Below are 144,179 nucleotides of genomic sequence, written 5' to 3' on the forward strand. Positions count from 1 at the left end.
CTTTAGTCAAGGCGGTTTACCTTGCACCCTTTGCGATAACATGCCCAGTGGTTGCCCAGGCTATAATACTTGTCATGTCTTTGGAAGTATGGTGCCGGCACCGTATTTCTGAGGCTATGGACAGGTATGTGGCAGACGCTCAGAAGATGTGTCAGTATCTTTGTTATCCTTTGTGAGTGCCTGGTGCCATATTTGTAATACCATCATCCCTATTAGCCAGTGTAATTCTGGCTATGCGCCCACTAAATGCCCCGGAGACAGAGCTCTGATGAGCATATGGTACACACAGTTGCCACCTAGTAATGCTCATTTCACGGAAGCGAGAAGCACACCAGCTATGGCGGACTCAGAACCGATCGGAGGCACCCAAAGATCCACTTATCTGTGCACAGTCTTCCAGAAAATCTGCATTCACCCCAGCGTGTCACAGAACCAGGCCCACAGACTTCCCGAGAGGAGAGCTCTGTGATGTTGGGGATGGATGGTACTTAATGACATCATACCGCCCCGCCCACTGCAGTGATGATGCAAATTGCACCATGTCGCTGGCGGTGGGCAGGAATGGCGCACATTGCGTCATCACTCAGGGATTTACATACAGCCACTCTGCCCCTCCCAGCATCAGGGCCATACCAGACTCAGAAGTCCAGGAGATCAGCCACTTTAGTGTGAGACTTGTGTACATTCTGGAAGGAGCGTCACTGGTGATTACCTATAGCTACAGTGACACAAGGCGTCTTTCTTTATGCACAACAGAAGATACAACTTTAGTGCTAACACATGCCTGGTATCAGGGACTGCTGGTGCACAGAACATCTCAGATAACACTGTAATTTCCAAATCGTGTGGCATTCCTGGCCACCCGCAAAAGAAGGCAAGTCTCCCGTAGCAGGCCAGCTGCCGGCACACGCCCGGCCTACTACTCCCCCTCATACGCCCACTTGCTGTGCAACAGCGCGGGGGGGCGGGGGGCGGAGGGGGTTGAACGTTGATGCGATTTGCTCTGAATCGCGTCATCATAGCCCCATTTTCCAATGCCGGAATCTGGGAATTGTATAGTGGGAGGCGTGACGTGATCACCGCCCACCTATGCCGATGCCCCAGCCTCCTGTTGAGCCGACCTGGCTGTCTGCTTCTGGACGGGGCAGCCAGGAAGACTGCAAGTACAGTGTGTAGGCACCTGTAACTCCCCCAGATACTGCATAGGATAGCGAATATCCGGGTGCACAATACGTAGTGGATTTGGTAATTACACAAAGGGCATTTGACTAATACATAGGGGGAGATGTACTAGCCCTGGAGAGAGAACAGTGGAGTGAGATAAAGTACCAGCCAATCATCTCCTAGCTGCCATGTTACAGGTGTGTTGAAAAAAAAAAAGACAGGAGCTGGTTGGCTGGTACTTTATCTCTCTCCAAGGCTTAGTGCATCTGCCCCACAGTCACTGTACATATACATATCTTATTTACTGACATATGTCTAAAGGAAGACTTACCATACTGTCTCTTTACATCAGGACGCTCATGGATTACACAGGCTCTGTGGCTGATGTAAAGCAGGGAAAATGCAGGCTTGTGTAATTGATGAGTGTCCCAGTGTAAAGGGATAGTATGGTAAGCCTATATACTGTATATGGCATTATTCAGCAATACTGCTCACAACAAATCCAACCAACACATCATCGAAATAAACAATACAGTCACAAAGCAATCTGTAATGTCACAGGCAGGGACAATACACACAGACATGGGGATGAATCAGAGTTCATTCTACACTGTGACCCGTGCAGCTCTCTGCACGTATTTCCGTGCAGCATACTATTATGTGAGAGACAGAGACTGAGAGAGAGATATACTGGAGAGAGAGAGAGAGAGAGAGAGAGATACAGTGCATCCGGAAAATATTCACAGCGCTTCGCTTTTTCCACATTTTGTTATGTTACAGCCTTATTCCAAGCCGGAATACATTAATTTTTTTATCTCAAAATTCTACACACAATACCCCATAATGACGTTAAAAAAGTTTTTTTGAGATCTTTGCACAATTTATTAAACATAAAAAACTAAGAAATCATGTGTACATAAGTATTCACAGCCTTTGCCATGAAGCTCAAAATTGAGCTCAGGTGCATCCTGTTTCCACTGGTCATCCTTGAGATGTTCCTACAGCTTAATTGGAGTCCGCCTGTGGTAAATTCAGTTGATTGGACATGATTTGGAAAGGCACAAACCTGTCTATATATAAGGTCCCACACTTGACAGTGCATGTCTGAGCACAAACCAAGCATAAAGTCAAAGGAACTGTCTGTAGACCTCCGAAACAGGATTGTCTCGAGGCACAAATCTGGGGAAGGGTACAGAAAAACATCTCCTGCTTTGAAGGTCCCAATGAGCACAGTGGCCTCCATCATCCGTAAATGGAAGAAGTTCGGAACCACCAGGACTCTTCCTAGAGCTGGCTGGCCGTCTAAACTGAACGATCGAGGGGGGATAGGCCCTAGTCAGGGAGGTGACCAAGTACCTGATGGTCACTCTGTCAAAGCTACAGCATTCCTCTGTGGAGAGAGGAGAACCTTCCAGAAGGACAACCATCTCTGCAGCAATCCACCAATCAGACCTGTATGGTAGAGTGGCCAGACGGAAGCCACTCCTTAGTAAAAAGCACATGGCAGCCCGCCTGGAGTTTGCCAAAATGCACCTGAAGGACTCTCAGACCATGAGAAACAAAATTCCCTGGTCTGATGAGAAAAAGATTGAACTCTGTGGCGTGAATGCCAGGCGTCATGTTTGTAGGAAACCATGCACCGCTCATCACCAGGCCAATACCACCCCTACAGTGAAGCATGGTGGTGGCAGCATCATGCTGTGGGGATGTTTTTCAGCGGCAGGAACTGGGAGACTAGTTAGGATAGAGGGAAAGATGAATGCAGCAATGTACAGAGACATCCTGGATGAAAACCTGCTCCAGAGCGCTCTTGACCTCAGAATGGGGCGACGGTTCATCTTTCGGCAGGACAACGACCCTAATCACACAGCCAATATATCAAAGGAGTGGCTTCAGGACAACTCTGTGAATGTCCTTGAGTGGCCCAGCCAGAGCCCAGACTTGAATCCGATTGAACATCTTTGGAAAGATATGAAAATGGCTGTGCACCGACGCTTCCCATCCAACCTGATGGAGCTTGAGAGGTACTGCAAAGAGGAATGGGCGAAACTGCCCAAAGATAGGTGTACCAAGCATGTGGCATCATATTCAAAAAGACTTGAGGCTGTAATTGCTGCCAAAGGTGCATCATTAAAGTATTGAGCAAAGGCTGTGAATACTTATCTATATGTGATTTCTTAGTTTTTTTATTTTGAATAAATTTGCAAAAATCTCAAAAACACTTTTTTCATGTTGTCATTATGGGGTATTGAGTGTAGAATTTTGAGGGGGGAAATTAATTTATTCCAGTGTGGAATAAAGGCTGTAACATAACGAAATGTGGAAAAAGTGAAGCGCTGTGAATACTTTCCGGATGCACTGTATAAAGAGAAAGAGAGAGAGAGAGAAAAGAGATAGAGATAAATAAACAGAGATAGAGGGGGTAATTCCAAGTTGATCGCAGCAGGAGTTTTGTTAGCAGTTGGGCAAAACCATGTGCACTGCAGGGAAGGCAGATTTAACATGTGCAGAGAGAGTTAGATTTGGGTGTGGTGTGTTCAATCTGCAATCTAATTTGCAGTGTAAAAATAAAGCAGCCAGTATTTACCCTGCACAGAAACAAAATAACCCACCCAAATCTAACTCTCTCTGCACATGTTATATCTGCCTCCCCTGCAGTGCACATGGTTTTGCCCAACTGCTATCAAAATTCCTGCTGCGATCAACTTGGAATTACCCCCAGAGACAGATAGATATGAGAGACAGACAGCAATGAGCTAGGTAGATATGAGATAGATATAGATAGACAGATAGATATGAAAATACTTTAGCAAAGCACGATAGATAGATAGATAGATAGATAGATAGATAGATAGATAGATAGATAGATAGATAGATAGATAATTTCAGTCAGATACTCATCACGAGAGGGTATCTGGATGATGCTAGAGAAGGAGTAATACGCACCGTTAAGTTTTCCATGGATAGGACCCCGGTCGCTGTTGCGCTGCTGTTCCCTCGCTCAGCCCATGGAACGCGGTGCCGGCCAGGCTATCACATGTAGAAGTCCTGGCTGCTGTCTCACAGTCTGTCACCTGCAGTTTCCAGGAGGTCTCTCAGGAGACATCCTAGTCATTATGGAAAGAAGACTCTGCTCTAATCAGCGATCCCCGAGAGTTTCCACGCCAGGCAAATTAAATGTGTTTGTCTCTTGTTGCTATTTTCTTTCACTTTGTCATTAACATCTGCGCTACCAGGGAAGAATAACGCCCCGCGGTCCGCCTGCCAGTGCATGGCCATGGAGCAGTGAAGGGGTTAATCTTATTCTCTCTCTTCCTCTCTCTCCAGATATATCTCTCCATACTGTATGTACTAAAATGCAAAAATGTGCAACACGGGACTGACGCAAAAATCCACCTGACACATACTGGCGCTGATTCTGAGGTGGGAGCTGAGGAATAAAGAGCCAGTAACAGAGCACCTGGGTAACACCACGCTGCACTGCAGGGGGCAGATGTAACATGTGCAGAGACCTGGGTAACACCACACTGCACTGCAGGGGGCAGATGTAACATGTGCAGAGAGACCTGGGTAACACCACGCTGCACTGCAGGGGGCAGATGTAACATGTGCAGAGAGACCTGGGTAACACCACGCTGCACTGCAGGGGGCAGATGTAACATGTGCAGAGAGACCTGGGTAACACCACGCTGCACTGCAGGGGGCAGATGTAACATGTGCAGAGAGACCTGGGTAACATCACGCTGCACTGCAGGGGCAGATGTAACATGTGCAGAGAAACCTGGGTAACACCACGCTGCACTGCAGGGGGCAGATGTAACATGTGCAGAGAGACCTGGGTAACACCACGCTGCACTGCAGGGGGCAGATGTAACATGTGCAGAGAGACCTGGGTAACACCACGCTGCACTGCAGGGGGGGCAGATGTAACATGTGCAGAGAGTTAGGTGTGGGAGGGACATGTCCTAGCTCAGAGCTACATTGCAGTGTGAGAATAAAGCTGCCCAGCATGTGTGGACTACATGCAGAGGCAGCCAGTAACTGAGCACCTGGGTAACACCACGCTGCACTGCAGGGGGGCAGATGTAACATGTGCAGAGTTAGGTGTGGGAGGGACGTGTCCTAGCTCAGAGCTACATTGCAGCGTGAGAATAAAGCTGCCTAGCATGTGTGGGCTACATGCAGAAGCAGCCAGTAACTGAGCACCTGGGTAACACCACGCTGCACTGCAGGGGGGCAGATGTAACATGTGCAGAGAGTTAGGTGCAGGAGGGACGTGTCCTAGCTCAGAGCTACATTGCAGCGTGAGAATAAAGCTGCCCAGCATGTGTGGGCTACATGCAGAAGCAGCCAGTAACTGAGCAGCCTGGGTAACACCATGCTGCACTGCAGGGGGGGGCAAATGTAACATGTGCAGAGAGTAAGGCTGGGAACACAGCAGGATTTGTTATGAGAACGGCAAATCATTAGTGTGTATGACGGATTGCACGCTCCCACGTATCGCATACGAGATCTCTTGGTTTCCCGTGTTGCGCGGCCAATGAAAAGACATTGTTTGCAGCGCTGTACATGTTAATGAAGGACGGAACGAGATGTTGTTCTTTACATGGGGCAGTGTGTACAGGCAATCTGGCATGGTCTGGGACAAAGTGAAATCATCCCGATTGTCCGTCACTCAGATGTGCCCCTGGCCTTAGATGTGGGAGGGGCGTGTCCTAACTCAGATGTCAATTGCAGTGTAACAATCTGTGGGCTGCATGCGGAAGCCGCCAGTATATACCCTGCATGCAGACAGAATAATGTATTTGTGCCCCCTGCAGTGCAGCGTGGTTTCTCCAGGTCCACAGTTACTGCCAACTCACAGTCAGGTCCATTGTTTGCCTTCCCTTTCTTGTTGCACTGTCCCATCAGGGGGCTGGCTGATGCCACGTATAAGTATCATAATTGCCTACATCATAAGGTGGGTACACACTAATAGATATATCTGCCTATCAATTGATCGGCAGATATATCTATGGACGGATCGGGCAGTGTGCTGTACATACACACTGCCCGATCCGTCGGGGACTGACGTCATGAACTGGGCGGGCGTGTACACACGCCTGCCCAGTTCAGCTGTCAATCACCGCCGGCCGCCACAGCGTGTATACGGGCAGCCGGCTGGTCGCCTGTACACACACAGCGCTGCGCCAATATATCGGTATATTGGGCGTCAGCTGTGCTGCGGGGCCAACGCTATATGTCTGTGAACGACGGAGTTCACAGACATATCGCCCGTACACACTGGCCGACGGACCCGCGATATATCGGCCGTTCAATAGAACGGCAGATATATCGGCCAGTGCGTACCCACCTTTAGGTAAATTACTTGCGGGTAAATAACCTCGCTTAGCGCCTATTTGCATAGGGGCGGGAAAAAAAGGGCTCGGGATCCCCTATATTAACCTCCCCATTTTGCGCACTTCACTAGGAAGTGGGCGAGATGCAGGAAGAGGGCCCGCTCTTCCGGAGCTGCGGCGGAATACCTAAGAAATCAGGAGTCTCCCGCAGGATCCGGGAGAGTAGGTAAGTATGATGTGTGTAAGTTGTACAGGAAGTGTGGCAGCATGGTGGAACGTAACACGCCTCCTCTGACTTTACTGCGTGATGTGTAACATGCAAGAGAGAACACGTCTGTTACTAATAGAGGAGTCCCAGATCCCCGCACTGTAAATCAGACCGCTATCTTGGCGTAATATAGCCGCAATGCCAACGGGTGACGTCATCACCGTGCAGATTTACCTACGTGAAAGGTGTAACCACAATAGTAACAGGGGGTGTAACACACGCTTAGCTACATCTCTCCCTCCAGCACCACGAGATGCTACACCGCCTAAGCGTATCCGGGAATGTGTCCATGTCTCGTTAGGTCACATCTGCAGGTAATGTGTGTGTTACACGCCCTCACTGTACCCAACGTGCACTTACCCCTCCATTTGTCAGGGGCTACAAGTCCAACATACACTCATCTCTGAATTTGGATACATTAATTTACAATTGAGCGGTACAGAAATACATATACGGGGCTCGTCCTCAGCTTATACCGCAAAAGTGCTGAGGAGGAGTCCCGCTTGTCCTCATTACTGGAGAGGCGAGGGATTATTGCAGTTACAAGGCAGTTACTCCTGGTGGAGGCTGTGAGAGGAGGCGGTAGAGTGAAGATACCATTGTGCCAGGGTGCAATGACATCACTGAGGGAGGGGCTTATTCCACTGCACTATCAAAAACAGTGCATGGCTATGGGATAGGCGCGGGTACTTATAGAACCCTATCTCTGCCATACTTACATACAAACTCCACGAACGGAAATTGAACTCATGACCTCAGTGCTGGGAGGCAGTAATGCTTCCCATTTGGCACCGTGCTGCTCGTACATATTCTATGCATTTATTCAAACTAGTAGAAAATAAAATAAAATACATTCGAAATTCTCATGTACAGATTTTATTATGAAAGGTACAAGCACAGTCCGGCTCCGTGCTGCTGGAAAGGTGGATTAGCGCCAAATCAAGATCCAGAAAGTGTTTCCTGTTGGTGTATATAAAAAATAAACTAAAAAATAAATAAGCACTTTTGTTATCAGTAGATTTTATTGCAACGTCACCACTGTACTAGGAGCAGAGAATGGCGCCTCATTCAGCTTCAGTCACAAAAGCGCGAAAGCGGGCGATTTTCGTCCTACTGTGCATGCACTGCGGCCACACAGCGTGTGCTCGGACTTTCAGATTGCGATTGCATCCCGGAATGATCTGATTGCAACTTGATTGACAGGGGCGGGTGTCGGGGGGAGGGGCGGCTACACGGCATTAGGGTGGAGGGGTCCGAACAATGCAAGCGTGTCCGAACCATATTAGGGACGGCTGCATAAAGTCACACGCAGATGATGCGGGGAGAAAACATGGCCATGCTGCGTATGCCGGGTGGGGGCTACCGGTAAGCCCGATGGTCACGATGCCTGCGTTAGGTTCGCATTTTTAAATACGATCGCATCAGTGGGCGGTGCTTCTCATGCCGGCCGATCTTGCCCTGTGATTTTTTCAGTAGCAAATTTTGGGCTGAATTCAATTAGCCGTGACACAGCGAATTGTGGTAAATTCAAGAAAACGCCTATTCAATTGTCCGTGAAAAAGGTTTTATTGTAATTTTACAGCACATTTCAATTCACCAACTCTGAGCAGATGATAAATTTAGGGAAAATCCCTATTTTATGTTAAAAATGTTGGGATTTGGATCTGAACCCCTGGGACACCCTTTCTAATGACTAATTAGGCACTTAGACGTTTTTAATTATTTTAAATTGGCCAATAATGACATGTAATTTTTGGGGTGAAAAATGCAAAATGATGGAAATTGGGGTACAGGGTATGGGACAGGTATATTGGACTTTATGCGTGGGACAAGTGTTTTTAAACTTGCAGGTGGGAGTAATCGGTCTGATTCCACTTTTTTTTTTTTTTAAGTGCCCTAAAATGACCTAATTAAAAGCTTAATTCAGATATGATCGCTGCTGAGCGTTTTCGCACAGCGGGCGATCAAATCCAAACTGCGCATGTTTGTACACCGCAATGCGCTGGCATGTTGCGCAACAGCAACAGGCATCGGCGCCTTGCGACGGGATGGTGCAAAAAATCTGAATGCACGGGCGTACGCAAGGAGACTGACAGGAAGAGGACGTTTGTGGGTGGCAACTGACCGTTTTCCAGGAGTGTCCGGAAAAACACAGCCAGGCTCAGGCGCTTTCAGGGAGGGTGTCTAACGTCAGCTACGGCCCCGATCAGAAGGAATCAATCGCACGGGGAGAGTAAGTTCTCGGCTGCGCAGAGACTGCACAAAGGGCGGGATGTACTAAGAAGCTACGCAGCGCTGAGCAGCGTAGTCGACTCCCCCCTCTTCCCTCCCGAAGAAAGGACACCTGAGCTCCTTTCTCCCTCTACTTTTCCCGACCGGCAAAAAAAAAAAAAATGGTGAAAACGCCAATTGCCGTAAATTACAGCGATTTTGCCATTGAATTGAATTCGGCCCTTTACGATTTTCTGCTACTGAAGCTGAATGAGGGCCAATATTTCTGTCCTCTACTCTCTCTCATAGTCAGCAACAGCACCGGCTGGTTCCGATCCATCGCTGCATCCATGTTCCTATAACTCTTACACAGATATGCCCTGGAACTAGCAGGTGGCCCCTTGTGTGTAACTGGCTGCCAAAGCTTCATCCCAGCAATCAGGGAGTCTCTGAGATGAGGACAGTACAAGGAGACGCCAATCAGTGATGTATAATGTACGGCCTCAGTGACCCCAGATCTCAGCCGCTTTATTCCCCACAGCTGCTGGCGTGCTGCTCGATTTCACTGCCCTGGAACCTAAACTCGCACAGGGGGCACTGAACCCAGGATACGGGGGCATCAGGAAGGACTGGGCCAAGCTGGACCTCGTAGCAGGAGTCGTCTTCCGATGACAGCGTGATGCTGTGGGGCACGGCGTCTTCTCCACACGTGGAGGCATGTGTGGGCAGGTAGTCTGTAGGAAAGTACCCTGGGAAGAAGGCATTACATGTATCATATCCCAGGTTACACGCATGTGACACTGATAAGAGTAATGTGTGACCACATACAGTACATGATGAAACACGCTCTCACCGGCACAGATTGGACAGCTGCTGCAGTCTCTGGCGGTCTCTGGGGAGTTCTCCGTCACGTGGGGACTGTCACGCTCTCTCCTGTGTGCTGGCTGCCGCTCCAGCTGACGGCTCGGCGCTCTGATAGTGGGGACACAGAATTGAGTAGCAGTCACAGTCATTTGTCACTCACCTTTAGGGGCCGGCTGCGATGACAGAGCCCTAATTCTATAATAGGCGCATCAGAGCCTGAATACCAGACAATGCTCATCCCACTATAATAATGACATTTGTAGAAAATGAGGATATCCGGGGAAAACCGGGAAATCAGCGAGATGACACAGTACAGACTCGGAAATGCCGGACAAATAACGAGGATGATGGGCCGAGCGGTTTCACGGTTCCATCAAACTGAGACATACTGTGGAAGCTATGATCCAGACTGGGGACCTAATTCAGAGACGTATGTAAAGCCGATGTTACACGGAACGGAGCGATTATCGGCCGACTGCGCATGTGCGGCGTTCACATTGCGCATGCATCATAGCGCTGCTGTGAACCTGCAAGCAATGAGGATTCATTCACAAAGTGACTGACAGGAAGTGACCACTTGGGGGTGTTAACATGGCGTTAGCGGGAGTGGTTGTTAGAACGCAGGACGCAGGCGTGTCATGGGCGTTTTTCGGGGCGTGTATCTGATGTCAGCTGCGTGCCTTAACGTACAAAAACATGGAGCCTGCGTGACTACTGCCAGGCCCGGTCTGCGTAGCCGTAGTTCTACCCTTCAGCCCGATGTTCCTTGTTCTGGAGTATAGGTTGCGAATGAACGGGTTGCGGCAGCTCCGGTGGGCGACTCTTTTCATATCTGGCCGCAGCGTCGCTTGCCAATATCTGCAGTTGCGTAGAAAAAAATAAAAATAAATCGCACTTGCTGCTGCGTTAGCGCACGTCTCTGAATCAGGCCTGAATGCGGCAGACCCCACGGGGCCACCACCTGCCTCTGCATTATAACATGTGGGAGAGGGATCAGATTTACAGTCATGTGTCTCCCTATAATCACGCCTATTGCATACAAGGCAGAGCATCATACAGCCACACACTAATCAGTCCCGTCACCGACTTACCTTCCCCGGGAACCCGCCATATTCAGCCTGCGCCTTCCACTAGGATTCACCGCTTCCTTCTGTACGGGGCTGTGCCGAGTAACAGAGGTCTCAGGACATGATCCTGGAGTAAACAGAAGAGTCATTACTAATGACTGATACAGACCCTGCAGCGTGCACATGCAGAGAACATCCAGCAGGTGTCACCACTGCAGCATTACACATTTCTCCTAGAGGAGAAGTATCAAGTCTTGGAGAGGATTCAGATCCCAGCGCGGTGCTGTAGCTCCCGGGTTATGTCCCCAAAGCCATTCAATTGACAGCATCACGTCCGGCACTTAATTCAGGAGATGCCGTTTACCGCGACTAATGCCGGTGCTTGGTTGTGATAAATGGCGTATCCGCGCCGGATGCTGTTAGCGCACGTGGCAACGCTGCAACTAGCTCTGAGGCACTAGAGTTGCCGGAATTCTGCAGAAGTCGCTAGTCGCAGGCGGACAGCTTCAGGCAGCATACCCAGGAGCGCCGCACCGGGAGAAGTACCCCCACGGAGAGAGATAAAGTGGAGACGTTGCCAAAAGCAACCAGTTTCTAGCTATCATTTATCTAGTGCAGTCTTTGACATTACAGCTATAAGCTGATTGGTGGCTTGGTGCAACTTCTCCACTTTTATCTCTCTCTCTCTCTCAACTGCTTGATACATCTCACCAATGGTCATGACTACAGACTACAGAAACCTTTCCCCATGGGGCAGCTGTACTCACCGGAGGAGACCGGGCTCTCGCTCTCCCCGGAGTGGCAGGGGATGGGAGGGCTCAGCGGCGCTGTGATTGGATGGCTGCGTTTGCGTGACTTAGCCGCAGAGAGGACCATACGAGCGGTGCGGCTCATCCGCTCGCTTCTAGCGGATGACGGGGACACCGCCTGCTGCAGCTTCTCCATTAATTTCTCCTCCAGGTGACTCCTACGGAAATACACGAGGAAGATATGGTGGAAATCAGGATTTTGGTACTTACCGATAAATCCCTTTCTCCGATTCCACAGGGGCCACTGGAGCGTAGTTACAATGGGGAAATAGTAGGCAGTAGTTGGGAGCTGGCACTTTAAAATTCTCACACTGTGGCTAGCTCCTCCCCTACTATCTCCCCTCCAAGCCAGTCTACGTAAAACTGTGCCCGAGGAGAGCTGTAATAAACAAACCGTAAGGTAGAGGAGGTTAATGAAGCCCTGTAAACCAGGAGAACACAAACCAAACCTGGAACAGAACCTAACAAACAACCGGCTAGCCCGAACTCAACAAGCAGTCATATGGTGATCTGCAAACCGTTAAGCCAAAAACAAGGAGGAACAGCGCTGGGCGGGCGTCCAGTGGCCCCTGTGGAATCGGAGAAAGGGATTTATCGGTAAGTACCAAAATCCTGATTTCTCCTTCATCCACTAGGGGCCACTGGAGCGTAGTTACAATGGGGACGTCCCAGAGCTCCCAGAACGGGTGGGAGAGCGCTGAGAGTCCTGTAAAACCACTCGGCCAAACTGAGATGCAGAGGCCGCAAAAGTGTCAAACTTGTAGAATTTGACAAACGTATGACGGCCGGACCAAGTAGCCGCCCGACCTAAAGTATGCATGGAGACACCACGGGCAGCTGCCCACGAAGGGCCCACCACGCACGTAAAGTGCGCTGAAATGGAAAACGGAGGCTCCCGAGCAACCGCCAAGAAGACAGTCTGATGGTCAGATGTATCCAACAGCCCAGCATATGCTGGGACCCTGGCTATTTAGTACGGGAGCATCGTACAGAATAAAGAAGAAAAAACCCTTAGAGAAAGTCAGCGAGCCCTGACAACAGTCAAAGAGGACTGAAAAACACTAGTGTCAGATTTATATGAAAAACGGACATGCCCTTTGGGAGAAACGACCGCTGAGGCCGAAGCTCAGCCGGGGGAGTTGCTAATAGAGTACTCCCTGAAAGAGAGCCCGAACTTACGGGCGCCAGGCTAATTTCTTTTGGAAGAAAACCGAAAAAGGCAGGGACCGAAAATTCAGGTTAATGTGGTTTGAAGCGCAGCGGAGCAAAACCTCCCAGAGAAACCAAAGATTACGGCTGAATGGTAACTGAAAGAAGGGGAAAACCCCCTTTTATCCTTATTATGTCCCATACAGCTTTCCAAAAGTGGCAAAAGCGAGAAGAGGTAACAGACTTCTGAAATCGGGGCCTAGTAGGCCTAACCGAACTAGGAAACTCCTCCCTTCTGAGGGCTCGTGAACAGTCACACGGTTAAATGAAACCAGTGTAAGATTGAACAAAGAAAAGGACCCTGTTGAAGTAGACAGTCCAGTCGAGATAGGAGCCAAGGCTCCTCTACCGACAACAGTTGTAGCCGTATCTTCAAGTCATGGGTGGCCCAACCAGAGCCACCGAGAGGACTAGCACGCATATTCTCCTCCTGTGTTACCGAAAGTGAGGTAGAAATAGAAAAGGAGGCAGGATAGAATAACCAGAAACTCCCAGGAGCCCTGAGGGCATCCTCGGCTACTGCCACCAAAGCTCACGTCGGTGAGTAGTAAAGGGTTAAAGAGTCAGTCAGAACGCCCTGAGGTTGATTCGAAATCTCCGCCCACAGCAGACCAGCTGACAAAACTCCGGGGAATGTTCCCTCACCCAGGAGTCTGACCTGGTGGCCTGATCTGGAAAGAAGATTGTTGTCCCCCGCTCAGAGGGGAATGTAGGCGACCACTCATTGCGTCGCAGCTTGACTGAAGAAATAGAGTACCTGGTACCGAGGAAGGAAAAATCCTCCGACGGACCCTGTTGAGAAAACGTTTATGAGGAGCATAAATCGGATCTTCAGAAGCCACGTAATGTACAGAGTGGGATAGTAGCAGTAGATTTGTCCCATTAGGGAACCAACGTCAACCCCTTGAAAAAGAGTTATTCTGTGATCTTCCTGAACCCTGTTGGAGCGGAAGAGAGACCGAAAGAAAAGGACTTACAGTGAAAATGAGAATCCTGTAATGCGACTGAGTAAAGCCCGATGAGGAAACCCAACGGAAATCAGTAAACAGGCATCCCTGAAGACAAGGGACGCGTAAAACTCCCTTTCTTGTTCAACTAGCAATCACAGACTGAAAGGATTCTAAGGCCAGAATAGGCCTGGCCGAGCCAACTGGCTTCGGAACGTGAAAAGAAAACAAGGGCCTGAGAACTGTCCCGATTCAAATGATATGTAAAAAACAGGGATCAACACCCTTTGCGGTTAGAAGCATATGGAGCGCCGCCTGCATTATGACTCTCTTGTCATCGTAAATCGGCCGACCCCTGCCGAGGGACTCCCGAGACGGTTGTACTCCCAAATCTAGTCTGTAACCGCCCAAGCCTTCTTCCACCGACCTGCGCCTACCCTGGGACCCTCCAGGTGGTAGGAAAGTCTGACCTTTAGTGTGTGTATAGGATGATGTAAAATCAGACTGGACCGAGGATGCTGAACCTCTGCTTCAGCTTTTTTTTTTTTTTTCTTCTTCTGAGATCCCCTGGCGACAGAGATATCGCCCGTGTGGAATCGGAAGCCTGAAAGGGCACGGTAAAAATCTAAAGGAAAGACCGGTAAAGGTCTGTCTTGGAACTGGGGCAGAAGTAGGAGAAAGCAAAGTGGACTTACCTCCAATGGTTCAAGAAATCCTGCAGAAAGTTCCTTCCCCTGAACCATCTGCCCCATAGGATCTCATGTTCACCTGTCACTGTCGCAGCCCCAGAGGTCGTCGTGTTAAGACAGCCCAAAGCGAAAATGCAGGTTCCGAGACTGCAGACGTGGAGACCTCCAAAGAACATAAAGCAGAATCGTGATTCTGACTCGTACCAAAGTATCAATTGATCCGGATGCGAAACATCCTGTAACCTAGAGGACAATTGTTCCACAACCTACCTGCTCCGGACAAGGTAGAACCCTGCTGCCGTATATGTCTTCGATGGATCCCTGAGCAAGGTTGCCTCAGGAAAACGGCAGCTTGTTGGACCGGCAATACATCGAGGGGTATACCCTGGAGAGGTACTGATACCCTTTCCTGCCGTCTGCGGGGAAAGGATAGGAAAACAAACATTGTTTGATACCTGAAATTGTGTATTCGGGTGTCTGCCGGCCGTCTACCGGAGCCTGCCCAGCTCATCCGAAACTGGACCAGTCGCTGTCATTTCGTCATCGGCGTCGAACCCTGATGGACTTGACGTGCCCGCCTCCTTTACCTGCAGTCTCAGACGAACTGCTGTATAATGTACCTGGATATTCTGAGACACAGGTTCAGACTCCACAGAAAACAGACATCATCAGTATTGTAACATGGAAGGTTAGCAAGGTTCCTTTAGAAACCTGGAGAGGTGAAATGACGAACAAGGTCTCTGGTTACCAGTGACATTACCTGTATAATCTGAGCTGTTCAAACAGGAGCGTCCTGCAGGTGCGTGGAGGGCTAAGCAGATGGCTCCACCGCATACTTCACACCTAAGAGGGAATTCTTTGACTATCCCAGGTGAGACAAACGAAAGGAGAAAAGGTGGTTAAATAAACACAGCACTATGTAAGGTCTGCGCTATAATGTGTAGTGACCGACACGATTCAAATAAACTTTCTGGAGCAGTGGAGACCTGAACCAGTAACGCTGCGCTGTGGGACAGGAGTCTTAGCCCTAGGCTATAGGAGCTCCCCTTAAAGTCTTTTTATTCAAACCCTGGTCCCCCTGTTCAGATTCCCGCTATTAGCGTACTGAGCCGCAGCGCTATTTGTCTGATGCCTTAAACACATTCCCCAAATTACTAATAGCATTAGTAACTGGTGACACCAAGGAATAATAAAGGGAAGGCAACACCCCGCCCTGCATGTAGTGTACCGCTAATTAAGGTGCACCTGATGTTTCTCGGAGGTTCCGCTGGCTTTTCAAAATGGTGGCCAGCCTGTGAGAAAAGATGGGTGAAAATGTTATGTGGCAAGGTGGGGTATTCTGTTTCTAGAAAACATTGCGGAAGTGTTTGTTTTATCCCCTATATATGGTATTGTATGGATATATCTATATACATACCCACACACACTTAAATATATATATATATATATATAAAAACATATCTATATATATCTATATACACACACCACAGTGAACCCATGCACCTAATAGGGTAGAAAAATACTGTGCACCTAATAGGGTAGATATGTATTTGTAGGGTAAAGAAATACTGCACAGTAGATTTTTAATTATCAATGAGCTGAGTCCCAGCTCCTGTAATAGAGCAGGTTTCCTGATCTAAATGTCTGAAATGGGGCAGAGGACTCCCCTGCAGGAGGAATGTAGCCAAAGCAAGATGTAACATATTTCTGCAGCACACTGCACAGAAAAGCTACAAACTCCAGAGACAGGTGTGTTGCCTAGAGACAATGAGAGCTGGGAGCCTCCACCGGGGGGAACAAGCTTCACCCCCCTTCCCCCCTCATACCTTATACATGTAAAGAATCCTCCCTGCACAGCCAGGAGAGGAAAGGAGCTTTCAGTGGCCCGGGGAGCGGGGGACTGTGGAGCGGCGTCTCGTCATGCTGCAGCGGCTGGGGAGCGGAGAAAGCCCGCCGTACAGAGCGGGAGTTAGCTCCGCCCCCTCCGCTTCGGCACCAAATTCAAATCCGCTGTATAGTAAGCGGAAAGCGCCCATGCATCCCCCGGCCGCCTGTATGCTGCGGCCGGGAAGCGATGTGCGGCCGGGGAGCGGAAAGCCTGAGCCCGCCGAACGGAGCGGGAGTTAGCTCCGCCCCCCTGCTCCGGTCACTTTCAAATTAAAACCGCACTATCATCCGGCTGCCTGTAAGTGTGTATGCTGCGGCCGGGGAGAGTGTGTCCTTTGCTGGAATCGAACCCTAGCTCGTGGGCATCGTAACCATAGGTGTTACCACTCTGCCATGAGAGCTATGCTAATTATTACACAGATATATGATATATGTAAATGTATCACCCGGCTGCCTGTATGCTGCAGCCGGGGAGTGAAGAGCGCTGAGCCCGCTTACAGAGCGGGCTGAAGCTCCGCCCCCCACATAATGGCACCAATTTCAAATTAGTAAGCCTTATATGCACTCCAGCCTGTCTGACTGGAGAGTATAGGGGAGCCTGTCCATCCATGTATTACGCTGAAACTGAAAAATGTAAAAACATACATCAGTCTGGAGGGGGAGGGGGGGAGATTGTACTCACCGCTTCCTTCCGTCAGGCGTTTCGACCCAGCGGCCCCGACACGCGCCGCACGCAGCGGTGTCCGGCCATTTTTGATACTCACCGCTGCCATGCTGCCGGAATCTTCTGCTGGATGGAGTGGCCCCGACACGCGCCGCACGCAGCGGTGTCCGGCCAACTCAGGAGAGCTCAGTGTCTCCCTCAGCCGGGGCCCATCCCGAGCCGCACGCAGCTGCGATGGGACCCCGCCGGCAGCTCCCGCGGTGCAGACTGGCAGTGGCAGAGCTGCCAGTCTGTGAGTGTGTGAAAGAAAAATAAAATAATAAAGAAAAAAGAAAAAATTCTTCAGCTAAACCCAAGTGAACCAGCTCCCTCGGGCACTAAACTAAGACTGGCTTGGAGGGGAGATAGTAGGGGAGGAGCTAGCCACAGTGTGAGAATTTTAAAGTGCCAGCTCCCAACTACTGCCTACTATTTCCCCATTGTAACTACGCTCCAGTGGCCCCTAGTGGATGAAGGAGAAACATGATTTTGGATGAATGATAGAGAAACACCCACCACACACGGCATAACACCGCCCTCACTAACAGCCTGGAACACGGTCACCCTCTATATAACATCACCCTGTATACTACAGAGACAGTATCACCTGTATGTCCGGATCACATCATCGGAGCAAAACTCACCATAAATGTTGCTCAGAAGAGAAGCTAATTAGCTGCAAATCTTACGTTTCATCGCGAGGCGCAAACACATCAGGATTATGGAATAAGGCGTCTAGTTATGGAACCATGCCACTCTGACTGGGGATCTAATGGTGGTAAATGACTTCTAATGGCAGAAGATAAGTAACATGGAGTCCTAACGGCGACCGGCATCCCCACAGATAATTATCCTCAGTCGGGTCATCCCCTTCTATAGACGGCGGCACTGCCTCGGAGATGAACGTAAGTGCGGCCATGTTGCCTGCACCTAAATAAATGCGTACAGGGTAGCGCTTCCCTCCGCATACCAACAGAGGCAGCCGTCATCACTATCAGCAGTATCTGCTGCAGCCCTGCGCCTGGTGCGAGATATCTGTCAGTGCCCCCCAGTGGCCACAGTATAAAATGCAGCAGCTAAATCCTTGCCTGAAAATAGACAAGTCACTCCGAAACAGACAGAGGCTGCTACCTTTAGATAACTACCTACCTACCTATACAATACAGATAACCACCTACCTGTACAATAGAGATAACTACCCACACTTTTCAGAAGCTGTAAGAGGAGTTTATACAGGTTACTGCTAATAATGTCTATTTAAAGCCCCCAGCTAAAGAGCTCCAGATTAGAACTTGGCAGTACTTCCAGTATGAAATAACTAGAGGTGTATGAGATGAGAAGCATATATAGCTTCTGTATTTGACACCTGGAACATGAGCCGGGCGTCAGCCCTGAAATATACTGCGCAGAAACAAAGCATACTACCAGGCGGCAGTCTCTCCGTCCTCTCTCGTAGTCTTCACCATGGAATTAGGGACCGACACCTGTGAGTAATAGGACAACAACTGTCTCAATATGGATGTTAGGGCAATATGCAATATGTATAAGTAAAAGATCCCAGTCAGGGTATGAGACGCAGGAGCGAGTTATCAGTGATACCTGATGGACCCCGGCCGCTGGTGTCCTCACTGGGTTCTCCGATTCCAGAGGGGATCGGATGCGGATGAAAGATAGGCCAAACTGCTCCTGCTTGTTGAAGGGCTGACTGCAGGTAATACGGAGCCGGTCCCACTTCTCACTGGCTGCTTCCTCTAGGAAATCCCCTGGGGGGACGAAACAGGAGAGACAAGAGCAGTAACTACCCCATCATCGGGAGAGGACAAGACCAGTAACTATCCCACCACCAGGAGAGAACAAAGCCAGTAACTATCCGACATCAAGAGAGAACAAGACGGATAACTGTCCCACCACTGGGCAAGACAAATACCAGTATCTATCCCACCATTAAGAGAGAACAAGACCAGTAATTCCACCATCAGGAGAGAACAAGACCAGTAACTACCCACCATCAAGAGAGAACAAGGCCAGTAATTCCACCATCAGGAGAGAACAAGACCAGTGACTATCCCCACCATCGGGAGAGAACAAGACCAGTAACTATCCCACCATCCCGGAAAGGACAAGACCAATCACTATCCCACCACTGGGAGAGAACAAGACCAGTAACTATACCACCATCCCGGAAAGGACAAGACCAATCACTATCCCACCACTGAGAGAGAACAAGACCAGTAACTATCCCACCACTGGGAGAACAAGACCAGTAACTATCCCACCACTTGGAGAGAACAAGACCAGTAACTATCCCACCACTGGGAGAGAACAAGACCAGTAACTATCCCACCACTGGGAGAGAACAAGACCAGTAACTATCCCACCACTGGGAGAGAACAAGACCAGTAATTATACTACCATCAGGAGAGAACAAGACACATAACTATCCAACCAACAGGAGAGGATGAGACCAGTAACTATCCCACCATCAGGAGAGAACAAGACCAGTAACTATACCACCATCAGGAGAGAACAACACCAGTAACTATCCCACCATCAGGAGAGGACAAGACCAGTAACTATCCCACCATCAGGAGAGAACAAGACCAGTAACTATCCCACCATCAGGAGAGGACAAGACCAGTAACTATCCCACCATCAGGAGAGGACAAGACCAGTAACTATCCCACCACTGGGAGAGAACAAGACCAGTAACTATCCCACCATCAGGAGAGAACAAGACCAGTAACTATCCCACCATCAGGAGAGAACAAGACCAGTAACTATCCCACCATCAGGAGAGGATGAGACCAGTAACTATCCCACCATCAGGAGAGAACAAGACCAGTAACTATACCACCATCAGGAGAGAACAACACCAGTAACTATACCACCATCAGGAGAGGACAAGACCAGTAACTATCCCACCATCAGGAGAGAACAAGACCAGTAACTATCCCACCATCAGGAGAGAACAAGACCAGTAACTATACCACCATCAGGAGAGAACAACACCAGTAACTATCCCACCATCAGGAGAGGACAAGACCAGTAACTATCCCACCATCAGGAGAGAACAAGACCAGTAACTATCCCACCATCAGGAGAGAACAAGACCAGTAACTATCCCAGCATCAGGAGAGGACAAGACCAGTAACTATCCCACCATCAACAGAGGACAAGACCAGTAACGATCCCACCATCAGGAGAGGACAAGACCAGTAACTATCCCACCATCAGGAGAGGACAAGACCAGTAACTATCCCACCATCGGGAGAGAACAAGACCAGTAACTATCCCACCATCAGGAGATAACAAGACCAGTAACTATCCCACCATCAGGAGAGAACAAGACCAGTAACTATACCACCATCAGGAGAGAACAACACCAGTAACTATCCCACCATCAGGAGAGGACAAGACCAGTAACTATCCCACCATCAGGAGAGAACAAGACCAGTAACTATCCCAGCATCAGGAGAGGACAAGACCAGTAACTATCCCACCATCAACAGAGGACAAGACCAGTAACGATCCCACCATCAGGAGAGGACAAGACCAGTAACTATCCCACCATCAGGAGAGGACAAGACCAGTAACTATCCCACCATCGGGCGAGAACAAGACCAGTAACTATCCCACCATCAGGAGAGGACAAGACCAGTAACTATCCCACCATCAGGAGAGAACAAGACCAGTAACTATCCCACCATCAAGAGAGAACAAGACCAGTAACTATCCCACCATCAACAGAGGACAAGACCAGTGACTATCCCACCATCAGGAGAGAACAAGACCAGTAACTATTCCACCATCAGGAGAGAACAAGACCAGTAACTATCCCACCATCAGGAGAGAACAAGACCAGTGACTATCCCACCATCAAGAGAGAACTAGACCAGTGACTATCCCACAATCAGGAGAGAACAAGACCAGTGACTATCCCACCATCAGGAGAGAACAAGACCAGTGACTATCCCACCATCAGGAGAGAACAAGACCAGTGAAAATCCCACCATCACGAGAGGACAAGACCAGTAACTATCTAACCATCTGGAAAGAACAAGACCAGTAAATATACCCACTATCATGGGCTGACGGATTAGATGTTATTCCCAGGTGACTGATGTGGCCAGAGACCCGGCTTTACCTTCTTTGAACATCCTCACTGCTCTGCAGTTCTTCCCTAGTCTGGAGTCTGTGGGAGACATTAGGGTGGCCGTGGGAAGCAGGGTGACAAAGGGTTTATCCAGAGGCCAGCTGGAACGCCCGACATCAATCTGCAGGAAGGCAGAACCACTGTTCCCTGCAACAGAGGAGTCATTATACACGCAGCCTGCATGTAGCATACCAATACTGGGAAATACTTTAATCATACTGTGATTTAGGGATGAGCTAGGATGCGCCATCCTCCCAATGTTAAAGCCTGACCACATATCTTTAACAACCCCCACCCTCGCACACGGTTGCAAAATTGCACCTCTTAGCTGGGTTCAGTCCGCGTAGTCAGTACATCTGAAGACCTGTCTAATCTTTGCTCTCGGAAGTCCCACAAACTATTGTTGCTATGGGCAACATCACCAGTTCTTTAAAAAAACTCCCACCTTAGTAAATTTACCCCTACAAGTGTCATAATTTCTAAACCTATTCCATACAGAATGCCCTCACTTCAGGGGCAAATGCAGAGCTTCCAGAGGGGCCTCAGAAACCTCATTTTTGAGCAAAGCAAAATAAAAATAAGATTTTACTTACCGGTAAATTTATTTCTCGTAGTCCGTAGAGGATGCTAGGACTCCGTAAGGACCATGGGGAATAGACGGCCTCCGCAGGAGATAGAGCACTTTAAGAAAGCTTTGGACTCTGGGTGTGCACTGGCTCCTCCCTCTATGCCCCTCCTCCAGACCTCAGTTAGGGAAACTGTGCCCAAAGGAGATGGACAGTACGAGGAAGGATTTTTGTAAATCTAAGGGCGAGATCCATACCAGCCACACCAATCACACCGTATAACTTGTGATAAACTACCCAGTTAACAGTATGAACAACAACATAGCCAAGGTTCAACCGATAAACTATAACATAACCCTTATGTAAGCAATAATAGGATTTTGGTACTTACCAGGTAAATCCTTTTCTTTGAATCCATAGGGGGCACTGGAGTACTCTTGGGATATGGACGGCTTTAGCAGAACAAAGGCACTGAATATTTAAATTTAGAACTCTCCACCCCTCCATATCCCCGAGTACCTCAGTGTTTTTTACTGAGCCGAACAGGAACTATAGAGAGGTTGACAATGGAGAATTCCTATAACATAACGGACAACAACAAAGTTGACACATAACGTTACTGACAACTAAACAGTTGACACCATAACCGATAGAACCTTATAATTTGAACCAGTCGGTGAAAATGTGTTACCATAAGATCCCCTGAGCTTAATACAAACCAGGTAAAACTGCTCTGGGTGGGCGTCCAGTGCCCCCTATGGATTCAAAGAAAAGGATTTACCTGGTAAGTACCAAAATCCTATTTTCTTTTTCATCCACTAGGGGTCACTGGAGTACTCTTGGGACGTACCAAAGCTTCCCCCGTGGGCGGGAGAGCTGTTTGACACCTGTAACACTAGGCGGCCAAAGCTAGATGCTGATGCCGCAAACGTATCAAACTTGTAAAAGCGCACAAACGTGTGCACTGAAGACCATGTAGCCGCACGGTCAAGCTGCGTCTTAGAAGCCCCACGACCAGCTGCCCATGACGTTCCCACAGAACCTGTGGGATGAGCCATTACTGATGTAGGCGACTGTAACCTAGCCTTAAGGTAAGCCTGACGTATAGTCAGTTTTATCCATCTGGATAAGGTCTGCTGAGAAGCTGGCCAACCCCACTTGGCAGCATCATAGAGAACAAACAACGTATCCGAATTACGAACTGTAGACGTTCGGGACATATAAACGCGTAATGCGCGTACCACATTCAGAGTTCTAGAATGTGCTGTCAACACAGGAACTACTATTGGTTGATTGATGTGAAAAGATGACACTAGCTTTGGTAAGAAATCGGGATTAGTCCGAAGTTCCGCTCTGTCATCATGAAACACCAAATACGGTGGCTTGCATGACAAGGCACCCAAATTTGAAAAACGCCTTGCCGTAGCTAAGGCTAGAAGAAAAATCGTTTTCCAAGTGAGAAACTTTATATCCACTTGCTGTAAGGGTTCAAAATATGAAGACTGTAAGAAATCTAAAACCAGATTCAAGTCCCATGGCGCTGTAGGTGGAATAAATGGAGGCTGTACTCTGAGGACACCCTGCAGAAAAGTGTGTACCGACGGCAATAGAGCCAATCGTCTTTGAAAATAAATTGACAAAGCAGATACCTGCACCTTTATTGTAGATAAACGCAGTCCTCCATCTAACCCCGTCTGCAGAAATAACAAAAGACGGGATAACTTGAAAGATGATGTCGGAAACTTCCGAGCTTCACACCAACCTATATAGGCACGCCAAATTCTGTAATAATGAGCTGCCGTAACCGGCTTCCTAGCTCGTAACATGGTTGGTATAACCGATACTGTAATGCCCTCTCTTCTTAAGAGGGCAGTCTCAACAACCACCCCGTCAAACGCAGCCGCGCTAAATAGGGGTAAAAGAACGGACCCTGTAGTAACAGGTCTGGACGTAGTATGAGCGGCCAAGGATCGTCTGCGAGTAGTCCGCGGAGATTCGAGAACCAAGCTCTCCGAGACCAATGAGGCATCACTAGTATGACTGTGACGGACTCTCTTTTGATCCGTTTTAGCAACTGAGAGAGCAGCGGAAAACGGTGGAAACAGATACACGAGGCTGTACGGCCACGCGATTGTGAGAGCATCCACCGCCACTGCCCTTGAATCTGTCGTTTTGGACACATACTGGGGCGTTTGTAATTGTGGCGAGATGCCATCATGTCCACCTGAGGGTAACCCCACCTGTGGACCAACATATGAAACACTTCTGGATTTAATGCCCAGTCTCCTGGATGAAAATCCCGACGGCTGAGATCATCCGCCTCGCAGTTGTCCACTCCCGGAATGAACCCAGTCGACAATATCACCTTGTGGTATTCTGGGCAATTGAGGATTCGAGCTACTTCCCGCATTGCCATGCGGCTTCTCGTTCCTCCCTGGTTGTTGTGTATGCGACTGCCGTCGCGTTGTCTGACTGCACTTGGACAGTCTGAGAGCGAAGCATGTAGTGCATTGTAAATTGCACGGAGTTCCAGGACATTTATAGACAGCAATCTGTCGTGATCCGTCTAGAGACCCTGTCGCTGACCATTTTAAACTACAACTCCCCAACCTCTGAGACTCTCGCCCAGAGTAGAGACACCCTCGCCCCCCTGTGGGGAATCTGCCTATGTGAGGGCGACCACTGCTGTTGAAATGGACGCGAGTGAAAACCTCCGAACTGAAGCGCTTCGAAAGCCCATCATTGTTCCTAATAGGCGAATACACAAATGTACCGATAGTGTGCGTGGCTTGAGCACTAATTGTACCAGATGGCGTATAATCTGTACTTTCTGGTGTAGTAGGTAAATTCTTTGATTTACCGTATCTGGAATCATACCTAGGAATTGAAGTCGTTGAGACGGAATTAGATGCGATTGTTTTTGAAGTTGACACTGCAACCGTGGTGTACGTTAGCAGCGCAAGTCGGAGGAGCATCTGTTGAGACGGAGCTCTTATGAGCAGATCGTCTAAGTATGGAACGATTGTCACTGCCAGGGATCTGAGATGAGCTATCATCACAAACATCACTTTGGTGAATACCCGAGGCGCTGACAAGAGGCCAAATGGTAGAGCCTGAAACTGTTAATGGTTGTGGCGTATTGCAAAACGCAAGAACCTGTGATGAGGTGACCAAACCGGAATGTGTAAGTACGCATCCTGGAGATCAAGCGCAATCATGCAATCGTGTGGTTCCAAATATGCAAATACTGACCGCAGAAATTCCATCTTCAATCTGTAGTAAGTGACTTACTGATTGAGACTGCGACGGAGGCCTCCGGCTTCGGTACCACAAACATACGGGAATAATAACCCTGACCTTGTTGGTGTACCGGGCCTGGAATTAAAAACTGCTGAATCCAGTAGACACTGAATGGCAACCTGCCAAAACGCCTTCTTGTCGTCCGACAGAGGCAGTCCTGCCTTGAAAAACCGCAGTGGCGGGAGACAGCTTTCTTTTAACCCTAAATAGCGGATACATCCATGAGTGGATGTCTGGAAACCCGGCAAATGTAACGTGTAAAGGCGCGCTCCCACAATTGGAAATTCGAGATGGGCTGGGAGCCCGTCAAGCCACTGGCTTGTTGTGACTTTAGCGCCCTGGCGTTACAAGGCGTGACTGTTTTTGTACCACAGCCTTGAAAAGACTGAAGTCTAAAGGCTTTAAACGCCGGACCAGAGTATTTCCGTCTTGATACCGGAGGCGGCAATGGCTAGACTTTTCCCTGAAATATGCATTTGTCAAATTTAGGACCAAACAACTTCTGGCCTTGTCGTGCTGAAACTAGCGACGATGAAAAACGAGAAGCGAGGTAACAGGCGGCAGCAGACGCTGTACAGAGATACTCAGCAGCTTCTTATTAACGATAAGTATAACGTGATCGTCATTGTTTCCATACACAGAGCGCCCTAGTGACCCAAATGTATCTTGGGTCTTTATAAGGTTTGACACAGACGAATTCACCAATGGCGGATTCTCCAATTTAGATGTCACTGTGTGGAAACGGGTAAATAGACTTAAATCTTAGTAAGATATCCTAAATAAGAAGCCCATTGAAGATCTGTCGTTTAGTAAATACGACGGATTAGATGTTAGAGGCTCCTTAGTCTCTGTAAATTTCAGAGACTGACTCACTGGTCATTAGCAATGTATGGTTGTCAAAACCCGCACTATCTGACTGCTGGTCTAATGTGCCCTTCTCACTCGTAGTTAGCGCTGTGAGGTTTGACATAGAATTGTCAGACTGCAACATAGCAGAAATGTTTAAATTATAAGACCAGTTAAATTAACACCCTGGTACCCAAAGTGAAGTTGGACCTTTGGAAAGGCTGAGACTCCTCCGTTAGAGCTGGCGGAGTAACTTCCGAGACTCCGATCTTACCACTCCTGTCGAGCGGAGTCAATTTGAATTGCCAATGCTTAACATAGGATCTGGGAATGAACCGGCTTCCGGAGTGGAAACCTACAAAACATACTGAACATGTGGTAGATTTATGTACAGACATTGTAGTAAAACTTATTTTTAGTCTGTGCTGGAGCCTTACTCCTTATACAGACAGACAACACAATAGCCAAAGGACAGACACTTGCACGACTCAGTAAAATTCTTACTTAAGGTGTGTAATAATAAGAATTTACTTACCGATAATTCTATTTCTCATAGTCCGTAGTGGATGCTGGGGACTCCGAAAGGACCATGGGGAATAGCGGCTCCGCAGGAGACTGGGCACATCTAAAAGAAAGCTTTAGGACTATCTGGTGTGCACTGGCTCCTCCCCCTATGACCCTCCTCCAAGCCTCAGTTAGGATACTGTGCCCGGACGAGCGTACACAATAAGGAAGGATCTTGAATCCCGGGTAAGACTCTTACCAGCCACACCAATCACACCGTACAACTTGTGATCTGAACCCAGTTAACAGCATGATAACAGAAGGAGCCTCTGAAAAGATGGCTCACAACAACAAAAAACCCGATTTTTGTAACAATAACTATGTACAAGTAATGCAGACAATCCGCACTTAGGATGGGCGCCCAGCATCCACTACGGACTATGAGAAATAGAATTATCGGTAAGTAAATTCTTATTTTCTCTAACGTCCTAGTGGATGCTGGGGACTCCGAAAGGACCATGGGGATTATACCAAAGCTCCCAAACGGGCGGGAGAGTGCGGATGACTCTGCAGCACCGAATGAGAGAACTCCAGGTCCTCCTCAGCCAGGGTATCAAATTTGTAGAATTTAGCAAACGTGTTTGCCCCTGACCAAGTAGCAGCTCGGCAAAGTTGTAAAGCCGAGACCCCTCGGGCAGCCGCCCAAGATGAACCCACTTTCCGTGTGGAATGGGCTTTTACAGATTTTGGCTGTGGCAGGCCTGCCACAGAATGTGCAAGCTGAATTGTACTACAAATCCAACGAGCAATCGTCTGCTTAGAAGCAGGAGCACCCAGCTTGTTGGGTGCATACAGGATGAACAGCGAGTCAGATTTTCTGACTCCAGCCGTCCTGGAAACATATATTGTCAGGGCCCTGACTACGTCCAGCAACTTGGAATCCTCCAAGTCCCTAGTAGCCGCAGGCACCACAAATAGGTTGGTTCAGGTGAAACGCTGAAACCACCTTAGGGAGAAACTGAGGACGAGTCCTCAATTTCGCCCTGTCCGAATGGAACATCAGATAAGGGCTTTTTCAGGATAAAGCCGCCAATTCTGACACGGGCCTGGCCCAGGCCAGGGCCAACAGCATGACCACTTTCCATGTGAGATATTGTAACTCCACAGATTTAAGTGGTTCAAACCAATGTGACTTTTGGAACCCAAAACTACACCGAGATCCCAAAGTGCCACTGGAGGCACAAAAGGAGGCTGTATATGCAGTACCCCTTTTACAAACGTCTGAACTTCAGGGACTGAAGCTAGTTCTTTTTGGAAGAAAATTGACTGGGCCGAAATTTGAACCTTAATGGACCCCAATTTCAGGCCCATAGACACTCCTGTTTGCAGGAAATGTAGGAATCGACCCAGTTGAATTTCCACCGTCGGGCCTTACTGGCCTCGCACCACGCAACATATTTTCGCCAATTGCGGTGATAATGTTTTTGCGGTTACATCCTTCCTGGCTTTGATCAGGATAGGGATGACTTCATCCGGAATGCCCTTTTTCCTTCAGGATCCGGCGTTCAACCGCCATGCCGTCAAACGCAGCCGCGGTAAGTCTTGGAACAGACAGGGTCCTTGCTGGAGCAGGTCCCTTCTTAGAGGTAGAGGCCACGGATCCTCCGTGAGCATCTCTTGAAGTTCCGGTTACCAAGTCCTTCTTGGCCAATCCGGAGCCACGAATATAGTGCTTACTCCTCACCATCTTATCAATCTCAGTACCTTGGGTATGAGAGGCAGAGGAGGGAACACATACCCTGACTGGTACACCCACGGTGTTACCAGAGCGTCTACAGCTATTGCCTGAGGGTCCCTGGACCTGGCGCAATACCTGTCGAGTTTTTCCCAACGGTTTATAATCATGTGGAAGACTTCTGGGTGAAGTCCCCACTCTCCCGGGTGGAGGTCGTGCTGAGGAAGTCTGCTTCCCAGTTGTCCACTCCCGGAATGAATATTGCTGACAGTGCTATCCCATGATTTTCCGCCCAGCGAAGAATCCTTGCAGCTTCTGCCATTGCCCTCCTGCTTCTTGTGCCACCCTGTCTGTTTACGTGGGTGACTGCCGTGATGTTGTCCGACTGGATCAACACCGGCTGACCTTGAAGCAGAGGTCTTGCTAAGCTTAGAGCATTGTAAATGTCCCTTAGCTTCAGGATATTTATGTGAAGTGATGTCTCCAGGCTTGACCATAAGTCCTGGATATTCCTTCCCTGTGTGACTGCTCCCCAGCCTCGCAGGCTGGCATCCGTGGTTACCAGGACCCAGTCCTGAATGCCGAATCTGCGGCCCTCTAGAAGATGAGCACTCTGCAACCACCACAGGAGGGACACCCTTGTCCTTGGTGACAGGGTTATCCGCTGATGCATCTGAAGATGCGACCCGGACCATTTGTCCAGCAGGTCCCACTGGAAAGTTCTTGCGTGGAATCTGCCGAATGGGATTGCTTCGTAGGAAGCCACCATTTTACCCAGAACCCTTGTGCATTGATGCACTGAGACTTGGCTCGGTTTTAGGAGGTTCCTGACTAGCTCGGATAACTCCCTGGCTTTCTCCTCCGGGAGAAACACCTTTTTCTGGACTGTGTCCAGGATCATCCCTAGGAACAGAAGACAAGTCGTCGGAACCAGCTGCGATTTTGGAATATTGAGAATCCAACCGTGCTGTAGCAACACTACCTGAGATAGTGCTACACCGACCTCCAACTGTTCCCTGGATCTTACCCTTATCAGGGAATTGTCCAAGTAAGGGATAACTAAAATTCCCTTCCTTTGAAGGAATATCATCATTTCGGCCATTACCTTGGTAAAGACCCGGGGTGCCGTGGACCATCCATACGGCAGCGTCTGAACTGATATTGACAGTTCTGTACCATAAACCTGAGGTACCCTTGGTGAGAAGGGTAAATTTTGACATGAAGGTAAGCATCCTTGATGTCCCGAGACATCATGCAGTCCCCTTCTTCCAGGTTCGCAATCACTGCTCTGAGTGACTCAATCTTGAATTTGAACCTCTGTATGTAAGTGTTCAAAGATTTTAGATTTAGAATCGGTCTCACCGAGCCGTCCGGCTTCGGTACCACAACAGTGTGGAATAATACCCCGTTCCCTGTTGCAGGAGGGGTATATTGATTATCACCTGCTGGGAATACAGCTTGTGAATGGCTTCCAAAACTGTCTCCCTGTCAGAAGGAGACATCGGTAAAGCCGACTTTAGGAAACGGCGAGGGGGAGACGTCTCGAATTCTAATTTGTACCCCTGAGATATCACCTGAAGGATCCAGGGGTCTACTTGCGAGTGAGCCCACTGCGCGCTGAAATTCATTGAGACGGGCCCCCCCACCGTGCCTGATTCTGCTTGTAAAGCCCCAGCGTATACTGAGGGCTTGGCAGAGGCGGGAGAGGGTTTCTGTTCCTGGGAACTGGCTGATTTCTGCAGCCTTTTTCCTCTTCTGTCACGGGGCAGAAATGAGGAACCTTTTGCCCGCTTATTCACGAAAAGACTGCGCCTGATAATACGGCGTCTTCTCATGTTGAGAGGCGACCTGGGGTACAAACGTGGATTTCCCAGCTGTTGCCGTGGCCACCAGGTCTGAAAGGCCGACCCCAAATAACTCCCAAATGCCGTTTGGAATACGCATCACCTGACCACTGACGTGTCCATAACCCTCTACTGGTAGAAATGGACAACGCACTTAGACTTGATGCCAGTCGGCAAATATTCCGCTGTGCATCACGCATATATAGAAATGCATCTTTCAAATGCTCTATAGGCAAAAATATACTGTCCCTATCTAGGGTATCAATATTTTCAGTCAGGGAATCCGACCACGCTAACCCAGCACTGCACATCCAGGCTGAGGCGATTGCTGGTCGCAGTATAACACCAGTATGTGTGTAAATACATTTTAGAATACCCTCCTGCTTTCTATCAGCAGGATCCTTAAGGGCGGCCATCTCAGGAGAGGATAGAGCCCTTACAAGCGTGTGAGCGCTTTATCCACCCTAGGGGGTGTTTCCCAACGCACCCTAACCTCTGGCGGGAAAGGATATAATGCCAATAACATTTTAGAAATTGTTATCGGGGGAAACCCACGCATCATCACACACCTCATTTAATTTCTCAGATTTAGGAAAACTACAGGTAGTTTTTCCTCACCGAACATAATACCCCTTTTTTTTTGGTGGTACTCGTATTATCAGAAATGTGTAAAACATTTTTCATTGCCTCAATCATGTAATGTGTGGCCCTACTGGAAGTCACATTTGTCTCTTCACCGTCGACACTGGAGTCAGTATCCGTGTCGGCGTCTATATCTGCCATCTGAGGTAACGGGCGCTTTATAGCCCCTGACGGCCTATGAGACGTCTGGACAGGCACAAGCTGAGTAGCCGGCTGTCTCATGTCAACCACTGTCTTTTATACAGAGCTGACACTGTCACGTAATTTCTTCCAACAGTTCATCCACTCAGGTGTCGACCTCCTAGGGGGTGACATCACTATTACAGGCAATCTGCTCCGTCTCCACATCATTTTTCTCCTCATACATGTCGACACAAAAGTACCGACATACAGCACACACACAGGGAATGCTCTGATAGAGGACAGGACCCCACTAGCCCTTTGGGGAGACAGAGGGAGAGTTTGCCAGCACACACCAGAGCGCTATATATATACAGGGATAACCTTATATAAGTGTTTTTCCCCTTATAGCTGCTGTATAGTTAATACTGCGCCTAATTTGTGCCCCCCTCTCTTTTTTAACCCTTTCTGTAGTGTAGTGACTGCAGGGGAGAGCCAGGGAGCTTCCCTCCAACGGAGCTGTGAGGGAAAATGGCACCAGTGTGCTGAGGAGATAGGCTCCGCCCCCTTATCGGCGGCCTTATCTCCCGTTTTTTTATGCATTTTGGCAGGGGTTAAATGCATCCATATAGCCCAGGAGCTATATGTGATGCATTTTTTTGCCATCCAAGGTGTTTATTATTGCGTCTCAGGGCGCCCCCCCCCAGCGCCCTGCACCCTCAGTGACCGGAGTGTGAAGTGTGCTGAGAGCAATGGCGCACAGCTGCAGTGCTGTGCGCTACCTTGTTGAAGACAGGACGTCTTCTGCCGCCGATTTTCCGGACCTCTTCTGCCTTCTGGCTCTGTAAGGGGGCCGGCGGCGCGGCTCTGGGACCCATCCAAGCTGGGCCTGTGATCGTCCCTCTGGAGCTAATGTCCAGTAGCCTAAGAAGCCCAATCCACTCTGCACGCAGGTGAGTTCGCTTCTTCTCCCCTTAGTCCCTCGATGCAGTGAGCCTGTTGCCAGCAGGTCTCACTGAAAATAAAAGACCTAAACTAAAACTTTCACTAAGAAGCTCAGGAGAGCCCCTAGTGTGCACCCTTCTCGTTCGGGCACAGAGATCTAACTGAGGCTTGGAGGAGGGTCATAGGGGGAGGAGCCAGTGCACACCAGATAGTCCTAAAGCTTTCTTTTAGATGTGCCCAGTCTCCTGCGGAGCCGCTATTCCCCATGGTCCTTTCGGAGTCCCCAGCATCCACTAGGACGTTAGAGAAATATATATATATTTATGGCCGAAATACAGTTCACATGGCCAGCCTATGTGAAACCTGAACCAAAATTCCCACTAACACCCCTGCGCCTCCGGTGGAGTAGAGATGTAGGGCAGGAACATTCTGGAATTACAAACTGGAAGAAACAGGAAGCATGGTTAAAATGGCCCCCATGCCATGCTTACACTGATAATCACAGGACAGGTTACAATACCTGCTGCAGTGTAAATATAGGCTCAATAGTCTATTATACAGTGATAATCACAGTCTAGTATACAGTGATAATCACAGGCAGGTTACAATACATGCCTCCAGTGTTAATATAGGCTCAATAGCCTATTATACAATGATAATCACAGGCAGGTCACAATACATGCTCCAGTGTTAATATAGGCTCTGCCTGCTGACTGCAGTTTAATATAGGCTCTCTATTAATACCACCTATAGATATGGCAGCCTGTCATGCTATTCTTTCCCTTACATTTTCCCCCTTGCAGCCGCGCTGTAATCAGCCAGGTCCCCCCCCCCCCCCCTTCCCCCTGTACTCCCTGTAGCGCTGTGTCTCAGCGGGGAGCCGGTAAGCTCATTGCAGGGAGGCGAGGGACACTTATTGCAGAGCAGCGGAGGTCGGCTGGCCGGAGCGGCGCGTAGCGGCTTCCGGTGTCGCTAGCCGAGCTGCGGTGGGTCTCCCCCTCTGAGCGCTGGCACTTGCAATACAGCGCTGACGGAGCGGCTGGGGCGGGCGGACGGAGCGGCTGGGGCGGCCGGACGGAGCGGCTGGGGCGGGCCGGCTGTATGAGCGGCGGTGAGCGGGCGGCATTACAACACGGACCCCACACAGCGGGGCGGCAGCCTGCGCTGACCGCCCCGTTTCCCCAGCATTCCTTGTTGTAGGGAGGCCTGCGACGGGCTTCAATCTGTAAGCTCCGAGCTCTTCAGTTTATGGCTGCGACGGGGCTTCTATCTGTAAGCTCCGTCCAGCTGTTGCAGGAGGCAGTGGGCTGCCTGTGGCTGTGAGGGTGCTCTTTGTGAGGACCGACACGCCATGCGCTGTCCTTGCAGCGGCACTATCCCGGACCCATGTTTTTACAGAAACTGGGAAGGGATGTGCTAAGTGAAAAAGTAAAAATGTAAAAGTAAAAATGAAAAATTAATAAAATCTTCAACTAAGTGTGGGAACTCCACACAAGCCTTGTTAGTGCTGTGAGCACAGAAAAAACACTGAGGTACTCGGGGATATGGAGGGGTGGAGAGTTCTAAATTTAAATATTCAGTGCCTTTGTTCTGCTAAAGCCGTCCATATCCCAAGAGTACTCCAGTGACCCCTAGTGGATGAAAAAGAAAACTATATACAAGTCTTGCAGAAGAAGTCCGCACTTGGGACGGGCGCCCAGCATCCTCTACGGACTACGAGAAAAAGATTTACCGGTAAGTAAAATCTTATTTTCTCTAACGTCCTTGAGGATTCTGGGACTCCGTAAGGACCATGGGGATTATACCAAAGCTCCCAAACGGGCGGGAGAGTGCGGATGACTCTGCAGCACCGATTGAGCAAACAGGAGGTCCTCCTCAGCCAGGGTATCAAACTTATAGAACTTTGCAAAGGTGTTAGACCCCGACCAAGTAGCTGCTCGGCACAACTGTAATGCCGAGACCCCTCGAGCAGCCGCCCAAGAAGAGCCCACTTTCCTAGTGGAATGGGCCTTAACCGATTTCGGTAACGGCAATCCTGCCGTAGAATGCGCCAGCTGAATCGTGTTACAGATCCAGCGAGCAATAGTCTGCTTTGAAGCAGGAGCGCCAACCTTGTTGGCCGCATACAGAACAAACAGAGCTTCAGTCTTCCTGATTCTAGCCGTTCTGGTCACATAAAACTTCAAAGCCCTGACCACATCCAGGGACTCGGAATCCTCCAAGTCCCGTGTAGCCACAGGCACGACAATAGGTTGGTTCATATGAAAAGATGAAACCACCTTTGGCAGAAATTGAGGACGAGTCCTCAACTCTGCCCTATCCACGTGAAAAACCAAGTATGGGTTTTTATGTGATAAAGCCGCCAATTCTGAAACACGTCTCGCCGAAGCTAATGCCAACAACATGACCACTTTCCACGTGAGATATTTCAACTCCACAGTTTTGAGTGGTTCAAACCAAGGTGACTTGAGGAAACGTAACACCACGTTAAGATCCCAAGGCGCTACCGGAGGCACAAAGGGAGGCTGAATATGCAGCACCCCCTTAACAAAAGTCTGTACTTCAGGAAGAGAGGCTAATTCTCTTTGAAAGAAAATGGATAAGGCCGAAAATTGGACCTTTATGGACCCTAATTTTAGGCCCATAGTCACTCCTGTTTGAAGGAAGTGAAGCAGACGGCCCAAATGGAACTCCTCCGTAGGAGCAGCTCTGGCCTCACACCAAGAAACATATTTCCGCCATATACGGTGATAATGTTTTAACGTCACGTCTTTCCTAGCCTTGATCAGGAGTAGATAAAGTCAACCTTTCTGTCAAACTTGACAGGTACCACACCCACTTCTCCTAGGCCCCGCCCCCTTTTAATATTAAATGATAGTGTTTTATATCGCTTAATATAAAATTTTATATTAAATTTTATATAAATTGATAGTGTTCGATATTAAAACGTATTAAAAATTGTCGCGTAACACCAGTCGCAGAGTGTCAAGCAGCACCAGTCGCAGAATGTCACACAACAACAGGCGCAGAATGTTCAATAAAGATCACAAGTCAGTTTGTGATGAAAAAATTCACTATTTTGAAGTAACACAAAATGTTCTTACATTCCAACAATTTAAACATCACGCTTGGTACACATGGTATCGTTTTAAAAGTCATAATGACTAATGACCATGTCCAATGTCAGTTTGTGATGAAAAAATTCACTATTTTGAAGTAACACAAAATGTTCTTACATTCCAACAATTTAAACATCACGCTTGGTACACATGGTATCGTTTTAAAAGTCATAATGACTAATGACCATGTCCATTTTCTTAGATGTACGGAAACATCACACATGGCAATAATTTAAAAACGTATTGCTTTTAATGATGAATGATGATCTGACATCTTTTAATGGGCATGAGTTATGAATGATGATCTGACCATGACCATTTTCTTAGATGTACGGAACCATCACACATGGCACTAATTTAAAAACATATTGCTTTTAACGGACAGGGTTGATGAATGATGACAGCACATTCTTAAAAAAAAAAAAAAAAAAAGCAGTTTGTTATCTCTGTAGAAGAACATTACCGCCACCTACAGGTTTATGTGTTGACTCAAATCGGATTTTCCGTATTTTGTATTCATGTACATTAGTTCATAAGAACCATTTTCGATTGTTATTTAGCTACAAATCAGTAAGCCAGTGTATATTTATGGAATCATAAAATAATTTTGTATTCATGTACATTAGTTCATAAGAACTTCTGTATAATGCTTTTTATGAATTAATTTTATTATTAAATAATTTATGAGCTTTTTATGAGCCTCATATTCTACAGTATAAGATATACCCAATTGGAATGACTTCCATTCAATCTATACAAGTAGTTTAGACCACTCAGGATTTTTATTTTTTATTTTTTTATTTATTTATTTATTTATTTTTCTTCTGTATATATAATATAAATGTATTTGGTATGCGTTTGATGCGCTGTGTATGACATTTAAGAAACAGCTAAAAGATTATATCTTTATTGTAACTGAAAATAGCCAGTGTATATTTATGGAATCATAAAATAATTTTGTATTCATGTACATTAGTTCATAAGAACTTCTGTATAATGCTTTTTATGAATTAATTTTATTATTAAATAATTTATGAGATTTTTATGAGCCTCATATTCAACAGTATAAGATATACCCAATCTAGAGTTTATATATTTAAAAGTCCCGCCCCAAGCATCTTGGAAATGTGGGACGGCGTACCACAGGTTGGTGGGGGCCATATGGCTCACAGCCAGTGTTATAAGAACAGGACGCATCACTGATGTGCACTGAGAAGAAATTTCAACTGAAGCTGCACCGCTATACACACTTGAAGTTATAATGGTAAGTGATGTTATTATTATTATTATTATTATTATTATCATAATTATTATTACTATTATTATTATTATATTTATACATATTGCATTTTTTATTTTATTTATTTATTTATTTTATTTTACAAATATGGCTCTGAAGGCTGTTTAAATATGTGGTAATAGCGACATGTTAATATTTCAAACCTATTGGACAGTTGCAAAGCGCAGTATGAACTCATATGTGAAATGCATCGCTAAACAGCAACATCAATGTGGGTATACCCACATTGATGTTGTTGTTTAGCGATGCATTGTAACACATAGAACATATAGTTTTAATAATGTGGCTGTCTGAATGTTATTTAAATATGTGGTAATAGCGACATCTAGTGGTTCATTTTGGGAATGCGCCAACACATTATTTCAACTAATTCGTTTGATAGATATTAACCGTCTCTCATTTTCATTATTGGTTCAGAGACAGACAATGCAGAACATCAACAGCAAAAAATTATTATTATTATTATTATTATTATCATAATTATTATTATTATTATTATTATTATTATATAACATATTGCATTTTTTATTTTATTTATTTATTTATTTATTTTATTTTACAAATATGGCTCTGAAGGCTGTTTAAATATGTGGTAATAGCGACATGTTAATATTTCAAACCTATTGGACAGTTGCAAAGCGCAGTATGAACTCATATGTGAAATGCATCGCTAAACAGCAACATCAATGTGGGTATACCCACATTGATGTTGTTGTTTAGCGATGCATTGTAACACATAGAACATATAGTTTTAATAATGTGGCTGTCTGAATGTTATTTAAATATGTGGTAATAGCGACATCTAGTGGTTCATTTTGGGAATGCGCCAACACATTATTTCAACTAATTCGTTTGATAGATATTAACCGTCTCTCATTTTCATTATTGGTTCAGAGACAGACAATGCAGAACATCAACAGCAAAAACAGATCTTATTCTTCTGATGATGATGATGATGCTTTGCCAAGTTATCAAACCTCTCAAAGTAAGCTATGTCTATAAATGACATTGACGCGTTTTTATTTATATTTCAAGTTTAAATAGTATGAAATTATAGTCAAGGTCTACAATTTGTTCATTTTTAAAAGATTAAATAGTATGAACGTACAACAGTCTGGATACATTGATAAGTAATTATTAAATAGTAATTATTAAATAATTATTATTTTCTCATTTTTATTTCCCCCGATTTGACAGTGATCACAAATACAGAGAATTTCGATTTGTCTGTTGATAGTCCCTTTGGCTTAGACTTCAGCGCTATACCGGATTTTAATAATATTTTGGAATTGGCGCCAGATTGTGAGTAACATGATATCTTTATTTATTTTTTATTTTATTTTATTTTTTATTTTATTTTTATTTATTTTTTTATTTATTTATTTATTTTTCCACGGCTAAAGAATTAAAAATAAACCTTGTACAGTTGTGCTGATTTGTTGTCAACTGTACACACTTTATATTCTCAGTAATGAATCGCTTTTTCATGTTATTCTAATTTTATACCGTATGTAATATTTATTTTTTTCATTTTTTCACCGGCTAAAGATGCCACAAAAATGGATGATGCGACGGCTGATGGTATTCTACGGGATATATTGAACAAACCTGATTATTGTCACAACACCTCTATACAGAACAGCAATGTTGTTGATGAGCAACCGTTTTTCCCACACGCTACAGGGGGTCGTGCTAAAACATTCGAATATAAAGCAGGTGTGTAATCAAACACTGTTATATGGTATATTGTTATGCGGTTATTTAAATACTGATTTACAGGCAGATGCGTTTATATTTATTTTATAATATATGTATTACAGATGATGCTGTAGCAATGCGCTATGCACCGACGATACCAACATGCAGTGATACAGTAGCGCAAATACACCGTCTTAGTACAAGCGGGAAAATATCAAAACGCACAACCGCCGCTGAAACGGAAAGCCATCAATTCGCAGCAGCAGGTGTGTAATCAAACACTGTTATATGGTATATTGTTATGCGGTGATTTAAATACTGATTTACATGCAGAGTCGTTTATATTTATTTTATAATATATGTATTACAGATGACGCTGTAGCAAGACGCTATGCTCCTTTGATACCAACAGTCAGTGATACATGCGCGCAGATACACAGGCCTAGTACAAGCGGGAAAATATCAAAACGCACAACCGCCGCTGAAGCGGAGAACCATCAATTCGTAACGCCGGCAATTGTACATAAGGGCGTTGCTAGGTCATCAGTTATGGCTGTGCATAACGGCTGTATCGTCCCGAACAAACGAAAGCCAGCTCGACCAAGAACGAATGAGAGAAGTCATAATTCAACATTTACAGATCTGAAAAGAAAATTGTCATATTCCGAAAATGATAAGACGCAACGGAGAAGGATCGCGTTACAAACTGTATCATGCGTAAGTAATGATGTTGCTGTAACATCAAAACACACAGCGTTTAACACTGCAGACCGGGATGTCGCTGGTAATACAAAGACTGTAAAGGTTAAGAGGGCATCGCGTCTCTCAAGAAGTAATGTTAAGCAATTGTCGCAATCCGCTGTAATCACAATTCCAGATACACAGGTTTGTTCTGAAACAGAAACAAGGCACATAGCAGGCATTGGTTTGTTATCAAATATTGACTCAAGAAGTAATGTTAAGCAAATGTCGCAAGCCGATGTCATTACTATTACCGATACACAGGATTGCTCTGAAACAGAAACAAGACACATAGCTGGCAATCCTGTGATATCAGATATTGATGACATAAATGGGCAAGAGCTTATTACAAACTGTGTAGAGTCAACGACACAAGATCCGCAGAATAGTTCTGATGAAGTATTATCAGCCGTTGCAGGAATACCTGGTGATACTACAACGGTTGATTGTGTAACATCAATGCCCAATATTTTTACAACGACAGCCCTGGTACACGCATCGGCTGATGCTTGTGTACCGGCGCGAGGGCTAGTGCCCGACATAGTTGATGAATGTCAAAATTCAGAACAATTAGGCCAAGACGCTGAAATACAATTTTACGCGTTGTTGGGTAAGATACGTGAAGATGTTGAGAACATGGGTGTAAAAGCCGGATACTTGTTAAAACACATTAAAGGTGTGTGCCACGGTAGTAAATGTAAACAAGACATTGTTAAAGAAGTTGTTGAGACGTATATGAATGTCATGTCAAAATACATAGATCGGTCGGTTAAGACAACTGAATTTATTAAAGCCAACATACATCATTTTGCAGAAATAAATGAAACTGATCCGTGACTAGGCATGCTAGGCAATGGTTTGAAACGTGTTTTAAATTTAAATGCCTGTAAAAAAAAAAAAAAACCACGAATTAAACCTTGTTTAACATACAAGATCTCACAGTTATTCCGACGCGCAAAGGTGAAACAGGCTGTAACAACATTAACCAGATTGAGAAAGCGCAAGCGGCACAGGGAACATGTGGTAGGCGGTACGCAGAGTGCAATGTATGTAGATATAGATCAATCGCCACCCCAAGCATTACCGAATGACGAATCACAGGCTGACAATATTGAGCGCAATGCAAGCCCCATATATGATGATGCAGACGGTGTTGAGTCACCCGGTAATGACGAAGGTCGGCAACATGTATACTTAGAGGCAATTAACAGTTATGAACGACAACGACCGCATTTCAGAGCCGTTGAGTACCACAGTCACTATCGGTTTGTTAATTTGGACAGGGTTACATCATTTGTAGAGGGGGTTCGAGCCATTCATACGGCTATACAGGCCATGCTCGATAGTGTCCTTGCGGGTGTGGATCCGGCCGACCGCGTTCAGCTTAGATTGGAGGGGGGTGGGTTACACAATGCCATCTATTCGCATCGTAAGCCGCAAGAAACATTAGACGCTGCCAGTTTTTTGAATCAGATTACAAACACGCTTCAAAGTAACGCTGAATTCTTATTATCCACAGGTTTAAGATTTGTGATCAGTATTTTTAGAAACAGATCAGGGTCTGGCTTGACTGGGCGTAGTTTACAACGCCTGCCCCAAAGTTTAATAATAAATAAGAGAAAGAGATACCTCTATGACTACAGAAGCATAGGTAATAACCTGTGTTTGGCAGCTAGCGTCTGTAAACTTCTGGATAAAGGTAACAATGCCGATGACCATGTAATACAGGAGAGAGCGATCCAACTACATAAAGCTTTGAATCTGCCGCTTGATAAAGCGGTCAGCTTTAGCGATGTTGCAATTTTTGAAAATTATTTAAATGTCTCAATCAATCTCCTCTATTATAGTCAAAATGATTGGAAATACTACAGTACGGACAGTCGTTACAAAGACACGCTGTTTGTGCTATATCACGATTGTCACTTTTATGGGATACTCGATATCAAAGCGTTTCTTGGTGCCCGATATTATTGCATCCGTTGTCATAGCGCTTACCATCATAAAAATAATCACGATTGTCTTTTCTTTTGTAAGGCTTGTCACAGGCCGGATTGTATTGACGATGGTGTGACGGCTTTAAGGTGTTCGTTGTGTAGGGTATTTTGTCGATCAAACGAGTGTTTAGAGCGACACAAAGCTTTAGCTCTTGATCACAAAATATCCTGTCTTGAACATGTATATTGTGACAAGTGTTGTCTCTACAGGCGAACAGATCATAACTGCCGAGGCCTAAAGTGTCCCATTTGTAAGGTGTTCGTTGATGGTTTTTCGAACCATTTGTGCTATATACAAACCATCAAGCCGGAAGAGCCCACAAAGAAATACATCTTTTATGATTTTGAGTGTATGCAGGAGACAGGTGTGCACATACCAAACTACTGTTACGCTTTAACATTAATGGGGGAGAAAGACTGGGAGTTTAAGGGTGTTGCATGTATCGAAGACTTTGTAAAGACATTCATGAAACCAAAATTTGAGCATTACACATTCATAGCCCATAATGCAGGTCGCTATGATGCATATTTTGTGCTGCGCCAGCTGATTAAGGAGAAATTAAAGATTGAATTATTATCTAGAGGCGGCAACATAATGTGCATCACGGTAAAAGATTTGAAGATAAGATTTATCGACTCTTTAAATTTTTTACCCATGCGGCTTAGCAAGTTACCAAAGGCGATGGGGTTTGACGGTACCAAAGGTTATTTCCCACATTTTTTTAACACCGCTGATAACCAAAATTACATATGAACTATGCCGTCAATAGAGTATTTTGGTCCACAATACATGATGCCTGATGAATTATCTGAGTTTACAGCTTGGTATAAACAGTGTGTACACAAACCGTTTAACTTTCAAAAAGAGCTCGTACGATATTGTAAAGACGATGTGAAAATATTACAAAAAGCTTGTGATGCTTTCAGATCTGCTGTTATAGCCATGACAGAACAGGAGTTTCTAATAACAAAGAAAAAAAAAAAGGTTGTGGTTAAACGTCACATCGAGGCTTTTCAATTAGTTACGTTGGCGAGCGTATGCATGGCCATGTACCGGTGTAAATTTTTACAGGAAAAGACACTGGCGCTTGTACCGGGTGATAACTATCACAAGACGCAGAAGCGTTACTCAACGCCCGCCATACAGTGGTTAATGTACATAGAACACAAAGAAGGGGTGAGTATAAGACACGCTTTACAAGGGGGTGAGAAGAAAGTTGGTAAATACAGCCTGGATGGTTATGCCGTGATTAACGGAACACCCACTGCATTTGAATTCCAAGGTTGTTTTTACCACGGCTGTGGTGCTTGTTACAACGCCGATGATAAAAACAAACTGACTAAAACGACCTACGGTCAATTACACCACAAGACGCAGGTAAAGTTGCACTACCTTAAACGTTGTGGATTTCAGATACGTGAAATCTGGGGTTGTGAATGGAAGTCTATGCTAGATTCTGACGCGGATCTACAGGCTTTTCTGAAGGGTAAAGATTTACCCGAACCCTTGGAGCCACGTGATGCTCTTTATGGCGGGCGCACAAACGCCATAAAGCTGTATCACAAAACAGGCTGTGATGAAAAAATACACTATTTTGATTTCACCAGTCTCTATCCGTATGTTAATAAAACCAAAACGTATCCTATACAGCACCCACGCATTATTTATAAGGACTTTGGTGATGTTACAAAGTATTTCGGTTTTGCCAGGGTTAAAGTTTATCCACCTCGTGGCCTATTCTTTCCGGTTCTGCCAGTTAAAATGGGCGGCAAGTTAATGTTTCCATTATGTCGCACATGCGCTGAGTCTGGACAGACTGAGCCGTGCGTTCATGATTCAGAAAAACGTGCGCTCATCGGTACATGGTGTACCGTGGAACTAAACTTGGCTGTAGAAATGGGGTACAAGGTATGTAAAATCTATGAGGTGTGGCATTTTGATGAGAGATCTGACAAATTGTTTTCAGGCTACATTAAAACGCACCTCAGGGATAAACAAGAGGCCTCTGGTTATCCCGAATGGTGTACAGACGCCGAGAAACGCCAAGAGTATATAGACGCCTATCAAAAGAATGAAGGCTTGTCTTTACGACCCGAACACATAGAAATCAACCCCGCTAAAAGACAAATTTCAAAATTGTTTTTAAATTCCTTATGGGGTAAATTTGGTCAACGTAGCAACATGCCCAATACGTGTCTAGTGACCGACCCCGACAAACTTTTTGAATACGCGTTCTTACCGTACTATGACGTGTCCGCTTTGGATTTTATTGACGATGATACAGTTATGGTAAATTGGAAGTATGCCAAAGACCATTACACCAGGGGTGCAATTTCAAATGTAACTATAGCCATCTTTACAACGGCTTATGCCCGTGTTGAACTGTACAAACTACTGTATAGATTACAAGATAGATGTCTTTATCACGACACCGATTCTGTAATTTTTGTCAGTAGACCCGGTGACTGGAGCCCGCCATTGGGTGATTATTTAGGTGAGTTGACCAGCGAACTGCCCACAGGCACCCATATAACAGAATTTGTCTCAGCCGGTCCCAAGTCATACGGCTATCGACTAAACAACGGAAAGACCTGTTTAAAAGTTAAAGGTATAACGCTCAATGTTGATAATGCGCAGCACGTTAACTTTGACAGCCTGAAAGAACTGGTCTTAGATTATCCTTTAAACCCCGAAGGCGATGACCAGAAAAAGGTTGTGATCCGTCAACCCGGTATAGTACGTGTGAAAAAGTGCTGGCAGATAGAGACGCGTACTTTGCAGAAGACGCAAAGGTGTGTTTATACTAAACGGTCTCTTACGGACAACTTCACAACACTGCCGTTTGGCTATTAAGATGGACACCAGATTTCAACACCCTTTCTCATGTATTTTAGCGGGGCCGTCCAATTCGGGTAAAAGTTATTTTGTCAAAACGCTGTTGCAACACGCTGCAACACATATGACTCATGTACCTGATAATGTTGTTTGGTTTTACACCTGTTGGCAACCTATATACGACCAACTTCTGCGTGATTACCCCTGTACGCGCTTTATAGAGGGGTTACCAGAGTCTTTTAGCGATGATCAACTTTTTCCCCCTGATAAGGTTAATTTAACAGTGATTGATGATTTGATGGACGCGGCAAGTAATAATTCTGAGGTTGAGAAGGCTTTCACAAAGTATGTACATCATCGTAATCTCAGTATCCTGTACCTTGTCCAAAACATATTTTGTCAAGGTAAAAAGAGCAGAACTATACATTTAAACACAAAATATATGGTCCTGTTCAAAAACCCCAGGGATAAAATGCAGGTGGGCATTCTGGCTAGACAAATGTACCCATCGAAACATCGTTTTTTTCTCGAATCCTATGAATCCGCGACGGCTGCCCCTTATGGGTATTTGCTGGTTGATTTAAGAAACAACGCTCTTGACGATTATCGTTTACGAAGCGGCTTATTCCCACCAGACAAGCCTGTCGCTTTTGTCATTAAGAAGCGTGGTTCTATAAAGCTATAACAGTACAACCTTTAGTCATTTGTTGCCATTCTAACAACGGTGAACATGTCGGGGCGGATAAGACGTAATTGGGTGCTTTTAAAAACGTTAATTAAAGCAACACCAATCCAAAGAAATGCTATTTTATCCAACGCTTCAAACGATTTAGTCACGGCCATTTGTGAGATAGCGCTCAACACGCTTAAAGGCAAAATACCGCTGTCTCAACGGCAGCTGAACTACCTTAAAAAGAAGCGTGCGCTTATAAAATCACTTTGTAATAAGAAATGTGCCATTGGAAAAAAGAAGATTCTGGTTAAACAGTCGGGTGGTTTTATCGGCTCGCTGCTTGGTTTTGCTATACCGCTAATTACAGGACTATTGTCTAATCGCTGATGGAGTACGCTGAGAAAATGTATCTGGTGCCTCAGAATCAGATAGAACGTTTACATAATAAAACGAACAGCGACGACATACGTAAAACAGCAACGCACGGTCTAGATGTAGAGATCGTGAAAATACTACAGAATAATGATTTATCAGAATATGAAAAAGCAAAGCGATATACAATGTTGTTGCAGAGATACCTGGTGTTGAGTAAGCAGGCTGATAGTGAAATGTCAACTTTAGCTCTTTTATCACCCGTTGCAAAATCTGTTGATGAATCAAATAATACGACACAGCCTATTGCCCCCGATGCTGTTTATCATGAGCTTTTGAGCGGTGTTAATGACCGGTATAAGAAAAACTGTGAAATACTATTGAGTAAAATGACACGCTCTAAACACATCACAGACTGGAACAGTAAAGGGGAGTTTCTGTACAAAGGCGTCACTGTGCCTGGTTCCAACATGTTAGATTTAATAAGAAGCATCACGCAAAGTAACGGTGTGTCGATCCGTAATATACCGAATGGTTGGCCTGAATTTATGCGGGCTATGTCTGAATTGAATATTCCCTCAACCGTCATAGCCAATGCGGGGAATAGAATGTGTTTAGAACGATTAAAAGCTGAGATGCAGGATGACTCTGATGGCGCTGTGACATCGCCCATGTCGTTACAAACCCTTAACAAAGGGCGAATAAATGTTTTAAGTCCCCCAGGTTTAACAACACCGCATGGTTACTTACTGCCTAGGAAAAGATCCGTAAATCTATTTCAGGATTCACAGTGGCTGAAACTATAACATATAACTAATTTATATTATTTTTATACACTGTATTTTGTGTTGGTATTTTGCGCCACAATGTTTAACTTATGTCAATAATATTTTATGTAATGTTTTAAATTCATCTTTACCGTGTTATATATATATATATATATATATATACATATATCAATAAAATATGCTTATGCTTTATAAAACAACGTTTTGTTCTTTGTTTCTATTGCTGTAAACGGAAGAAATTTCAAGCACACGATATAAAGTTTAATAAACAACGTTGTTTATTAGAAAAACATCATAGGTATGATGCGTTGTACATAAAACGTATCAAACAGAATGTTGATTACAAGTTACACAAACAATACAACGTTGTGCGTAACACGCTTCACACACAGCGTTGTGCGTGAAACGTTTTATGTACAACGTGTCAAGTTATGACACGTTGTACATAAAACGTTTCACGCACAACGCTGGTTACAAGTTACGCAATTCTGTATATATCTATATGCATAATGATTCAGACAATGGCTTCTTGGTAGTCGTCTTACAAAATTTGAAACAAAACAATCATTACGTTTTGTGTCATCACTAAAACGGGCCAGTACATCCACATATTTGTATTTTTTACACATGTAAAATATAAAGTATATGCAATATTGACCGCAAACGGTACTGTTAAAATTTTGCAACTGCATATTTTGGTGATAAACACTTTTTGAATTCAAGTTTAAAAAATGTATTATTGCCTTTGGGAATAGGGGGCTGTCAGGGGCTAACCCGTAAGAATCAAAAAAGTAACATTCACGTTGTTCGTTAAAATAAGCGGCCAACCAGTGCTCACCCGGCTGCCCGCTGCTATGCGTATTGATTACAAACGCGCAGGGATATTGCAACAGTTTACTGACCGGTAACATATCGCACGGATACGTTCCTTTAAAAACATGCCTTGTGCTTTGCACGGCGTACAGAATACAGTTTATCTGTAATGTGTTCATTTTTTCAGCAGCGTAGTGTTAGTTTATTTCATTTATAGATAATCGTACAGCACATCGCGCCTTTGATTAATCTCGATGATGTTATCAAATAGAGCGTATATTATCACATTGACTGTCCGGTCCAACGCTTCTGCAAAGCGGAATTCGGCACGTAGATTGCCTGTTCTTATCAGGGAAAGGTGTTCTCCACACTCCTGTTCTGGTGAAAGGTCAAAAGCGAATAGCGTGTAGCCCCTGAGGTACTCTTCGCGGTCAATCAGTATACCATTGTCAGATTTCTGCTTATTTGTGATTTGTATGAGTGACATATACTCTCTTACAGCATTACCGCTTTCAAAGTCGGGTTGAAATGGCTTGGCGGGGTGCGGCGTTCCATCCAGATAAAGGGACGCAAAACTTACATTTTTATGTTCAAAGCACAGGGGGTTCCGGTTATGGATTCCTGAAAATGATTCGTTATCCACGAAACCTGCTATAACTGTTTTCGGTACTTGTCCTAAAAATAAATTTTCTAGATTAAATACTCTACTGCCTGTTGGTACGCTGTAGATTTTCATCCCAACGCGGTCAATCGCGTATTTCGCGTTACCGTTTAACAGAGCCTGCGCGTGCCCAATCCGCACGGCCGGTGAGACCTGAACTCTTTTCACGAACAGGGATGCAGCTGTGATCTGTATTTTAAAGGCATCCGCCTCAGACGACATCAAGCAGAATGCGTCTTTGTTTCTGGTTAGTTTAATCTTCAGATCAACGGCGTTTAAAATTAGTTTATGTTGATGGAAGAGGTCGCAGTGAAGCGGGCCTAGCAGTTCAACAGTGCGACTCTGCGCTGTTGCGCCTGCTCGTTTTTTGAATCCCGTATTCGGGCCGTCCAGCGCCGTGTTGTTAAATTCACCATCCACATCTTTGTAAAATAGTCCTGTTGTGTGTTTTGTTGACAATGCGTCCGAGCTGTAATTTAATATAGTCTCAATGTACGCGCGGTATGCGTAAAGATTGTTGGATTGTGATATGAGCCTGTCGCCCAAAGTTACATCCACTTGGTTGAATAAAGTCGCTATTGGGTAATTAATAAGCGCGACCCGCGCACCTTGCGGTATCGGCGTGTTATCGGTTCGTACGATCTTACATGTCACGTACAACAGCGTATTGTTCAGATCGTAGTAGTGTTCACCGCTGGCTGCTATATAAAATTCAAGCGGAGCTGTGTCGGATAACGCCGCTAAAGGTTGAACTTCGACGTATAGACTTTTCTCTATGCTAGTTTGTGTCGGGGGCACGTCAAAAAGATCCAGCTCTGTTTTTGCACATTCAACGGATTCGTGGTGTATGAAAGACATGTTTAAAAAATATCACCAACGGCACTCTTCGGCTTTCTCTTCTTCTTTGAGTTGCGTCGTCTCTGTTTTTTATTTAAAAAGGGTATGTCCCAAGGCGGAAGCGTTATCACACGCTTCCGTTTTCTTTTAGACACGCCTTTTCTTGTATATATTAGTCCTGAACCGTCTTGCTTTGCTTGGTTCGCCTCGTGTATCTTATTCACAACGGCCGTTGTGGCTTGCCCGATAACATCTTTCGCTATATTACGAACCGCTGTCTTCATATGCGGTTTAGCCAACTCTAAACCTCTCCGGAAAAGAGGAACAGCTTTTCTGAAAAGACTTCGAAAAATACCGCCTAAACCGCAGCCGTACATGTATGCGCTGCCGTGAAAACCTGGTAATCCATTACCGGCTTGAGATTTATAATATTGCGCATAGAGTCCCGGATCGCCATAATTTTTTACAGCGACCATTCTGCTTAGTTAATAAAATTCAGTTTTGCGGCGCCTGAAGTGTAGCTTCACGATCGCTTTCCCAAACTTAAATGCCATGTTCTCGTTTTGGTCGTTCTTTATCTCTATGGCTATCGTGTCAAAATGTGTTTTGCACAATGGTACGTAATCGGGTTTCTCGTATCGTATTGTGACAACCTCATTGTTATAACCCTTCATTTCAACAGTGCGAAGTAGCGGTACATAACTATCCCCGACCCGTTGGTGTTCGATAATGTCTGTGTACACGTACATCGTATATTGGCCGCCTTTGATGTCGGCGCATGGTTTAGAAATATTAGTTTTAGGTTGTAAACCCAGTATCCATGTCAGCTTAGAACCGGCGTGGATTTGATACAACAGTTTACTGTCACATGTTACAACGCGTGCAAATGGGTCATACGTTAGTCTTAATCCAACGTCCAGTTTCAGTTGTACAATTTCAGCGTTGATTACGTTCAGTAACGCTTCGATTGTTTCATAAAAACCGGGTTTAATGCACAAACTCGCGACTCTCGCCACCGGCTGTTCCGCCGTTCCATCCCATGATAATTGCAGTCTACAATCTTGTAAATCCAATGTATTCCACGTATGCGGGTATTGTATCTCAGTAAGTGCCACTGCCCATTCGCCATTTAAGTCTATCGGTTTAGCCAACTTTGTCGTATAGTTAGAAATCTTATTTTGCGGGAAGGTAACAGCCGATGCGTTGCTGGGTAAGGTTATGTAGAACGACTTGTCATCCATCGCTCGTCTTGTTAGATACTGATGATCTTTATATGTCTTTTATCACCGATGCTGCGACCCAACTGTTAAATTTTGCGGGGTAACCGCGCCACTTGACTAACGCGTATTTACGGCCTCTGACCGTCTTATTTTTTAAAATCTTTTCCACTTTGTAAACTCTGTTATAGTTTTTTGGTATGCTTTGAAGCTCTTCGGGGTAAAAACTACCTGTTATAACTTCACCATACAGATCTGTCAACTTATAAAGCGGTTTAATCCCTTTAGTGTTCACACTATGTACAACAAAAATCTCCTCAGAAAAGCTCTGCTCGTAACCTTTCTGAAATATGTCCTTATATTTAGAAATACGGACGTGGTCACCGATTCCTAAACAAACTGGTGCTTTCTTACTTCTAAAGTAATCACCGTAAGTCGTTTTGAAGACACTCAATGCGTTAGAGTCATTCACATCGTTTGGAGCGCACTTAATCGTTCTATGGTATGTGTTATTATAGCTGCGTATGAAATCTTGTAAAACGTCTATATATCTGTAGGTATTCTTTGCCGTGAAATAGCGCCACATGCGTGTTTTTAAAGTCCTATTGAAGCGCTCTATAACAGCCGCTTTCACATCGTTATTGGTCGTGAAATGATTTATACCGTATTTTTCTAACACCTTTTTTAGGTTTCTGTTTAGAAACTCTTTACCATTATCGGTTTGTAGCTTCATCGGCACATCACCGCGCTGGAATATTTTTTCAAAAGCATTAGCGACCGTTGCTGCATTCTTAGCGGTCAGACTTTCACCCCACACCCTCTTACTGAATATATCGATGATTGTTAATATGTATTTAACGCCATCGTTGTATTTTGACAAATCTATCAGCGAGACCAAATCGCATTGCCACTGTTGGTTTATACCCGATACACAAATCATGTTCCTTTTATAGTTTTTTCTTGCTGGCTTGTGCAGCGTGTATGCGTCTTGTTCTTGTAACCACTTTCTTACGTCGGATCTTTTAAATTTATTTTTAACCGACCCATAATATTTATCGATGCCGCTAAAACTACCTGGTTTTAACACTGTGTAATATGCATCTTTCATCCGCCTGATTTGACGCGCCGCGTTGCGTGACATTCTGCGACTGGTGCTGCTTGACACTCTGTGACTGGTGTTACGCGACAATTTTTAATACGTTTTAATATCGAACACTATCAATTTATATAAAATTTAATATAAAATTTTATATTAAGCGATATAAAACACTATCATTTAATATTAAAAGGGGGCGGGGCCTAGGAGAAGTGGGTGTGGTACCTGTCAAGTTTGACAGAAAGGTTGACTTTATCTACTATCAGGGTAGGAATGACTTCCTCCGGTAAGTCTTGGAACAGACAGGGCCCCTGCCGCAGCAGGTCCTGCCTTAGAGGAAGAGGCCACGGATCTTCTGTGAGCAACTCTTGCAGCTCCGGATACCAAGTCCTCCGTGGCCAATCTGGAACAATGAGGATTGTTCTGACCCTGCTCATTCTTATTATTCTCAACACTTTGGGTATGAGAGGAAGAGGAGGAAACACATAGACCGATCTGAACACCCAAGGTGTCACCAGAGCGTCTACCGCTACCGCCTGAGGGTCCCTTGACCTGGCGCAATACCGCTTTAGCTTTTTGTTGAGACGGGATGCCATCATGTCGATTTGAGGCAGTCCCCATCGATCCGTGATCTGTGCGAAGATTTCTTGATGAAGTCCCCACTCTCCCGGATGCAGGTCGTGCCTGCTGAGGAAGTCCGCCTCCCAGTTGTCACCCCCGGGATGAACACTGCTGATAGTGCGCTTACATGGCCTTCCGCCCAGCGTAGAATCCTGGTCGCTTCTGCCATGGCCACTCTGCTCCTTGTTCCGCCTTGCCGGTTTATATGAGCCACTGCCGTGACGTTGTCCGACTGAATCAGAACAGGTTTTCTCCGAAGCAATTCCTCCGCTTGACACAGGGCGTTGTATATGGCCCTCAACTCCAGGACGTTGATGTGGAGACAAGTCTCTAGGTTTGACCAGAGACCTTGGAAATTTCTTCCCAGTGTTACTGCTCCCCAGCCTCGGAGGCTTGCGTCCGTGGTCACCAGGACCCAGTCCTGAATGCCGAACCTGCGACCCTCTAGCAGGTGAGTACTGTTCAGCCACCACAGGAGAGATACCCTGGTCCTGGGACACAGGGTGATCCTTTGATGCATTCGTAAATGGGACCCGGACCACCTGTCCAAGAGGTCCCATTGAAAGGTCCTCGCATGGAACCTGCCGAAAGGGATGGCCTCGTATGAAGCCACCATCTTCCCCAGGACCCGCGTGCAATGATGCACTGAAACCTTTTTTGGCTTTAATAGGTTCCTGACCAGGGCTATGAGCTCCTGAACCTTTTCCATCGGAAGAAAAACCTTTTTTCTGGTCTGTGTCTAGAATCAGGCCCAAAAAGGTCAGACGCGTTGTAGGGACTAGCTGGGACTTCGGTATATTGAGAATCCAGCCGTGTATCTGCAACGTCTTCATGGACAGAGACACACTGTCCAGCAACTTCTCCCGAGATCTTGCCTTTATGAGGAGATCGTCCAAGTATGGGATAATTGTGACCCCATCTGCGCAGGAGCACCATCATTTCCGCCATTACCTTGGTGAAAATCCTCGGGGCCGTGGAAAGCCCAAACGGCAACGTCTGAAATTGGTAGTGACAGTCCAGCACTGCAAATCTCAGGAACGCCTGATGAGGGGGGAATATCGGAACATGAAGGTATGCATCCTTTATGTCCAGGGACACCATCCAATCCCCCCCCTCCAGGCTGGCGATGACTGCCCTGAGTGATTCCATCTTGAACTTGAACCTCTTCAAGTACAGGTTCAGAGATTTTAGGTTTAAAATGGGTCTGACCGAACCGTCCGGTTTCGGGACCACAAACAGGGTTGAGTAATATCCCTCTCCTTGCTGGAGATGAGGAACTGTGACAATCACCTGTTGAATATACAATTTTTGGATTGCCGCCAACACTAGCTCCCTCTCTGACGGGGAAGCCGGCTGAGCCGATTTGAAAAACCGGCGAGGAGGCAAGTCTTCGAATTCCAGCCTGTATCCCTGAGAAACAATCTCTAATGCCCAGGGATCCACCTGCGAGTGAACCCAGACGTGGCTGAAAAACCGAAGACGAGCCCCCACTAGATCTACCTCCCCCCGGGAAGCCCCAGCGTCATGCGGTGGACTTTGCAGAGGCAGGGGAGGACTTTTGCTCTTGGGAACTAGCTGTGTGCAGCTTTTTTCCCCTGCTTTTCCCTCTGGCAACAAAGGATGATCCCCGTACCTTTTTGTTTTTATTGGAACGAAAGGACTGCATTTGATAATGAGGTGCCTTTTTTGTATGCTGCGGGGGGACATAAGGTAAGAAATTCGACTTACCAGCCGTAGCCGTAGAGACAAGGTCCGAGAGGCCGTCTCCAAACAACTCCTCCCCTTTGTAAGGCAAGGACTCCATATGCCGCTTTGAATCAGCATCTCCCGTCCACTGTCGGGTCCACAAGAGCCGCCTAGCAGAAATAATAAGATTTTGGTACTAACCAGGTAAATCCTTTTCTTTGAATCCATAGGGGGCACTGGAGTACTCTTGGGATATGGACGGCGTAGCAGAACAAAGGCACTGAATATTTAAATTTAGAACTCTCCACCCCTCCATATCCCAGAGTACCTCAGTGTACGAACCCAGTGTTTTTACTGAGCGAACTACTATAGAGAGGTTGACAATGGAGAATTCCTATAACATAACGGACAACAACAAAGTTGACCCATAACGTTAATGTCAACTAAACAGTTGACAGCATAACCGATAGACCTTTATAGTTTGAACCAATCGGTGAAAATGTGTTACCATAAGCTCCTCTGAGCTTAATACAAACCAGGTAAACCGTGTTACCCTAAGCTCCTCTGAGCTTAAAACAACCCAGGTAAAACTGCTCTGGGTGGGCGTCCAGTGCCCCCTATGGATTCAAAGAAAAGGATTTACCTGGTAAGTACCAAAATCCTATTTTCTTTTTCATCCACTAGGGGTCACTGGAGTACTCTTGGGACGTACCAAAGCTTCCCTCGTGGGCGGGAGAGCTGTTTGACACTTGTAACAGTAGGCAGCCAAAGCTAGATGCTGATGCCGCAACCATTCATAACGTGTAAACGTGCACAAACGTGGTGCACTGAAGGCTATGTAGCCGCGTCGTAGACGCTCCACGACCCGCTGGGTCTGACATTCCCCCAGAACCTGTGGGATGAGCTATTACTGACGTAGGCGACTGTAACTTAGCCTTAAAGTAAGCCTGACTTGTAGTCATTATTATCCAACTGGATAATGTCTGCTGAGAAACTGGCTAACCCCAGTTGGCAGCATCATAGAGAACAAACAACGTATCCGTATCACGTACTGTAGACGTTCGGGACATATAGACGCGTAATGCGTGTACCACATTCAGAATTCTAGAATGTGCTGTCAACACAGGAACCACTATTGGTATATTGGTGTGAAGAATAAGAAAGCGGAATTCGTCCGAAGATCTGCTTTGTCATTAGAAAACTCAAATACGGTGGCTTGGAATACAAGGCACCCAAATATGAAAACAAAACCCTTGCCGAAGCTAAGGCTAGAAGAAAAATGTTTTCCCAAGTGAGAAACTTAATCCTCATTTGTTGTAAGGGTTCAAAATATGAAAACTGTAAGAAATCTGAACCCAACCTCAAGTCGCCTGGCGCTGTAGGTGGGATAAATGGAGGCTGCACTTTGATGACACCTTGTAGAAAGGTGTGTACAGACGCAATAGAGTCAAACGTCTTTGAAAATAAGTTGACCACACAGATACCTGCACCCTCAGTGCAGATAAACGCAGTTTTCCATCCCACCCCGTTTAACAGAATACGGGTAACTTGAAGGATGATGTCGGAAACTTCCGAGCTTTACCACCTATGTAAGCACACCAAATTTTGTAATAATGAGCTGCCTTAAGCGGCTTACTAGCTCGTAACATGGTTGGTATAACCGATACTGTAATGCCCTATTTCTTTTCTTAAGAGGGCGGTCTGAACCCTCACCCCGTCAACCGCAGCTGCGGTACATAGGTAATAGGTACATAGGTAACTATGGGTAAAAGAACGTTCCCTGTTGTAACAGGTTGGACGTATTATGAGCGGGCCAAAATCGTGTGCAAGTATTCCTTGGAGATTCGAGAAGCAAGCTCTCCGAAACCCATGAGATATCACTAGTATGACTGTGACGAACTGTCTTATGATCCGTTTTGGCAACGGAGAGAGCAGCGGAAAATGGTGGAGCCAGATACACGATGCTGAATGACCACACGAATGTGAGAGACTCCACCGCCACTGCCCTTGTGATCTGTTGTTTTGTACACATACTGAGCTTTTGTAATTGTGGCGAGATGCCATCATGTATACCTGAGGGTAACCCCCTTCTGTGGACTCACATATGAAACACCTCTGGATTTAATGTCCAGTTTTCAGGATATAAATCCTGACGGGTGAGATCATCTGTCTAACAGATGTCCACTCGCGGAATGAACCCCGTTGACATTATCACATAATGGTGTTCTGGGCAATTGAGGATTCGAGTTACCTGCCGCATTGCCATGCGGCTTCTTGGTTCTCCCTGGTTGTTGTGTATGCAACTCCCGTTGCGTTGTCTGACTGCCCTTGGTCAGACTGAAAGCGAAGCATGTAGTGCATTGTAAATTGCACGGAGTTCCAGGACATTTATCGACAGCAATCTGTCGTGATCCGTTTTAGAACCTCTGTCGCTGATCTTTTTTAACTACAACTCCTGAACCTCTGAGACTCTCGTCCAGAGTATATACACCCTCGCCCCTCTGTGGGAAACGCGAGTGAAGGCCGGCGAACTAAAGCGCTTTGAAACATCATTATTCTTAACAGGCGAATACACCAATGTACCGCTAGTGTGCGTGTTTTGCACTAATTACTAGATGTACATTTGTTCTTGCTGGTGTAGTAGGTAAATGTCTTTGATTTACCGTATTTATAATCTTACCTAGGAATTGACGTCGTTCAGACGGAATTAGATGCGATTGTTTTTTAACTTGATCTGCCACCGCAGTATACATTAGTAGCGCAAGTTAGTCGTTTTGCAAACGCTAGAACCTGTGATGACCAAACCGGAATGGGTAAATACGCATTGTGAAGATCAAGTGCAATTATGCAATTTTGTGGCTCCAATAAGCAAATACTAACCGCAGAAAATCCATTTTCAAACTGCAGTAAGTGACTTGCTGATTGAGATTGCGACGGAGCTGTCTGGTTTTGTTACCTCAAACAGAGGGGAATAAGTAACCCTGACTCTGTTGGTGTACTACTGCCTGGTTATAAAGACAGCTGAAAACCAGCAGAGACTAAATGGCAACCTGCCAAACCGTTCGACAGAGGCAGTCTTGTCCTTTAATCTGTAAATAGCTGAGACATCCATGAGTTGAAGTCTGGAAACCCCGCAAATGTAACATGTAAAGACGCGCTTCCACAATTGGAAAAGAGGTCATCAAGCCACTGGCTTGCTGACTGTAGCGTCCTGTCGTTACAAGGCGTGACTGTTTTGTACCACCGCCTTGAAAAAACTGAAGTCTAAAGGGATTAAACGCCGGCACAAGTATTTCCGTTTTGATACTGGATGCGGTAATGGCTGAATATCAAATTTAGGACCAAACAAGCTCTGGCCTTGTCGTGCTGAAACTAGCGACGATGAAAAGTGAGAATCGAAGTAACCGGCGTTAGCAGAAGCTTTACAGATATACTCTGCAGCTTCTTTTAACAGTGATCTCATTGTTTCCATACCTAGAGTCTAGTGACCCAAATGTATCTTGGGTCTTTATAATGTTTGACACAGACGCATTTACCAATGGCGGATCGCGTCATTTTGGAAACGATTAAATAGTGGTCAAAGTCTACTCAGTCTCTGTAAAAATGGAGACATTGACTCACTGGGATTTAGCAATGTATGTTGTCAAAAACCCCGCACTATCTGAGTGCTGGTCTAATGTACCCTTCTCACTCGTAGTTATCGGTGTGAGATTTGACATAGAATCGTGCATTAAATTATAAAACCAGTTAAATAAACACTCTGGTACCCAAAGGGAAATTGGCCCTTTGGAAAGACTGTCTTTTGTTAGAGCTGGCGGAGTACTTCCGAGACTCCGATGTTACCGCTCTTTTAATTTGAATTGCCCATGCTTATAGGATTTTTAAAATTATTTTTAGTCTGCGCTAGAGCCTTACTCGCTATGCAGACAGACACCACAATAGGCAACGGACAGACACTTGCACGACTTATTGAAGTTATTATGTGTCATATATATATTTTATTGTATATGAAACTCATGGTTGTTCCTCTCTACGGAAATCTTTAGTAAAAGGCGAAAGATTTATTCGATCTGAAGAGAAACCAGAGTATTCTTTATGTGAAAAGCAGTTCACATGGGCATGTGAAACCCGAACCAAATTCCCACTAACACCCCTGCGCCTCTGGTGGCTTAGAGATGTAGGGCAGGAATGTTCCAGAATTACAAACTGGAAAACAACAGGAGCATGGTTAAAATGGCCCTTTGCCATGCTGACCCTGATAATCACAGAACAAATTACAAATGTTTCCGTGTTAATATAGCCTATTATACAGTATAATCACAGGCCGGGTACAACACATGCTCTATGAATAAATATATATAAGCTCATAGCCTATGATAATTACAGACATTAATATATTTATACAGCATTAATATAGGCTCAATAGCCTATTATACAGTGATAACCACAGACCTTAATATAGGCTCCATAGCCTATTTACAGTGTTAATAACAGCCATTAATATAGGCTCAATAGCCTATTATACCGTGAAAATCACAGACAGTAATATAGACTCAATAGCCTATTACTGCCAGGACAGGTAACAATACATTATAAATACCTGTGACACACATATATATATATATATATATATATATATATACACTGCTGTTCATATATTTGATCCGCCAGCTTCCACCGTGCCTCTTCCCCCCTGTAACGCTGTGTGTCTGCGGGAAGCCTGCACTGGCACTTGTCACCGTCTCTGTACTGAGACTGAGGGAGCGTCTGCGGCCGTATGGCGCTGGGCGGCCGGACGGAGCTGGGCGGCCGAACTCTCTGCGGGAAGCCTGCACTGGCACTTGTGGGTGGATGGTGCTGGGCGGCCGGACGGAGCGGCGGTCATACTGAGACTGAGGGAGCGTCTGCGGCCGTATGGCTTCCCCCCTGCTGGGCGGCCGTCCGAACGGAGCGCTGGGACGGGCGGCTTGCAGACGTAGCGGCTGGGGCTTGGCGGGCGTATGAGCGGCGAAGCAGCATATTAACCCCAACATAGCGGGGCGGCAGCCTGCGCTGACCGCCCCGTTCCCCAGCCTACCTTGCTTGCTCCTGATCATGGCTGCGACGGGGCTTCTTATGTGTAAGCTCCGTCCAGCTTCAGTGATGTAACTCATGGCTGTGACGGGCTTCTTCTGTGTAAGCTCCGTCCAGCTCTGTAGTCCTGGCTGCGACGGGGCTTCTATGTGTAAGCTCCGTCCAGCTTTCCAGTCAGCTTTCCAGTGATCTATGGCTGCGACGGGGCTTCTTCTGTGTAAGCTCCGTCCAGCTCTCTAGTCCTGGCTGCTCTTTGCAGGAGCAGTGGGCTGCCTGTGGTTGTGAGGGTGCTCTTTGTGAGGACCGACACGCCATGCGCTGCCCGTGCAGCGGCACTATCCCGGACCCATGTTTTTCTTGAAACTGGGAAGGGATGTGCTATAAAAAAAAAATTTAAATAAAAATGAAAAATGAATAAAATCTTCCAACAAGTGTGGGAATCCCACAAGCCGATGTTAGTGCTTTGAGCACAGAAAAAAACACTGGGTTCGTACACTGAGGTACTCTGGGATATGGAGGGGTGGAGAGTTCTAAATTTAAATATTCAGTGCCTTTGTTCTGCTACGCCGTCCATATCCCAAGAGTACTCCAGTGACCCCTAGTGGATGAAAAAGAAAGACATAGCATTTATTCTGGAGCTTAATAAACAAATGTCTCTCTGAGCATCTCTCATATACATGGCAGCATCTCTGATATGCTCTATGGTCATTTGAATAACATCCCTATCTAAGGTGTCAATCTCCGTAGATAAGGAATCTGCCCATGCCACAACCGCACTACAAACCCAGGCCGACGCCATAGCCGGTCTAGAAATAGTACCTGAATGAGTGTAAATGTGCTTCAAGGTAATTTCCTGCCTGCGGTCAGCAGGTTCCTTGAGGGAAGCTGTATCCTGAGAAGGCAGTGCCACCTTTTTGGACAAGCGTGTCAGCGCCTTGTCTACTTTAGGCGAAGATTCCCAGCGTATCCTATCAGTTGTGGAAAAGGATACGCCATAAGAATCCTTTTGGGAACTTGTGGTCTCCTATCCGGAGATTCCCAAGCATTTTCGCACAATTCACTTAGTTCAAATGAGGATGGAAAGGTGACTTCAGGCTTTTTCCCTTTATACATGTGTACCCTCGTGTCAGGGACAGGGGGTTCCTCAGTAATATGCAAAACCTCTTTAATGGCAATAATCATGTACCGAACACCTTTTGCCACCTTCGGCTGTAATTTAGCATTTTCATAGTCGACACTAGAGTCAGTATCTGTGTCGGTATCTGTGTCATTGATCTGGGATATGGTGCGCTTCCGAGACCCCGAAGGGCCTGGCGCCACAGGGACAGGCATGGACTGGCTACCTGACTGATCCCTAGCTTCTGCCTTGTCTAACCTTTTATGCAATAGATTAACATTTGCATTCAAGACATTCAGCATATCCACCCATTCCGGTGTCGGCGTTGCCGACGGCGACATGACATTCAAGCACTCCCCCTCCACATTAAGCGAGCCTTCCTCGTCAAACATGTCGACACACGCGTACCGACACACTTCACACACACAGGGAACCCCTTTCCTGAAGACAGTATCCCTGTCAAGGCCCTTTGGAGAGACAGAGAGAGAGAGTATGCCAACACACACCCCAGCGCAACAACCCTGGAGACCAACACAAAATGTTTTTCCCCAGCAGCGCTGTTCAATATGTTATCCGCCAATTATGTGCTCCCCCCCCCCTCTCTTTTAAACACCCCTTCACCGTGTGTAAGCAGGGGAGAGTCCGGGGATCTTCCTCTCAGCGGTGCTGTGGAGAGAAAATGGCGCTGGTGAGTGCTGAGGGAGAAGCCCCGCCCCCTCGGCGGCGGGCTTCTGTCCCGCTCAAACTTACAAAAATATGGCGGGGGCTCTTTTATATACATGTACAGTGCCCACCTGTACATGTATATTGTCTTTTGCCATAAAAGGTGTTTATATTGCTGCCCAGGGCGCCCCCCCCTGCGCCCTGCACCCTTACAGTGACCGGAGTGTGTGAGGTGTATGGGAGCTGCAGTGCTGTGCGTTACCTCAGTGAAGCTGAAGGCTTCTGCCGCCTGACGACTTCTGTCTTCTGTTCTTCTAGCTCTGTGAGGAGAACGGCGGCGCGGCTCCGGGGGTGGACGCCCAGTAAGAACCTGCGTTCACCCCCTCTGGAGCTAATGGTGCCCAGTAGCCGAGGAAGCAGAGCCTATCTTAGACAAGAAGGTCTGCTCCTCTCTCCTCAGTCCCTCGATGCAGGGAGCCTGTTGCCAGCAGTGCTCCGTGTAAAAATGTAGAAAAAATCCAAACAAAAATGCTTTTAGGCAGAGAACTCAGGAGAGCTCCCTGCAGTGCCCCCATCCTGCTCTGGGCACAGTGTAAAACTGAGGTCTGGAGGAGGGGCATAGAGAGAGGAGCTAGTGCACACCCAGAATCCAAAGCTTTCTTAAAGTGCCCTATCTCCTGCGGAGCCCGTCTATTCCCCATGGTCCTTACGGAGTTCCCAGCATCCACTAGGACGTCAGAGAAAACTTCAGTTCATATTTGTGACCACTGATCTGGCCAGTGGTACTCCCAGGGCGAGCGCACACTAGCCACCGTGACTCCACCCAGGAGGGAATGTGTGCAATACACCTGTCATGCAGCTATTACAGCAAGCACACAGCCAATCACAGCACTGCAGAGCAGCAGGAAGCTCATCATATGTACAGCCATGATCACAGCCGAAAACCAGGGTTCTGCTCACATTCCCGGACTCCATTCCAACCCATCCCCGGGCTCCCAGTGCTAGTAACAGCAGGAACAGGTCAAACAGTGCAGCCAAGAGTGGCACAGGCCTACAGGGCATTCCAACTGGCTGCACCATATAGTAGGAGGTAACTGGCATTGTCAGTTATGGGTTGGGTATAGGATACCGGCAGAGAGGGTGCCGGAGGTCAGAATACCCACACCAGCACCCGGACTGCTAAATCCTGATAGATGTTATCAACTAAACTAACCCCAACCACCCCTTGCAGCCTAACCCTCCCTTCCCGCAGCCTAACCCTAACCACCCCCAGCAGCCTTACCCTAACCACCCCCGCAGCCTAACCCGAACCCTCCCTTCCCGCAGCCTAACCCTAACCACCCCCAGCAGCCTTACCCTAACCACCCCCGCAGCCTAACCCGAACCCTCCCTTCCCGCAGCCTAACCCTAACCACCCCCAGCAGCCTTACCCTAACCACCCCCGCAGCCTAACCCTGACCCTCCCTTCCCGCAGCCTAACCCTAACCACCCCCCGCAGCCTAACCCTAACCCACCCCCCGCAGCCTAACCATAACCCTCCCTTCCCGCAGCCTAACCCTAACCACCCCCTGCAGCCTAACCCTAACCCACCCCCCGCAGCCTAACCCTAACCCTCCCCCCGCAGCCTAACCCTAACCCTCCCCCCGCAGCCTAACCCTCCCTTCCCGCAGCCTAACCCTAACCACCCCACGCAGCCTAACCCTAACCCACCCCCCGCAGCCTAACCCTAACCCCTCCCCCGCAGCCTAACCCTAACCCTTCCCCCGCAGCCTAACCCTAACCCTCCCCCCGCTGCCTAACCCTAACCCTCCCCCGCAGCCTAAACCTAACCTCTCTGCGCAACCTAACCACCCTCCGCAGCTTCATCCTAACCCTCCCTTCCCATAACCTATCCCTAATCCTCCCTTCCTGCAGCCTAACCCTAACCTCCCCTCCCTGCAGCCTAACCCTAACTCTCCCATCCCCTGCAGCCTAACTCTAACCACCCCCCACAGCCTAACCCTCCCTTCCCGCAGCCTAATGCTAACCCTCCCTTCCCGCAGCCTAACCCTAACCACCCCCGCAGCTTAATCCTAACCCTCCCTTCCCATAGCCTAATCCTAACCCTCCCTTCCCACATCGTAACCCTCCCTTCGCGCATCTTAACCCTAACCTCCCCCCGCAGCCTAACCCTAAACCTCCCTTCCTGCAGCCTAATCCTAACCCTCCCTTCCCGCAGCCTAACCCTAACCCTCCCTTCCCACATCTTAACCCTAACCCTCCCTTTCCGCAGTTTAACCATAACCCTCCCCTCCCACAGCCTAACCCTAACCACCCCTCGCAGCCTAACCCTAAACCTCGCTTCCTGCAGCCTAATCCTAACACTCCCTTCCAGCATCTTAACCCTAACTCTCCCTTCCCGCAGCCTAACCCTAACCTCGCCCCGCAGCCTAACCCTAACCTCCCCCCGCAGCCTAACCCTCCCTTCCCACAGCTTAACCCTAAAACTCCCTTCCTGCAGCCTAAACCGAACCCTACCCCTAACTCTTCCTCCACAGCCTAACCCTAAACCTCGCTTCCTGCAGCCTAATCCTAACACTCCCTTCCAGCATCTTAACCCTAACTCTCCCTTCCCGCAGCCTAACCCTAACCTCCCCCCGCAGCCTAACCCTCCCTTCCCACAGCTTAACCCTAACACTCTCTTCCTACAGCCTAACCCTCCCTTCCTGCAACCTAACCCTACTCCTCCCTTGCCACAGCCTAACCGTAAACCTCCCCTCCTGCAGCCTAAACCTACCCTTACCCCTAACCCCAATCCCCCCCAACCCTCTCTGGCATTCTTACATGTGGGATTCGGACTGTTGGCACCCCGCTGCCGGCATTCCAACAGCTGACATGATTCCAGCGCCAGTCTTCTGACCGCCAGCTTCCCATCCATTGGAATGCCAACTACATTCCGTCAGTTACAGAGAGATGCTAGCTGATTCTGAACGCCTACACTCCACCGGCTTCCACCATCGGCCAGTGTAGACCCCACTGGGCAGAGAAGGGTCAGCACAGCACAATACAGTCCCTCCGCCCTGGCAGTCAGGGAAGTCTCTGCACATCCGCTGAGCACGTCTATGGGAAGACTCCTCTTCATATTCATACTACACAAACACATGACAGGGGCACATACAGTACCTATATCTACGTAAGCCACGTGACAGGCCAGTTCCAGCTGCAGCTCCACCTTCAGTTGCCGGCTGCGGTCCCGGGGACAGCTGAGCCACGGCTGGATGGAGTCCTCACTCAGGAGATTGTCCACAGGGTGCTTGGGATCCTGAAGGAGACACATCAGCCGAGTAACACAATGCAGGAGCACCATAACTCTGCATATAACAACTTCAGGGGGAGTTATGGACATGCCAGGGTGTCCGGGAGATCCCATTATCAGGATTCAGGTTTATACAGCTAAATATAACGGAACAGAGCACAGTGCATAGAGCTGTGTCTTCCAGGAGGACGTGGGGCACATTGCTGAAGCAGGAGCACACCCATACACTGTATGTAATCCCCGGGTACTTCATTCATATCCTGCACCCTGACATGAATTCTCCTGTGGGCACCATAGCTGGCCCATTCCTGACCCGACATGCAGTGACAGAGCCGCACAGGTATTCCCACTACACCTAGCAAATGTCGCTCTGCCGCATTACCCATGTGCACTGACACTAACACACTGGTGCACTGACACAATGATGTTCTGACTCCTTGGTGCAATGACAAAATGGCACACTGACACAATGATGTTCTGACTCCTTGGTGCACTGACACAATGGCACACTGACACAATGATGTTCTGACTCCTTGGTGCAATGACAAAATGGCACACTGACACAGTGATGTTCTGACTCCTTGGTGCAATGACAAAATGGCACACTGACACAATGATGTTCTGACTCCTTGGTGCACTGACACAATGAAGCTCTGACTCCTTGGTGCACTGACGCAATGAAGCTCTGACTCCTTGGTGCACTGACGCAATGAAGCTCTGACTCCTTGGTGCACTGACACAATGAAGCTCTGACTCCTTGGTGCACTGACACAATGAAGTTCTGACTCCTTGGTGCACTGACACAATGGCACTGCCAGAGGCAAGTCACTGTAAACAGATGTAATGTGAAATAAGAGCAATAACGTGCAATCTGCTCTCGAGAGTCTGGTATGTTTGATTGACAGTTATCATGTCGACATGCGTAAAGTCTACACGGATGACATGACCGGACTCAACAAATCGTCCCTGGTGGTCTAATGGCATTCTATTATCAACCTATCCCTAATCCCTACAAGTTCCCTAATTACCAAACACTAACTCCTCCTTCATAATCTAACCTCCCCCTATTAACCCCCCTCCCCCCTGCAGCCTAACCCCCTCCAGCTGCAGCCTAATCACTCTCCCCCTGCAGCCTAACCACTCTCCCCCATGCAGCCTAACCCCCCTCCCCCCTGCAGCCTAACCCCCCTCCCCCCTGCAGCCTAACCACCCTCCCCCTTGCAGCCTAACCCCCCTCCCCCCTGCAGCCTAACCCCCCTCCCGCTGCAGCCTAACCACCCTCCCCCCTGCAGCCTAACCCCCCTCCCCCCTGCAGCCTAACTACCATTGCCCCTGCAGCCTAACCCCCCTCCCCCTTCAGCCTAACCACCCTCCCCCCTGCTCCTAACCCCCCTCCCCCCTGCAGCCTAACTACCATTGCCCCTGCAGCCTAACCCCCCTCCCCCTTCAGCCTAACCACCCTCCCCCCTGCTCCTAACCCCCCTCCCCCCCTGCAGCCTAACCACCATTGCCCCTGCAGCCTAACCCCCCTCCCCCCTGCAGCCTAACCCCCCTCCCCCCTGCAGCCTAACACCCCTCCCCCCAGCAGCCTAACACCCCTCCCCCCAGCAGCCTAACCACCCCCAGAGAAAGGCAGAACAGTAACATCTATTCCCAGATCGCCCGGTTACCTGTGAGCTGAAGGACACAACGTGTTGGATTCTGATAGGAGCCATCTGTACCCATATACTATCAGCAATCTGCAATATAAAAGCTCCAGTTACTGCTCTGTGAGCTCGCATACAATACACAGAGACTGGCCATGGGCTCACCTGTGGTGCCCGGAATATGAGAAAATAACGTCAATCATGTAAAAGATATGGAAGGTGTATCCAGATGGCGATTGTCTTCCAGTACTGAGACTTAGGACCTGATTGACGCAGATCGCTGCATACGCAGCCAGATCTGCGTCCATCTCCTCACATGCTGCGGGCCGCCCAGCACAGCGCAATGCCGCCCAGTATGTGTGACGGGCCGGCTCCCGAGGCGTCTGCAATTGTAACTGAGGACACATCAACTAAGGTTGACCCCTGGCTGCGCTGTCTGGCGGTCAGCCAACATTTTTTTTAATCTTAGCAGCTGCGTGTGGCATGTAGCTTCCTCAAAAACACCCCCGGTCGGACCTCCACCCCAACACTGCATCGCTGTCCCACGAATGGCTGCCGATGTCGATCATCTTGCAGTTGCAAGGTGAGGGATCGGGCACTGCTGCCAGTGCACGTGCACAGACCACCCGAATGCAGCTGCTGCGTTCAGGTCTGAACAACCACAACAAGCATAGCGAATGTGTGAGATTCATGTAATGGGTGAGACTGTCTCTTATCAGGGAGTCATCATGCAAACATCATACCTAATATTATTCAACTATAATCATCTCAAATATGAAAGGGTAAGGAGGACAGCCCCCAGGAGTCAGGATCCCACTCCCCCAGGGAAAGGAGGACAGCCCCCAGGAGTCAGGATCCCACTCCCCCAGGGAAAGGAGGACAGCCCCCAGGAGTCAGGATCCCACTCCCCCAGGGAAAGGAGGACAGCCCCCAGGAGTCAGGATCCCACTCCCCCAGGGAAAGGAGGACAGCCCCCAGGAGTCAGGATCCCACTCCCCCAGGGAAAGGAGGACAGCCCCACAGGTGGTCAGGATCCCACTCCCCCAGGGTAAGGAGTACAGCCCCACAGGTAGTCAGGAACCCACTCCCCCAGGGAAAGGAGGACAGCCCCCAGGAGTCAGGATCCCACTCCCCCAGGGAAAGGAGGACAGCCCCCAGGAGTCAGGATCCCACTCCCCCAGGGAAAGGAGGACAGCCCCCAGGAGTCAGGATCCCACTCCCCCAGGGAAAGGAGGACAGCCCCCAGGAGTCAGGATCCCACTCCCCCAGGGAAAGGAGGACAGCCCCCAGGAGTCAGGATCCCACTCCCCCAGGGAAAGGAGGACAGCCCCACAGGTGGTCAGGATCCCACTCCCCCAGGGTAAGGAGTACAGCCCCACAGGTAGTCAGGAACCCACTCCCCCAGGGGGAGGAGGACTGCCCCCAGGAGTCAGGATCCCACTCCCCCAGGAGTCAGGATCCCACTCCCCCAGGTTAAGGAGGACAGCCCCCCCAGGAGTCAGGATCCCACTCCCCCAGGATAAGGAGGACAGCCCCCAGGAGTCAGAATCCCACTCCCCCAGGGTAAGGAGTACAGCCCCACAGGTAGTCAGGATCCCACTCCCCCAGGGGAAGGAGGACTGCCCCCAGGAGTCAGGATCCCACTCCCCCAGGAGTCAGGATCCCACTCCCCCAGGGTAAGGAGGACAGCCCCCCCAGGAGTCAGGATCCCACTCCCCCAGGATAAGGAGGACAGCCCCCAGGAGTCAGGATCCCACTCCCCCCAGGGTAAGGAGGACAGCCCCCCAGGAGTCAGGAGACCCTCCCCCAGGGTAATGAGGACAGCCCCCCAGGAGTCAGGAGACCCTCCCCCAGGGTAAGGAGGACAGCCACCCCAGGAGCCAGGATCCCCTCCTCCAGGGGTAAGGACAGCCCCCCCAGGAGTCAGGAGCCCCTACCCCAGGGTAAGGAGGACAGTCCCCCAGGAGTCAGGATCCACTCCCCCAGGGAAAGGAGGACAGCCCCCAGGAGTCAGGATCCCACTCCCCCAGGGAAAGGAGGACAGCCCCCAGGAGTCAGGATCCCACTCCCCCAGGGAAAGGAGGACAGCCCCCAGGAGTCAGGATCCCACTCCCCCAGGGAAAGGAGGACAGCCCCCAGTAGTCAGGATCCCACTCCCCCAGGGAAAGGAGGACAGCCCCCAGGAGTCAGGATCCCACTCCCCCAGGGAAAGGAGGACAGCCCCCAGGAGTCAGGATCCCACTCCCCCAGGGTTAGGAGGACAGCCCCACAGGTAGCCAGGATCCCACTCCCCCAGGGTAAGGCGGACAGCCCCACAGGTGGTCAGGATCCCACTCCCCCAGGGTAAGGTGTACAGCCCCACAGGTAGTCAGGATCCCACTCCCCCAGGGTAAGGTGTACAGCCCCACAGGTAGTCAGGATCCCACTCCCCCAGGGTAAGGCGGACAGCCCCACAGGTGGTCAGGATCCCACTCCCCCAGGGTAAGGTGTACAGCCCCACAGGTAGTCAGGATCCCACTCCCCCAGGGTAAGGTGTACAGCCCCACAGGTAGTCAGGATCCCACTCCCCCAGGGTAAGGTGTACAGCCCCACAGGTAGTCAGGATCCCACTCCCCCAGGGTAAGGTGTACAGCCCCACAGGTAGTCAGGATCCCACTCCCCCAGGGTAAGGTGGACAGTCCCACAGGTAGTCAGGATCCCACTCCCCCAGGGTAAGGTGTACAGCCCCACAGGTAGTCAGGTTCCCACTCCCCCAGGGTAAGGTGGACAGTCCTACAGGTAGTCAGGCTCCCACTCCCCCAGGGTAAGGTGTACAGCCCCACAGGTAGTCATGGTCCCACTCCCCCAGGGTAAGGTGTACAGCCCCACAGGTAGTCAGGATCCCACTCCCCCAGGGTAAGGTGTACAGCCCCACAGGTAGTCAGGATCCCACTCCCCCAGGGTAAGGTGTACAGCCCCACAGGTAGTCAGGATCCCACTCCCCCAGGGTAAGGTGGACAGTCCTACAGGTAGTCAGGCTCCCACTCCCCCAGGGTAAGGTGTACAGCCCCACAGGTAGTCATGGTCCCACTCCCCCAGGGTAAGGTGGACAGTCCCACAGGTAGTCAGGATCCCACTCCCCCAGGGTAAGGTGTACAGTCCCACAGGTAGTCAGGATCCCACTCCCCCAGGGAAAGGTGTACAGCCCCACAGGTAGTCAGGATCCCACTCCCCCAGGGAAAGGAGGACAGCCCCCAGGAGTCAGGATCCCACTCCCCCAGGGAAAGGAGGACAGCCCCCAGTAGTCAGGATCCCACTCCCCCAGGGAAAGGAGGACAGCCCCCAGGAGTCAGGATCCCACTCCCCCAGGGAAAGGAGGACAGCCCCCAGGAGTCAGGATCCCACTCCCCCAGGGTTAGGAGGACAGCCCCACAGGTAGCCAGGATCCCACTCCCCCAGGGTAAGGCGGACAGCCCCACAGGTGGTCAGGATCCCACTCCCCCAGGGTAAGGTGTACAGCCCCACAGGTAGTCAGGATCCCACTCCCCCAGGGTAAGGTGTACAGCCCCACAGGTAGTCAGGATCCCACTCCCCCAGGGTAAGGCGGACAGCCCCACAGGTGGTCAGGATCCCACTCCCCCAGGGTAAGGTGTACAGCCCCACAGGTAGTCAGGATCCCACTCCCCCAGGGTAAGGTGTACAGCCCCACAGGTAGTCAGGATCCCACTCCCCCAGGGTAAGGTGGACAGTCCCACAGGTAGTCAGGATCCCACTCCCCCAGGGTAAGGTGTACAGCCCCACAGGTAGTCAGGTTCCCACTCCCCCAGGGTAAGGTGGACAGTCCTACAGGTAATCAGGCTCCCACTCCCCCAGGGTAAGGTGTACAGCCCCACAGGTAGTCATGGTCCCACTCCCCCAGGGTAAGGTGTACAGCCCCACAGGTAGTCAGGATCCCACTCCCCCAGGGTAAGGTGTACAGCCCCACAGGTAGTCAGGATCCCACTCCCCCAGGGTAAGGTGTACAGCCCCACAGGTAGTCAGGATCCCACTCCCCCAGGGTAAGGTGGACAGTCCTACAGGTAGTCAGGCTCCCACTCCCCCAGGGTAAGGTGTACAGCCCCACAGGTAGTCATGGTCCCACTCCCCCAGGGTAAGGTGGACAGCTCCACAGGTAGTCAGGATCCCACTCCCCCAGGGTAAGGTGTACAGTCCCACAGGTAGTCAGGATCCCACTCCCCCAGGGAAAGGTGTACAGCCCCACAGGTAGTCAGGATCCCACTCCCCCAGGGTAAGGTGTACAGCCCCACAGGTAGTCAGGATCCCACTCCCCCAGGGTAAGGTGGACAGTCCTACAGGTAGTCAGGCTCCCACTCCCCCAGGGTAAGGTGTACAGCCCCACAGGTAGTCATGGTCCCACTCCCCCAGGGTAAGGAGGACAGCCCCCAGGAGTCAGAATCCCACTCCCCCAGGGTAAGGAGTACAGCCCCACAGGTAGTCAGGATCCCACTCCCCCAGGGGAAGGAGGACTGCCCCCAGGAGTCAGGATCCCACTCCCCCAGGAGTCAGGATCCCACTCCCCCAGGGTAAGGAGGACAGCCCCCCCAGGAGTCAGGATCCCACTCCCCCAGGATAAGGAGGACAGCCCCAGGAGTCAGGATCCCACTCCCCCCAGGGTAAGGAGGACAGCCCCCCAGGAGTCAGGAGACCCTCCCCCAGGGTAATGAGGACAGCCCCCCAGGAGTCAGGAGACCCTCCCCCAGGGTAAGGAGGACAGCCACCCCAGGAGCCAGGATCCCCTCCTCCAGGGGTAAGGACAGCCCCCCCAGGAGTCAGGAGCCCCTACCCCAGGGTAAGGAGGACAGTCCCCCAGGAGTCAGGATCCACTCCCCCAGGGAAAGGAGGACAGCCCCCAGGAGTCAGGATCCCACTCCCCCAGGGAAAGGAGGACAGCCCCCAGGAGTCAGGATCCCACTCCCCCAGGGAAAGGAGGACAGCCCCCAGGAGTCAGGATCCCACTCCCCCAGGGAAAGGAGGACAGCCCCCAGGAGTCAGGATCCCACTCCCCCAGGGAAAGGAGGACAGCCCCCAGTAGTCAGGATCCCACTCCCCCAGGGAAAGGAGGACAGCCCCCAGGAGTCAGGATCCCACTCCCCCAGGGAAAGGAGGACAGCCCCCAGGAGTCAGGATCCCACTCCCCCAGGGTTAGGAGGACAGCCCCACAGGTAGCCAGGATCCCACTCCCCCAGGGTAAGGCGGACAGCCCCACAGGTGGTCAGGATCCCACTCCCCCAGGGTAAGGTGTACAGCCCCACAGGTAGTCAGGATCCCACTCCCCCAGGGTAAGGTGTACAGCCCCACAGGTAGTCAGGATCCCACTCCCCCAGGGTAAGGCGGACAGCCCCACAGGTGGTCAGGATCCCACTCCCCCAGGGTAAGGTGTACAGCCCCACAGGTAGTCAGGATCCCACTCCCCCAGGGTAAGGTGTACAGCCCCACAGGTAGTCAGGATCCCACTCCCCCAGGGTAAGGTGGACAGTCCCACAGGTAGTCAGGATCCCACTCCCCCAGGGTAAGGTGTACAGCCCCACAGGTAGTCAGGTTCCCACTCCCCCAGGGTAAGGTGGACAGTCCTACAGGTAGTCAGGCTCCCACTCCCCCAGGGTAAGGTGTACAGCCCCACAGGTAGTCATGGTCCCACTCCCCCAGGGTAAGGTGTACAGCCCCACAGGTAGTCAGGATCCCACTCCCCCAGGGTAAGGTGTACAGCCCCACAGGTAGTCAGGATCCCACTCCCCCAGGGTAAGGTGTACAGCCCCACAGGTAGTCAAGATCCCACTCCCCCAGGGTAAGGTGGACAGTCCTACAGGTAGTCAGGCTCCCACTCCCCCAGGGTAAGGTGTACAGCCCCACAGGTAGTCATGGTCCCACTCCCCCAGGGTAAGGTGGACAGTCCCACAGGTAGTCAGGATCCCACTCCCCCAGGGTAAGGTGTACAGTCCCACAGGTAGTCAGGATCCCACTCCCCCAGGGAAAGGTGTACAGCCCCACAGGTAGTCAGGATCCCACTCCCCCAGGGAAAGGAGGACAGCCCCCAGGAGTCAGGATCCCACTCCCCCAGGGAAAGGAGGACAGCCCCCAGTAGTCAGGATCCCACTCCCCCAGGGAAAGGAGGACAGCCCCCAGTAGTCAGGATCCCACTCCCCCAGGGAAAGGAGGACAGCCCCCAGTAGTCAGGATCCCACTCCCCCAGGGAAAGGAGGACAGCCCCCAGGAGTCAGGATCCCACTCCCCCAGGGAAAGGAGGACAGCCCCCAGGAGTCAGGATCCCACTCCCCCAGGGTTAGGAGGACAGCCCCACAGGTGGCCAGGATCCCACTCCCCCAGGGTAAGGCGGACAGCCCCACAGGTGGTCAGGATCCCACTCCCCCAGGGTAAGGTGTACAGCCCCACAGGTAGTCAGGATCCCACTCCCCCAGGGTAAGGTGTACAGCCCCACAGGTGGTCAGGATCCCACTCCCCCAGGGTAAGGCGGACAGCCCCACAGGTGGTCAGGATCCCACTCCCCCAGGGTAAGGTGTACAGCCCCACAGGTAGTCAGGATCCCACTCCCCCAGGGTAAGGTGTACAGCCCCACAGGTAGTCAGGATCCCACTCCCCCAGGGTAAGGTGGACAGTCCCACAGGTAGTCAGGATCCCACTCCCCCAGGGTAAGGTGTACAGCCCCACAGGTAGTCAGGTTCCCACTCCCCCAGGGTAAGGTGGACAGTCCTACAGGTAGTCAGGCTCCCACTCCCCCAGGGTAAGGTGTACAGCCCCACAGGTAGTCATGGTCCCACTCCCCCAGGATAAGGTGTACAGCCCCACAGGTAGTCAGGATCCCACTCCCCCAGGGTAAGGTGTACAGCCCCACAGGTAGTCAGGATCCCACTCCCCCAGGGTAAGGTGTACAGCCCCACAGGTAGTCAGGATCCCACTCCCCCAGGGTAAGGTGGACAGTCCTACAGGTAGTCAGGCTCCCACTCCCCCAGGGTAAGGTGTACAGCCCCACAGGTAGTCATGGTCCCACTCCCCCAGGGTAAGGTGGACAGCCCCACAGGTAGTCAGGATCCCACTCCCCCAGGGTAAGGTGTACAGTCCCACAGGTAGTCAGGATCCCACTCCCCCAGGGAAAGGTGTACAGCCCCACAGGTAGTCAGGATCCCACTCCCCCAGGGTAAGGTGGACAGTCCCCCAGGAGTCAAGAGCCCCCCCCCCCCCCCAAGGTAAGGACAGCCACCCCAGGAGTTAGGAGCCCCTCCCCCAGGGTTAGGCGGACAGCCCCCCAGGAGCCAGGAGCCACTCCCCCAGGGGTAAGGACAGCCCCCCAGCAGCCGGGATCCCCCTCCCTGGCAGTGAGGCATGGCGCCCCCGTGCTGTCACGCTGGAGCAGTGTGACATGCAGCAATACAGGCGGCTACATACGTGTTACATGATCCACCGCTGGGGTCCGGGGTGACGGGCCATGATCAGAGGAGACCCGCCCTCACTGGGAGACTGGGGGTCACGTGACATGTATGTGCCCGGTGCTGTCCTTGGTTCCCGCGCTGCCACAGGCCCACCCCCAGACGTCACACCACTATAGAGGCGTGGCTCTCAGGGAACAACACGTGACCATAGGGGAGCCGGTTTACACGATGAACGTTCCGCCGTTTATACTGAGACACCGCCTCGGCCCGCTCCCGGTCGGGTAATAACGCGCAATGTATCACACAGCGGGAGCGGCACATCAGGGAGTACAAACATGGCGGCCTCCCGGCTTCACCGGGGTCACACGTCATCCCTGACGGATCGCTGAGTCAGGTGACAGACGCTGTGCCCTCTGATTTGCTGTGGCGGTCGCCGGAAGGCGCGCTCTGATTGGTCGGTGTCTCCCGGAACTCGCAGTCGTGGCGCAAGATGGCTGCGGCGGTGCTGGAGGTAGAAGTGGTGGGAGCCGGAGGAGCCGGGGTCAGGGAGGCGGTGGATGAGGTGAGATGTCACCGGCAGGGAGGACTGGTGGGGCGGAGGCTGATTATACACAGGAAGATACACTGTCCCCCAACCCCCATCATCACTGGGGCCCCGCACCTCCTGCATCCATCACAGGGGCCTCCCCACCCTGACATCTGCCCTGTCCCCAGCGACACTGACAGGACTGCTGTATGCCCCATACACACCCCAGTGACACTGACAGGTCTGCTGTATCCCCCAAACACACCCCAGTGACACTGACAGGGCTGCTGTATCCCCCAAACACACCCCAGTGACACTGACAGGGCTGCTGTACACCCCCCCCCCCCCCCCCCCCCATACACACCCCAGTGACACTGACAGGTCTGCTGTATCCCCCAAACACACCCCAGTGACACTGACAGGACTGCTGTATCCCCCCCCCCATACACACCCCAGTGACACTGACAGGTCTGTTGTATTCCCCCATACACACCCTGCCCCATAACACCCCAGTGACACTGACAGGACTGCTGTACCCCCCCCATACACACCCCAGTGACACTGACAGGTCTGCTGTACCCCCCCTACACACAGCCTGCCCCATCACACCCCAGTAACACTGACAGGTCTGTTGTATCCCCCCCATACACACCCCAGTCACACTGACAGGACTGCTCTAGCCCCCATACACACCCCAATCACACTGACAGGATTGCTGTACCCCCCATACACACACTGCCCCATCACACCCCAGTGACACTGACAGGACTGCTGTACCCCCCATACGCACCCTGCCCCATCACACCCCAGTGACACTGACAGGTCTGCTGTATCCCCCATACACACCCCAGTGACACTGACAGGTCTGCTGTATCCCCCATACACACCCCAGTGACACTGACAGGACTGCTGTAACCCCCATACACACCCCAGTGACACTGACAGAACTGTTGTACCCGCCCATACACACCCCAGTCACACTGACAGGACTGCTGTACCCCCCCCCCCCCATACACACCCTGCCCCATCACACCCCAGTGACACACAACCTGCCCCATCACGTTAGGATCAGCCTTCCCTCCTACAGATTCGGATGCAATTACAGCTGTTGTAGGGGCTGCTGCGCATTAATATATTGCTGTAGAAAGCAGCCGCATGCTGCAGCGATCACTTCCTGACCAAGGCACTGTGTGTGTGTGTGTGTGTGTGTGTGTGTGTGTGTGTGTGTGTGTGTGTGTGTGCAGTCTATATTCTCCCTCGGCTGGCATGGGTTTCCTCACACAATACAATAACATACTGGTAATGCTGATATAAATGTAACCCTATTGTGTATCTGTGGCAGGGAATACGGAGTGTAAGGCACTGATGTGACTGCCTGATATATTCTCTGTAACGCACTGCCGAATAATGACGTTACCATGCAGGGGGGTGATATTTCCTCCCAACGCCTGATGCTGTGGGGAAAATCTTGTCTCTGGGTATCAGCGCTCAGGGGGGAACCTAATCACATTCGCCTCTTAGGTTCATTCTGGTCAGTATGGTTTCTAAGGGTAGTGGGGGAACCCAAGCAAACTCCGGGACAACCTGTAAACTCCATGACCACAAATAGAACTCATGACCTAGGTGCTGTGCGGTAGTAGTACTAACCACTATGCAAGCGTGCTGTAAAAATAAGCGTGCAGCTGTGATAAAGGACCATTAGGGACCAGAACAGTTCCACTTAAGACATTGGTGGATCAGACATTACGGCAGATCTGAGCTTGGTAACTTTCCGCTCCGCAGTCACATGAAATGTGGTATAAACTCCAGGGAAATGAGTTACACGACCGTGTCTCCCTGCACTGGAATCGCACTCCTATGCTGAAAAATGCAGGTATAGTGTTATCGCTATTGATTGGTTGCCCTGTAGTGTGTTCCACAATCGGCAGTACAAGTCTGGGAATGACCTCCGCATGTGACAGCGGGTAATGTGACGGGTCAGGACCTTATCTTACCGGTTACAGTGCGGCATCCTATACATTCTGTCTTCTCTGTCTTGAGTTGGTATTCCCTACTGCCTTTGCTGAAGTGGGGCATAACGTTGTGCCTCGTGCGGCCTGGATATATTAATTTTCACCTCACAGTTCTTCCAGCAGCCGGGCTTGAATGATACCTGGACTCTGGTACACTGCCGGCCATTCCCACTGGTATAAACCACTTGAGACTGCCAGTAATTTGTAGTCTAGGGGTGGATGTATTGGTCTGGATAAATAAGGCATGCACTCCCGTTTCCATGCCACTTGGATATATTTTGTGATATCGTTTTATTTAAGTATACATTTATAGGGGGGAATTCAGTTGATTTTTGAGCCCAGTTTGAGCGCTCAAATGGGTCACGTTTTGTGCATTTTAGCTCACCACCCATGGGGGGCGCAAGTTGAAATGCTGGCTCCGAACTGAGCTACAATTGAATAGCTCCGTTGGGTGCCATCTGCTGGCTGCCAGGGCTAACAACAGTTGAATTCCCCCCATAATGTTTAATGCACATACGTCTCATATAGTCAGTAGGAAATGTATTTTTGTGTTTACACACAGTAGTTCCAGTAATGTTTGCCTATGAATTGGCTGCAGTCTCTCCTCTCTCCCTTGTGCTGCCTGTTCCTGTAGGTTTACTTAGTGCAGTGGTAGAATATACAGGTACGACCAGTATATCAGGAAGGAGCCTCCTCAGTCCCGTATTCCCCCGGGCACACAGGACTGGGGTGTTCTGAGCTGTTTAGTCAGGTTATTCTCCTTCCATTCTGTATATCGTGTGTCCTCTATCTTCCACTCGATGCCCTCTCTCCTCTTGTCGCCAGTGAGGACTTGTATTTAGGCGAATGTAAATATACCATGCCCTATTTACTAACATTCTGTGGAATATGGGGAGAGACCCGCACAGTCTCTGTGTCCGCAGCATACTGCGAGCAGTCTACCCATTGGTCGTAGTGCCGAGATGAGATCTCTCTATTTCCTCCCTAGAAATTGGGAGGTTTTGTTTTTTTATATCATTAATGCCCCAGTTTTTATCTTCTGAACAGATAAAATCCTCCGGTGCTCTAAAGAGAATCTTGGGCAGTGGTCCTCTTGCATAATGAGCTGTAACCTTTCAGGGAATGAATATGACCCTAAACTCCACACGGTTGTGACACCACATTGTATACGTATGATCTGAAGTGACTGCGGTATTGTACGCTGTGTGGCCATCAGAGCGATCATTCTGTAATTAGAGATGGTAGAATTTGTGTCACCGTGGTATATAGGTGCTAGCTGGGATTTGTACACAGAACACACAAGTCTGGTTGGATGCTGAGATGTTATATTCTCTGCATTATGAAAGTGAGCAGCGAGGGGCCTGCTTCTGTAGGTTTCAGCACCGGGCGCTGTCCTCCTGCTGCCTCCTGTGAGGTCACGGACAGACACGGTGTATTCGGATAGTCTCATAATACCCGGAAACCTCCATTGTTTCCCGTACAGCAGCTCTGACCTGGCCGCTCTGTAACTTGGCTGCTGTTCCCCTTAATCCTTTGCACATTCACAGCGTATTAAAGTACACAAGGATTGGAAAGGATTGCCAGGCTCAACGCCTCTTATCTGTTTGCTGTGATCTGTGGAGCTGGGGCGTAAAGTCAGTTCTCTGTAGTCATTGAGACCTAGGTGCGTATATGTGATAGGGTGCGAGTTGTGTGAAGTGGCGCAATATCGGCTGTAGATTTAAAGCGTCAATAGTTTAAAAGGCTTCGCATTTTTAAATTGCCGCTTTAAATCTACAGCCCATATCGCACTGCTTCACACAACTCGCACTCATATCTATCTATCTATCTATCTCTATCTATCTATCTATCCCCGGTGCCCAGTGTAGAGATACTTACCTTTCTCTTGTATCCAGCAGGTGTATCTGTCTGAGCTGGCCCCGGAAGAACGATGGCGGTAAGTGCACTACCTACCAGGAATAGAGACGGGATCCTAGTGTTCATTCTAGCACCCTGCACCTTTCAAATCTTGTGTAGTTCCTCTTTCCTGCCTGGGGTGTCACTCTCTGCTCTGGTCCTTCTCAGCACACTCTGGTCTGTATCACAGCCCTGAGTAACAGATCAGAGTGTGCTAGAAGCACCACAGCAGAGAGCGACACCCCTGGCAGGAAAGAGGAATTGCACGGGTTTTGAAAGGTGCAGGGTGCTAGAATGAACACTAGGATGCCTGGTCTCTCAGCGGCTGTAGTGTCTTAGTTCCTTCTGTTCTCATTACGTCCGTCTGATTTCAGGGTGGAACACGCCCAGATGCACGCCAAGCACAAAGGCCACGAAGCCATGCACGCGGAGATGGTGCTGATCCTCATCGCCACTCTGGTGGTGGCACAACTGCTGCTGGTGCAGTGGAAGCAGAGACATCCGCGCTCCTACAACGTAAGCACTCCACGCCCGCATCTATTGCGTCATCAGCATTGTACTGCTACGTAGACGTACTGCGCTGACCGCTCAGACACCTAAACATGGCTCCATCTATATCAGAGATTTTCAGCCTTTCACAACTTGCGGCACACTAAACAAGATCAAAATATTGCCAAGGCACACTCGCATATAATGGTGATGCATGGTGCAGTTGCGTGTCCTAGGATGTCATGGTGCAGCTTCTCCATAGGTAACACCTGAGCCACATCTGAGAAAGCCACAAGAGCCCAACACTGCCCGGGCCCAAAATTAGAACTGGCTCTGCAACCACTAAACCCACCAGTATTGATCGTTCCAGGGCCTCCGTAGCGGAAAACACTGATGGCCTGGCTCTGCTTCTATGGCAGCACACCTGGAGACTGCTCAGGGCACGCTAGTGTGTCACGGCACAGTGGTTGAAAAACACTGATGTAGACCTTCATCACCCCTGTCACAGGAACTGCTAAAGGGCCCCAACTGTGTTATCTAGAGAACCACTCGGGTCTCGTTAGACTGGTGCCCCTGCTGTGCGATGACAAGTGTCACAGTACCACTGCTTTCTTGATACTGAGCGCCCAGACATCAGATGTGCAGTGAGATTGGGCAGAGGGGCTGTGACACTCGGGAAACATCCGTAATGTGAGCGGAATAGAGATCAGTGGAACGAGGGTAAAATTAATTGAGTAATATTAATTAGTAAAGAAGTAGCACTAAGGAGGGAATTCAAATGTTTGAAAAGTCAGTTGGGAGTCTGTTTTTTCTTATCTAATAGACAGACACCAAACCGACTTTTCAAACATTTGAATTTCCCCCTGTGAGTCTTTATGGTGTCCCTGATAGGCTGTAATAAGCACGTCGGTTACATGAGCCATGCAGCTGTAGAATGACTAGGGACAGAGCCCATTAGCGATGATGCTCCACTGTGCATAGATCTGGGTATTACGGTGTCCCTGATAGGCTGTAATAACATGTTGGTTACATGAGCCATGCAGCTGTAGAATGACTAGGGACAGAGCCCATTAGCGATGATGCTCCACTGTGCACAGATCCGGATATTACGGTGTCCCTGATAGGCTGTAATAAGCACGTCTGTTACATGAGCCATGCAGCTGTAGAATGACTATTAGGGACAGAGCCCATTAGCGATGATGCTCCACTGTGCATAGATCCGGGTATTACGGTGTCCCTGATAGGCTGTAATAAGCACGTCTGTTACATGAGCCATGCAGCTGTAGAATGACTATTAGGGACAGAGCCCATTAGCGATGATGCTCCACTGTGCATAGATCCGGGTATTACGGTGTCCCTGATAGGCTGTAATAACATGCTGGTTACATGATCCATGCAGCTGTACAATGACTATTAGGGACAGAGCCCATTTGCGGTGAGGTTCCACTGTGCACAGATCCGGGTATTACAGGGTAACCTCAGATAGTCCGGTGAGACGTTCCTTATTTGTGCTCACGTTTCCGTGGGAAGCAGGAAAAGAGAAGTAAAGCCTTTCTACCCGGACATCGCTCCGTCTGATATCGTGCAGAGCCTCGCAGCTCATTGCGTCTACCCATCAGAGTGCAGCGGTTACAGAGCTCAGGATTGTGAGGGAGATCCAGGGAAAGTGTGTTCTGGGTGTCTGGGTCTAGTCTCTCCTGGCTCCCTTACTGTTGGAGTGCTGTCCTGAGACACGCCTCTATTAGAGAGGGGAGATGACGTCCATTGGGAAACAAGCTAATTAGAGCCTGAAACAGAAGGACGTTCCGGCATATAAAGGAGAGACTGGAATAGTGAGAGCAGGAGCAATGCCCGGTAACCCTCTCTTCTGTTCCTGCAGATGGTGACTCTGTTCCAGATGTGGATCGTTCCTGTGTACTTCACGGTGAAGCTGCACTGGTGGCGGTTCCTGGGGATCTGGGTGCTCTTCTCGCTGGTCACCGCCTTTATTACCTTTAGGGCTACTCGGAAGCCGCTGGAACAGACCACCCCCAGGTGAGTGCTACAGGGTCTCTTCAGATCACTTGTTCGTGCAAGGTAGTGGGCAAACATACATATAAAGTCCATTAATAGGGTGTTGGGCAAACGTGCCACCTGTATGCACCGTGGCATTGTGCCGGCTAATGAGGCGGGACCGGCGCTCGTCTGTCACCTGACTGATGCTGGAAAATGCGGACATCCGTCATATATGCTGGGTTTGGTTGAGATTCGGTGACACCTATAACTCATGACACTTGTTCCTCTGACAATTGGGCGACCGCACGGGCTCTATGGGTAGGGCATTGTCATTTTGGAAGTTGCCCTTCTCGGGATAGAGCTGCCCCAGCCTGGGGGTGGGGATGTCACTATGTACTATTGGGTTTTCTCTTTGTAATTGCCCTTGCCTTCTAAGGAAATAACTCACTGTGTCAGGAACACAGGAACATTCCCCTTACCCTATGGAACATCAGGCACCACTGCTGGAATCGTAATCCGTGCTGTAGATCTCCTTAGTCCTACACTCCTCTGTGCCCTTTCTGCACTGGTCCCTGTATGCACCACTGACCTCTGAGACGTGCCTTGCAGGGAGTGATGAGCGGCTTATAACCTGTGCCTGACTATTAATATCCGGCTCTGTGCAGGCTGCTTTCATCATAGCGGCTGCTCGCGCCAGAAGTTGGAAATGAGAGGTTTGATTAGGATCAGTTGCTCTTACAATTACTGCACGGATGCCACGTTCCTGGAGTATGTGCTTATATCCAATCCTGCCCCTTATCCTATGCTAGGCTTCCCAGTCTGTCGCGCTGGAGATTGCGGTGTCTGCGTTCCCTGCGGACGGCGCCATGGACACAGTTTGTTTGTGAGACATCAGCGAGCTGACGCGACCACTCATTACTGTCACCCGTGCAACCATGATTACAGGAACCCAGGACAAGACCCTGACTGTACTGGGATGTTGTCTGACACACAAGCAGAGACTTGGTGCCCCGCGTTGACCCGGGTGTTCCCGTTTATTTGTACACGTCCTGCATTGAGGGTTGTGTGTTGGGACAGCGGGTACACAGCGCAGTGATAGTGGTGACGGTAGCAGAGGAATGTGTGTGTGTGTGTAATGTCCGTGTCTCCGCAGGCTGGTGTATAAATGGTTCCTCTTGCTGTACAAAATGAGCTACGCCACCGGCATCGTGGGATACATCGCTGTTATGTTCACGCTGTTTGGGCTGAATTTATTGTTCCGGTAAGTTACAACCTGTAATTAACTCACACATACATATTGTTATAATCTGGATAACTCTCATGTACACGTTATACGCCGGATAACGCTCATGTACACATTATACGCCGGATAACTTTCATGTACACGTTATACGCCGGATACCTCTCATGTACACGTTATACGCTGGATAACTCTCATGTACACAATATACGCCGGGTAACTCTCGTGTACACGTTATTATATGCCGGATAACTCTGGTGTACACGTTATTATATGCCGGACAACTCTGGTGTACACGTTATTATATGCCGGGTAACTCTCGTGTACACGTTATTATATGCCGGATAACTCTGGTGTACACGTTATTATATGCCGGACAACTCTGGTGTACACGTTATTATATGCCGGATAACTCTGGTGTACACGTTATTATATGCCGGATAACTCTGGTGTACACGTTATTATATGCCGGATAACTCTGGTGTACACGTTATTATATGCCGGATAACTCTGGTGTACACGTTATTATTAGTGATGAGCGGATTCGGTTTTACTCGGTTCGCAAAACTGAATCTTATTGGCTAGCCAAAACATGTGACATCAGTGAGCCAATAAGATTCGGTTTTGAGAACCGAGTAAAACCGAATCCGCTCATCACTAGTTATTATATGCCGGATAACTCTGGTGTACACGTTATTATATGCCGGATAAGTCACATAAAGACATTATACACTTAATAACTCACATGTGCACATTATGCGTTGTTTAAGTCTCATGTACATATTATACGCTGGATAACTCGCGTTCTCATTAGATGCTGGATAACTTATACGCTCCGCACTCCTCGTGATGCTTTAGATAAAGGGATCTATAAATACGACCTCCTTTACTTACCAGTGGCCTCACTGCTGTATACAGACTAAGGATAGACAAATGCTCCTATAGCACAGGAGCCTCATATTAACGCAACACTATAACTTCCATAGATGTCTGTAGAATGTCCCCTTTCCTTTGTAGGAATACAGGGCACTGAGCAGGTGGCGCTGCAGGTGGAGCACTGAGCAGGTGGCGCTGCAGGTGGAGCACTGAGCAGGTGGCGCTGCAGGTGGAGCACTGAGCAGGTGGCGCTGCAGGTGGAGCACTGAGCAGGTGGCGCTGCAGGTGGAGCACTGAGCAGGTGGCGCTGGAGGTGGAGAGCCGCCCCCGTGCTGCACATAGGTGCTGTAATGTGGAAAGCAGATTAGGAATGACAGATCGTTAGACACTGGACTATGACACCCACAGCTGCTGTCTTACAGTTGGATGAATCAGAATATAATGTGTGTGGCCAGGGGAAATAGGAGGAATCTTTAATTTGCTACAGCTGTATTACGCCCATGTCTCCAGCAGATGCCGCCCATCACTATTAACGAAGCAGCAATTGCTGGAAGGGTCAGTGTCTATTCACATAAAGTAGTTTATGAGCCTCACATATATAGTGTATTATTATCACTGATGAGAAGCCAGAAAGTGTCCACAGTGCATGCGCCCATATTACCCTATCATGTGACCATGACATCACCTCTTCCTCACAGAATAAAGCCAGAAGACGCCATGGACTTCGGCATCTCCCTTCTCTTCTACGGACTGTATTATGGAGTGCTCGGGCGGGACTTTGCGGAGATGTGCGCTGATTACATGGCGTCCACGATAGGTGTAAGTACGTTTCCTCATACACGGCAGGCAGCTGTGACGGAACGTGTTCTGTATGTGGCGCAGGTGGCGGCTTCTGCGTACTGCCGTGATTGTGTCTCGCTACGTACTGCCTCTGTGAAACAAAAGTGAAATCCCAAACTTGTATCTGTGGGCGTATTTGTGTGTGTGTGTGTGTACATATGGGCTCTCATAAGACACAGAGGGGGGGATTCAATTGTTTATGCATGCCTGATCTCCTGTCTAAAGTGGGCGCTATTCAATTGTTTTTTCTTATCTCGCCAATCGCACCCAGAAGTGCCAGGTTTACCCGCATAAAACTGCTAAACACGACTAAAGTTCTGGGAGTGACACAAAAAGTGCCGTCAGAAGGGTCACTTTTTTGCACATATCTTCTTGCCAGCACAAGGGGCTGCGAGAAGAAATGTCTGCGCCGATGGCTGTGCCCAATCAAAGCAACAATGGAATTGCTTTGTCAGGTGTCAGCTGGCACAAGAAACAATTGATCCCCCCCCCCCCCATTGAATATCATTTTGCAGTGAGAAGTGGACGCTGCAGCTGAACTAATATTACTGTATTAGAAGCAGCAGTAATAGCTCTGTATGTAAATGTCTATTAGAAGCAGACACCCCCTGCTTCAGTAGTGATCAGAGCTCAGTCATCGGATCGCTCAGTCACCATCGGTCAGCCTGCAGTACCATCCGTGTGGTTGTCCCCATCCGTGTAAGAGGTCAGGAGATCCTGGATTCTTCCCTCCCCTGTTTCCGCAAACTGAGGCCGTCGCCATCAGACTGTCAATCACTGATGCAAAAGTACCGGACCCGAATGAGGGCACAGTGAGCGGGTGTGATGCTACACTTGTAGTAAAGCACAGCGATCACCTACTCTGCAGCATGTGGGGCACTTGGGCTGGATGCAGGGTGCTGTACGAGCGATAGTGAAGGTATACAAGATCCAGAAACCATACTCTACAGCAGTGGTTCTCAAACTCGGTCCTCAGGACCCCACACGGTTCACGTTTTCCATGTCACCCAGCAGCTGCACTGTGTATCACCAACTGGCACATTTTAAAAATCTACAGGTGACCTGCAAAACATGGACCGTGTGGGGTCCTGAGGACTGAGTTTGAGAACCTGTGCTCTACAGGATATAACACTGACTGAATACCACAGTAATGACCCTCTCCTCCCGCCCCCCTCTGGCCCCTTCAGACAACTTTCACTGTCCCCTTCTCCCTGACACGTGTGACCTCTCCTGCAGAGGCTTGTATGTACTGCTGCAGAGACACGTTTCACGCCGTGGCGGGAGGGAATAGGAACAGATGAATTGGAATCAGTAATATAAAATCTCTCTACTCAGTTTTACAGTGCGTCCGGCATGCCCACAAAGCATCTCTCCGACAGCGTGTGCGCCGTGTGCGGACAGCCCATCTTCGTGGATGTCAATGAGGAGGGAATCATAGAAAACACCTACAGGCTGTCCTGCAACCATGTGTATCCTTATCGCGCTCTATACAAGCAGTGCGCGCATTGTATTGCCGTTTAGTCACATGGCGCTGGCACATCCGCCCCTGCACCATGGGGCTCACAGTTTATATTCCCTGCCGCACACACAGTCATGCTACTATTGTCAGCAGCCAATTCACTTACAGGCACGTGTATAACTAGGGGCACCCCATGCAAACACTAGGGGACACATACAAACTCCACACACAAGGGGAGCGGCTTCAGGAAGTCATGTTCAAAATGACATATCCCAATGGGGAGAATAATGGAAGAAGGTTGCCAGGGCGGGTAATGGGTTATAGCCTGGGGTAAGATTTCGGGGCTGCGGTCCCTGTGACACATTTGCTATGAGTGTTCCCAGAAGCTATAGCGTTTTTGCCTATATGATGCCACATTCCTGGCGTTTCACTGTAACATTTATTTCGGTGGGGGAAGGAAGGAATCCTCATCTGTGTAAGTTGGCTTGGACATTAAAGCTCCGTGTCCAGGCATGTGGCAGGTGTCACTCGCTTCCTGCCTATAGAATAATCTATACATTGTCCTTCCATCCAGTACACCGGCCTTCTGCGTTTACCAATCAGACCTTTCTGTAGATATTTGCCTTAACAGCTTTCCTCCGCAGTTTCCATGAGTTCTGTATCCGAGGATGGTGCATTGTCGGGAAGAAGCAGACGTGTCCGTACTGCAAGGAGAAAGTAGACCTGAAGAGGATGTTCAGCAACCCGTATCCTAATGACGTTTTAGCAGTTATCTCCTCCTATATGTGATGCACCCTGTACAGATCTTCCCTTTGTGCTGTGTTTCACTGGGATGGGAACCTTAGATCATTCATAGGGTTGGTCCAAACCGTAGCCAATTAGAGCATTCACACAGCTAGACCAACCTGTAGCCAATCAGAGCATTAGAACAGTCATGGGACTAGAACTACCCATAGCCAATCAGCATTAGAGCAGTCATGGGACTAAAACTACCCATAGCCAATCAGCATTAGAGCAGTCATGGGACTAGAGCTATCCATAGCCAATCAGCATTAGAGCAGTCATGGGACTAGAGCTATCCATAGCCAATCAGCATTAGAGCAGTCATGGGACTAGAACTACCCATAGCCAGTCAGCATTAGAGCAGTCATGGGACTAGAACTACCCATAGCCAGTCAGCATTAGAGTAGTTAAGGGACTAAATCAGCATTAGAGCAGTCATGGAACTAGAACTACCCATAGCCAATCAGCATTAGAACAGTCATGGGACTAGAACTACCAATAGCCAATCAGAGCATTAGAACAAGCATGGGAATACATCAAGCTGTAGGCAATCGGCATTAGAACAAGCATGGGACTACATCAGCCTGTAGCGAATCAAAGCATTAGAACAAGCATGAGACGACATCAACCTGTAACCAATCAGAGCATTAGAACAAGCATGGGACGACATCAGCCTGTAGAGAATCAGAGCATCAGAACAAGCATGGGACTACATCAGCCTGTAGCGAATCAAAGCATTAGAACAAGCATGGGACTACATCAACCTGTAGCCAATCGGAGCATTAGAACAAGCATGGGACTACATCAACCTGTAACCAATCAGAGCATTAGAACAAGCATGGGACTACATCAGCCTGTAGCGAATCAGAGCATTAGAACAAGCATGGGACTACATCAACCTGTAGTGAATCAGAGCATTAGAACAAGCATGGGACTACATCAACCTGTAGCCAATCAGAGCATTAGAACAAGCATGGGACTACATCAACCTGTAGGCAGAGTATTAGAACAAGCATGGGACTACATCAGCCTGTAGCGAATCAGAGCATTAGAACAAGCATGGGACTACATCAACCTGTAGTGAATCAGAGCATTAGAACAAGCATGGGACTACATCAATCTGTAGGAGAGTATTAGAACACTGACAGAACGTAGGTTTAGTTATAAATGTTGCTGCTCTCCAATTGTGTGAAGCAAATCTAGATGTTTCAGATCCTGCTTATGTACCGTGGTGGGAATTTCCAGTTGGGTGCTATGGAGGTGTGAGGAACTCCGATTTGGTTTCATAGTGGTGTCCTAGCAAAAGCGCTTTGATAATTCAGAAGAATATAATAAGGTGGGGATCTGCACTGGTAAGGAGGTGGCAAAGTATAGTGATAGCGGCACTGACAGGGAAGTGGCATTGGGGAGGTGTGCCCAGAAGAGATCTGGGTAAAGTGCTTAGAGAGCTGAACTTACGGGGTGACGTGGGAAGAGTGCAGAGTCAGGTGCACTGATGGCGGGGTGGCATGGGGAGAGTGTAGAGACAGCTGCACTGACAAGGGGGTGACGTGGGGAGAATGCAGAGACGCTGCTAGGAGGCGTGGGGAAAGCACCGGTGGGTGGTGTGGGGAAAGTTCAGAGACCACTGGGGGTGGCGTGTGGAGAGAGCAGAGAGACCACTGCACTGACAAGGGGGTGACGTTGGGAGAATGCAGAGATGCTGCTAGGAGGCGTGGGGGAAAGCACCGGTGGGTGGTGTGGGGAAAGTTCAGAGACCACTGGGGGTGGCGTGTGGAGAGAGCAGAGAGACCACTGCACTGACAAGGGGGTGGCATGGAGAGAACACAATAAGGTAAAAAATCTTGCTAAGTCTGCCCCTGGGACATAAGTGAACTGTCGACTTCCCTTCAACATAATTTCTATTTTGAGGTCTTGGTTGTGTTTTATGAAATTCTTAACTTACCCCATCCAGCTGGGAGAGGCCGCATGTCATGTATGGGCAGCTTCTGGATTGGCTACGGTACCTTGTTGCATGGCAGCCCGTTATCATTGGACTTGTACAAGGGATCAACTATTGTTTGGGGCTTGAATGAGGTCCCCTCCCAAATCCTGAGAAGGTCCAGGCTCCCGTACCACCCAGAGGAAGAGGAAAGGCAGCTCAAGTCAGTGGACACCTTCTCTGGAGTTTTGCTATTGGAATCTGGAGCTGCTTGGGCTCTCTCCTCCAAAGTGTTATCAGCAACCTTCACTGGAGAATTTTTGTTGTATTATTTATTACAACATTGTCTATAATAATATTTTTTTTTTCCATTTTTGGCACTACATGCATTTGTGTATTTTTAGTTTTTATCTCTAGTGCTGAAATGCGTTAGCCTTCCAGCACCAAAGGCTCATTAGGTGTCTCCTACACTCCCAAAGACCTGAGAAGAGGGGTCACATACAGCAAGTCACTTGTTGACCAAGCGCTTGTTAAATCGTTGTAATACCCAGAGTATCGGACACAGAAGATGCAGCTGCGCGTTTCGCTTTTGCACATCGGAGTTGGATTTATGCTGTCTGTTGTACATGGAGTTATGTGTCTTTGTTTCCGTTGCGAGCATATAGTGCTATATCTGGGTCCGTGGAACGGCCTTACTTGCTGCTCTATGTACCAGTTTCCTATATTTGGGGAATTATAAGGTTTGCCAAGGACCAACCTAACTTTATCATCAGGGAAGTGGTCACAGGCAGGTTTTGCCTTTTTTTAATTGTCCTGATATGGTTTAACTTTTACCACGTTTATTTTAATAACCAAGAGACTGCAGAGGGTCTGACTCCTCATTTTCTACAGCGCTGTGTATGCAGCTAACATTTGCACATCTTGGCCCCCTTTGTAGTAATGTGCTCTGTGGACAAGATACATAAGATTTACCACTTAATAAACCACTCCCAATTTTCCTGGCCTTGTCCATAGTGCAGTGCACAGAGCTCTGATAGAGAAGATGGCAGAAACGTGCGTTTTACAGTGGAGGTGGCAGAAACGTGCGTTTTACAGTGGAGGTGGCAGAAACGTACGTTTGTAAGTTCAGTAAGGAACCTTCCATGTTGCTTCACTTCATACTGATTGGACTTGCTGGGGCCTAGTTCAGACCGGTGCCTCATTAATGGCAATGGATAATGCATTTATCACCTCTCTAACTAAGGTTGCGAATGCAGATTTTTCATTGGCCCCAGGTACAGGTTTTTGGTTTCCTTTATAAAATGTAAATTTTTGTTATTCCCACCTATGCACCTTTTTAATTTATTCCTCCAGTGTGTACAGAACAAGCTAGATGGAAACTGAGGAAGTTATGTAGCGTAACAATGGTCCTAGCAGACCCTGTTATTGTGTCCGTCATCCGGTCTCTTAGACAGTGTTAGGTTCTGGAGGTTCTTTCAGTGTTTCATCGCCTGGGATTATCAGAACGCCATTGTGTCATCTACAGGAGGACAAATGTGAAGTCACTTATTTATGTTTAGCTTCCGTGCGTGAAGGTTCAGGTATTTATACTGCATTTACGGCACCATAACAGAGATGTTTCCAGCTGTAAAGTGAACGCAGAAGTAATCCTGCACCCGTGTGCGGTTGTCTCCACGCCACGCAGAAGGCCTCAAGAAAATAAAACCTGTAATAAAATTCTTTGGGTACTGATGGTTTCCAGTCCTGTGTCTCTCGTGTCCTTTCTTGTCACCTGCTGAGATATTCTCCTAGAAATGCTCGTGTGGCCTCATGTCTGCAAGCAGAACACAATACATTTTGTAATGTAGGCAAAAAGGTCACTGTACTACATATAATTGACCCCCTATTCAGAGGAAGGCATTTCCAGGAAATGCAGTTCACACAGGAGCAAGTTACTACTTTCCCCCGGATGGGGCGTTCTCTTACATGCATATGGTTTCAGACTTAGCACTGCCCATCAGTGCAGGAGATGGCTTTTGGTTCAAGCACTCAATGAAACTGTAAAGGGACTTTAGAAAGTTGTAAGATACTATCTGTAAAAATAATCCAAACATGCTTTAGACTAGAAAACACATGTACCCCGGGGCTTTCTACACCCGTAGTTCATGAATTACAAATTATTTCTCCTTAATCTACTAGGGGTCACTGGAGCGCAGTTACAACGGGGAAATAGGCAGTAACTGGGAGCTGGCACTTTAAAACTCAAACACTGTGGCTAGCTCCTCCCCTACTATGTCCCCCCTCCAAGCCAGTCTTTGTTTTGTGCCCAGAGGGAGCTGGTCACTCTTGGGTTTTCTCTGAAGAATTATTATTTCTCTAACGTCCTAAGTGGATGCTGGGGACTCCGTCAGGACCATGGGGAATAGCGGCTCCGCAGGAGACAGGGCACAAAAATAAAGCTTTAGGATTAGGTGGTGTGTACTGGCTCCTCCCCCTATGACCCTCCTCCAAGCCTCAGTTAGGTTTTTGTGCCCGTCCGAGCAGGGTGCAATCTAGGTGGCTCTCTTAAAGAGCTGCTTAGAAAAGTTTTTTAGGTTTTTTATTTTCAGTGAGTCCTGCTGGCAACAGGCTCACTGCATCGAGGGACTTAGGGGAGAGAATTTCAACTCACCTGCGTGCAGGATGGATTGGATTCTTAGGCTACTGGACACCATTAGCTCCAGAGGGAGTCGGAACACAGGTCTCACCCTGGGGTTCGTCCCGGAGCCGCGCCGCCGACCCCCCTTACAGATGCTGAAGATTGAAGGTCCGGAAACAGGCGGCAGAAGGCTCTTCAGTCTTCATGAAGGTAGCGCACAGCACTGCAGCTGTGCGCCATTGTTGTCACACACTTCACACCAAGCGGTCACGGAGGGTGCAGGGCGCTGCTGGGGGCGCCCTGGGCAGCAATATTTTAATACCTTATGGCAAAAGAATACATCACATATAGCCATTAAGGCTATATGTATGTATTTAACCCATGCCAGTCATCTAAATCTACGGGAGGAAAGCCCGCCGAAATAGGGGGCGGGGCTTATTCTCAGCACACAGCGCCATTTTCCTGCTCAGCTCCGCTGTGAGGAAGGCTCCCAGGACTCTCCCCTGCACTGCACTACAGAAACAGGGTAAAACAGAGAGGGGGGGCATTTTTTGGCGATATATTGGATATATTTAAGCTGCTATAAGGAACAACACTTATATAAAGTTGTTCCCATATATATTATAGCGCTTGGGTGTGTGCTGGCAAACTCTCCCTCTGTCTCCCCAAAGGGCTAGTGGGGTCCTGTCTTCGATAAGAGCATTCCCTGTGTGTCTGCTGTGTGTCGGTACGTGTGTGTCGACATGTATGAGGTCGATGTTGGCGTGGAGGCAGAGCAATTGCCGATAATGGTGATGTCACCCCCCAGGGAGTCGACACCGGAATGGATGGCTTTGTTTATGGAATTACGTGATAATGTCAGCACATTACAAAAATCAGTTGACGACATGAGACGGCCGGCAAACCAGTTAGTACCTGCCCAGGCGTCTCAGACACCGTCAGGGGCTGTAAAACGCCCTTTACCTCAGTCGGTCGACACAGACACAGACACTGAATCTAGTGTCGACGGTGATGAAACAAACGTATTTTCAAGTAGGGCCACATGTTATATGATCACGGCAATGAAGGAGGCTTTGCATATCTCTGATACTGCAAGTACCACAAAAAGGGGTATTATGTGGGGGGTGAAAAAACTACCTGTAGTTTTTCCTGAATCAGAGGAATTAAATGATGTATGTGATGAAGCGTGGGTTAACCCAGATAGAAAAATGCTAATTTCAAAAAAGTTATTAGCATTATACCCTTTCCCGCCAGAGGTTAGGGCGCGCTGGGAAACACCCCCTAGGGTGGATAAGGCGCTCACACGCTTATCAAAACAAGTGGCGTTACCGTCTCCTGATACGGCCGCCCTCAAGGATCCAGCGGATAGGAGACTGGAAACTACCCTAAAAAGTATATACACACATACTGGTGTTATACTGCGACCAGCCATCGCCTCAGCCTGGATGTGCAGTGCTGGGGTCGTCTGGTTGGATTCCCTGACTGAAAATATTGATACCCTGGATAGGGACAGTATTTTATTGACTATAGAGCAATTAAAGGATGCTTTCCTTTATATGCGAGATGCGCAGAGAGATATTTGCACTCTGGCATCGAGAGTAAATGCGATGTCCATATCTGCCAGAAGGAGTTTATGGACGCGACAGTGGTCAGGTGATGCGGATTCCAAACGACATATGGAAGTATTGCCGTATAAAGGGGAGGAATTATTTGGCGTCGGTCTATCGGATCTGGTGGCCACGGCAACTGCCGGAAAATCCACTTTTTTACCTCAGACCCCCTCCCAACAGAAAAAGACACCGTCTTTTCAGCCGCAGTCCTTTCGGTCCTATAAGAACAAGCGGACAAAAGGATAGTCATATCTGCCTCGGGGCAGAGGAAGGGGTAAGAGAGGGCAGCAAGCAGCCCCTGCCCAGGAACAGAAGCCCTCCCAGGGTTCTGCAAAGCCCTCAGCATGACGCTGGGGCCTTACAAGCGGACTCAGGAGCGGTGGGGGGTCGACTCAAGAATTTCAGCGCACAGTGGGCTTGCTCACAGGTGGACCCCTGGATTCTGCAGGTAGTATCTCAGGGTTACAGGTTGGAATTCGAGAAGTCTCCCCCTCGCTGGTTCCTAAAGTCTGCTTTGCCAACGTCTCCCTCAGACAGGGCGACGGTATTGGAAGCCATTCACAAGCTGTTTTCTCAGCAGGTGATAGTCAAGGTACCCCTCCTACAACAGGGAAAGGGGTATTACTCCACGCTATTTGTGGTACCGAAGCCGGACGGCTCGGTAAGACCTATTCTAAATCTGAAATCTTTGAACCTGTACATACAAAGATTCAAGTTCAAGATGGAGTCACTCAGAGCAGTGATAGCGAATCTGGAAGAAGGGGACTTTATGGTGTCCCTGGACATCAAGGATGCTTACCTGCATGTCCCAATTTGCCCTTCACATCAAGGGTACCTCAGGTTCGTGGTGCAAAACTGTCATTATCAGTTTCAGACGCTGCCGTTTGGATTGTCCACGGCACCTCGGGTCTTTACCAAGGTAATGGCCGAAATGATGATCCTTCTACGAAGAAGAGGCGTATTAATTATCCCTTACTTGGACGATCTCCTGATAAGGGCAAGGTCCAGAGAACAGCTGGAAGACGGAGTATCACTAACCCAACTAGTGCTGCAACAACACGGGTGGATTCTGAATTTTCCAAAATCTCAGTTGACCCCGACGACACGTCTGCTGTTCCTGGGAATGATTCTGGACACGGTTCAGAAAAAGGTGTTTCTTCCGGAGGAGAAAGCCAGGGAGTTATCCGAACTTGTCAGGAACCTCCTAAAACCAGGGACAGTGTCTGTGCATCAATGCACAAGAGTCCTGGGAAAGATGGTGGCTTCTTACGAAGCGATTCCATTCGGCAGATTCCACGCACGAACTTTTCAGTGGGATCTGCTGGACAAATGGTCCGGATCGCATCTGCAGATGCATCAGCGGATAACCTTATCGCCACGGACAAGGGTGTCTCTTCTGTGGTGGTTGCAGAGTGCTCATCTGTTAGAGGGCCGCAGATTCGGCATACAGGACTGGGTCCTGGTGACCACGGATGCCAGTCTGAGAGGCTGGGGAGCGGTCACACAAGGAAGAAACTTCCAGGGAGTATGGTCAAGCCTGGAGATGTCTCTTCACATAAATATACTGGAGCTAAGAGCGATTTACAATGCTCTAAGTCTGGCAAAACCCCTGCTTCAGGGTCAGCCGGTGTTGATCCAGTCGGACAACATCACGGCAGTCGCCCACGTAAACAGACAGGGCGGCACAAGAAGCAGGACAGCAATGGCAGAAGCTGCAAGGATTCTTCGCTGGGCGGAAGATCATGTGATAGCACTGTCAGCAGTATTCATTCCGGGAGTGGACAACTGGGAAGCAGACTTCCTCAGCAGACACGATCTACACCCGGGAGAGTGGGGACTTCATCCAGAAGTCTTCCACATGATTGTGAACCGTTGGGAAAAACCAATGGTGGATATGATGGCGTCCCGCCTCAACAAAAAACTGGACAGGTATTGCGCCAGGTCAAGAGATCCTCAGGCAATAGCTGTGGACGCTCTGGTAACACCGTGGGTGTTCCAGTCAGTGTATGTGTTCCCTCCTCTGCCTCTCATACCAAAAGTACTGAGAATTATACGGCAAAAGGGAGTAAGAACGATACTAGTGACTCCGGATTGGCCAAGAAGAACTTGGTACCCGGAACTTCAAGAGATGCTCACGGAGGATCCGTGGCCTCTACCTCTAAGACGGGACCTGCTTCAGCAGGGACCGTGTCTATTCCAAGACTTACCGCGGCTGCGTTTGACGGCATGGCGGTTGAACGCCGAATTCTAAAGGAAAAAGGCATTCCGGAAGAGGTCATTCCTACACTGGTAAAAGCCAGGAAGGAGGTGACTGCACAACATTATCACCGCATTTGGAGAAAATATGTTGCGTGGTGTGAGGCCAGGAAGGCCCCCACGGAGGAATTTCAACTGGGTCGATTCTTACATTTCCTGCAAACAGGATTGTCTATGGGCCTCAAATTGGGGTCCATTAAGGTTCAAATTTCGGCCCTGTCGATTTTCTTCCAGAAAGAATTGGCTTCAGTTCCTGAAGTCCAGACTTTTGTAAAAGGAGTACTACATATACAGCCCCCGGTTGTGCCCCCAGTGGCACCGTGGGATCTTAATGTAGTCTTGGATTTTCTCAAATCCCATTGGTTTGAGCCGCTCAAATCGGTGGAGCTGAAGTATCTTACATGGAAAGTAACCATGCTACTGGCCCTGGCTTCAGCCAGGAGAGTATCAGAATTGGCGGCTTTATCATATAAGAGTCCATATCTGATTTTCCATACGGACAGGGCAGAACTGCGGACGCGTCCTCATTTTCTGCCTAAGGTGGTGTCAGCGTTTCACCTGAACCAGCCTATTGTGGTGCCTGCGGCTACTAACGAGTTGGAGGATTCCAAGTTGTTGGACGTAGTCCGGGCATTGAAAATATATATTTCAAGAACGGCGGGAGTCAGAAAGTCTGACTCACTGCTTATATTGTATGCACCCAACAAGATGGGTGCTCCTGCTTCTAAGCAGACGATTGCTCGTTGGATTTGTAGCACAATTCAACTTGCACATTCGGTGGCAGGCTTGCCACAACCTAAATCTGTCAAGGCCCATTCCACAAGGAAAGTGGGCTCATCCTGGGCGGCTGCCCGGGGAGTCTCGGCATTACAACTCTGCCGAGCTGCTACTTGGTCAGGGGCAAACGCGTTTGCAAAATTCTACAAATTTGATACCCTGGCTGAGGAGGACCTTGAGTTCTCTCATTCGGTGCTGCAGAGTCATCCGCACTCTCCCACCCGTTTGGGAGCTTTGGTATAATCCCCATGGTCCTGACGGAGTCCCCAGCATCCACTTAGGACGTTAGAGAAAATAAGAATTTACTTACCGATAATTCTATTTCTCGTAGTCCGTAGTGGATGCTGGGCGCCCATCCCAAGTGCGGATTGTCTGCAATACTTGTACATAGTTATTGTTACAAAAAAATCGGGTTGTTATTTGTTGTGAGCCGTCTGTTCAGAGGCTCCTACGTTGTCATACTGTTAACTGGGTTCAGATCACAAGTTATACGGTGTGATTGGTGTGGCTGGTATGAGTCTTACCCGGGGTTCAATATCCTTCCTTATTGTGTACGCTCGTCCGGGCACAGTATCCTAACTGAGGCTTGGAGGAGGGTCATAGCCAGTACACACCACCTAATCCTAAAGCTTTATTTTTGTGCCCTGTCTCCTGCGGAGCCGCTATTCCCCATGGTCCTGACGGAGTCCCCAGCATCCACTACGGACTACGAGAAATAGAATTATCGGTAAGTAAATTCTTATATTTTTTTTTTCTTTCTTACACTCACAGACTGGCAGCTTTGCCACTGTCAGTCTGCACCGTGGGAGGCTGCCTGCGGGGTCCCATCGCAGCTGCGTGCGGCTTGGGATGGGCCCCGGTTGAAGGAGACACTGAGCTCTCCAGAGCTGGCCGGACACCGCTGCGTGCGGTGTCCGGCCAGTAAATAGCTGTTCTTTATGTGAGGTGGCTACTTTATTTTATCTGGATGTGACTGTTTGTGTTTTTTCTACAATATCACAGACAGGCTGCTCTTAGCATCGGTCCCGGCGGCCACGGCTCGCTTCCCCTGCACGGATCCCCGTTCACCGCGGCTCACAGAGCCGGCACGGGGATCGCGCTGGAGGCGCTAAGCAAGTTTGAATTTGGCGCCTTTGCGGAGGGGGCGGAGCTCCGGGCTCAGCGCTCGCTGGCGGACATTTTCCGAGGCTGCAGCACGGGGGTAAGAAGCGAATCGAGTCCTCTGGTCACAGTGAGCCGGTTGCAGGGGGCACCTATACTTTATTAGGGCTTGCACAGTAGCGTGCAGGATACATTGGGACTGCTGTGGCTGCTCTTCTCCCTGCTTTACCCCCCCCTTCCCTCCCTTTCTGCGTATTGCTGTGATTAGGGGAGGGTGACAGGTGCTAGGTCCTGCCATGGCATCTAAAGGCTCCAAGGCAACACAAAAACAGGGTCTCCAGTTATGCGAGGATGGTGGGTCAGAACCATCTGCCCAGTCCTCATCAGAACCCCAGAGCACCCCTGCATGGACAGCACAGCTCACAGAGGTTATGTCCCTGCTGACTAGGGAACTGAAGGCCTCTCGGGAAGATAGAGAGGCGACCCGGTACCGACAGCTTGTCCCGGTACCGGAGCCAGAACCAGCATGGGCTGTTTCCCTGGCAAAATCAGTGGAAGGGCTCTCTAGGGCTGTAATCCCTTCCCAAGCCCTGTCCTTTAGTCCTCCCCCCACAGGCTTCTGAACAGAGATTGCTAGCCTCTGTGTTGCAGGAATCTGATGATGATATGCCTCAATTAGATGAGACGGTGGTAGATATACAGGATACTGATGACGATCAGGTGTATGAGGACTCTGAACCAGTAGCTCAGGGTATAGAGGCTCTTATTACTGCTATTCGCTCAGTATTACAGGTGGAGGAGACGGAGCAGGACGCCTTACGCCCTTCAAGGTTTGGCACCAACCAATGCCTGCCGGTGACTTTTCCAGTTTTGGAGGAGCTGGATGCGCTCATCACTGCAGCCTGGAAACATCCAGACGCGAAGTTTCAGGTATCAAGAAAAATGTCTTCCTATCCTTTTACCGCAGATAGCAGGACGCGTTATGAGACCTCTCTGATTGTGGATCCTTCGGTGTCTCATCGGTCCAAGACGGTTCTGCCTGTTCCTGGAGTGACTTTGCTTAAGGAGGCGTCGGATAGGAAGTTGGAATCCACCTTGAAGACTATTTACTTGGCGGCGGGAGTATTACATCGCCCGGCGCAGGTAGGTTGTTGGGTCAACAAGGCGATGGAAGCTTGGGCGGAGCAATTGTCCTCTGGAATTCGTGACGATCTGCCGGCGGATCATCTGATACAGTTGGCGGAACACATCCGTGAATCAGCTCTTTATCTTTGCGAGGCTTCCAAGGACATCTGTATTTTAGCAGCTAGGATTTCTGCTTTAGCAATTTCGTCCCGCAGAGCTCTCTGGCTGCGGCAGTGGCAAGCGGATACGGAGTCCAAGCGGGCAGCAGAAGCGTTGCCCTTTATGGGAGAGGGCCTGTTCGGTAAGGGTCTGGATGCATGGATTTCTCAGGTAACCGGAGGTAAGTCGACTTATCTTCCTTCTGCTGCTCCAGCCCCTCGTAGGCCATATAGGGGTCCCTCCTTTCGATCCTTTTGTGCCCCTTCCAAGTTTTGAGGCCAGGCCAAGGTAGGAGCTTCCGCCTCCCGTGGCCATAGGGGGAGAGGCAGGGGTTCCACTGCCTCAACCCAGTAAGAGGTTAAGTCCACCACTACCACCGCATGACGGGCTTCCCTCCCACCTGGGAGACCACAGGGTGGGAGCTCGTCTGTGGGACTTCAGGGAAGTCTGGGTACAGTCCTATCCAGATGCTTGGGTCAGGGATCTCATCATTTGCAGTTACAAGCTTGATTTTCAAACCCGAACGCCCCAGCGTTTTTTTACCACGGGTTTACCAGTTTCCGACGACAGAAGAGTTGCCTTACAGGCAGCGGTCCAGAAGCTTCTATCCGCAAAGGTACTGATCCCTGTTCCCGCTCATCATCGGAAACAGGGCTATTACTCAAGCCTGTTTCTTGTACCGAAGCCAGACTGCTCGGTCAGACCATTCCTGAACTTGAAGGATCTCAATCCGTATTTGAGGGTGTTCAAGATGGAGTCCCTCCAGTCTGTTACTGCGGGTTTGGAGCAAAACGAGTTTCTGGCGTCCTTAGACATCAAAGATGCATACTTACATGTTCCCATTTGGCCTCCTCATCAGGCTTTTCTCCGGTTCGCGATTCAGGGCGCTCATTTCCAGTTCCAGGCCCTTCCGTTCGGTCTCTCTTCTGCTCCCAGAGTGTTCACAAAGGTCATGGCGGTCATGATGGCCCTCCTTCGGAAGCAGGGTGTGACGATTGTTCCCTATCTGGACATCTGCTCATAAAGGAGCGCTCGGCAGACCTGTTACTTCAGAATATCCGGATAACGCAGGACCTTCTGATTCGGCGCGGGTGGATCCTGAACTTCCCGAAGTCTCACTTTTGCCCCTCACAACAGTTGCTGTTTTTGGGGATGATTCTCGACACGGTCCATCAGAAGGTTTTCCTTCATCAGGACAAAGTCCTGTCTCTGCAGACGCTACTTCGACACCGTCGGGTGTCAGTGTATCTGTGCATTCGTCTTCTGGGAAAGATGGTAGCGGCGTTCGAAGCTCTTCCGTACGGTCGCTTCCACTCTCGACCGTTTCAGCTGTGTCTTCTACATCAGTGGTCAGGATCTCATATGTTCCTTCATCAGCGGGTGACGCTATCTCCAAAGGCAAGGTCGTCGCTTCTCTGGTGGCTCCAGTCGGCACATCTATTGGAAGGAAGGCGGTTCGGAGTGTAGGATTGGACTCCTCACCACGGACGCAAGTCTGCGAGGCTGGGGGGCAGTGACCCTCGAACATCGGTTTTAGGGGCGCTGGTCGATCCACGAATCCATTCTCCCCATAAACATTCTCGAATTACGGCCGGTATACAACGCCCTACTTCAGGCACATCACCTGCTGCGCAGTCGAGCGGTCAGAGTTCAGTCCGACAACGCCACGACGGTAGCGTACATCAACCGTCAGGGCGGCACTCGCAGCCGTGCGGCGATGAGGGAGGTCACCAACATCCTTCTTTGGGCGGAGGAGTATACTCTGTCCTTCTCGGCGATATTCATTCCAGGAGTGGACAATTGGGAAGCTGATTACCTCAGCCAACAGGATATGCAACCGGGAGAATGGTCACATCATCCCCAGGTTTTTTGGCAGTTGGTCCGCCGGTGGGGAAAACCACAGATCGACCTCATGGGGACCCAGCGGCGGCGGGCGTGGATGCCCTCACGGCTCCTTGGATTTTCCAGTTCATTTACCTCTTTCCTCCTTTCCTGCTGTTGCCTCGGGTTCTGCAACGCATCAAGAGAGAAAACGCTCTGGTCCTCCTGGTGGCTCCAGATTGGCCACGCAGGGCTTGGTACTCCACCCTACACCTGTTGTCAGTGGCCGAGCCTTGGCCCCTGCCACTACGGGACGATCTTCTACAACAGGGTCCTTTTCTTTATCCAGACTTACGCAGGCTATGTTTGACGGCGTGGCTGTTGAGAAGGCCATCTTGAAAAAGAAGGGGATTCCTCGTACCGTTATACCAACTATGCTTCGGGCTAGAAAGTCAGTCACATCAATACTGTATTCAGTTCTGGAGGCCATATCTTCAAAAGGATATTAATACATTAGAAACTGTACAAAGGAGGGCAACTAAAATGGTGCATGGCCTACATCACAAAACATACCCAGAAAGACTAAGAAATCTCAATATGTATAGTTTGGAGCAGAGAAGGGAAAGGGGGGACATGATAGAAACTTTCAAATATATCAAGGGTTTTAACAAAGTCCAGGAGGGAAACATTCTCCAAATGAAGAGAAGCAATAGGACACGAGGACATGCACTGAGACTGGAGGGGGGGAGGTTCAGGGGAAATTTGCGGAAAAATTATTTCACAGAAAGGGTAGTGGACAAGTGGAATAGCCTCCCATCAGAGGTGGTAGAGGCTAAGACAGTAGAGCAATTTAAACATGCATGGGATAGACATAAGGATATCCTTACAAAGAAATAAGGATCAAATAAGGTTAGGGATAAAAATAATATTAAAAAAAAAAAAAAAGGGGCAGACTAGATAGGCCAAGTGGTTCTTATCTGCCGACAAATTCTATGTTACATCGTCTCACTACTACCGTATTTTGAAGGCCTATGTGGCCTGGTGTGAACGTCGAGAGTTTTCTCCTTCAGTTTTTCGCTTAGCCTGCCTTCTCAGTTTTTTGTAGGCGGGTTTCTCGGTAGGCTTAAGACCATGTTCACTAAAGGTGCAGGTCTCTGCTCTTTCGGTTTTCTTCCAGAAGAAGTTAGCCTTGCTGCCAGAAGTTCAGACTTTCTTTCAGGTGGTTCCACGAATACAGCCTCCCTTTCGCCCACCGACAGCGCCATGGGACCTCAATCTGGTCCTCTCTTTTCTGCAGTCTTTGTTGTTTGAGCCTCTGGAGTCAGTGGAGACGAAATATCTCACCTGGAAGGTGGTTCTTCTAGCTCTCGCTTCGGCCAAACGGGTGTCGGAACTTAGGGCTCTCTCTTGTAGACCTCCTTACCTGGTGTTTCATGCTGATAGGGCCGAGCTCCGTACTTGCATGTCTTTTCAACCTAAGGTGGTGTCCGATTTTCACATCAATCAGCCACTTGTGGTTCCGGCCCTCTCGGTGGACTCTCCGGATTCGAGATCATTGGACGTTGTCAGGGCGCTCAAGATCTATGTGGATAGGACTTCGGCTATTCGGAAGTCTGACTCCTTATTTATTCTATACGATGCTGCCCGCCGTGGTTGGCCGGCTTCTAAGCAGACCTTGTCTCGATGGATTCGGCTGACCATCAGACAAGCTTATTTGGCAGCTTCTCTGGAACCTCAGTCTTCAATTTCAGCGCACTCTACGCGTTCTGTGGGGCCTTCATGGGTGGCTGCTCGTGGGGTATCCATGACTACTTTATGTCGGGCGGCTACTTGGTCGGGCCGACATATGTTTGTCAAATTCTACAGATTTGACACTTTTGCGGCCTCTGCATCACAGTTTGGCCGAGCGGTTTTACAGGACTCTCAGCGCTCTCCCGCCCGTCTCGGGAGCTCTGGGACGTCCCCATTGTAACTGCGCACCAGTGTCCCCTAGTGGATGAAGGAGAAATCAGGATTTTGGTACTTACTGATAAATCCCTTTCTCCGATTCCACAGGGGACACTGGACGCCCGCCCAGCGCTGTTTCCTCCTTTTTTTTTCGTTAAACGGTTCGCAGATCACTATGTGACTGCTTGTTTGCTTCAGGGTAACCTTTTGTTAGGTTAGGTTCCAAGTTGGGTTTTCGTGTTATCTTGGTTAACAGGGCGTCATTAACATCGCAGACTGCTAAATAAACTTGAAAGCCTGGGGGTGGATTATAAATCAGTTAAATGGATAAGAACCTGGTTGCAGGATAGGAAACAGACAGTCGTAGTTAATGGAGTGCAATCTATGGAGGGAAATGTTACCAGTGGAGTACCCCAGGGATCTGTACTTGATCCAGTTCTCTTTAATATCTTTGTTGGTGACATTGCAGATGGTATTGAAGGGAAAATATGCCTTTTTGCAGATGATACAAAGATATGCAACAGGGTAGACACACCGGGAGGGGTCAAACAAATGATTAATGACCTAGGTAGGGTTGAGAAATGGTCAAGAACGTGGCAACTACAGTTTAATGCTACAAAATGCAAAATCATGCACTTGGGTCTCAAAAACCCAAAGGCTAAGTATAGTATCAAGGGTACTATAATGGAAACGACTGAGGAGGAAAGAGATTTAGGAGTCACTATTTCAAGTGACTTGAAGGCAGGAAAGCAATGCAACAAAGCAATGAGAAAGGCAAGTCAGATGCTTGGTTGCATGGGGAGAGGAATCAGTAGCAGGAAAAAAGAAGTGATAATGCCACTGTATAGGTCATTGGTACGGCCCCATCTGGAATACTGTGTCCAGTTCTGGAGACCCTATCTCCAGAAGGATATAAATACATTAGAGAGTGTACAAAGAAGGGCAACTAAAATGGTGCATGGCCTACATCACAAAACTTACCCGGAAAGGCTAAAAGATCTTAACATGTATAGTTTGGAGGAGAGAAGGGAAAGGGGGAACATGATAGAAACTTTCAAATATATCAAGGGTCTTAACAAAGTTCAGGAGGGAAACATTCTTCAAAGGAAAAGAAGTATTAGAACTCGAGGGCATACATTGAGACTGGAGGGGGGGAGGTTCAGGGGAAATTTAAGGAAAAATTACTTCACAGAAAGGGTAGTGGATAAGTGGAATAGCCTCCCATCAGAGGTGGTAGAGGCTAAGACTGTAGGGCAATTTAAACCTGCTTGGGACAGGCATATGAATATCCTTACAAAGAATCAAGGTTAAAAAAGGGTTGAGATTGCCTAAAGGATAAAATAAAACAGGGCAGACTAGATGGGCCAAGTGGTTCTTATCTGCCGTCAAATTCTATGTTTCTATGTTTAACCTCCTCTAACGTTAGTTTATTCCAGCTCTCCTCGGGCACAATTTTACGTAGACTGGCTAGGAAGGGGGACATAGTAGGGGAGGAGCTAGCCACAGTGTTTGAGTTTTACAGAGCCAGCTCCCAGTTACTGCCTACTATTTCCCCATTGTAACTGCACTCCAGTGTCCCCTGTGGAATCGGAGAAAGGGATTTATCGGTAAGTACCAAAATCCTGATATTTGTTTGACTCGGGGCATAGCTTGCAGTCTGCTTGCTTATTCCTCCTAAGGGTCGCTGATGGTGCAGGACAGTCCAGTTCTTCATCAACAAACTCAGCAAAACATTGTTCACGGGTCTGACACAAGAAAGGGCTCCCCCCCAAACTGTTGCACAAAGGTGGAAGCTCACTGTTTTTCCTGAGTCCTAGGCTTGCTGACTAGGGGGAATAAAAGGCATTTCCTTTTGCAGGCAATATTGTTCTGTAATGGGTAACACCATGCTGCACTGCAGGTGGGGCAGATATAACATGTGCAGAGAGAGTTAGATTTGGGCAGTATGAATGGTGTAATGGTTAGCATTACTGTCTCACAGCACTGAGGTCATGGGTTCCCTTCCCACCATGGCCCTAACTGTGTGGAGTTTGTATATTCTCCCCGTACTTGCGTGGGTTTCCTCCGTGTACTCCGGTTCCCTCCCACAATCCAAAAATATACTGGTAAGTTAATTGGATCCCAATAAAAATTTTTTTAACCCTAACGTGAATGTGTCTGTGTGTACATGTGATAGGGAATATAGATTGTAAGCTCCTCTGGGGCAAGGACTGATGTGAATGGCCAAATATCTCTGTACAGCGCTGCGGAATATGTGTGCGCTATATAAATAACTGGTAATAAATAATTTGGGTGGGGTGTTTTCAAACTGAAATCTAAATTGCAGTGTAAAAATAAAGCAGCCAGTATTTACCCTGCAGAGAAACAATATAACCCACCCAAATCTAACTCTCTCTGCACATGTTACATCTGCCCCACCTGCAGTGCAGCATGGCCTATTAGAGAAGAATTTTGCTGCTGCAATCAGGTCTGAATTAGGCCCTTACTTCACCCATCTCTCAATGTTTGTGGAAGGTTGTGTATCTGCAGAGCTATGGGCTGCATTGCAGCTGCTGCCTGCTTACCTTCTTGCAGATTCTATTCAGGTCATTAGCTAGTGTGGCTTCTATATACCCTGTGTGTCTCCATTCCCATCCCTCAATGTTCCCTTCTGCCTGCTGTCCTCTCCCCATGTCGCTTCTGCCTCTTCAGCTTCATGCCACCCGCTTGTGTTTTATCAGCATTATACCCTATCCTCCAGCTCTCTCACCCCTCCCCATCGATCTCTCTGATCTCTCCCCCTTTGGATGGGAGATTTGTAGGTGGGGCCATGGGGGTGTCGCAGTGGGGGGGGGGGGGGGGGGGAGCTCTGACGGATATTTTCACCTAACTTCGTATCTCTGCCCTCACCTGGCTGTCTCCGCTCTATCCACCTCCTCTCTTTTACCTGCCTTCTCCTTCCCGTTTCATTTCTGTCCCCCTTTCTACTCTTCTCTTTCCCCTCACCCCACCCATCCTGCCCTTGTCCCTCTCTTTCATCTCTGACTCCTGCTCCTCTCATTTCTGTCCCCTCCTCTCATTTGTGCTAGCTCGAGGAGAGGCTGAGGTGTATGGACAGGTGTGGTATGTTAGGTAGATTAGACTTAGGTCGACAATGTCTAGGTTGACCACTGTTGGTCGACAGGGACTCTAGGTTGACATGACAAGGTCGACATTGGTTTAAAAAAAATTTGGTGTCGTTTTCTCCGTAAAGTGACTGGGAACCCAAATTAGTGCACCGTAGGTGTCTCGCTCTTCTCGCGCTGCGCTCGGCACAGGTTACCGTTCCCAATTGTCCATGTGGATCGGAAAGTATGAAAAAGTTCAAAAAAAAAAAAAATTTAAAAACTCATGTCGACCTACTTACTGTTGACCTAAAGACCAGAACCCGTCTGGACAGACGGTGAAAGATGAGGCAAGTGCGATTAGATATGACAACCAAATAAAAAATTAATCTGCTAGGTAGGTCTCAGAGTTCCCTCAACGTCAGAAGACTTCAACAACCACAGCCTACTTACAGTCTGCCTTAGTAGGTATTTTTAATAATTGCGTTACAGATGTGTTCTCAAATCGTCCTGTTTTTTGACCTAGGTAATCCTAAGTACCAAATACACTATAAGCAAGCTAAGATGCATAATTGAGGAAAAGGTGCACAATCTAGGGTAAAAGGGAAATAGGCAGGACCGATATGAGTGACCCACGTCATGCATCGTTATGCTGCTTACTCTGCGACTATCCCAATTCCTTTACGACCAGCTAATCCTAAGTACCCAGTGCACTATAAGATGTGGAAGCCCTTAGGTCTATCTACTGTACTTTTTTCTTGTCCATACGCTGTATGGTTTACAGTCTTATCAACTATCTCCAGCCAACCCGCAGCAATCGCTATAAATTGGGTCACAGAAGCTGCAGCCAATGCGGTCTGATGAGCCTTAATCATCCTGCTCCAATCCCAGAGCGTATAATAAAGACTGCTATCAATCCGCTGCTGACTCCGCCTTCCCCGCTGTGCAGTCGTTTATATCCGAGTTATCGCCCTTGCAGGAAAGATGTATTTATGGGCAGCTGTCGTGTAAATGACCTCATGGGATCCGTTGTGGCCAATCTGCCCTAATGCAGAGTCATTTCCTGTAGCCCCTCCCAGCTGGTGCTGTATCATGCAGATCTGTCGTACAAACTTCCCTGGTTCCCCCCTGATATTAGAGGGACCCTCTCTGTGGGAGAGACTTTCATATTTCTCTAGCATCCATAAGGAATATGGGGGAAACTTAAGGGCCCCATACACTAAATCGATAATGCCCGATTTCCGGCATTCGGCCCGATATATCGGATGAAATTGGGCATTTTGGAGGCGTATCCGATCCAATACGCGTTCCCGTGAGGATCGGATCCTCCAGATTGAATGTGCTGCACATTCAATCTGGTCCGACCCTGCAGGCGAGGCTGGGATCGCCCAAGATACATCGTATGCAAAAGGACAGCATACGATGTATCGGGGGTGATCGCCTTCAACATGTCTGTCTGACATGTCGCGGTAGTGTATGGGGCCCTTTAGTATGATGGGGTATAGACGGAGTCCAAAGGAGCAGGTGCACTTTAAATTTCTTCCACTGGGTGTGCTGGCTCCTCCCCTCTATGCCCCCTCCCACAGGCAGTTTAGAAAAATGTGCCCTCAGGAGAGGATGCACACTCTGCAGCTCCAGAGAGTTTTCTTCAGTTCCTTTTAAACTTTTGTTATTTTTGGTATGCAACAGCATACCTGCACCGTGGGAGTTGGGGGGGGGGGGGGGGGAGGTAGACGGTCACCGGTCTTGCGCAGCGTCAGAGCCGCTTCCCCGCTGCAGGACCACCGTCCTGAGAGGTTGTTGCACCGGGGGGCACTGCACCTTTGCGGTCACAATCGCAGCACGCCGCACACCCCTAACAGTGGCCTGAAGGTGACGACAGTGGTGAGTACAAACCGGGGGCCCCGCTAGGGGGGGGGGTCCCCCAGTTCAAGTTGCAGCTGACACGCAGGGGAGGCAAATGGGACCCTCCTGGGGGGACCCGCTATAGCCCCCTGAGTACACTGGCTAGCAGTGGCTTAAACTAGCACTTGTGTGATGTTTTTAAGCTGTTTAAGAGACGTTGCCAGTATAAAAAACACTGTAGCTTTGGCGCCATTACAGGGGACGAAGCTTCCTCAGCGGGAACAGCTGCATTTTGGCGCCTTCCTCTGCTTACTGCTGCAGCAGCAGACACACACAGCTCCTCCAGACACTCAGGATACGCAGGAAAACTGGTACAGGGGTGTATAACAGGGGGAGAGACGCTATTGTACACAATCTGTGTACTCAACAGGACAGATTACTAGTGTTATACTGTGATATATCAGCTTGCAGCCTCACTGGGCCTGTTTAGTTTGGGAGTGCTGTTCCCTTCTCAGGCTTGCTATTATATTACTTGTCTGTTTGTATGTGTTTACTGTAAACATGGTAAAACACAAATTATGCAGTGTATGTCACACCAGATTCTCTCCTGTTACATCTGGCTCATTATCCTGTGAACAATGTAGTCAGTCCGCTCAGCTCAGTGAGGGGACTGGGGGGGGGGGGGGTGAGAGTCAAGAGCCTTCCTGGCTGGGTGCCATTAAAAAGATGATGTCTGATATGTCATCTCAGCTCACTGCAAATGCTCAAAAGACACAACAGTTGCAGTAAGCTGTTGCAGATCTGTCTGCAGGGGCTGACCAGCCCCCCAGTACCTAGTTCAGGTCCACAAAAACGTAGGTTGCCTGCATTGCTATCTGATTCAGATGAGGAAATACTGGAGGAGGGGGAGGAATTGGGAACCTATTACTGGGGATTCCCCTTCTACACAGGGTATTGAACCCCTTATTCTGGCTATACAGGATGTGTTAAAACTCCCTCTAGAGGACACTGTGTCACAGCAGTCATTTTTCTTCACACAGAACAAGCCCGGTGTCACTTTCCCTGATTCTGCAGAGTTAGATGACTTATTTAAGTCAGCCTAGAAAAATCCAGACAAAAAGTACCAAGTGTCAAAACGGTTTTTGCGCACTCTCCTATTTGCTCCTGAAGGTAGGAAATTCTGGGAAGAACCCCCGGCTATGGCTGTATCAGTCTCGCGCCTTTCCAAAAAGGCGGTACTGCCGGCCCCGGGCTCCTTCACTATGAAGGACCCTGGGGATAGGAAGATAGAGACTACACTTTAACGTCTATCTACACAGCAGCGGGTCTGTCTCAAAGGCCGGTCATAGCTGGTTGCTGGATGACCCATGACATTCATTCCTGGGCTACTCAGATTCCAGAGGGCCTCTCGGGGAATATGTCCCTGGTGACTACAGTGACTCTCCTGAAGCACAGTCAGGACACTGCCCGCATCCTGTGTGACTCTCTCAAAGAGATTGGCAATGTTAATGCTAGAACCACTGCTATGGCAGTGTCAGCACACAGGGCCTTGTTGTTGCGTCAATGGATAGCAGACGCAGAATCCAAGCGCAGTGAAGAGTCTCCCTTTTTCGGGGGAATGGCTCTTTGGGGTAGAATTAGATACGTGGATTTCTAAAGTTACTGCTGGGAAATCCACGTTTCTCCACTCTGGAGCCCCGCCGGCTAGGCGTTCCTACCCAGGACAGTCTACCCAGACAGGTTTAGATCTAGGGCTAGAGGTGCCTCCAACGTGGCTAGAGGCACCAGAGGTAAGACAAGAAAACCAGCGATCGCCAGTTCTCAAGAGAGCACCGGTACAGCTTCCACTAAGGCCTCAGCATGACGGTGCCCACCCACCTCGAGGTGGGAGCTCGACTGCGTCACTTCAGCCGCATCTGGGAAAGTTCCTGCCAGGATACCTGGGTCAGGGACCTCATTTCCCAGGGCTACAAGCTGGAGTTCGACAGTGCTCCTCCGCAACGCTTTTTCAAATCAAGCTTACCAGCTTTGGAGGATATGCGTGTTACGCTGCAACAGGCCATCCTAAAGTTGGGCCAATCCCAAGTCATTGTTCCAGTGCCGCTGCAACTACAGGGAAAGGGTTACTACTCCAACCTGTTCGAGGTACCGAAACCGGACGGTTCGGTAAGGGCCATTTTGAATCTAAAATCCTTGAACCCTTACCTAAAGGTTTTCAATTTCAAGATGGAATCCTTGCGAGCAGTGATTGCGGGCCTGGAAGAAAGGGAGTTCATGGTCTCCCTGGATATCAAAGACGCCTATTTCCATATCCCGATTTTGGCCACCTCATCAGGCATACCTGAGGTTTGCCCTACTGAACAATCACTACCAGTTCCAGGCACTACCCTTTGGCCTGTCCACGGCTCCGAGGGTGTTCACGAAGGTGATGGCGGAAATGATGTTCCGACTACGGATCCAGGTGATCAATGTTGTCCCCTTCCTGGACGACCTTTTGATAAAAGCAAGATCCAGGGAGCTTTTATTGCTCCATATAGACCGCACTATCCAGCTGCTGTCACACCATGGGTGGATCCTCAATTTACAGAAGTCTCACCTGGAACCAACTCAGAGACTCGTTTTCCTGGGAATGTTACTGGATACTGTGGCCCAAAAAGTGTTTCTCCCAGAGGACAAGGCGAGAACACTTCTGGAGATGGCCCGCATGGTTCTCCGGTCTACTCAGGTATCCATCCATCTGTGTATACGGATGTTGGGGAAAATGGTTGCCTCATACGAGGCGATCCAGTATGGAAGGTTCCATGCCAGAACTTTCCAGTTGAATCTCCTGAGCAAGTGGTCCGGATCACATCTTCAGATGCACCGGATAATTCGGCTGTCACCTCAGGCCAGAATTTCTCTCCTGTGGTGGCTGCAGTCTTCAAACCTACTGGAAGGCTGAAGTTTCGGGATTCAGAACTGGATCCTCCTCACAACGGATGCGAGGATGGGGAGCCGTCACCCAGGGGGCTCAGTTTCAGGGCAGGTGGTCAGACCACGAAGCTCTCCTTCCAATCAACATTCTGGAACTTCGGGCGGCCTACAATGCTCTACTTCAGTCCTCTGCTCAGGGATCAAGCGATCCAGGTACAGCCGGACAACGCCACTGCAGTGGGGTACATCAATCGACAAGGAGGGACAAAAAACAGGGCCTGCATGCGAGAGGATACTCCTCTGGGCGGAAAGAAATGCAAGAGCAATGTCCGCAATCTTCATTCCGGGAGTGGACAACTGGGAAGCAAACTTCCTGAGTTGCCACGATCTCTACCCGAGAGAGTGGGGGCTTCACCATCAAGTGTTTCAGCCATCAGGTGTTTCAGGGCTGCCCACAGATAGACATGATGGCTTCTCGCCTCAACAAGAAGCTTCGTTGGTACTGCTCACGAACCTGAGGGCAGTGGATGCTCTGTCATCGCTGTGGCCTTACCGGCTAGTCTACCTGTTTCCTCCGATTCCATTGCTCCCAAGGGTGCTCAAGCGAATCAGGAATCAAAGAGTCCAGGCAATTCTGATTGCCCCAGATTGGCTTCGGGGGGCTTGGTACGGGGATCTTCTGGACATGTCCGTCGAAGACCCTTGGCCTATACCATTGAGAAGAGATCTTCTTCAACATGGACCGTTCGTCAACCCGCACTTACGGTGGCTTCGTTTGACGGCATGGAGGTTGAGCGGAACATCTTAACTCACAAGGGCCTTTCCAAAAAGGTTATTGCTACCATGGTTCAGGCCAGGAAACCTGTGACGTCAAAACACTATCATTGTATCTGGAGATGATATGTCTCTTGGAGCGAGGAACGCACATATCCGCCTGCAGAGTTCCATTTGGGACATTTCCTCCATTTTCTGCAGGCTCGTGTGGATAAGGGCTTACGTCTGGGTTCCACTAAGGTCCAAATTTCAGCTCTCTCAATTTTCTTCCAGAAGAAATTGGCAGTATTGCCAGAAGTTCAGACCTTCTTGCAAGGAGTGCTTCACATTCAACCTCCTTTTGTGCCGCCCACGGCACCCTGGGATTTGAATATTGTGTTGGAATTCCTACAGTCCTCCTGGTTTGAGCCTCTGATGACAGGAGAAGACAAGTACCTCACGTGGAAGACAGTGATGTTACAAGCATTGGCCTCTTCTAGGCGTGTCTCAGAATTAGGGGCCTTATCATGTAAAAGACCTTACTTGGTCTTTTATGAGGACAGAGCGGAGCTCAGGACTAGGCGGCAGTTCCTGCCGAAGGTTGTCTCCAATTTCCACTTGAATCAACCTATTGTGGTTCTGTCAAGTTCTGGCACTTCTGCTCTTCCAGAGGTGTTGGATGCTGTGCGAGCCTTGAAGATCTATGTGAAGTGTACGGCTCGGATCAGAAAGACGGATTCCTTGTTCGTGCTCTATGATGCGCAGAAAAAGGGTTGCCCTGCTTCAAAGCAGTCCTTTGCTCATTGGCTTAGACTTACTATCCAATAGGCCTATGTGTCGGCAGCCTTACCTGTTTCTAAGTCTCTGAAGGCCAACTCTACAAGATCGGTGGGCGGCCGCCCGTGTAGTCACGACCTTGCAACTATGCCGAGCTGATACCTGGTCGGGGAAGAACACTTTTGTAACGTTCTACAAGTTTGATACCCTGGCCAAAAAGGATAGCCAGTTTGGGCAGGCGGTGCTGCAGAAGTCTCCGCACATTCCCGCATATTCTGGAAGCTTTGGGACGTCCACATCGTACTAAGGTGGTCATTCCGAGTTGTTCGCTCGCTAGCATTTTTTAGCAGCCGTGCAAACGCTATGCCGCCTCCCACTGGGAGTGTATTTTAGCTTAGCAGAAGTGCGAACGAAAGGATCGCAGAGCGGCTACAAAATAATTTTGTGCAGTTTTAGAGTAGCTTCAGACCTACTTAGCGCTTGCGATCACTTCAGACTGTTCAGTTCCTGTTTTGACGTCACAAACACGACCTGCGTTCACCCAGCCACGCCTGCGTTTTTCCTGGCACGCCTGCGTTTTTTCGAACACTCCCTGAAAACGGTCAGTTGACACCCAGAAACGCCCTCTTCCTGTCAATCACTCTGCGGCCAGCAGTGCGACTGAAAAGCTTCGCTAGATCTTGTGTGAAACTACATTGTTCATTGTAATAGAACGACGCGCGTGCGCATTGCGCCGCATGCGCAGAAGTGCTGTTTTTTTGCCTGATCGCTGCGCAGCGAACGAAAGCAGCTAGCGATCATCTCGGAATGACCTCCTAAGTCTCCCCATTATCCCTTATGAATGCTAGAGAAAATAGGATTTTAATTACCTACCAGTAAATCCTTTTCTCGTAGTCCATAAGGGATTGGTGGTCATTCCGAGTTGTTCGCTCGCTTGCAGTTTTTAGCAGCCGTGCAAATGCTATGCCGCCGCCCACTGGGGAGTGTATTTTAGCTTAGCAGAAGTGCGAACGCTTGTGCAGCCGAGCTCTGCAAACACATTTTGTGTAGTTTCAGAGTAGCTCTGACCCTACTCAGCGCTTGCGATCACTTCAGCCTATTCGTGTCTGGATTTGACGTCATACACCCGCCCAGTGAACGCCCAGCCACGCCTGCGTTTTTTCAGACACACCTGCGTTTTTACAAACACTCCCTGAAAACGGTCAGTTGACACCCAGAAACGCCCCCTTTCTGTCAATCTTCTTGCGGCCGTCAGTGCGATGGAAAACTTTGCTAGAACCTGAGCACAACCACAAAGGGCTTTGTACCCGTACGTCGCACGTGCGAATTGCGGGGCATACGCATGCGCATATATGCCGGTTTTTAACCTTATCGCTGCGCTGCGAACATCGGCAGCGAGCGATCAACTCAGAATGACCCCTATTGGGCGCCCGCCTCAGTGCGTTGACTTTTCTGCAGGTTCTCTTTCTATGGTTACCTGTTCAGCTGTTGTTGTTACCAGCCGTTGCTGGTAGTTGTATGTTAGTGGTGTGCTGGTGTGTAAATCTCATCACTCATTGGGGGAAATTCCAAGTTGATCGCAGCAGGATATTTTTTAGCAGTTGGGCAAAACCATGTGCACTGCAGGGGGGGCAGATATAACATGTGCAGAGAGAGTTATATTTGGGTGTGGTGAGTTCAATCTGCAATCTAATTTGCAGTGTAAAAATAAAGCAGCCAGTATTTACCCTGCACAGAAACAAAATACCCCACCCACATTTAACTCTCTCTGCACATGTTATATCGCTCCCCCCTGCAGTGCACATGGTTTTGCCCAACTGCTAAAAAAAATCCTGCTGCGATTAACTTGGAATTACCCCCATTGATGTTATGTTCCTGCTCTCAAGTATGTCCTTTCTCCTTCGGGCACTATTTTACCTGTAACTGCCTGTAGGAGGGGACATAGAGGGGAGGAGCCAGCACACCCAGCTGAATACATTTAAAGTGCACTGGCTCCTTTGGACCCGTCTATACCCCATTGTACTAAGTTTCCTCAAAATTCCTTATGGACTACGAGAAAAGGATTTACTGGTAGGTAATTAAAATCCTATTTTTCTTGTTGCAACATTCAGCTCACCCTAACACCACTGGGTCGCTCCCCCCAATATTACCGTTTACCCCAACTTCTCAGGATTCATAATCTGTGAGAACGGGTCCCACCGACAAGTAAAAACAAAGGTTCAGAGTAGATCAGTGCAGGAAATGTTGGATTCTATGGCCCAAATATAATAGGCTCCAATTTTCTGTTCCTGGTGTGATTGCGGCGATATAGCGGCTACATATACAGTGGCTGGCTTTGACTTCTAGCTGACTACTGCTTGAAATATAACTGTGAGCTTGCCGAAATCATACCGGATCCATCATCTCTGAGCCTCTTATGTAACCCCCGATGTGCTGGTTCCTTAGGGTTAATTCATTGGTTTACCAGCATTTTTTTCTTTAAATTTTATTTTTATTGAAGCAATGAATATAATAATATCGCTTCACAAAAGACATATTTGTCACAATTTGTTTGAATAATAAAACAGAAGTAATTACACAATGTCATCATCTCAAGAGCCTTTTGTTACAGTATGACCCATAGAACCACCTAAGGCTACCATCGCTAAGCGTAACATTGAAGCTATTGACACCACTTCTCTGTCTTCCCTGTTTGACTCACTCCTATCTTCTATTCTCTCTCTTTCCTGCCCAGAACAAGCTACTTCCCTATACAATTGCTTCCCTTACCTCTGCAATTGACTCTGTCACCCCACCAACCCCTATTCACCCTCGCAGATCGACACCTCAACCCTGGCACACCAAATGCAACAGATATCTGCAAAAATGCTCACGTACCGCTGAGCGACAGTGGAGGAAATCGCAATCTAAGGTAGACGTCCTCCATTACATATTTATGCTCTTTTCCTACTTTGCTGCCCTTACCCTCTCTAAACAATCTTACCTCAAAAACCTCATCTCCTCCCAATCCTCAAACCCCCGGCGCCTCTTTGCCATTGTCAACTCGCTCCTCTGCCCACCCCTGCCTCATCTCCCCTCTTCACTTTCTGCTCTTGACTTTGCCACCTACTTCACACCCAAAATTGAGTCCATTCGTCAGGACATAGCAATCTACCAGAACCTGAGCAACCCCCCTCCCCCCTCTCCTTCCCTCCTACCAACTCTGACATCTTTCTTCCCTGTATCTGGAGTTATGGTCCTCACCACCTCCCCACTTGACCCTATTCCCTCCCACCTTCTCTGCTTCCTATCTTCTTCTGCCTGTTCCCATCTTGCCCATCTACTCAATCTCTCGCTCTCATCAGGCACGGTCCCTTCTGCCTTCAAGCATGCATTTGTCTCCCGTATTCTTAAAAAACCTACCCTTTATCCAACCAATCTCTCCAACTACCGACCCATCTCTCTTCTCCCTTTTGCTTCCAAACTCCTTGAGCGTATTGTCTACAACCGCCTCACTGTCTTTCTTTCTTCCCAATTACTGCTTGACCCTATTCAATCTGGTTAACGTCCTCAGCACTCCACTTAAACTGCCCTCACAAAAGTCTGCAATGACCTCTTTGCTGCTAAATCCAGGGGCCACTACTCTCTGCTTATTCTCCTTGACCTCTCTGCTGCTTTTGACACTGTAGACCACCCTCTCCTCCTGCAAATCCTTTACTCCCTTGGTTTGCGTGATGGCTGTCCTCTACCTTTCTGACCGTTCCTTCTCTGTCTCCTCTCATGACTCCACCCCCCCCCCCCACTTCCTCTACCAGTGGGTGTCCCCCAAGGTTCTGTTCTTGGGCCTCTCCTTTTTCTCTCTACACATCCTCATTAGGTGAGCTCATTAGCTCTTTTGACTTAAAATATCATCTCTACGCTGACGATACTCAAATCTACCTTTCCTCCCCTGGCCTCTCCCCTGCTTTCCTCACTCATATCTCCAACTGTTTTTCTGCTATCGCCTCCTGGATGTCCCAGCGCTTTCCTAAACTTAACATGTCTAAGACTGATCTGATCATCTTCTCTCCCTCCCGCATAACCTCATCTCCCACAATTTCATTATCCATTGATGGCACAACTATCTCCTGTAGCCCCCAAGTGTGATGTCTTGGAGTAATCCTTGACTCATCCCTCTCCTTCAAACCACACATTCAGTACCTCTCACAAACATGACATTTCCATCTCAAAAACATCCCCAGGATCAGACCTTTTCTCACCCAGGATGTTACTAAGACCCTCATCCACTCACTGGTCATCTTCAGATTGGACTACTGCAATCTCCTCCTAACTGGCCACCCTCAAAAATGCTCTCTCCACTCCAATCTATCCTCAATGCTGCTGCCCGTCTCATCTTCCTCACGAAACGTACTACATCCACATCCCCTCTCTTGCAGGACCTTCACTGGCTCTGCTTCCCATTCAGAATCCAATTCAAGCTTCTCACACTCCCCTACAAAGCCCTCACCCACTCTGCTCCCTCTTACATCTCTGACCTTATCTCTCTTTACATTCCCACCCGTCTTCTTCGCTCTGCTAATGCACGCCGCCTCTCCTGCCAACGGATTACCTCCTCCCACTCCTGCCTACAAGATTTTTCACGTGCTGCTCCCTATCTCTGGAATTCCCTACCTCTCCCCCTCACACTCTCCACCTCTCTGCAAAACTTCAAACGGGCTCTCAAGACCCACTCATTCACCAAACCCAGCCAAATCTCCTCCTAACCCTCTTGTCTATGCTCACTGTCTACCCCTTCTGTGTTATCCTGGTCTGTTAGCCCCTCACCTTTTAGATTGTAAGCTCACAAGAGCAGGGACTTCTTTCCTCATGTGCCTTTCCTTTTCTTACTTACACTATCTTATACTCCATACTCCCTTTGGTGGCACCTACTCCTGGTTTTCTATACCTGTCCTATGTTGTCTTGAACTGTAAGTGCTGTTTTCTTGTTTGCTCATTTACTTATTTATTAACAGTGTCTTATATAGCGCAGCATATTCCGTTGCGCTTTACAATTAGAACAACAGTAATAGAACAAAACTGGGTAAAAACAGACAGACATAGAGGTAGGAAGGCCCTGCTCGCAAGCTTACAATCTATAGATATGATTATGTACTGTGTAATGGGCGCTGCGGATCCCTTGCGGCGCCACATAAATAAAGGATAATAATAATAATAATAATAATAATAATGATAATAATAATAGAACAGTTCATAGGTACAGTGTAACTTTTATACCATGGAATTTCACAAGGAACATTGGTGGTCATTCCGAGTTGATCGCAGCCAGCAACTTTTTGCTGCTGCTGTGATCAATAGTCCACGCCTATGGGGGAGTGTATTTTAGCTTAGCAGGGCTGCGATCGCTTGTGCAGTCCTGCTAAGCTAAAAAAAAATTCAAGCAGAAGTAGAGCAGCCCTGTACCTACTTACCCTGTGTGACGATCTCTTCGATGCTGGAGCCGGCTTTGACGTCAGACATCCGCCCTCCATTGTCCGGGACACGCCTGCGTTTTCAAATACACTCCCCAAAAATGGCTGGAAACGCTTCGGTGCTGCCCAGGACCCCTTCTTCCTGTCAATCTTCGTGCGGTTAGCTCTGCGACCGCTTTGTTCGTTCTTCTGGACGACCCCTGTCGCCTGGGTAACGTCGCGCACGCGCAGTTCGTCCGCCACACATGCGCATTCCGGACCCGTTCGAACGGGTCGGAATGACCCCCATAGGGCATTTGGATCTACAGTTACTAATTCAACAAAAAAAGAACAAGAAAAAAATCATCTGTGCTTATTTATTTTACAGTCAGTGTTTTTATTGAGGCTACACCTATTTACAGTAACTCAGAATCATTATCACAACGAGGATGTGGGAGGATCACTTAGGACTCATTCTGAGTCAGACACAAGGTGGCTGTAACTGCTGGCAACCACTTAAGCCAGATTTACTGCCTTATGCTACTACCAGAGCTTGTTCAGCTAACGTGGGTGCTCGTGTGTCTGCGAGCGGAATGCCGCGCCAACCACTCATTTGATGCCAGTCACCGCAATCATCATCATTAATGACAGCCAGCCCCATACTAGGGGCAATAGATCCGTCAGCAAAGGCTTCCCTTTCCTGTACGCACAGTGCAGGATCACACGGAGCTTTAGCTATACGTCTACGGAACTGCAGTCAGGGCGGTTTTGTGCGCTCGCATTGCCACCATTCCCCAGCCAGAACAGCCCTATTTCATGGAAAGACAGAACTGGCCAAGTTCCACCTGACTGAGTAAACATCACATTGCAGAATTATACGCTAGTATAAATGTTACTTTCTGCATAAGGTTTCCACAGGGAAACATCGGGGGTGTAGAGATGTATCTGGATCCAAGCACCAACAGGTAAAGCTTTAGCTGTCCCAGGGTGCATTGGGGCCTCCTCTGGAACCCCGCCTCCAGCCACTGTGAGCTCAGTTTTGTAGTTGGTGCCTGCAGCAGCAGGTCACTAAACAGGGGGGCTGCTCAGACAGCCCTGAAAGCTTTTATTTTTTACAAGAAATTGACTTTTTCTTCATGATCTGGCAGCACTGTAGGTCAGGGTGACTTCAGCGCTGCAGCTCTATCACCTCCCAAACGGGGCCACATACTCCTGCTGGCTTGCCTGGGTACTTGCGGTGGGGATGTCCGCGGTCATAGGCACAGCCGTGGAATGCTCCCTGGGTTCACGTGGCTACTACCGGGAGGCAGGTAAGAGGGTCTCCTAGTGGGACCCACCATTAAATCACATTCCGACCGCGGTCTGGGGAGACGGGCCGCGGCGCTGGAGTGGACACTGTCACTGAGTAGGGACCCCACTAGATCACCATGGCATAAGGGCACAGGTTTAGGTGTTTTAATACCTAGTTTAATAAGGCCCTGCAGTACCTGGGATGGAAGAACAGCATAGGGGAGGTGGCGCTTGAAGTGTAGCCACTCCCCCGGCTCTGGGTGACATCTACAGCAGATTTCCCGCCTATGAGCTGCCTCACTATCCCACTTCCCTCACAGGAGACACAGGGCAGCCATTTTACAGCATAGAGGCAGCAGGTCTCAAGGATTGCTGGGTAATGTCTCCTTGTAATAACGCCTGAACAGGAATGTTTTTTACAAACACTTGAGTATCCTACCTGTCTCATAAGACATTGGGGGTCATTCCAGGTTGATCGCTCGCTAGCTATTTTCTGCAGCGCTGCGAACGCATAGTCGCCACCCACAGGGGAGTGTATTTTAGCCTTGCAAGTGTGCGATCGCATGTGCAGCCGAGCTCTGCAAAAACATTTTGTGCGGTTTCTGAGTAGCCCAAAACTTACTCAGCCGCTGCGAACACTTCAGCCTGTCCTGGCCCGGAATTGACGTCAGACACCCGCCCTGCAAACGCTTGGACACGCTTGCGTTTTTCCAAACACTTGCAGAAAACGGTCAGTTGCCACCCACAAACGCCCTCTTCCTGTCAATCTCCTTGCGATCGGCTGTGCGCATAGATTCTTCGTACAATCCATCGCCCAGCAACGATCCGCTTTGTACCCGTACGACGCACCTGCGCATTGTGCATACGCATGCGCAGTAGTGACCTGATCGGAGCGCAGCGAAAAATCCTAGCCTGCGATCAGGTCGGAATGACCCCCTGTGTTAGATGAGAATAGTGTTACCTGCAGATAATTTTGTACGAGCTGTCTGCTATATCCTTCAGTCTCCGGGCTGTGCTGGGATATAGGGTCCATTGCAGTATTAATATGATATAATCTCTGCATTGTGTGTGACTGAGTGCCTCTACCTGCTGTCAGTGTATCTCAGATATCTCTCCCTATTATTCTATACCCTGGGCTGAGGTGCATTTGGGTTAGAATATAAGAAACACGGGTTTTATCTATATATATATATATATATATATATATATATATTAGTGATGAGCGGGTTCGGTTCCTCGGAAACCGAACCCCCCGAACTTCACCCATTTTACACGGGTCCGAGGCATACTCGGATTCTCCCGTATGGCTCGGTTAACCCGAGCGCGCCCGAACGTCATCATCCCGCGGTCGGATTCTCGCGAGATTCGTATTCTATATAAGGAGCCGCGCGTCGCCGCCATTTTCACTCGTGCATTGGAAATGTTAGGGAGAGGACGTGGCTGGCGTCCTCTCCATTTATTAATGTTGCTGCAAATATTTGTGCTTATTGCTTAATTGTGGGGACTGGGGAGCAGCTGTATTATATAGGAGGAGTACAGTGCAGAGTTTTGCTGATCAGTGACCACCAGTTTTATCCGTTCTCTGCCTGAAAAACACTCCATATCTGTGCTCAGTGTGCTGCATATATCTGTGCTCACACTGCTTTATTGTGGGGACTGGGGACCACCAGTATTATATAGGAGGAGTACAGTGCAGAGTTTTGCTGACAGTGACCACCAGTATTTATAGCAGTACGGTACGGAAGGCCACTGCTCTACCTACCTCTGTGTCGTCAAGTATACTATCCATCTAGATTCTATACCTGTGGTGCATTTTAGTTTTGCAGTTTGCTGACAGTGACCACCAGTATATATAGCAGTACGGTACGGAAGGCCACTGCTCTACCTACCTCTGTGTCGTCAAGTATACTATCCATCTAGATTCTCTACCTGTGGTGCATTTTAGTTTTGCAGTTTGCTGACAGTGACCACCAGTATATGTAGCAGTACGGTACGGAAGGCCACTGCTCTACCTACCTCTGTGTCGTCAAGTATACTATCCATCTAGATTCTCTACCTGTGGTGCATTTTAGTTTTGCAGTTTGCTGACAGTGACCACCAGTATATATAGCAGTACGGTACGGAAGGCCACTGCTCTACCTACCTCTGTGTCGTCAAGTATACTATCCATCCATACCTGTGGTGCATTTCAGTTGTGCGCAGTATGTATAGTAGTAGGCCATTGCTATTGATACTGGCATATAATTCCACACATTAAAAAATGGAGAACAAAAATGTGGAGGTTAAAATAGGGAAAGATCAAGATCTACTTTCACCTCGTGCTGAAGCTGCTGCCACTAGTCATGGCCGAGACGATGAAATGCCATCAACGTCGTCTGCCAAGGCCGATGCCCAATGTCATAGTAGAGAGCATGTAAAATCCAAAAAACAAAAGTTCAGTAAAATGACCCAAAAATCAAAATTTAAAGCGTCTGATGAGAAGCGTAAACTTGCCAATATGCCATTTACGACACGGAGTGGCAAGGAACGGCTGAGGCCCTGGCCTATGTTCATGGCTAGTGGTTCAGATTCACATGAGGATGGAAGCACTCATCCTCTCGCTAGAAAAATGAAAAGACTTAAGCTGGCAAAAGCACAGCAAAGAACTGTGCGTTCTTCTAAATCACAAATCCCCAAGGAGAGTCCAAATTGTGTCGGTTGCGATGCCTGACCTTCCCAACACTGGACGGGAAGAGCTTGCGCCTTCCACCATTTGCACGCCCCCTGCAAGTGCTGGAAGGAGCACCCGCAGTCCAGTTCCTGATAGTCAAATTGAAGATGTCACTGTTGAAGTACACCAGGATGAGGATATGGGTGTTGCTGGCGCTGGGGAGGAAATTGACAAGGAGGATTCTGATGGTGAGGTGGTTTGTTTAAGTCAGGCACCCGGGGAGACACCTGTTGTCCGTGGGACGAATATGGCCATTGACATGCCTGGTCAAAATACAAAAAAAAAAATCACCTCTTCGGTGTGGAATTATTTCAACACAAATGCGGACAACAGGTGTCAAGCCGTGTGTCGCCTTTGTCAAGCTGTAATAAGTAGGGGTAAGGACGTTAACCACCTAGGAACATCCTCCCTTATACGTCACCTGGACCGCATTCATCAGAAGTCAGTGACAAGTTCAAAAACTTTGGATGACAGCGGAAGCAGTCCACTGACCACTAAATCCCTTCCTCTTGTAACCAAGCTCCTGCAAACCACACCACCAACTCCCTCAGTGTCAATTTCCACCTTACACAGGAAAGCCAATAGTCCTGCAGTCCATGTCACTGGCAAGTCTGACGAGTCCTCTCCTGCCTGGGATTCCTCCGATGCATCCTTGAGTGTAATGCCTACTGCTGCTGGCGCTGCTGTTGTTGCTGCTGGGAGTCGATCGTCATCCCAGAGGGGAAGTCGGAAGACCACTTGTACTACTTACAGTAAGCAATTGACTGTCCAACAGTCCTTTGCGAGGAAGATGAAATATCACAGCAGTCATCCTGCTGCAAAGCGGATAACTCAGGTCTTGTCAGCCTGGGTGGTGAGAAACGTGTGTCCGGTATCCACCGTTAATTCACAGGCAACTAGAGACTTGATTGAGGTACTGTGTCCCCGGTACCAAATACCATCTAGGTTTCATTTCTCTAGGCAGGCGATACCGAAAATGTACACAGACGTCAGAAAAAGAGTCACCAGTGTCCTACAAAATGCAGTTGTACCCAATGTCCACTTAACCACGGACATGTGGACAAGTGAAGCAGGGCAGACTCAGGACTATATGACTGTGACAGCCCACTGGGTAGATGTATTGCCTCCCGCAGCAAGAACAGCAGCAGCGGCACCAGTAGCAGCATCTCGCAAACGCCAACTCGGTCCTAGGCAGGCTACGCTTTGTATCACCGCTTTCCATAAGAGGCACACAGCTGACAACCTCTTACGGAAACTGAGGAACATCATCGCAGAATGGCTTACCCCAATTGGACTCTCCTGGGGATTTGTGACATCGGACAATGCCACCAATATTGTGCATGCATTACATCTGGGCAAATTCCAGCACATCCCATGTTTTGTACATACATTGAATTTGGTGGTGCAGAATTATTTAAAAAACGACAGGGGCGTGCAAGAGATGCTGTCGGTGGCCAGAAGAATTGCGGGCCACTTTCAGCATTCAGCCACCGCGTGCCGAAGACTGGAGCACCAGCAAACAGTCCTGAACCTGCCCTGCCATCATCTGAAGCAAGAGGTGGTAACGAGGTGGAATTCAACCCTCTATATGCTTCAGAGGATGGAGGAGCAGCAAAAGGCCATTCAAGCCTATACATCTGCCCACGATATAGGCAAAGGAGGGGGAATGCACCTGACTCAAGCGCAGTGGAGAATGATTTCAACATTGTGCAAGGTTCTGCAACCCTTTGAACTTGCCACACGTGAAGTCAGTTCAGACACTGCCAGCCTGAGTCAGGTCATTCCCCTCATCAGGCTTTTGCAGAAGAAGCTGGAGACATTGAAGGAGGAGCTAAAACAGAGCGAATCCGCTAGGCATGTGGGACTTGTGGATGGAGCCCTTAATTCGCTTAACCAGGATTCACGGGTGGTCAATCTGTTGAAATCAGAGCACTACATTTTGGCCACCGTGCTCGATCCTAGATTTAAAACCTACGTTGTATCTCTCTTTCCAGCAGACACAAGTCTGCAGAGGTTCAAAGACCTGCTGGTGAGAAAATTGTCAAGTCAAGCGGAACGTGACCCGTCAACAGCTCCTCCTTCACATTCTCCCGCAACTGGGGGTGCGAGGAAAAGGCTAAGAATTCCGAACCCACCCACTGGCGGTGATGCAGAGCAGTCTGGAGCGAGTGCTGACATCTTGTCCGGACTGAAGGACCTGCCAACGATTACTGACATGTCGTCTACTGTCACTGCATATGATTCTGTCAGCATTGAAAGAATGGTGGAGGATTATATGAGTGACGGCATCCAAGTAGGCACGTCAGACGTCAGTACGTATACTGGCAGGAAAAAGAGGCAATTTGGAGGCCCTTGCACAAACTGGCTTTATTCTACCTAAGTTGTCCTCCCTCCAGTGTGTACTCCGAAAGAGTGTTTAGTGCAGCCGCTCACCTTGTCAGCAATCGGCGTACGAGGTTACTTCCAGAAAATGTGGAGAAGATGATGTTCATCAAAATGAATTATAATCAATTCCTCCGTGGAGACATTCACCAGCAATTGCCTCCAGAAAGTACACAGGGATCTGAGATGGTGGATTCCAGTGGGGACGAATTTAATAATCTGTGAGGAGTGGGATGTACACAGTGAAAGGGGTGAGGAATCGGAGGATGATGATGAGGTGGACATCTTACCTCTGTAGAGCCAGTTTGTGCAAGGAGAGATTGATTGCTTCTTTTTTGGTGGGGGCCCAAACCAACCAGTCATTTCAGTCACAGTCGTGTGGCAGACCCTGTCGCTGAAATGATGGGTTCGTTAAAGTGTGCATGTCCTGTTTATACAACATAAGGGTGGGTGGGAGGGCCCAAGGACAATTCCATCTTGCACCTCTTTTTTCTTTCATTTTTCTTTGCATCATGTGCTGTTTGGGGACAATTTTTTTGTAGTGCCATCCTGTCTGACACTGCAGTGCCACTCCTAGATGGGCCAGGTGTTTGTGTCGGCCACTTGTGTCGCTTAGCTTAGTCACACAGCGACCTTGGTGCGCCTCTTTTTTTCTTTGCATCATGTGCTGTTTGGGGACTATTTTTTTGAAGTGCCATCCTGTCTGACACTGCAGTGCCACTCCTAGATGGGCCAGGTGTTTGTGTCGGCCACTTGTGTCGCTTAGCTTAGCCATCCAGCGACCTCGGTGCAAATTTTAGGACTAAAAATAATATTGTGAGGTGTTCAGAATAGACTGAAAATGAGTGTAAATTATGGTTATTGAGGTTAATAATACTATGGGATCAAAATGACCCCCAAATTCTATGATTTAAGCTGTTTTTGAGGGTTTTTTGTAAAAAAAAACACCCAAATCCGACAAAAAAAATTCAGGGAGGTTTTGGCAAAACGCGTCCGAATCCAAAACACGGCCGCGGAACCGAATCCAAAACCAAAACACAAAACCCGAAAAATTTCCGGTGCACATCTCTAATATATATATATATATATATATATATATATATATATATATAAAAGCAGAGCCGTAGCTAGACTTTTTGGTGCCCTGTGCCAGAGAAAGAATTGGTGCCTCTCCCTCCCTCTCCCCCACCCCCATTTTTACTATTGGGACATAAGGCACATGCCTTGTGGGGGAGGGACATGACAAGATTGATCCCAGAGAAAGGCACACTATGATGCCCCTTCCCACATTATATTTCTATATATATATATATATATATATATATATAAAACTGTGTGTTAGGACTGCTGATATTGGAGAAGCCGTGAAGTGGCTCAGCAGCTAAACATGTGTTTGCAAACGTGTGACTAATTCTCAGAATTTCTATTATCAGATAGGTTCAGGTATGGTTACAGGTAATCTATTGTGCAGTGTAAATTCAGTTGTTTCCATTATCATAATGTCTAACAAAAAGGGCTGCAAGCAGGCTGAAGCCCCTGTATTAATGTCATGCAGAGTGTGCCCTGGTATTAATGTCATGTAGAGTGTGCTCAGCCGGTTTGGCTGAGGGGGACGTATTACGTGACGGTCTCTATACCATTTGTTATATGTCTACCAGTCAGTCCGCTGCTCCTGCCCCTGCTCAGGAGCCCCCATGGGCAGTATTTTCACCATTACTGGGTACTCTGGTAGAACGCCTTGCTCTCCCTATGGGTCGGCCTGTGGCACTACCTCCTGAAATTGTCCCTATGGTGAACCCGCCGTGGGCAGAAAATTTGTCTAATCAATTGCAGCAGCTTTATCAGTCGCTGGCTAGACAGAAAGTTCCCACAGGGCACACACGTCTCTAATCCCTTCAAGCGGGCTACTTCTTCCTCACAATCCACTATCCTCACTGATGTCTCATGTGAAGAGGAGGGGGAGTGTACTATTCTCTCTGACATAGACTCCTGTGCTGCAAATGAGGATTATCCCGTGGCCATAGATGTCCCTGCACTGGTGAATGCTATTAAGCATATCTTCCAACTTTCTGAGGAGGATGATTCCAATTAGGGTGGCCAATCCAGGGCCATTTTTATAATCCCGGGAAGCAGGATTGAAAAATGATCAATTCCGGGATTCCTGGGATTGGCTGCTTTTCAATGTGTCCCACCCCCCTTGCCCTAACCAGCCCAGATAACTCAGCCTAATCTGGACGGGAGGGAGGGAAGGTGGGCCACTTGCTGTTAGGTCCGGCGGGCAATGCAGGGCGGCGGTGAGGTCCGGTGGGTGGGCGGTCAGGCAGTACAGGGCGGTTGTGAAGTACCGCAGATGGGCGGGTGGTCGGCTGCACAGCGTGACCTCCTCACGTCACGCTGCGCAGTGCGTCCAGCCAGAGCGAGGGGGAGCTGAGCAGGGGGAGCCGGGTGGCATCTGAGCCTCCTGAGGATGCTCAACGCTGCCCAGCATAGAAAAAAGTAAGGTGGTGGCCAATCCCGAAATCCCCGGGATTGGAAGCTCCAATCCCGGGATTGAATCCATGCCAATTTTAGGCCGGGATCCCACCGATCCTGGTCCCAGGATTGGCCACCCTAATTCCAATACAGTGTTTTAAAATACTGACAAGAATAAAAAGCAGAAGGTGGTTAGAACTGAATTACCCCATTCTGATCATTATTGGACATCAGATGGGAACCCTGGACTACCCCAGGAAAAAAGTTCCCTGTCTCCAAAAGGGCTTTAGCGCATAATGCTCTCCCTGCAGAGCTGTGTAACAGATGAGAAAATCCGGCGCCGGTGGATTCTCATGTCACTTACCTCGTGGTGTCATCCACACTGCCATTTACTACAGTCCCTTCTCTGACTGGTAAACGTAATGAAGGGTGCCTGAAATCTATATACTCCCTTACAGCCGTTGTTCATAGACCCACTATAGCCCTGGGCAGCCCGTCAGCCTGCCTCTAAGCCTGCAGCCTGATGGGGTGGGGGATCACAAGGTGGGAGGCTGACTTCTGCACTTTGCCCAGGTCTGGCACATGACCACTTCGGATGCTTAGGTGCTAGAAGTTGTCTCTCACGGGTTCAATGTTTTGCTCAAGGGACGTCCCCCTTACCAGTTCTTCACCATGGGCCTTCCATAGGACCCGCTGAAGGTGCAAACTCTGCAAACTGTGGTCGAGTCCCTCCTTCATACACAGGCTTGGACTGGCCCACAGGGATACAGGGGAAACCACCGGTGGGCCCCACTGCCTGGGGGCCCACCTCCTGCTCTAAGATCAGGTTCCAGACTGTGCACTTGAATTATACATTATACATATGTTACCTTATACTGGACTATGGTGAATTTTCTACAGTGCATTGCTGTTATCAATCTGTTATTAATCTGGAACATTATCATGAATGCAGCATCTGAATTTACTGTATATATTTATGAAGGGACCCAGACGTTGCACTCTCTAATGGTTAGTCAGACCAATGAGGTGGCAGGCTACACCCCCTCTGCAGACTTACCACACCCCTAAACATGGGCCCCTACCACTGCATTCCCCCGGTGGGCCCTACATGCAGGGTCGGACTGGCCCACAGGGGTACAGGGGAAACCACTGGTGAGACCCACTCCTTCCTCTAGGGATCAGGTTCCAGACTGTGCACTTGTATTATACATGGTAGATATGTTGCATTACATTGCACAAGACTATTGTGCATTTCAAGCCTTTGTGAAGGCTGGTCAAACCCCCTTTGTAGACTGACCACATCCCTAAGTATGGGCCCCTATCACTGCATTCCCCCGGTAGGCCCTTCACACCCCAGTCCGAAACTGTTCATACAGGAGTGATTGTGCCGGGTCCTCAGTCCCAAAAGGGCAGAGGTTATTACTCGACCCTGTTTTTGGTACCCAAACCCAATGGGTCACAGCGGCCTATACTCAACCTCAAATCTTTGAAAAAGTTTGTGAGAGTATCCAAGTTTAGCATTGAAACTTTGTGCTAGATAGTTCTGGCTATGGAAACTGGAGACTATATGGTATCCCTGGATATACAGGATGCATATCTGCATATTCCTATTGCCAAGTCACATCAGCAATTCCTGAGATTTTAGATTGGCAACCTACATTACCAATTTCAGGCGCTGCCATTTGGACTGTCGACAGCTCATCGTATGTTCACCAAGGTCATGACTGTTATGACGGCTAACCTTCGTCGCCAGGGTATCAGAACCCTGCCATACCTGGACGATCTTTTGATCCTGGCAAATTTACAGGAAATTATCCTCAGTCATCTCCAACTGACGGTAACTTTCCTTCAAGCCCACGGGTGGCTGATAAAGTGGAGAAAGTCCTCCCTGGTTCCATCTCAGAGCATGGTACCTAGAGGCATTTCTGGACACCCACAGTCAAAGACTGTTTCTTTCTCCAGACAAGGTCCTGAAAATTCAGGACAGGATACAACACGTCCTTCGTCACCCCAGAGTGTAAGTGCACTCAGCGATTCAAGTGCTTGGTCTGATGGTATCGTCCTTCGACATGATAGAGTACACTCAGTTTCATTACCGCCCTCTACAATTGATCCTATCCAAGTGGAACGGCCAGCCTCATCGGATCAGATCTCAGATGATCTCCGTGACTCTGGTGGTTCACTCATTGCTGTCCTCGTGGCTACAGTACCAGCAAATGAGCATGGGCCATCCCTTCTGGATCCCCACCTGGGTCCTACTAACTACTCCTTTCAGGGTTGCTGGACCAGGGAATCCCTACTTCACTTCAATATTCTGGAATTGAGAGCAGTATTCAACGCACTGTCTCTGGCTCTTCCACTGATACAGAACAGGCCTGTTCAAGTACAATCAGACAATGCCACCATGTTGGCCTACATCACCCATCAAGGCGGTACCCGAAGCCAGGTGGCAATGTTGGAAGTGTCCAAGATCCTTCAATGGGTGGAATGCCATCTGCCAACCATATCGGCAATGTTCATTCCAGGCGTCCTAAACTGGGAAGTGGACTTCATCAGTTGTCAGGAGGTTCACTCGATCCCGAAGTCTTACAACTCCTGGTAGACAGACAGATGGGGCCTCCCAGATGTGGACCTCATGGCATCTTGACACAATCACAAGGTTCAAGACTTCGGATTACAAACCATGGATCCTCAGGCGGCATTCGTGGATGCATTTGCAGTCCTGTGGAACTTTCGTCTGCCTTACATATTCCCTCCAGTGTCACTTCTGCCCAGAGTCCTTCAGAAGTTCAAACGAGAAGGAGGAATTCTAATTCTGATCGCTTCAGCATGGTCCAGACGTCACTGGTTCTCAGACCTACAGGTAATCTTGGCAGAGCGTCCCTGTGACCGGACGCCACCAAGAGCCCTCACTGCCTCGTGTCCTGCAGTCACAGAATGGAGTTTAGATCACACAGAACCTGGCCAATTAGGGATTCATGCTTACCGCCAGTAACCGCCTGTTACTGACTCCACCCACTGCGCAGTGGGCAGGTACTATGCTGCCACAACCAGACTCCTCCTTGCCATGGCATCTGAAACCACAGTTCTGGTCTGTATGCGTCAACACGCTGTCTTACCACCCCTGTGTGGTGTTGACTTATCCCCTCTAGTCACTTGCCCAAGCACAGTAGCTGGTGGAAGGCAGAGATTGGAGACGCTGGGTGTTACCCAAAACAGCCAAAGAACGGAGCTATGTTTGGCATAGCCCTGCAGGTCACAAGATGAAGCGGTCATCTTGAGGTAGAAGATGTTTATTCGCTCAAATAGTTCTAAAACAAACGTTTCCCTATTTCTAGGGGAAACAGCAATACAGCAGATGTTTACAGCAGTGAAGATGGTATAATACACTCTGAGGCTCACAGGCCTCCTCTTTTTATCTCAAACCAGCACACAGTATCACAGGGGGGTAACCCCTCCCTGTCTTCTACAACCAATTAGGTTATCTCCCAAAATTATAAATAAATACAAGTTACATTTCAATAGAGTTAAGAATTAGATAAAGCAATGTTCTGCTCCTTTTCATATATGAACCAAACCAGTGGCTTTCCCAACACAATCTGATTAACATGTTCCTGTCTCACAAATGTAACTATAACTTGAATTTCAATTGCATTCACCCTCTTACCCATAGACAAAGTTCTTGTTGTTTAACTTGTGGCATGTGAGCCTCAGGGTGTATTATACCATCATCACTCTCCTGTAAACATCTTGCTGTATTTCTGTTTCCCCTAGCAACAGGAAAGAGTTCTCGATAGAACTATTGCAAATAAACATTATTTGCCTTAAGACGACAGCTTCCTCTTGTGACCAGCAGGGGTATGCCAAACCTAGCCCCGTTCTTTGTCTGTCCAGGGAAACTTAAGCGTCTCCAAGTTCAACCTTCTGCCTGGCTACCATACTGGATCTTGTCTAGGTCTACGACCAATGGGGGACAACTGACGCCAGACAGGAGGTGTGGCAAGTGGTACGGACGGATACACAGCAGCAAGTGGTTTTCATGTGGCGGCTGTAGGAGACTGACCAGAACCATGGTTCCAGACGCCACGGCCACTGCGCAGTGGGTGGAGTCAATAACAGGCAGTTACTGACGTTAAGCGGGAATCCCCTATTTGGCAAGGTCCTGTGTGACCTAAACTCCATTCTGTGACTTGGCGGGACATGAGACGGTGAGGGCTTTCGGTGCCGTCCGGTCACAGCCTCCATACCTGATGTATGCATGTTCCTTCAGGGCATGGTACGCATTCAGCCTCCCTATGTCCCGACCTGTCTATTGTACTGAAGGCTCTTCAAAATACCCCGCTCGAGCCCCTTGAATCAGTAGACCTAAAATGGCTTACGGCCAACGTCATTTTCTTGCTAGCTATTGCCTCTGCAAGGAGGGTTTCGGACTTAGGCGCATTGTCCTGTTGTCCTCCCTTTTTAACTTTTCACCATGACAGGGCAGTTCTCTGAACTAGGCCTGGTTACCTACCTAAGGTGGTTTCATCCTTTCACCTTAACCAAGAGATTGTGGTTCCGGCCTTTATCTCTTGAGACTCGTCGGCTAAAGATCGGTCTTTGGATGTGGTACGGGCTCTCCATATATATGTGGACCGTACAACCCCCATTAGACGGTCAGATGCCCTCATTGTACTGTTTGGTTTCCACAAACGTGGCTAGCCTGCTAATAAGCAAACACTGTCCAGATGGATTAGAATGGTGATTGCACAAGCTTATGTGCAGGCTGGACTCCCAGTTCCAGCTTCGATTAAGGCCCATTCTACTCGGTCTGTTGGACCTTCTTGGGCGGCCCGCCATGGTGCATCTACAGAACAATTGTGAAAAAAGCGGCTACGTGGTCATCAGTGAACACATTTCTTAGGTTCTATGCCTTTTATACTTCCGAGGATGCCTCCTTTGGATGCCGGATTCTCATATCTGCTCAGGCGCATCCCCTCCCTTGAGTACTGCTTTAGGACATCCCCGATGTTTCCATGTGGAAACTCTATGTACCCTGCTGCAGAAAATAATAGTTAACTCTTTTTCTGTGAAGTACATAGGTTCCACAGGGCGCCCACCCTGACACACTTAGCTTCTTTGGGTTTGTATGGCATTAGCCGCTGGTCCCTTCTCCTGTCGTGAGAACGTGGTTCTATGTGAATAACATCTGTGTTCTCTCTCTTACCTCCTTCTGCATTGGACTGGTTAACAAAACTGACGGGGTTATAGGGAAGGGCCCCAATGCATCCTGGGACAGCTAAAGCTTTACCTGTTGGTGTCTGGATCCAGATCCATCTCTACACCCCGATATTTCCCTGTGTACTTCACAGAAAAAGAGTTAGCCATGCTATATTATGTGTGTGCATGAATATTTATGTTTGCACACACACGCATGAGTACAGTATATTGTTTCTATTTTAATCCAACATCAGCACAAGGACCTTCCTAATGTATGATCTATTCCGTCTATCTCTCCCATCCCTGCGGTAAAGCGAAGCGTCTGTACACACTGCGTATTTATACCGCAACATAACGGATCTCCGCAGAACGAGCCATCCTGCCCAAATTCTGCTTTTGTCATGGGCACGGAGGGGTGTGGATCAAAGGGTTGACAGTGACTAGGTTAACACCCAAAATAGGTCGACGCAAGCATTAGGTCTACATGAGGGGTGAGGTATAGCTCATAGACAGTTAAAAGATAGACAGTCATTAGTTAGACACCATATGGTCGACAGTCAAAAGAAAGTCAGGCACAAAAAAATATATATTTATTTTTTTTGGTGATTTTAAACATTTTTAACCCAAATTTGGTGAAATTCGTACGCTCGCCACAACTTTGCTAAAAGGTAATAGTTTGTGACATGGGGGGTCATTCCGAGTTGTTCGTTCGTTATATTTTTCTCGCAACGGAGCGATTAGTCGCTAATGCTCATGCGCAATGTCCGCAGTGCGACTGCGCCAAGTAAATTTGCTATGCAGTTAGGTATTTTACTCACGGCATTACGAGGTTTTTTCTTCGTTCTGGTGATCGTAATGTGATTGACAGGAAGTGGGTGTTTCTGGGCGGAAACTGGCCGTTTTATGGGTGTGTGCGAAAAAACGCTACCGTTTCTGGGAAAAACGCGGGAGTGGCTGGAGAAACGGAGGAGTGTCTGGCCGAACGCAGGGTGTGTTTGTGACGTCAAACCAGGAACGAAACTGACTGAACTGATCGCGGTTGCCGAGTAAGTCTGGAGCTACTCAGAAACTGCTAAGAAGTGTCTATTCGCAATTCTGCTAATCTTTCGTTCGCAATTTTGATAAGCTAAGATTCACTCCCAGTAGGTGGCAGCTTAGCTAAAAGCAGCTTGCGAGCGAACAACTCGGAATGAGGGCCATGGATAGTAAATGTGGAAAAAGTTGTAAAAAACACAGAATTTTTTTTTTGTGTCTGTGTCTGACTGTTGACCCTGTCTGACTTTTGAATGTCAACCATCTACAGCAGTGATTTTCAACCTTTTTTTTACTCGCGGCACACCGAACAATATTTTAAAATTGCCAAGGCACACCATCAGTTCCCCACAGGAAAAAAAAAACACACACACACATTGGCCCTCACAGTAAAAAAAAATCCACACATACACTGGCATACGCAGAAAAATCAATCACATTTCTCCCCACATAAATCATATTGCTCCCCACATGAATTATTCACATTGTTCCCCCTATAAATCCTTATTCTACCCACATAAATTATATTGTTCCCCACAGGAGAAATAAAATAACAAATATTAGCCCCTACGGGTCAGCTGTCCTCCTCCCTGTCCCTCAGTGGTGGGGGTGGTTCATAGTGGAGTGCTGCGAATACTGAGCAGCGGGCAGTCGGGCAGGTGTGGATGTGGGTGGGCAAGGAAAGCTGAGGATGCAGGCGGGAACTGGAAGATGTGTATGCAGGCGGGTGGGCTGGCTGGGTGGTGAGGTGCTCCGGCCGTGACCTATGATATCACACCGCCGCGTCTTCAAGGCACAGGTCACGGTCGGAGCACGACTGATCCTCTAAGAAGAGCCCGGGCCAACAGTTCACTCTGAGGGTGCAGGAAGCTGCTCTGGCTCCGCGGCACACCGTGCAACTGGTCGCGGCACACTAGTTGAAAAAGCCTGATATAGTGTCTAACTAATGACTGTCTATCTTTTCACTGTCTGTCTATAGACAGGAACCTGACATGACAAAATGAGTTTTTTTTTATTTTTTTGTGTAGTTTTCTCCGCTCGCCATGCTTCGGCCAAGATTACCGTTCCCCATTGTAGTCCACGTAGATCGTAAAGTATGAAAAAAGTTTAAAAAAAATGAAAAAGATTGTGAAAAACTCATGTCAACCTCTTGTCATGTCGACCTAGTGACCCCGTCGACCTAGAAACCCTGTCGACCTAGTGAATGTCGACCAATAGTGGTCGACCTAATGACTGTCGACCTAAGTGTGGTTGACCTAGAGACCGGATACCGCACAGAGATACATAAATTATAAATGATGTTTCACAGTTTCATAGGGGTCTATTTACTACGCCTTGGACGGGGATAAAGTGGGTGGAGATAAAGTACCAGCCAATCAGCTCCTAGCTGTCATTTTTCAAACACAGCCTGTGACTTGGCAGTAAGGAGCTGATTGGCTGGTACTTTATTTCTCTCCCCTTTATCTCCGTCCAAGGCGTAGTAAATAGACCCTTTAAATGTGTTTCCAACTATCTGCATAGAGAGGAGATATATATATATATATATATATATATATATGGATGGAAGTAACCATATGACATATCTGCATAATTCATTCCTCTACCCCCGTCTTTAAACCACCGCTTGCGTTCAAAGACGCACTATTGGACGCACATCGGTCGTACCATCCATCATCTGACAATCCTATAGTTCCTCAGCAGCTGGCGCTGTTGTAACTTCGTACATAGGCGCAGGCTCAGACGCGCCCCTGAAACGGTCGCGAGGCTGCATTTTGCCACAGCCCCCCCCCCCCCCTCGTTAACTCTCACAAATGCTCATTAGCTGTAAATCACTTGGTGTTCAAATCCTCACTGCGACCGCCATCACTAATCCATGGCTGCGCTGCACAGTGCGACTAGGACGCATGCGCTTTATGAAAAACAACATCATCATTGGGTCCAACTATGAACCGGACCATGAATGACTCTAATTTTAAAGTTTACAGATGGCGTTGGCCATCTCCTCCAAGTTCCGGAATGTATCGCATCGTGGTGAGCGGCCTCTGAAAACTGCATTTTCGGAGGTTTGGCCGCATTTTTTAGTGTGGCTGCGTCTCGCCCTATACAGTAACAAAATGAAACGCTGTATACACAAAAGAAAAGTGTCTGGGCGTTTATTAATAAAGTGTCTTTTTCCATATGAAACTCCGCATCCGCCCCATCGCCCCGGGCGTAAGCTGACGCAGGTGCCGGTGAGCGATGGTGGTGCCCATATCATTTACAAGTCCCATTTTTTATGTCAATTAAGGAATTCAGTCCAAGTTCATGTAACTGGAGCAATGGGGCCTAATTCAGACCTGGTCGCTGTTGTGCGAATTAGCAATGCGGCTGATTATCGATCAACTGCGCATGCGTACGGATCCCTAATTCACATGCGCGAGCCCAAACTGCAAACGAAATCAGCGTCTTTTTTGATCGCTAGGAGAACGCAGCCTGACTGACAGGAAGCGGGCATTTGTGGGTGGTAACTGCCCATTTTCTGGGTGTGTCAGGAAAACGCAGGCGTTCCCAAGTGTTATCATGGCGGGTGCGTGACTTCAGCTCCGGCCCCGATCAGCTTGTTTGTATGGCACTGTAGTGTAAGTCCTGGGCTGCACACACTGCACACACTGGAAAAATCATTCGATGGTGAGCGAGTTGCGAACGGATTTATAGATGTCCGCTGTCTGGCTAAGTTTTCTTACGGCGTACACATGCATTCGCACACTTGCACAGGGCCGGTTTTCACTCTCTATGGGGGGCATTCCGAGTTGTTCGCTAGCAGATTTAGGTCGCTGTGCAGCGATCAGGCAAAAGATCGTCACTCCTGTGCATGCGTATGCGGTGCAATGCGCACACGCGTCGTACTATTACAACGAACGATGTAGTTTCACACAAGGACTAGCGACGCTTTTCGCAGAGTGATTGACAGGAAGAGGGCGTTTCTGGGTGTCAACTGACCGTTTTCGGGGAGTGTTCGAAAAAACGCAGGCGTGCCAGGAAAAACGCAGGCGTGGATGGGCGAACGCAGGGCGTGTTTGTGACGTCAAAACAGGAACTGAACAGTCTGAAGTGATCGCAAGCGCTGAGTAGGTCTGGAGCTACTCTAAAACTGCACAAAAAAACTTTGTATGCGCTCTGCGATCCTTTCGTTCGCACTTCTGCTAAGCTAAAATACACTCCCAGTGGGCGGCGGCATAGCGTTTGCACGGCTGCTAAAAACCGCTAGCCAACGAACAACTCGGAATGACCACCTCTGGGCGGCTATCTGATCGCAGACCTCTGCAAATTCGCAGCACAGCGACCAGGTCTGAATCGGAGCCTTAGTAATAAACAGGGACTGTGCCTCTGAGGTAAATATGTCCAAGAAGGGGAAATTGCGGCTGAAAACTCCCTGGCTGTCCTCCCACCACGTAACCCCTGGAAGTTTATGTCCCAAAATAAATAAATGCTAAATAAATCTTTCCAGGAACTGGTATTAGTGTATATGTGTGTGTCGCCATGGTCACCGGTAACCGCACACGCTGATCTGTGTACTCCAAGTTACACAACCTGCTGGATTGCACAAGCCTCCTGTTTTCTCTGGAAGATCACGCTTCCGCCGTGTGACACATATGTGGTCGTGCCGCCGAGCGTGTGCAGCTGCTCTGTGTTGAACTGAAACTTTCACTCCCGTGTATTGGTGGATTCCAGAACGTTCACCAATGTCAGTGTTTGGCCTCAGGAATCCATCTGATTTCCCAGCAGAGAGAAATGAAAACACAGAGTCTTGTGTAACACTGGAGCCTGGATCTAGCTATCAGATTGGAGCATACAGGGGGTTATTCAGACTTGTTAGCAAACCAAAAAAGCAAGCCACTGGGCAAACCTGGTGCACTGCAGGGGGGGCAGATGTAACATGTGCAGAGAGAGTTAGATTTGGGTGGGTTATTTTGTTCCTGTGCAGGGTATATAAGGGCTGCTTAATTTTTACACTGCAATTTAGATTTCAGTTTGATCACACCCCACCCAAATCTAACTCTCTCTGCACATGTTACATCTGCCCCACCTGCACTGCACATGGTTATGCCCAAAAGTGTGCTTTTTAGTTTGCTAACAAACCAGAATAAGGATCATTGGGGGTCATTCCGAGTTGATCGCTCGCTCGCTAGTTTTAGCAGCCGTGTAAACGCTATGCCGCCGCCCACTGGGGGAGTGTATTTTAGCTTAGCAGAAGTGCGAACGCCTGAGCAGCCGAGCTCTGTAAAAACAGTTTGTGCAGTTTCAGAGTAGCTCTGAACCTACTCAGCGCTTGCGATCACTTCAGCGTATTCCTGTCCAGGTTTGACGTCGTACACCCGCCCAGCGACCGCCCGGCCACGCCTGCGTTTTTTCAGACACGCTTGCGTTTTTGCAAACCTTCTCTGAAAACTGTCAGTTAACACTCAGTAACGCCCCCTTCCTGTCAATTTTCTTGCGGCCGCCAGTGCGAAGGAAAACTTCCCTAGAACCTGTGCACAACCACAACGGGCTTTGTACCCGTACGTCACACGTGCGCATTGCGGGGCATACGCATAAATGCAGATTTTTAGCCTGATCGCTGCGCTGAGAACTGCAGCGAGCGATCAACTCGGAATGACCCCCATTGTCATAAAGTGCAGGCTGTATGGGTTAGATACACAGTGACATTGGTACCACAGCTTCTGGGCGCGGCGTGGGGTAACAGTTAGCGAGGCTTATGGGGCTGGATGTATGGGCGACGCAACCACATACCAAGGAGGGCAGACATGCTGCAGAATAAGGAAGCATTTTCCCCATCCCTCTGGCTGTAAGGCTGACCCAATGCTTCCACCAGTTTAGGAGATTATTTGCCAATTACAGCCGGCGTAGGTATAGTGGAGCCAGGGGGTTACTGACCACATAATACTTCCCGGCCAGTGTGTGACATGTGCCCCCAGCGTTTTATGGGCCTGATAGAGAGATAGACGCAAACCTGTTGAGCGATTATCATCGGACTTCACGTGTCCAAGTCGCAGAGACGATTTATTTGGAAAGGGACAGATTGGAGGAGGTGACAGGAAGTGGCGGTAAAAATGCAGGAGGGTCACGTCCACTTTCGGGGGGTGTCTCAGCCAGCGCCTGTCATCCTCTACGCAGTAGCAGAGTCTCTGGCGTCTCGCTTCCTGCGGCCATGTTCTGTGACTGCAGGGCTATTCACAAAGCCGCAGGTGGGCGTCTCAATACAAATCCATAATATCTGAGTACACGTTCGCAGCTGCGGCGGCGTTACCGTCTATCCCTGAATCAGGTCCTACGTCTCCCTCCAGGCTGGTTCCACTCTCACGGTGTCCATGACCAACCGAGCAGAATGTCCGTGCAAATGAATGTCTCCGTCACAGATACTAGGACAAAATGTGCTTGATGTAACAAATGTTACAGTAAATTAGGTAATTACATGTATTACACCAAGGCCCTGATTTCTGAGTGGATGTATCGGCTCCTGCGTCTGCATCTTCTGGCACGTCTGTGATAATATGCAAATACTGTTACAATACTGTGTACAGCCGCGCGTCTGATTGTGCAAGGACTGACGCACCCACTGTGAGCGACTTAAGGTGCTGCCGTCATGCTGGGTGCATCTTTACACGCTGCCAATGGCCGCACCATCGGAACTTATGCCAGCCCGCTGGTAAGTGCACATTCTCTGAGTACGGCCCTTTTATGAGCGATAACAGTGCCGGTGTATGCAAATACTTCAGCGACAACCCCACGCCACTCCCACAGCGCCGACCATCTCCCGACGCCTGACTCGCCACCTCCCAGTCACCGCCCAGTAAGGAAACAGGTGCAGTACTGCCGCTATAAAGTGTCCATCAACTAGGAACATCCAAAAAGCAGCTCGGCGACAGCGGGGCGAGCTGACCCCCAAAAAGAAACATATACACTGGAGTGGGAGCGCTAATTGGGTGTGATTAGTGTCTTTTACATATCTGAGTACAATAAAATAACACTGGACGTGCAAAAATGCAGAACAATTATAAAACCAATTTTCTTAAAAGAGAAACTGATGAAACGAGTGCTAAAAAGTCCTTTGAATAAATGCAGTTACACTTGTACAATGTGACAATCAGCGCTTGATGGTGGTCATTCCGAGTTGATCGCTAGCTGCATTAGTTCGCTGTGCAGCGATGAGGCAAAAAAGCGGCACTTCTGCGCATGCAGCGCAATTCGCACGCGCGTCGTACTATTACAACGAACGATGTAGTTTCACACAAGGTTTAGCGAAGCTTTTCAGTCGCACTGCTGGCCGCAGAGTGATTGACAGGAAGGGGGCGTTTCTGGGTGTAAACTGACCGTTTTCAGAGAGTGTTCGAGAAAACGCAGGCGTGCCAGGAAAAATGCAGGCGTGGCTGGGCGAACGCAGGGTGTGTTTGTGACGTCAAATGCTGAACTGAACAGTCTGAAGTGATCGCAAGCGCTGAGTAGGTCTGGAGCTACTCTAAAACTGCACAAAATTATTTTGTAGCCGTTCTGCGATCCTTTCGTTCGCACTTCTGCTAAGCTAAAATACACTCCCAGTGGGAGGCGGCATAGCGTTTGCACGGCTGCTAAAAACTGCTAGCCAACGAACAACTCGGAACACCGATGTCTAGACAAATCTAGGTACTTTGTAATGGTAGTTACACCACAGTGGTACGAGATAATCCTTGTGTAGTTCATGGATAAATTACGGTCTTACCCACGAGTTGTAATGGTAGTCTGTGAGCCGTATCATTGTCGCTGTCTGCGCAGCTGGTAAGGTAGTGTCCGTGCTGAGCCTATTGGGGGGTCGGGATATGTATTTTGACCGTGCGCCCAAGGGTAAACATCCGACCTTAGGGCCTAATTCAGACCTGATCGCAAAAGCTAAATCTTTCTCTAATGGACAAAACCATGTGCACTGCAGGTGGGGCAGATGTAACATGTGCAGAGAGAGTTAGATTTGGGTGGGTTATATTGTTCTGTGCAGGGTAAATACTGGCTGCTTTATTTTTACACTGCAATTTAGATTTCAGTTTGAACACACCCCACCCAAATCTAACTCTCTCTGCACATGTTACATCTGCCCCACCTGCACTGCACATGGTTTTGCCCATTAAAGAAAGTTTTTGCTTTTGCAATCAACCATGAAGTAGACCCTTACTCCGTTTGGAGTGCCGTAAGGCAGAGGCTTCGGCCGTAGCTGGCATGCGGCGGGTAAGACCTTAGTGGGTAATCACAATCCTGCCAAGCGGGGCGACGTATGCTGCCGCCAAGTGAGCCTTGTGTCAGCCGATAAGGAGCCAACCTTTACGCGTTTCTCTGTCTATAGCACTGTTTCTTCAGAATACAGTTTCGACGCACTTCTCCCTGCATGTATCTGAAATCACAACTGCGACTCTGTAGGAACACAATCTGGACGCCTGCACAGTGTGAAGTAGAAACGTGCAGTAAAAACAGCGTCCAACGGCGACATAGCGCACGGCTCTGAATCACGTCCTGTGTGAGGCCCTTTCCAGGGTAACCAGATAAAAGCCCTCAGGGGAATTGCATTATGACAATGGGGTTTTCCGTGTGCAATTTTCCTGTGGGCTTCTTTCATGTGTGTTCTTTCCTGGTCACCGATTGTGATATTTGATGTGGGTTTTTCCGTGTGGGATATTGTGATATTATGACAGTGGGTGTTTCCGTGTGGGATTTTTCCACAGAACCCTTTTGCAGTTTATAGCGTTACTTTGCTGCGGAGGACCAGGAACAATACATGGTGCATAGGAACACGGAGAGCCATAGATCCAGTCATTTTATGTTCCTAAGGGGAACAGCTCTGGGACATATCCTGTACGTGCTGGAAAAAGCACCTGCAGAACATTGGGTAATACTGTATATTGCACATATGTTTTTATTGCGTATTTGTGTATTATTTGGTAACAAATGCAAATCAAGGGCAAAGTGCTGCTATTTCTCATTGCACGTAATACGCACACATGTCTTTAGGACTGAGTGTCACATAATATTTGCAGATACAATCTAGAGATCTGCTCGATGCTCCGTGTTTTGGCTTTGGCAAAACCACACTCAAGTGTTTTGGTTAATATTGTTTAAAATAGATTAAAAACAGATAAAATTATGTCATTACGGAAATCCAAAACCCGATATTCAGATTTAAAATTCGAATTCCGAACCGCAGGAAGATTGGAACCGGGCCTCGGTTTGGATCGGATCTCCTCAGGGGATCCACACCGGGTTTTGATTCGGTTTGGATCCACAAAGTTTGGTTGGATTCGGATTTCCGGAGAACAATCTATGAATTATCTCGAACAATAACAGAATAGAGCAATATGGATTCAGTACACGCACCGGAGAACCAGAGATTAGCGGGTTCAGCTTCTAGGAAACCGAACCCACGTGAATTTAGGGGTTCCAAGCGGAGACGAGCCCTGGCTTGGTTCTTCCTGCCGGGCTCGAATATGGAAACGAGGCAAAATGTCCTCTTCCCGGCATTGGATCTCCGTTGTTTTGGTCCAGAAAGCTGTCTCACTTCTGCCTGTCTGATCCAATCAGAAGCCACTACCATGATAACAGGCCGCTGGTTGACTGACAAATGAGAATGGCTGTCTCTCAGCCAATCAGTGGCCTATTAAAATGGTAGCGGACACTAATTGGATCAGCTTTCTGGACTAAACATCGGAGATCATTGCTACATCCGGCAATCTTCCAAGTGCCCAGTGTGGTATATATTACTCATATACATCTCAGCTGCGGGCGCCCAGCTCTTGAGTGCATTCAGCAAGATCTGGCTCCCAACACTGCACGTCTGTAACTAGCAACCAGCACTGTTGTTCCCTGCCAACTGCTGCATGAGATCAGGCATCCACGTTCCTGCATTTCCGGCTATAGCAGGCATGTCCAAACTGCGGCCCTCCAGCTGTTAAGAAACTACACATCCCAGCATGCCCTGACACAGCTTTAGCATTCTCTGACAGCAAAACTGTGTCAGGGCATGCTGGGATATGTAGTTTCTCAACAGCTGGAGGGCCGCAGTTTGGACATGCCTGGGCTATAGCAAGGGGATCGGTTTGAAATACCTCCAATCAAAATGCCGACATTCAAAATCCCGACACCAATTGACCGATGGTCAAAATCCCGACAAGGTCAAAATCCCGACATGGATACATACCGACATTTAAAATACCAACAAGGTCAAAATACCGACAAGTAAAATGCCGACAGGTCAAAATACCGACATGCGGTTTTTGTTGTGTTTTTGTGTATATGTCGACATAAGTCAACATGGACACCATATAAAGTGTACCGCGTCCCCTCGCATGGCTCACTGTGCTCGCCATGCTTCGGGCACGGTGCCTCGCTGCGCTCGGCACACTATTATATTCCTCCTCCAGGTCCACTGGGATGGTAAAGTATGAACAAGTCGGTTTCAATTAAAAAAAATTATGAAAAACTCATGTCGGTATTTTGACCTGTCGGCATTTTACATGTCAGTATTTTGACCTTGTCGGTATTTTAAATGTCAGTATTTTGTCCATGTCGGGATTTTGACCATCGGTCAATTGGTGTCGGGATTTTGAACGTCAGGACTTTGATTGGAGGTAAACTGACTGCATCCCGTAGCAAGTGCCCCCAGCATCAGAGCATTCAAGTACATTTAGTCCTTGCAAACCCCTCCACTACACGGTACCACTTCTGTTTGTGTGATTTTAAGCACTTTACAGTGACTTTTTCATTGCAGTCGACCTGGAGTAGACATATTTGTATAAGCAAATAGCATCTGTGATTGTAGTATATGGTCTTCATATCATTTGGTTTGCCTTTTTGTGTTTTATATATACCAATATGCAAGTTCAATACGTTTTTACAATTTGTTCTTTTTTTGATGTGGATGTAACTGCGCCCCAGCACTATAACTCGTTGTGTTGCTAATATACACCTCAGCTGCGGGAGAGTGGCTCTTGTATGCATAATGACGATGATGAGGAGGGGGAGGAGAAGGAGGAATGAGGAGGAGAGAAAATGATTATGAGGAGGAATGTTGATGAGAAGGAGGACGAGGGAGAATAATGAAGAGAAGAAAGGAATGATGATGAGAAGGAGGACAAGAAGGGAGAATGATATAAACATAGAAACATAGAATTTGATGGCAGATAAGAAACACTTGGCCCATCTAGTCTGCCCCTTTTTTATCCTTTAGGCAATCTCAACCCTTTTTGAGCCTTAATTCTTGGTAAGGATATTCATATGCCTATCCCAAGCATGTTTAAATTGTTCTACAGTCTTAGCCTCTACCACCTCTGATGGGAGACTATTCCACTTATCCACTACCCTTTCTGTGAAGTAATTTTCCCCTAAATTTCCCCTGAACCTCCCCCCATCCAGTCTCAGTGCATGTCCTCGAGTTCTAATACTTCTCTTCCTTTGAAGAATGTTTCCCTCCTGAACTTTAAGACCCTTGATATATTTGAAAGTTTCTATCATGTCTCCCCTTTCCCTTCTCTCCTCCATACTATACATGTTAGAATCTTTTAGCCTTTCTGGGCAACTTTTGTGATGTAGGCCATGCACCATTTTAGTTGCCCTTCTTTGTACACTCTCTAATGTATTTATATCCTTCTGGAGATATGGTCTCCAGAACTGGACACAGTATTCCAGATGAGGCCGCACCAATGACCTATACAGTGGCATTATTACTTCTCTTTTCCTGCTACTGATTCCTCTCCCTATGCAACCAAGCATCTGACTTGCCTTTCTCATTGCTTTGTTGCATTGCTTTCCTGCCTTTAAGTCACTTGAAATAGTGACTCCTAAATCCCTTTCCTCCTCAGTAGTTTCCATTATAGTACCCTTGATACTATACTTAGCCTTTGGGTTTTTGAGACCCAAGTGCATGATTTTGCATTTTTTAGCATTAAACTGTAGTTGCCACGTTCTTGACCATTTCTCAAGCCTACCTAGGTCATCAATCATTTGTTTTACCCCTCCCGGTGTGTCTACCCTGTTGCATATCTTTGTATCATCTGCAAAAAGGCATATCTTCCCTTCAATACCATCTGCAATGTCACCAACAAAGATATTAAAGAGAACTGGACCAAGTACAGATCCCTGGGGTACTCCACTGGTAACATTTCCCTCCATAGATTGCACTTAATTTAACAGTTTTATAATCCACCCCGAAGCTTTCAAGTTTATTTAGCAGTCTGTGATGTGGGACAGTGTCAAATGCCTTACTAAAGTCTAGATATGCTACATCTACAGATCCCCCTTGATCTATTATTTTCGTCAGAGTCAACGCTGCTCCTCAACCTCTATTGGTGGTGGGGGGAAGGAATTAAAGTGTTTGTGTGCTGACAGCCACTAGCTGGTGCCAGATTCAAGTGTTGCTCTAGTTGGGCACGCACAGCTGCAAGCACTGACTTTACTGTTAAGAAAGACAGTTGTTTAAGGTGCTCTACTAAATGATGATGAAGAGAAGGAGGAATGAGGAGGAGGGAGAATGATAATAAATGAAAATGAATGATTATGAGGAGTAGGAGAAGGAGCTTTACTGTGTAGCGTATAAAGGGCTCTGCTGTGTAGCATAATGCTTATAAAGGACTCTACTGTGTAGTGTAACGCGTATAAGGGGCTCAACTGTGTGGTGTAATGCGTATAAGGGGCTCTACTGTGTAGGGTAATACGTATAAGGGGCTCTGCTGTGTAGCATAATACGTATAAGGGGCTCAACTGTGTAGCATAACATGTATAAGGGGCTCTACTGTGTGGCATAATGCGTATAAGGAGCTCTACTGTGTAGTGTAATGCGTATAAGGGACTCAACTGTGTAGCATAACATGTATAAGGGGCTCTACTGTGTGGCATAATGCGTATAAGGAGCTCTACTGTGTAGTGTAACGCGTATAAGGGGCTCTATTGGGTAGCATACCATGTATTAGGAGCTCTACTGTGTAGTGTAATGCGTATAAGGGGCTCTATTGGGTAGCGTACCATGTATAATTTGCTCTACTGTGTAACGTACCATGTATAAGGGGCTCTACTCTGTAGCATGATGTGTATAAGAGGCCATACACTGGGAAACAGATTAGAGGTCCTGCCATACACTACTCATTAGATCACAGGTCCCGCCATAGACTGGGTATCAGAGCAGAGAGCCCATTATACACTACTCATCAGATCAGAGGTCCAGCCATAAACTGGGCAACAGATTACAGGTTCTGCCATACACTGGGCAACAGATCAGAGGTCCAGCCATACACTGGGCAATAGATTAGAGGTCCTGCCATACGCTGGGCAACAGAGCAGAGGTTCCGCCATACACTGGGTAACAGATCGGAGGTCCCGCCATACACTGGGTAACAGATCGGAGGTCCCGCCATACACTGGGTAACAGATCGGAGGTCCCGCCATACACTGGGTAACAGATCGGAGGTTCCGCCATACACTGGATAACAGATCGGAGGTCCCGCCATACACTGGGTAACAGATCAGCTCTGGAAAGTTACGCTTTCAGAAGCTTGCTGTATACGGGCATATTGCAGCCCCATAGAATCCTATATTGGTGCTGTCTTTTTTAGAACATATGGGGACACATACGTGTTGTGGTAAACCTCTAAAAAGGGCTAGTCTTCTGAGGATTTATTGAGGTGGAAGCAGAATCGTCCGCATGTCGCACGTCTGCAAAGTCCCTCCCTAGTGACTGGGACCAAACGTGCAATGACTGAGACGTTGACTTGGAGCGTCTGTGTACGCTGTAATACCGATTGGTACACCCTTATATGCCACCATCGGTCGCACCACTGCAACTTGCACCAGCCACCTCCCTGAACATCCGACACATTTTCCATACAGTTCTGTGTACATGGACACAAGCGGTGGCACTTGTACACACGCATCACTACGTCCGACAGCGGCAGTGTGCCGCCTGTGAACCAGGGCCTAGAACTGAACTCTGAAGATGAAAGTAATTTATCCAGGAACATTGTAATCAGTCCAGAACTACGTTCACCTCAAAGGAGAGACTTATTGTCATCTTTTATTTATATCGTGCCACAAGGTGACCGCAACACTGTACAGAGATTACGCAACACTATTATATATCAGTACTTAATATAATGTAATTGTCACGTCTAGCAAAGTTTGAGGATCCGGCAGCTGAGATTTGCCCGAGCAGGTAGCAGGCTGTGAATGAATAAGATGAGGGGGCTGGATATAGTTCCTTTGCATGGGACACGGAGCAATGAAGAACGTACGCGGGGTTTGAGAGTCAATGGAAAGTATTTATTATGTACAGGGCTGAGGTAGAGAACCGAGGCTGGAGTACGAAGAACTGTGAACTGTGATTTGAAAGACGAGACTTTAGATGATGAACTATGGAACTGTGGATGGTGGTTGAAGACGTGGCTGGAGACAAGGACTGTGGACTGTGGTTTGGAAAACGAGGCTGAAGATAATAATCTGCAGGCTGTGGTCGGTGGTACAAAGGCGTGGCTGGTGAAGGAGATCTGTGGAGTGTGGCTTGAAAGACGAGGTAGAAGACCCGGGGCCGACTGTGCCCAAAGAGTCTTACTGGACCGGGTTTTCCAGGAGCGCTTCCACAGGCAGTAGCAGGCTAGAAACGGCAGGGCTGCAGCAGCAACAGAGAACCGACCAAGCAGGATCAGGAGGAACCAAGATACAGCAGGAATCCTGGGAGCACAGGCTAAAGCACCTACAACAGGGTTGTAACTTGAAGCACTGGCATCCCTGTCCTAAACCAGCCCCCTTTTATAGGGAGAGCTTCCCCTGGATTGGCTGGAAGAAACAGGAAACAGGAACTATGCTTAAAACTTGGTCTCCAACATGGCGGCGCCCAGTAATGCAGACCTTTTTGCAAAGCCACATTGCTCACTGCCCCTGGTCTCCTAGCAACGGCTCAGCAAGAGCGTCCCGCCGCCACGAGAGGACCCCATCACCGCCGCTACTGCTGCCCATGGATCCGGCACAGCAGCCCACCTCCGCCGCTGCCCGCACATCACCAAGGAAGCCAGCCCCGCGGCCCCAGCGTACCGGTAAGACTCCGGATGCTGACAGTAATGATATAACCAAAGGCAGGGGGAAGTCTGAAGGAACGGAGTATGGCGTGAAGGGTGGAGCAACTCATAACGGTAACAGCATGTAGTGATGAGTCGCATGGGGAAGGGTGGCACTAGGATGACACGGGATGTGGCCTCCAGGATACCATGAACATACACCACAGTCATTGCGACGGGGGAGTTACACAACATATTACACAGTTACGTGGGGCCCGATTCAGCGGTGGGGCTTATGTCAATGTTTGCGCAGTTGAGATATTTCTATTTGTGTTATAATGTTAACAAGTGAATCTGCCGCCCAGGAATGAACAGAGGCGTCCACCGGAGCCATCGCTACTTATTCACAGTTGCGTACATATTCACATCCTTTGTGCAAATATGAGAAACATCTTCGGGTAGGCCTATGCTAACGCAGGCTGGATACAGCAGTCACGCTGCAGGCGCCATGTTATTTGCTCGTACGAGCTCGCAGCTGACGGCCGATAACGGTCCCCAAAAAATGGCCATGGCACACCCACGTTTTCCCGACCACTCCCCATAAACTCCCCGTTAACACCTCCAAGCGGTCACTTCCTCAGGCATGCGCAGTGCGATCGCAGCACATGCGTGGTCTGCCGATAATCGCTCCGTTGCTTGAACATCGGCCATTGCCTAGAAACTTGAATTAGGCCCACAGTGAGGTCACAGGCGCAGTTGTAAAGGCTCCGGCGGGTAACTTATGACAGACATTCTGACCTTATTACGCAAGGCACGGATCAGAAACTGGGGCACAAGACTGATGCCCCTGCCCCAGACGGAGTGCGAGCTGTGGGGAACTGCAGACATTACTAATACCACAAACGTCTACATCGTAGATGTAGCATATCTAGACTTTAGTAAGGCATTTGACACTGTCCCACATCGCAGACTGCTAAATAAACTTGAAAGTGTGGGGGTGGATTATAAAACTGTTAAATGGATAAGAACCTGATTGCAGGATAGAAAACAGACAGTTGTAGTAAATGGAGTGCAATCTATGGAGGGAAATGTTACCAGTGGAGTACCCCAGGGATCTGTACTTGGTCCAGTTCTCTTTAATATCTTTGTTGGTGACATTGCAAATGGTATTAAAGGGAAAGAATGCCTTTTTGCAGATGATACAAAGATTTGCAACAGGGTAGACACGCCGGGAGGGGTAAAACAAATGATTGATGACCTAGGTAGGCTTGAGAAATGGTCAAGAACGTGGCAGCTACAGTTTAATGCTAAAAAATGCAAAATCATGCACTT

General features: G+C 48.6%; 2 protein-coding genes and 1 non-coding gene across 6 annotated transcripts; 1 reads left to right on the plus strand and 2 right to left on the minus strand.

Moving 5' to 3' along the window:
- Nucleotides 1–7,631: 7,631 nt before the first annotated feature.
- On the minus strand, nt 7,632–71,642 carry XNDC1N (XRCC1 N-terminal domain containing 1, N-terminal like). Of its 3 annotated transcripts, XM_063950875.1 has the most exons (10): nt 71,499–71,637; nt 64,083–64,151; nt 62,280–62,418; nt 21,302–21,457; nt 18,757–18,920; nt 18,583–18,641; nt 11,681–11,880; nt 10,938–11,040; nt 9,836–9,954; nt 7,632–9,731 (listed from the first exon to the last, which is right to left on the minus strand). In XM_063950875.1, exons 2-10 carry the CDS (start codon nt 64,125–64,127, stop codon nt 9,511–9,513), a joined length of 1,206 nt encoding a protein of 401 aa, XP_063806945.1. In that variant the 5' UTR covers nt 64,128–64,151; nt 71,499–71,637; the 3' UTR covers nt 7,632–9,510. The 3 variants fall into 3 exon arrangements, with proteins under 3 accessions (XP_063806945.1, XP_063806948.1, XP_063806946.1); XM_063950878.1 differs by lacking the exon at nt 21,302–21,457 and having other exon boundaries at nt 71,499–71,642; XM_063950876.1 differs by lacking the exon at nt 62,280–62,418.
- LOC135054133 (U5 spliceosomal RNA) lies at nt 56,242–56,354 on the minus strand. Its single transcript, XR_010243381.1, has one exon. It is a non-coding gene; the product is annotated as a U5 spliceosomal RNA (small nuclear RNA).
- A 190-nt stretch (nt 71,643–71,832) lies between the features above and the next one.
- Nucleotides 71,833–87,259, plus strand: RNF121 (ring finger protein 121). Of its 2 annotated transcripts, none has more exons than XM_063950879.1 (9): nt 71,833–72,044; nt 75,916–75,956; nt 76,291–76,432; nt 78,285–78,439; nt 79,554–79,661; nt 81,215–81,335; nt 82,692–82,825; nt 83,460–83,561; nt 85,553–87,259. In XM_063950879.1, exons 1-9 carry the CDS (start codon nt 71,973–71,975, stop codon nt 85,671–85,673), a joined length of 996 nt encoding a protein of 331 aa, XP_063806949.1. In that variant the 5' UTR covers nt 71,833–71,972; the 3' UTR covers nt 85,674–87,259. The 2 variants fall into 2 exon arrangements, with proteins under 2 accessions (XP_063806949.1, XP_063806950.1); XM_063950880.1 differs by having other exon boundaries at nt 75,919–75,956.
- The last annotated feature ends 56,920 nt before the right edge of the window (nt 87,260–144,179 follow it).

Source organism: Pseudophryne corroboree, chromosome 2, assembly GCF_028390025.1.
Source record: "Pseudophryne corroboree isolate aPseCor3 chromosome 2, aPseCor3.hap2, whole genome shotgun sequence".
Taxonomy (NCBI): Eukaryota; Metazoa; Chordata; class Amphibia; order Anura; family Myobatrachidae; genus Pseudophryne; species Pseudophryne corroboree.

Excerpts from the sequence above, each read along its gene's own strand:
- XNDC1N (XM_063950875.1), bottom strand. The coding sequence starts at position 64,127 with ATGGCTCCTATCAGAATCCAACACGTTGTGTCCTTCAGCTCACAG. Across the intron at positions 21,458-62,279 it reads CGTGGCTTACGTAGATATAG|GGAACAGTGGTTCTGCCTTC; the intron begins GTACTGTATGTG and ends CCTCTGTTGCAG. Across the intron at positions 9,732-9,835 it reads CAGCTGTCCAATCTGTGCCG|GGTACTTTCCTACAGACTAC; the intron begins GTGAGAGCGTGT and ends CCTTCTTCCCAG.
- RNF121 (XM_063950879.1), top strand. The coding sequence starts at position 71,973 with ATGGCTGCGGCGGTGCTGGAGGTAGAAGTGGTGGGAGCCGGAGGAGCC. Across the intron at positions 72,045-75,915 it reads TCAGGGAGGCGGTGGATGAG|CAGGTGTATCTGTCTGAGCT; the intron begins GTGAGATGTCAC and ends TCTTGTATCCAG. Across the intron at positions 79,662-81,214 it reads GGGCTGAATTTATTGTTCCG|AATAAAGCCAGAAGACGCCA; the intron begins GTAAGTTACAAC and ends TCTTCCTCACAG.